General features: G+C 40.8%; 3 protein-coding genes across 9 annotated transcripts; 2 read left to right on the top strand and 1 right to left on the bottom strand.

The window, feature by feature from the left end:
* Nucleotides 1–30,140: 30,140 nt before the first annotated feature.
* ACTR5 (actin related protein 5) lies at nucleotides 30,141–59,008 on the bottom strand. Its single transcript, XM_081949361.1, has 9 exons — nucleotides 58,487–59,008; nucleotides 50,040–50,269; nucleotides 43,814–43,983; nucleotides 41,547–41,764; nucleotides 41,081–41,263; nucleotides 39,082–39,204; nucleotides 32,947–33,086; nucleotides 31,626–31,758; nucleotides 30,141–30,963 (listed from the first exon to the last, which is right to left on the bottom strand). The coding sequence occupies exons 1-9, from the start codon at nucleotides 58,868–58,870 to the stop codon at nucleotides 30,706–30,708; spliced, it is 1,839 nt and encodes a 612-aa protein (XP_081805487.1). The 5' UTR covers nucleotides 58,871–59,008; the 3' UTR covers nucleotides 30,141–30,705.
* An 18-nt stretch (nucleotides 59,009–59,026) lies between these two features.
* On the top strand, nucleotides 59,027–66,962 carry ADIG (adipogenin). Of its 2 annotated transcripts, XM_081949363.1 has the most exons (4): nucleotides 59,027–59,108; nucleotides 59,542–59,636; nucleotides 65,226–65,515; nucleotides 66,614–66,962. In XM_081949363.1, exons 2-4 carry the CDS (start codon nucleotides 59,612–59,614, stop codon nucleotides 66,632–66,634), a joined length of 336 nt encoding a protein of 111 aa, XP_081805489.1. In that variant the 5' UTR covers nucleotides 59,027–59,108; nucleotides 59,542–59,611; the 3' UTR covers nucleotides 66,635–66,962. The 2 variants fall into 2 exon arrangements, with proteins under 2 accessions (XP_081805489.1, XP_081805488.1); XM_081949362.1 differs by lacking the exons at nucleotides 59,027–59,108; nucleotides 59,542–59,636 and adding an exon at nucleotides 60,718–61,019.
* Nucleotides 66,963–69,523: 2,561 nt separating this feature from the next.
* On the top strand, nucleotides 69,524–139,296 carry ARHGAP40 (Rho GTPase activating protein 40). 6 transcript variants are annotated; one of them, XM_081949103.1, is made up of 15 exons: nucleotides 69,524–69,735; nucleotides 110,399–110,601; nucleotides 115,058–115,275; nucleotides 118,998–119,073; nucleotides 121,122–121,279; nucleotides 122,165–122,330; nucleotides 124,294–124,385; nucleotides 124,482–124,559; nucleotides 126,247–126,406; nucleotides 127,692–127,774; nucleotides 129,214–129,420; nucleotides 129,866–130,006; nucleotides 131,539–131,699; nucleotides 135,749–135,804; nucleotides 136,984–139,296. In XM_081949103.1, exons 2-15 carry the CDS (start codon nucleotides 110,421–110,423, stop codon nucleotides 137,088–137,090), a joined length of 1,884 nt encoding a protein of 627 aa, XP_081805229.1. In that variant the 5' UTR covers nucleotides 69,524–69,735; nucleotides 110,399–110,420; the 3' UTR covers nucleotides 137,091–139,296. The 6 variants fall into 6 exon arrangements, with proteins under 6 accessions (XP_081805229.1, XP_081805231.1, XP_081805230.1 ...); XM_081949105.1 differs by lacking the exon at nucleotides 69,524–69,735 and adding an exon at nucleotides 69,837–70,069; XM_081949104.1 differs by lacking the exon at nucleotides 69,524–69,735 and adding an exon at nucleotides 69,837–70,115.
* The last annotated feature ends 4,883 nt before the right edge of the window (nucleotides 139,297–144,179 follow it).

Raw genomic sequence — 144,179 nt, 5'->3', positions numbered from 1 at the left:
TGCTTTCACTAAATGTTTAGATTATTTACAGGAAGGATGTTCAAGTTATCATTCTATCTTAGAACTGTAGCTCTATAATTACTATAATAATTCTGGCAATAGGGTAAATCTTACATTGTTCGTATGCATTACAAGATAACTAAATAACTTTATTTTGAAAATACCTGTTAACTATGGAAACTAATTTTGGTGATCAGATAGGGAAAGTATATTGAAACAAATGCATCTATATAATCTTGCCTTCAGAAGTTGTGGGAGCTTCACCAATGGAGGTTTTCAAGAAGAGACTGGACTGGCATCTGCCAGAAATGAAGTAACATCTCCTGCTTGGGTGGAGGGTTGGACTAGATGACCTACAAGGTTCCTTCCAACTCTGTTATTATGTTATCTGTTATCTTCCGGAAGACTGGGAAAAAGCAGCCAAATTAGCCTTTCTTGTATAAATAATATTTGATAACCAGATATTATTTGCCCTTACATGCATTTGGGTTAGTGGCTAGGAAGAACTATTGGTTGTAGGCAAGATTAAGGCTATATTCACCCTATATATTACACTGTTTTTAACTGAAACATAGCTTGCTAAATTAACCCACTTGCCTGATTTTGTGCAACACAATGAACCATATATTAACTATATTAGCTGCATTTTGCAAAACTCACTGAGGCACAACACAGTCAATCAGTAAAAAGTTGCTGGTTCATTAACACTATTTCATCCTTCTAGTTTGTTGAACAATTTCATTGCCTTTACATGAATTAATGACTCAAAGAAGCAACAAAGTCATTTTGAGACACTGATTAATCAAAACCAAAAGGTCTTTGTTGAAAAGTCTCTGTTTTAATCAGGAGATTCTGTTGCCACTGTTTTAATCAAAGCCTATACATGCTGTGAAAAGCCATATCACTTCTCCCTACAATGCCTCTCAGATTTCATTAACATAATTAGGGGTCATAGCTTTAAGCACAATTGACCAATATATGGATTAAAGCGGTAGGACTGTTGTTCAAGTCCACTAGTTGTTTATTGCTTATTAGATTCCTTATTCTGTAAATATTCATTTCTGGACATATTGTAAATGCTCTGGGACCTCTGGAACGTATATAGGTCTTCGGCATCTTGGTAATTCTTTTTTTCCGTTCTGGCCTGCTGCTAATAATTCTTTTTTTTCCTCAAAAAAGAGTAACTAGGTTTAAATGGGTTAAATTAATAATAGTTTTCTCAATTAGCCTAGGTTTTTAGGTTCAAAATAGAGAACACGAAACACACAAAGTGTATTTGCACAACACTAAAGGCTGAAACATGGTTGGCAAATAGAAGCAGTACAGGCAGGATTTTGAGGAAATTTATACTGTATTCTACTGTTGTACTTACTTCAGACCTAAATGACAAAGAGGCATGCACAATAGAAACACTGGTTGCATTTATTGACATGCTTACCCATGATTAACCCATTATTTACCTAACTAACTTATTTTGGGACATTGCCTAACATCTTAATTTATTTATTTATTTATTTATTTATATTTGGTGCTTCTAGACCGCCCCCTCTCCCAGAAGGGACTCGGGGCGGTGTACAGTCCATAGAGAATATCACAAAATACAATAAAAAATTAAATATGTACAGTTTGGAGGAGGTTAAAATGCAATTAAAAGAACTGTACAAAGCTAAATAAATATAATTTTTTTAAAATCCCTAAAACAGACACAACAGATTAAAAAAACCCTAAGATAACCAGATAATAATACATTTGCCAGGAGGGACAGTTGTAATTATGCCAGGCCTGCTAATCGGAACAGGTGAGTCTTCAATTTTTGCCGGAAGGAGCGGAGGTCAGAAGTGGTTCTAATGTCAGGGGGAGGTCATTCCAGAGGGTTGGGCCCATCACAGAGAAGGCCCTACTCCTTGGTGTCGCCCGTTGGCATTGCCTAGTGGACGGCACCAGGAGAAGTCCCTCCCTGTGTGAGCGAATTGGCCGCAGGGATGTATGTGGGAGGATGTAATGTAATGTAATGTAAACCATACATTAACATCACAAACTAGTTCACCCAATAATTTTTAGATCTAGATATGCTTGGTTGCTATAATTAAGGTTTATTGTATTGTGTGAATATAGTCATTTTTTTAAAAAAATGCTAGAGATAGATATTACATATATTCAAACAGATTAACACTACTTTATAAAATATTAAAAGTATAACAGTGTAGTTTAGGCCTTGTAAGACTTGCTGTACCTGCTAAAATTCCATTTCGCACGTAGTAACTATTAAAGTTAACAATGCTATCTTTTGTTTTGATTCTAGTACATCTGTTTTGAGTGTTATGTTCTTAAAGCTAGATAGGAAACCAGTATTTCTGAGGAGGGAAAAATTATTAACCTAAATTGATATACTTTAAAAACCTCTCTTTGTTGGATGTGAGCGCAAAAAGTCAAGTATAAATCTCAGGAGAAGGAAAAATGTGGCACAGAATTATGACCTAGATTGAAAAAGACATAGCTACAAAGCCAAGTGTTAAGTTTTGGAATATGTATTTGAAAATTCAGATAAACTGCTTGACAAAAAATATTGAAACTACTCAGGAGAAACTATCTTTGAAGTCAATTAAACAATTTTGAAATATGGATTAATTAAATATGATTTCCTGAATTTCCTTGGTCTGATTCAATGAGGATCTCACATGCTTTTTAAAAACCTATTATGTTAAGAATACCAAATTCCACTGCCTTTAGTCCTCTAACTCTAAAGGAAGAATGAGTACCTTGAACATTGCCTTATTTTTGTAATGGATTGGATGCAAGAGAAGAGAATAAAATTAAACCCAGAGAAGATGGAGATACTGTTGGCAAGGAGAAAATTGGACTCTAGGTTTAAGTTGAAGGCTAGTTTGGATACAGTTTGCAGTTTGGGAATGCTTTTTTTATCCCAGCTCTGACTAGATTTCAGGTAAGCCGGTATGACAAGGAGTACATTTGCACAACTGCAGCTCATAGCCAGTTGCAACTTTTTGGGACAAAGTTATCCATGTATTGGTTGTGATCTGTCTTCACTGTCCCAATGCTAATTGGTGCAAATAATGGGAATTACATGATTTAAAAGATCTGCACTTACTGCCAATTGCCTACCAGCCACAATTTAAAGTATTGATGTTGATGTTTGAAATAATAGAGATATGATCTAAGATCTTAAATGTTTATGTAAGCAGAAAAGCAAAATATAAACTTAATTAAATACTATTTTACTTATCAAAGCTGCCAAGTTTTTGTTTCAAAATAAAATGAATAAATATACAGAAGCTTCTCCAGTTTCTTGGTATTATTTCTTCCTCGTTTCTCATCTTCCATATCTTGAGGGTTATCTTCATGCATGCTTTGAAATGAACTCTACTACTTACCATGGGTCTTACTTTTGAGTAAAAGCGCACAATGTCGCATTTTATTATTTTTCTCCTTTGACCTCAGGTGACTTAAGACTTCATGTGACTGTTGTAATAAGGCTATCCGCCTGAAATTTGCAAAGATGAATAAAAAGAAGATACTCATGTTCTGTTTTAAAGCCATTTGAATCAAAAGTTGATTTATTGCTCTAAAAAGAAACTTAGATATACACATCGTATTGTCAGATTAGATTATTTGTGATATATGTTTCATCAAAAACCTATATGTAAATTTATTATTTCATGTTCATAGTGTGTGTGTGTTCATGTGTTTTTTAATATGGCTCCATCTAATAATTAAATTGATTAAATGCCAATATGACAAGACATTCATGTTGTGTTAAAAAAAACTATGTTAAAAAAAGACTAAAACATATGAAGAATGGTTGCAGGAACTGGGTATGTCTAGTTTAGTGAAAAGAAGGACTAGGGGAGACATGATAGCAGTGTTCCAATATCTCTGGGGTTGCCACAGAGAAGAGGGAGTCAAACTATTCTCCAAGGCACCTGAGGGTAGAATAAGAAGCAATGGGTGGAAACTAATCAAGGAGAGAAGCAACTTAGAACTGAGGAGAAATTTCATGACAGCTTGCCTCCAGAAGTTGTGAATGCCCCAACACTGGAAGTCTTTAAGAAGATATTGGATAGCCATTTGTCTGAAATGGTATAAGGTTTCCTGCCTAGGCAGGGGGTTGGACTAGAAGACCTCCAAGGTCCCTTCCAACTCTGCTATTGTATTATTGTATATAGAGATTACTTATTTTCAGCTTTAACTGACAGCTGTATCATGGATCAAGATGCATTGTTTTTACTGCAAATGTCATTTTAATTAACTTTCTTCAGTTTTGTACAACTTAAAATTCTCCCCAGTTGGGAGAGTTATCTAATATATTTGGAAAATAAGATTGTGAATAATTAAGTGGCATAAGGCCATATTGGTTAGAATACCTCAAATTGTACCTCCATAGAGGTGAGGTCACTAGAGACAGGCTGTTATATTAGAAACTAGATTTTAGATTTGATCTAAGCTTTTAGTAAGAATAACTGAGATTGCCTTGGAGAATAACTTACAGAAACTGGATGGCAAAATTTTAGCCCGAATAGCCTGCTGGACTTTTTCATAATAATCAGTGCTATTAAAACTGGCATATGTCTGGAGCAAATATTAAGACTGGGCCTAGGGGCAACAGGTCCCTTGCATTTTTCCTGTTCAGCCATGCCCAGAAAGTAATGAAGAGCTATAGGCCTGTCCAGAGTTCCATCTTATCCCTCATGCTGCTCAACATCTGCAGGAAACTGGTAGAGGAAGCATGTTATCTAGATGAAGATGCTATCAATATGTTGATGGCACCCAGCTGTACTGCTAGCTAGTATCTAATGCCAAGAAAGCAGTGTGTATTCCGGATGAATGAAAAGCAGCTGAACTTGAATCATGACAACACAGAGGAGCTATTGGTCAGTAGAAAATTGGACTTTCAGTTCAGCTTGATCAAAATGGAGTTGAATCCTCCTCAGTTAGTAAGACTACAATTTAGGAAGGATTGTTCAACCTCAGCTAAATTCCAGTTGTTCTGTTAAGAGTTTAGCATTTCTTTAGTACCATATTTGGCTGCTACTAGCTTCATGGCATGTCTGAATGGAAAGGCAGGATATAAATAAAATGTACTATTAAAATAATAGTTTGCTAACTAAATCACAAGGGTTCAATCCTTGCTAAGTTCGAAGTAAACAAACTAGTTATCTTAGCAAACGTATACACCCATGGGTTATAATATTGATTCTGGGATACTGTATTTGTTTTTTCTCACTCTCATAAAATCTTTCAAGCAGCAGGTTCTTGAAAAGGTACTCTTACCAGATCTCTTCTAGAAGGCTTTATAAATTAAATCAAAGCCTATTTTCCTGCAGGAACAAGTTGGTTATCCCTTGAAAAATATCACAATCTTTTTTTATTTTGGAGGAGGGATAATATATGCCACCCATTTTCTTGCTTTGATAAAGGCTATCAATTGATTAGAACAGTGATGGCGAACCTTTTAGACACCAAATGCCCAAACTGTGCAGGCACGCATGCCCAAACTGCAAAGCGCACGTATGCATCTGCACACATGCGCAGCAGAGACCCAAAGACCAGCTGGCCGGCAGGAGGCATCCCAACACCAGCAGCTCTGCAAGAGGTGAGAACTTTTTCTTTTGTGAGCTTCTGTTTTGCTGATTGTAGGGAAACTTGTTTCCCTGCAAATAATGGTGAGAAATGCCATGGAGAAACGTGGTGGAGCTGAGCTGGAGCAATGGCGCCCACAGAGAGGGCTCTATGTGCCACCTGTGGTACGTGTGCCATAGGTTCACCATCATGGGATTAGAAGATGCAGATAGTCCTTGACTTACAACCACAATTGAGCCCAAAATTTCTGTTACAAAGAGAGACAGTTGTTATGTGAATTTGACACCTTTTTACAATCTTTCTTGCCACGTTGTTAAGTGAAACCCTGCAGTTGTTAAGTTAGTGACACAGTTGTTAAGTCAATCTGGCTTCCCCTATTGACTTTGCTTGTCAGAAGATGATCACATAACCCCTGCACAATGCAACCATCATAAATATGAGCCAGTTACCAAGCATCAGAATTTTGATCACAAGAGTTGTATGAAAAATGATCCTAAGTCACTTTTTTCAGTGCCGTCACTAAATGAAAGGTTGAGGACTACATGTGTAGTCTTAGCTTGCTAGTTACAGCAATTTATATGTAAACATCAACAACTGATGTTTTTCATATTCTGTTGAACGCTATCCTTCCCTAATAATTAAAAATTCTGTGAACCTGCTTTGACCTATTTGGGGACTGAAGAATTGATAAGCATTTGTCAATGACACTAGCTTCTTCACTTGATAATCTTGTGCTTACAGAATGGCTTTAAGGAATGAAAGCCATAATATAGGTAGTCCTTGACTTAAGCCCTCAATTGAGCCCATCATTTCTGTTGCTAAGTTAAACATTTCTTAAGTGATTTTTGCCCCATTTCTTTCTATGGTTAAGTGAAGCACTGGAGTTGTTAATTTAGTAACAAGGTTGTTAAGTGAGTGGCTTTCCCATTGATTTTACAGGTCACAAAAAGTGATGAAATGACCCTGTGATACGGCTACAGTCATAAATATTAGTCAGTTGTGAAGCATCCAAATTTTCATTATGTCACCATGGGGATGTTGCAATAGTCATAAATGTGAAAACTTGTCACATTTTTCAGCGCCATAATAACTTTGAACGGTCACTAAATGAACTGTTGTAAGTCAAGGACTGCCTGTAGTAAAGAATGAAAAATAGAACTGAACACAGGTCTCATAAGAATTTATTAGAAAAGGGCAGAAATCTAAACCAATACAATAAAATTAGCAAACAAGCTAAAATGTAACAACTAAAGTAAAGGCTAGAGAAATGAGAATAAATGTATTTACTATCCAATTAAATGTTCAGCAAGCAAATGAAACAATAAGGTATAAAATGTGATTTATATATTAACCCCAGCGACTTTGGTTTGTAAATCATAGATTAAGGTGGTTAATTGTGAAAGTAATCAATTTTGACTTGTTTAGCAAATCATGGCTTACCACCATGTATGCTGTTAGTTATATCACATAACCATCTGGCCAAAATACAATACAATACAATACAATACAATAGTAGAGTTGGAAGGGACCTTGGAGGTCTTCTAGTCCAACCCCCTGCCTAGGCAGGAAACCCTATACCGTTTCAGACAAATGGCTATCCAACATCTTCTTAAAGACTTCCAGTATTGGGGCATTCACAACTTCTGGAGGCAAGCTGTTCCACTGATTAATTGAAATCAGGAAGTTTCTCCTCAGTTCTAAGTTGCTTCTCTCCTTGATTAGTTTCCACCCATTGCTTCTTGTTCTACCCTCAGGTGCCTTGGAGAATAGTTTGACTCCCTCTTCTTGTGGCAACCCCTGAGATATTGGAACACTGCTATCATGTCTCCCCTAGTCCTTCTTTTCATTAAACTAGACATACCCAGTTCCTGCAACTGTTCCTCACATGTTTTAGTCTCCAGTCCCCTAATCATCTTTGTTGCTCTTCTCTGCACTCTTTCTAGAGTCTCCACAACTTTTTTACATCGTGGCGACCAGAACTGAATGCAGTATTCCAAGTGTGGCCTTACCAAGGCATTATAAAGTGGTATTAACACTTCACGTGATCTTGATTCTATCCCTCTGTTGATGCAGCCTAGAACTGTGTTGGCTTTTTTGGCAGCTGCTGCACACGGTGGCTCATATTTAAATGGTTGTCCACTAGGACTCCAAGATCCCTTTCACAGTTACTACTACTGAGCAAGGTCCCACCTATACTGTACCTGTTTTTGTTGCCTAAATGTAGAACCTTACTCTTTTCACCATTGAATTTCATTTTATTAGATAGTGCCCAATGTTCAAGTTTGTCAAGATCCTTCTGTATCTTAAGCCTATCTTCTGGAGTGTTGGCTATTCCTGCCAGCTTGGTGTCATCTGCAAATTTGTCCAGTTAAATGCCCAGTTAATGAGCATATAAACATTTCCATCTACTTCCATTACATGATTGAAACAAATTTTTGGCTTATCATGGCATACAAATGTAGAACAACCATCATTTTAGTTTACAAACTAAAATTTGTAATCCAAGCTTCTTGCATTATGTCATAATGAGGACTTGGCTCAAGGTAATGTGTAAATCCAGCAAGAGTGTGTATTTCAATATCTATGCAACAAAATTTCATTTTAATGTATGCCGATTAGTGAACGCTCAGTGACAATAAAGTTACTCTAAGTCTAAGTCTAATAAATGATGTCTAAACAGAACAGGGCTTAGTTATTTAAATTTGGCAGAAACAAAACTGCACAAACTACTTTCTAATCCTAAACAATTAAGAAATGTATAAACCAAGATCACATTCAAATGCATTTGCCCAGACTTTACAATACACAATTAAATTCCAGAATAGAGCCAGGAAGATTAAGAAGGATTGCAGAAATATTTTAAATATTTTAAAATCTATTGGGCATCAGCCAATCAAATAAATTGCTTTAAAATCCCAATAATTTAAATGCAACAGATTTAAATTCTCTTCTTTTGAAAATCAGTGGATTTAAGTGATTAACTTCGGGCTGGGTATCACTCAGTACATTTTTGCATGCAAATTATTATCCCTGGCTAAATAAATTATTATTTCCTAAATGTTTTATTGTTGTTGCTATTATTCATGTTCTTTGGGGAATGGTTATGTGACTAGATGTGGTTTCCAGAAATCTAGATGACTAATAGATGGCAGGTTTTCTGTATATCCTCCTGCCATCTAGTAGTCTTTTTTTTCCAGCCCAAAATGGGCAGTTTTTGTTATGATGAAATGAAACTGCAGTGTTTATACAATATTGTCTTCATTGGCATTTCTATACTATTCAAGGATAAAGTAAAAAAAAAAAACTGGTTAGCACAACACACTAAACTACAAAAAGCAGCCACATTTTAAACGAACATGTAGTATAAATGCAGCTCCTGTGATTAGTTTATGGTTCAGTATAGTATGTTGTAGAAACCATGAAAACTGAGGGTTTTGAAATTTACAATTGAACTGGGTTGATGATGTTGTCATTTCAACCTAATAGAAGTATTTCGATACTAATGTTGCTACATTCACTAGACTAGGAGCTGTGAGAGTTATAGTTTAAGACAAGAAGGCCTTAGCAGAATTTCTTTATGAAAAAAAATGGATATTTATATTTAAGATATTTGAATTGTGACAAGAGTAACAGCCTTCTTCCTTGCACAGTAATCTCAATCAACTTAAAATCATTCTAGAAGGCAAGATATACTGTGTTTCCCCCAAAATAAGACAGGGTCTTATTTTCTTCTGAACCCCCCCCCCCCCGAAATAAGCCCTTGGCCTTATTTTTGAGGAGGTCTTATTATTTTTGAGGTGCAGGAGGTGGGAAGTGTGGTCACCTCATGGCTGCTGCTGTGTTGCAATATTTTTGGGAAAGGCTTATTTTCGGGGAGGGATTATTTTAGCACTTGCGCTCAAAAGCCCGATTGGGTTTATTACGCGTGGAGGTCTTATTTTCTGGGAAACAGAGTACAAGAGTAGGCACACTATATAATTGGAAAAATGCCATTATTTTTCCCCGTACAAAGAGAAAGATTAATTAATTACATTTTGCTTTTTAAATTTTTTAAATTCATTATAAAATAATACCATGCAATGCATAATGCGTGTAAGGATAGCATACATTTGGCTTCGGTAAGCATTTTTAAAAAAATAATTTCTTTAGAAATTTCCTGTTTAGCTTGGTCGGATATTCTTTTTTATGTAATAGTGTGACAAAAAGGGACAGCTCTGAATTATGTCAAGTCGTGTATTATTTGGGGAATTGACATATATATTTGTTTCTAGGCCACATTAGGATATTGGAGGTTGCTTGTTTTGAAGAACGATGTCATACATCTTAAAAGAGTTTTAGAGGAGGTCAAGGGCTTGAGCTCCATTAAATGTGGAATGTGGCAGGCGGTTTGCTTTCCTCATTATCAGCCACAAGGAAGAAGGAAAGCTCCCCTCAGTTTTCCTGATTAATGTTACACTGGTTATACAAATCTCTAGCCAAATATCCTACATATTGAATTAGTGTTATTTCTTATACAATAAAAGGATCCTATGTGTATTAATTGTACATGTGAAACATCAAATCTTGTCATCACCATAAAAGAGCTGAAAATTAGGAGTTTTTTTTTTTACTTGGGGCAGAGTGATAAAAGAAAATGGTCTCTCAATGCACTCACTACTTTAGGTCAACAATGTACTCTTGAGACACTCTAAATTAGAGATTATAACTCTTCATATTGGATAAAAGGCCGGGGTGTGAAAATGACTGAAGCTGTGCGAAATGATTCTGATCTGTATTTAGCAATGGTTTTTCTCAAAATTCTTTAAAAATCCGAAGTTTGAGGTCTGTTTTTTCTTACAGTGCAGCAATATACATTTTCTGACATTTTCCAGATGCTTTCTTACATCTGTTTTTAAATGCAAAAAAAGGACATTTCTAGACTTAACCTTCAGAAAAGATCACAGTATTGTCGTCACGGCATCGTTATGTGATGCATTGGGACTTTTCCCACCCTCCGCTAAACTAGGCACGGGCATGGCAGGCATGTGACACATCCAGCCTGCAGGCCGGGAGTTTGACAGCTCTGTTTTAGAGAGTTGTTGAAGGTTTATCTGTGTTCTCAGGGTCCCTTGAGTAGTGCTCCCGGTTCCTGTAGGCTGTATTCCCTCCCCCCCTCTGGAAATCCATTCCTATTCCCACACCATTTAAAGGGTGTCCATCCCTTTGGGACAACCATGACCTGGATGACTGAGAACCTCTACAGGCTTTTAGCTATACAATTTGAGGTGATCCTGATGACACAGATAAACCTCCAAGTGCTTCAAAGACCCTCTAAAACAGTGTTTCTCAACCTTGGCAACTTGAAGATGTCCGGACTTCAACTCCCAGAATTCCCCAGCCAGCGAATGCTGGCTGGGGAATTCTGGGAGTTGAAGTCCGGACATCTTCCAGTTGCCATGGTTGAGAAACACTGCTCTAAAAGGATGCAAAATACCAGCTGTCTGCAAGGAATATAAATCCTTCCATTCTGCACTATCCTGTCAGAGCTGAAGAAGCTTCTTGGATAAGAAGTGAAATGTCTTCAAAAGAAAAAAAAAACAAGTCCAGTTGCCTCCTATTAAAAGCACCTTTGTGACTTTATCCCATATCTTTTATCAGCAATGGTGCCTTATTGAAATCTTGGATATAATGACCATGTAATGGTTGGTAGCATAGCAGTGAGTTGCTGATTACCACTAATAATGGAAAGTTGACACTTTGGCAGCCGGGGAGCTTTCTATTCTAAGTGCTAATTATTTTTAGTAGCTTTTCAAACTGTTCTGTTCTAATTTTCCAGCTTTTACATTTCCTTCATTTAATAGCTGGGCAGGATTTGTCAGCTCTTATCTGTAGTTCATTCCATACTTAAGGGTATAATTCCATAATGGCTCCCCATGATTCCCCATAAGGTTTATTCCTGCTTCAAGCCAGTAATCAATATACAGAATTGAAATAGACCTGACAGTTATGTTTGCTAGCAGTTCAGATTCCCCAGTGGCTTCAAATTTTAAAAAAAGAAAAGTTCAGAGCCAAGTGTTGAGACTTGCTTGTTTACAAAGCACAGTCACACAATAGATGCAGACAAAATCTTTCTGTCAATATTTATACTGCATTTCTACATCTTTTCCCTCACTAGCAGAGCTGTCTAGAAGCTGTGAACTTATTGTTGCTCATAAAAACGAATGAATCTCTACATGAATCTCCCATACATCTTTTCAACTTGTTTTATGCATACTAGTTGCATAAATCTATCTTTGGATAAGGTTTTTTTCGTTTTTGTTTGGATTGGTTGCATGCAGTTTATGCTTTTTTTAAGCCACATGCAGACTATATTTATATACAATTTCCTGAAAAATACATAGTATTTCTAATGAGAATCTGACGTAAAGATCTGTACCAATTAGATTTACATAACAAGGAACCACTGTGGTTCATTTAATCATGGTTTATTGATGAGCTGTGAACTCATTTGGCTGGATTCACATGTTATACTAAAATATAAATAAACCACATTAGGATGGGGTGTGAACCTAGCAGCTGCATCTGATTCTACTATAGTAGGCTGATTCTAGACTATTCCACAGCTTATAGCTTAATTCAGTAATACTATCTAGCGTATAAGATATCATCCAACGTCTCCCATGGATTTCTTCAAACATAGAAGTTGGAAATTAAGGAATTTGTAAACAAGGAATGCTTAAATTATATATTAGGATGCAGTGCTTCAAAGCTTTACATACTTTGCTATGATATCACACATTATATAGCTCAGATATCAGATACTAACTGTTTTTATCCTGTTTCAAGAATGTCATGCTAACAATTGTGATTTGAGGATATTTTTTTATAAGGAGCCACTCATGGATGATAGCGTGGTAAGATGTATAAGTAAGAAAATTATAACAGTGGTAGCGAAGTTTCATGATTAATACCCACTACTGCTAAACAAACAACTCATTTAGTTTCCTTTGTGAAACATTTTACTGTCGGTACATAATATACTATTTGAAATTTACATCTAAGTCACCTGGAGTTATAGAAAAAATAACAAAGCTAACTATGAGCTTGAAATAAGCAAATGTTGGTTAAAATATGCAAATCTAGGCTATTATAACAGACTATTACACAGGTGAGTTTCCATGGAAAGTATATATACCTGTATTATTTGAAAATTCCACTGTCACAATATTAAGAGAGGTTTCAAAAATTAGCTTTTGTGTGTGTTGGGGGGGGGGCAGTATCTTGGCTTGGTATAGATTTTGGCTTTTTTTTGTCCTACCCAACAGAACTGCCTTTGTTTTTTCTATATCAAAAAGAATTCCAGGAAAACAAGGTAAAAAGTTTTTGAGATTTGTTTAAAATTATCTAAAATTGTTAAACACAATAGCTTGATTCATACGCGAGATCAAAATTTTGTCTGATTTTATAGGGACAGATGATGTTGCCTATTCTGTAGTCCCAGTGGAGCAGTGTGGAGGCTACTGCTACTCACGGACCTCAAGTCAGCTTAGAGCTTTCTATCGTATCATATTTTATCATATCATAAAAGTGCTGCAAGGTTTATGGCAGGGGTCAGCAACCTGTGGCTCTGGAACAGCATGTGGCTCTTTCATCCCTCTGCTGCGACTCCCTGTTGCCGGTCGGTACCACAATTTATAGGGCTTTCGGTTAGGGCAGGTAGAGGAAAAAGGATGCCACGCTAGGAAGAGTCTCTATGGTGGGGGAACTGGACTTCTGGACGGCTCCAGAATTGAACGGAGGGCTTCCATTTAGGACCTTTGTTGCTCTTTGAGTGTTTAAGGTTGCTGACCCCTGGTTTCTGGATTACCCCGATGACCTTGTGGTATGATGCCACAAGAGGCTTCTTCAGCAAGATCACAAAAGCTGTGCAGAGTCATGTAGTCAGTGTAAACCAAGTGGCACAATTAAGGTTATTTCTCCCATTACCAGACATACTTTGAAGAAGGTATTTGCAATGAGGAAACCTCATAGAACCGTGATGGCGAACCTATGGCACGGGTGCCACACGGAGCCATTTGTTAGGGCACATGAGGCATTACCCTGTCAGCTTCAGTGTGCATGCATGCGCTGGCCAGCTGACTTCGGCTTTCTTGTGAGGCTGTTTTTCACCCTCCAGAGGCTTCCCATTCACCTGTTTGCTAGAGAAAGTCCAAGAGATGACACTAAAATACAATAAAGCATCATGATGATGATTAAACAAACAATTCATGATTAAATGGAGCATAAAACAAACAAGCCTCCTGAAGGCTCTGGAGGGCAAAAAACAGCACTGCGGCCAAACTGGAAGTCCATTCCTGAACTTCTAGTTTGCCCATAGGGCTGGTTTTTTCTTTTCCGGAGGCTTCAGGGAAGCTCCTGAAGCCTCCAGGCGGGGCAGGGGGCTATTTTCTCCCTCAATAGGCTCTTGGAAAGCCTCTGGAGGCTGGGGAGGGCGAAAAAGCACGAAAAACGCACGGGGGGGGGGGACACTGGTTGTGCATGCATGCAGAGGGGGGAAGCGTGTGCATGTGTGGCACGCCCGCGCACGATCCCCCTGCGCTCCCCCCGCTTTTGGCACGCGAGCCAAAAAAGGTTTGCCATCACTGTCATAGAACTATGCAACAGAGCTGACTTTCTGCTTGCTTTGCAACATTTGCCAAAATCAAGCGAGGAGGAGACAGTACCCTATGAAGATGACATCTAAGGGAGGGACAATCAAGAAATGCTCACAGGAGGAAAAATATGAGATATGGAACCTAATACCATCATCCCCAAATTCCTATAGATTTCAAAACATGTAATTCACCGTACAGGTAGTCTTCAAGTTATGACCACAATTGAGCCCAAAATGTATGTTGTTAAGTGAAACATTTGTTAAGTGAGTTTGCCCCATTTTACGACTTTCCTTGCCACAGTTGTTAAGTGAATTAACAGTATTAAGTTAATAACCTGGTTGTTAAGTGAATCTGACTTCCCCATTGACTTTGCTTGTCAGAAGGTTGCAAAAGGGGATCACATGACCCCAGGACACTACAACGGTCATAAATATGAACTAGTTACCAATTTTGATCATGTGACCATTGGGATGCTGCAACAGTTGTAAGTGTGAAAAATGGTCATAAGTCTTTTTTCAGTGCCATTGTAACTTTGAACGGTTACTAAATGAACTGTTGTAAGTTGAAGACTACCTGTAGTTATTCATAGTTATTGGCTGGAGCAGAAACTCCATAGGTAAGGAGGGGCACTAATAATATGTATTGTCAACCAAAAATATTGAATCCTAATTAACTGGTTGGTTGAAACATGTTTCAAAGCAATAAGTATACCTATTAGGAGGTGGCTCTGGAGTTCATGGCCTCCATGACAGCCATGGACCTGACCCAGGTAATTCAGGGCCCCACACACGAGGGAGGTCACACACTGGACCTTATTTTTGTCTCTGGCCAGTGGAGGAGTGATCTGGGAGTAGGGGATTTAGTTATCACGCCCCTGTCATGGTCAGATCACTCACTTCTCCGACTCGACTTTCCAACCGCTACTCCCCATCGCGGGGAGGCGGAACCGGAATGTCCTAGATGGTTCCGCCCCAGGCGCTTGATGGAACCTGATAGGTTCCAGACAGAGCTTGGGCCATTCCCTATAGCCCTGACCCGCACCCAGATGGAGGACCTAGTGGCCGCATGGAATAATGCGGCCGCCGGGGCCTTGGACCGGGTTGCGCCTTTGCGGCCTCTCTTGCGGCATCGAACCACCCAGGCCCCTTGGTTCACCGAGGAGCTGGGGGTGATGAAGCGCCGCAAGAAACGCCTAGAGAGCAGATGGAGATCGTCACGCTCCGAGTCTGACCGAGCACAGGTGAGAGCCTATTTACGGACTTACCTTGTGGCATTAAGAGTGGCCAAACGACAATATTGTGCCACTCTTATTGCGTCCGCAGATAACCGCCCTGCCGCCCTGTTTAGGGTGACCCGCTCCCTCCTTTCACAGAGGCCGCGGGAAGCCCCCTTGCAGGGTAGAGCAGAGGAATTTGGGGAATATCTGCAGGACAAAATCGCTCAGATTCGCAGCGAATGGGTCTTCGTTAGCGGTCTAGAAGAGACGTCGGAGGTGGGTCTTGAGGTGCCATCCTGGGAGGAGTTTGACTCTGTTACTTCCGACGATATGGACAAGTTACGTGGACGACTGCGAGCCACCACATGTTTACGGGACCCGTGTCCCTCCTGGCTTATACTGGCATCCTGGGAGGTCACACGAGGCTGGCTCCAGGAATTAGTGAACGCTTCACTGACAGAGGGGTTCTTGCCGGCCGTCTTGAAAGAGGCGGTGGTGAGGCCCCTACTCAAGAAGCCTTCTCTGGACCCAGCTAAGTTAGCTACTTACCGTCCCGTCTCCAACCTTCCCTTTTTGGCGAAGGTTGTAGAGAGTGTGGTGGCGCAACAGTTCCCACGGCACTTGGAGGAAATTGATTATCTGGACCCGCGCCAGTCCGGCTTCCGGCCCGGTCACAACACGGAGACGGCTTTGGTCGCGTTGGTGGATGATCTCTGGAGGGCCAGAGATGGGGGTTGTTCCTCCATCTTGGTCCTATTAGATCTCTTGGCGGCTTTCGATACCATCGACCATGGTATCCTACTGCGTCGCCTGGAGGGGTTGGGGGTGAGGGGCACCGTTCTGCGGTGGTTCTCCTCCTACCTCTCTGGTCGAGCACAATGTGTGTTGACAGGGGGGCAGAGGTCGAGCCTGAGGCCGCTCACCTGCGGGGTGCCGCAGGGGTCGGTCCTCTCGCCTCTCCTGTTCAACACATACATGAAGCCACTGGGCGAGATCATCCGTGGGTTCAGGGTAGATTACCATCTGTACGCTGATGATACTCAGCTGTACATCTCTACCCCGGACCACCCCAACGATGCCATCGAAGTGATGTCCCGATGTCTGGAAGCCGTACGGATCTGGATGGGAAAGAACAGACTCAAGCTCAACCCATCCAAGACGGAGTGGCTGTGGCTACCGGCACTTCGGTTCAACCAGTTACGTCCATCACTGGCCATTGGGGGCGAACAGCTGGCCCCCGTGGACCGGGCACGCAATTTGGGCAACCTCCTGGATGCCCGGCTGTCAATGGACGACCATGTGACAGCCGTGGCAAGGGGGGCGTTTCACCAGGTTCGCCTGGTGCGCCAATTGCATCCCCTATTGGACCGGAACGCCCTCTGCACAGTCACTCATGCGCTTGTGACGTCCCGACTGGACTACTGTAATGCTCTCTACATGGGGCTCCCCTTGAGATGCACCCGAGGGCTGCAGCTGGTTCAGAATGCGGCCGCGCAGACAATTATGGAAGTCACTAGATACTCCCACGTAACACCTCTGCTGCGCGGGCTGCACTGGCTACCTGTGGCTTTCCGGGTGCGTTTCAAGGTGTTGGTTATCATCTTTAAAGCGCTCCATGGCACAGGACCTAGCTATTTGCGGGATCGTATCCTGCCCCATACATCCCTTCGGCCAATTCGCTCTCACAGAGAGGGACTCCTCCGGGTGCCGTCCACTAGGCAATGCCAGCGGGCGACGCCCAGGAGTAGGGCCTTCTTTGTGATGGGCCCGACCCTCTGGAATGACCTCCCCCCGGACATCAGAACTACCACCGACCTCCGCTCCTTCCGTAAGAAGCTTAAAACCCACCTGTTCAATTTAGCCGGCCTGGCCTAATCCCAATTTTAGTCCCTCAAGTCTGCATTTTTAAATTTCTAGGGGTACACTTTTTAGCTGATTTTAACTTTTACTATTCTGTACAGCTGAATTTAGGTTTAATTCGCTTTTAAGGGTATCTAAGGGTATTTATCTTTTGTATTTGTTTTAATGATATGCCTGTACACCGCCCTGAGTCCCTTCGGGGAGAGGGGGCGGTCTATAAATTTTGAAAATAAATAAAAAATAAAAAATAATAGGAGAGGCATTTGTGCTGACAATGAAAAAAATTCTTCTCTTCTTGGCACTTGCTGTGTGTAGAATTGGCACATTCTTCTCTTACATATTTTTAAAACGTCTGTTCCTTGGCAGGATAATATTTTACTGTTTTATTGTGATTTTAATAGATGCAATGCTGTGCATCTTTAATACTATGTAAATCTGTATACAGATCTGCTTAAAGATAAGACTAATTGAGTTCAGTGGTGCTTAAAACATGTATAGGTTTATAGGATTAGTATTTTGAAATTGATCAATTATTGATTAAAACTTTGCAGGCCTATTCATCATTTATCTCAACATTTACTGTATTTTTCAGAGTATAAGACACACTCCACCCCCCTAAAAGTGGTTGAAAATCTCGGTACGCCTTATACAGTGAATGTTGCAGCAGGGGAGGGTGTAAAGCGGGTTGGTGAATGGGCTACGCCAAATAGGCCACAGCGGCAGCAAACAAGCCGCAATGAATGGGAGGCAGCGAATGGGCAGTAGTCATCTGGGAGGCCAGACGACTACTGGATGGATGCTGGGAGGCAGAGGCAGAATTTTTTTTCTTATAGTCCGAAAAATATGCTAAGTCTTATACTAGATATCTGAATAAATAGGATTTAGCTCCCCTGATATCCTAAAAGAATTAGTTATAAATAAATCTTAATAAATAACTATGCCCTTAGGCTCTTGCATGTCGTGCGATTTTTGGCACCTTTTGCTGTGAAGGCAAGTTATGCTTTGCTGTAGAACACATTAGACATAAATGATAAATTGGTTTCTCTCACTCCAGGATGATCTATAAAATGATCTATACATTTTTTTTTACCATATGTCTAAACTGCCATAAATCTCGGCATCAATAAGGAAAAAAATCAGAATACTATAAATAGATAAATCAGAATCAAAACCCAAAGCATAACCACAAAAGCAAAAATAAATGCCAAATGAAACCCAGTATCAGCGTCGTTACTCAACTGGACCTGAATATCTATTCAAATCAAAGACTCTTTTCAGACTTATTATAACACATCAAACAACTACCGTATTTTTCAGAGTATAAGATGCACCTTTTTTCCTCAAAAATGAGGCTGAAAATCTGGGTGCGTCCTATACACCAAATACAGCATTTTTTGCCTCCCGAAGCCCTGCCCCCTTCACCAAAATGGCCGTGCATCCTTATGGAGGCTTTCAGAGCGCTCCTGGGGGCTGGGGAGGGCAGAAATGAACAAAAACGGGCCGTTTATTCCCCCTCAGCCCCCAGTAGCACTCTATAAGCCTCCATAAGGCTATGCATGCAATTTCACAAAAAACAGGCTGTTTTTTGCTTATTTTTGCCGCCGCCCCCAGGAGCACTCTGCAAGCCCCCCCCCCCCCAGGCTATTCATGCCTTTTAAAAAAACGGGCCCATTTTCGCGAAAAACGGGCTGTTTTTGGGAGGTTTGCAGAGTGCAAAAACTTTTTTTTCCCTTTTGGAAAGCCCTTTAACTGATTGAAGAGAATTGCATTGATCAAGTGCTGTTCCAGCAGAAACACCTACTTATCTACTGTATTTCTCTCTCTTTCTATTTCTCTCTCTATCCCTCTCCCTACCTACCTACACACACTCTCTCCCTACCTACCTACTGTATTTCACTATCTCTCTATCTCTCTCTATTTTTCTCTCTCTCTATCCCTTTATCTACCTACCTACCTAACTACTCTCTCTCCCTAACTACCTACTGTATTTCTCTCTTTCTCTCCCTCTCTATCCCTCTACCTACCTACTTTTTTTAAAAAAAATGCCTCTTCAAAACCTTGGTGCGTCTTATACTCCGAAAAATATGGTATTTGCAGCAAAGCAGGAAGGGGGGGGGTGTGAACTTATAGAGGTAGATTATTTCATTGGGGGGGAGGCTTTTGCAGCCAAGGTCTGCTGTGTCACTCATGTTGCATGAACCTCATAAGAGGAAGACATTTTCACTATGTCCTCTCAATGACTGGACTAGATGGGTAAATTTATTTATTACATCATGTTGCCTGATGTTATCTAGGAACTTTATAGGTAATGACAAACACTTTGAATTGGGCCAAGAACAGAGGTGGATTCCTACCAGTTCAGACTGGTTCGGCCGAGTAAGTAATAATTCAGCTGGTCATGCCCCTGAACCAGTTCTATCGGCAGTGCCGTAGGTGCCACCATCTTGTTCTGCCTGCGCAGAACATGCACAGAAGCATTTTTTATAGTACTACACATTTGCATGAAATGCATGCCCACAGCGCATCCCTGAGCGAACCGATAGTAGCGGCCGGAGGAACCCACTCCTGGCCCAGAAGCCTCCTGGCAAGCAATACAGTGACTATAACAGAGGTGTAATTCTATATTGTCAGGGCTTGATCTTGCTGCTGTGTTTGTGCCACCTGTAACTTTGGTGTTATCTTTAAAGGCAAACTGGTGTAAAACAAATCAAACTAGTGATCAAACCATGAGTTACCAAAGTTATGACCTTGGTCCAACAATGGCCCCGGTTACAGTACAGTCCTAACTACGTCTCCCTCTGTATGTGTCTTCACATTCACACAGTAAATCCCACTGAATTCCTTGAGATGTATTTATGGGTAAATATTCACAGAGCTAAAATGCTCTGTGTAGAAGTGCATATTTAAATGTGATTCTGAGGGGTCCTTGGTGTTCCCTGAGCTTCCTTGTTTTCTTGCAAAGCTAGGCAACGAGCCAGGTTCCACCATAGGCATGACACCTGGCTTGGTCACCTTGGTCCAGTCACTGTGTCTCAGCCCAACTGCAGAGGTTTCTTGTGGGGAAACTAGGAGGAGGAAGTAATATTAGTAGTGGTGGGATTCAGCCAGTCTGGGCCTGTTCGCCCGAACCAGTAGCGCTGCACACCCAGTCACGTCCCTTGCCCCTCCCAGCCATGTCCCTTAGATATGTGTACTGCTTTAAGCTATTTATAAAAATATTAAAGGTGAGATAAAAATATTTTAAAAATCATTCCTTGCAACAGATTCCATCTTACTTATTACTTTTCTGGCAACTTTTGTATAATATATGCATTAGGCCTATTATACACTGCCCATAGTCTTGAAGTCAGATAGCTGTAATAAATACAATTAATAAATCTTTAACATTTTCTCGATCCGCTTTTCTATCTTTAGTAAATATTCTATCAAAATACACAAATTCATCTACTTGCTCTTTTTGCCATTTATATACAATTTACAATTGTTGATTTTCTTTCTCAAGCACATTTACTTTGATACATTAATTTTCATATCAAAATTCCTTAATTTTCAGATCCCCCTACAATCCAACTGCTACTGCAAATTATTCTAATTCTCAGACAACAACATGGCATCATCTGCATACAAAAATGCACATACAGGCAGCCTTTGCTTAATTGACCTTAACTGAAACTGTAATTTTTTGCTAAACAAAGCGGTTGTTAATGAGAAACATCATGTGAATGTAGCTGTTTAATTTTTTTTCCTTAAGTATGTTTTTTTACAAAATAAAAACAATACAAATGGATGATGATGATGAAGCTGCTGATGGAAAGATTACAAAATAGTTTATCTGAACTGCAAGGTCCAAATAGGATGATTAAGTCCATTTAATTAGAGTTTGATTTGAGATTTATTATTTTTTAAAAATGAGAAATTTCAGTCCAATGGGAAAATTTACTTGCAAAAAGTGAATACAAATTGCACTTCTAATTTCTATTGTATCATGCCCTTTAACTCTGCTGCTTTTGATTTTCACCATACCTCTTGGCAAACATTAATGTTTTTTATCTGGGAGGAGCTGAATTCAATCATTTTCTTGTTATTTCCTCATTTCTTTCTGGAAGACTTAATTGATCATTATAACTAGTTACTGTTAGAATACTGGGAATGATGTTTGAGAACTATTAAAAACCTTGCCAAGGTACAGTGCAAGATAAAAGTGATCAAAACTAATTATTCCTGGCTTATTTTTACATTATAAAATCAAGATACAATCTGGTTCCATTAGACTCTGAGATTTTTGTTGCAGGATTCCAGGGGAGATTAGGAGGGCAGTACAATTCTATGGAAGATAGCTACCACATGCCAAAAATTGTTGGGGGGTAGTTTTTCCACCCTTTTGGAACTGTCAAAGTTCTTGTAATATACTCATTCCATATTCAACTGTTGCCACTATGTTTACAATTGTAGAATTATAACTGCATTTTATAAGAATAAAAATGATTCTCTAATTATAAAAACTCTCTCTAATGCATATGTACTGTCCGGTCTGTGATTTATTCTCTAAATTCTTCCTCTTTAGGCCACCTCCAGAATGCATGTAGCAACAAAAAAAAATCATTACTTTTAAGATAACTACTTTAATGGCTAAATTTGGAGTACAAAAAACATGTGAAGTCAGCTGCATTTTTCAAATTGACATTTCTCACCTTTCTTCAATATGCCTACGCAAATATTAAGGAAGGTTAGGATATTTTTAAATCAGGTTTCTAGGTGGCACCAGTGTGACAAGACTGAACTTATGCAAGCAAAATCTACAGAAACACCTAATACAGAAAAGAACGTTGGTCTTACCTGAACGTGTCTTTTAAGTAGAGTAGAGGGAGGGGTCACATGAGGGTTTTGTCACAGCCTGATTGGTACATTAGACTGAGGGAAATTTTTCAACCTTCCTCCTTTCCCATTGGGTCCCAGTTTCCTCGATGTCGAAGTTCCGCATCTGTAGTCAAATACAAGGCGGCCCAGGAACCTCCCAGCTCTCCCCTAAGCCCGGCCCTACAACTAACTAGGGTGGGTAGTGACCCCTCCCTCTACTCTACTTAAAAGACACGTTCAGGTAAGACCAACATTCTTTTTTCCAGTAGAGTAGAGGGAGGGGTCATATGAGGGACATACCCAACTAAGTCCCAGGGAGGGAACCCCTAGGGCCCAGGTGGAGGGACGGCCGCCACCCGCTGTAGGACCCGCCGTCCGAAGGATACCTCCGCTGACGTGTACTCGTCCAGACGGTAGTGACGTATGAAGGGGGTCGGGGACGCCCAGGTGGCAGCCCGACAGATGTCCTCGAACAGGGCCCTAATGGCCCATGCCGCAGTGGTAGCGGCGCTTTGAGTCGAATGAGCCGTTATGCCTGTCGGGGGAGCCTGGCCTGACGCTTCGTAGGCCACTACTATGGCCTGCCGCAGCCACTGACCAATCGTTGCGGAAGATACCCTGGGCCCCAGGGACCCTGACTGAAAGGAAACAAATAGGGCCTCTGACCTGTGCGCCTCTGACATCCGCCTGAGGTAGATACACAAGGCCTGGCGGACGTCCAAACGGTGCCATAGGTGTTCCCTTTCATGTGAAGGGGCCGGGCAGAAATTGGGCAGGATAATCTCCTGCGCCCTATGGAAAGGGGTGTTCACCTTTGGAAGGAAGGTGGGATCAAGGCGAAGAACCACCCTATCCTGATGGAACAGACAGAGGTCGTCCCTGGATGAGAGGGCCCCCAATTCCGAAATCCGTCTAGCTGACGTGACAGCCACGAGGAATGCCACCTTCAGGGAAAGAAACCTCAGATGGACCGTACGGAGGGGCTCAAAGGGAGCCCTCATCAATGCCCTAAGGACCAGAGGGAGATCCCATGTAGGGAATCTATGGATAGGGGGTGGCCTGAGGTTCGCCGCCCCTCTGAGGAAGCATTTAATTAGGGAGGAATGAGAAAGGGAGTGGGACCCCTCTCCCCCAAGACGGTGGACAAAGCGGCCACCTGACTGCAAAGAGTATTGTGAGACAAGCCGTCCTCCATACCCTTCTGTAGGAAGTCCAGGACGTTGGCTACCGAGGCCCTAGTGGGAGAGAGTCCCAGCGGGATGCACCACCTAACAAACACAGACCAAGTGGAATTATAGATCCGGGTTGTCTATTGTCTCTATGACCCTGGACCCTCAAGATCCGCCATTCAAGTGCCAGGCAGTCAAGTGGAGCCACTAGGGCTCCGGATGATCAGGACCCCTTGACACAGAATGACCTCCTCTCGAGGAATCCTCCATGGTTGGGAAACTGAAAACTGAACCAGGTCCGCAAACCACGGTCTCCTGGGCCAATAGGGGGCTAGCAGGATAACGTGGTCCCTCTCTGATACTATCTTCCTGACTGTCCCCGGGATGAGGGGAATGGGAGGGAAAGCATACAGAAGGCCCGGGGGCAACTTGCTCCGGAGGGCGTCCGTGCCCTCTGCCGTGTGTGTCTGGAACCAGGAAAAGAATCTCGGCAGCTGCGTGTTGGCAGGCATGGCAAACAAGTCTACTTGTGGGGTACCGAACCTCTGGCATATCTTCTGGAACAGTACGGGCAGTAGCTGCCATTCGCCGTTGTCGAGAGTCGCTCGGCTCAACCAGTCCGCTTAGTGGTTGGACTCCCCCGAGATGTGTTCCGAGACCAGGGAGGCAAGATGTTTCTCTGCCCAGGAGCCAATCTTCACAGCCTCCAGCCGGAGAGCACGAGAGTGAGTGCCCCCCTGACGGGTGATGTATGCCTTCGTGGCAACATTGTCCGTCAGCAGCAGCACATGTCGCCCTTGCATCAGGTCCTTGAACTGTCGGAGGGCCAGATGCGCCGCCTTCAGCTCCAGCCAGTTGATGTTGTGCCTGAGATCTGAGGCAGACCAACGGCTCTGTGCCATCCTGGAGCCCATGATGGCCCCCCAACCGAAGAGGCTGGTGTCTGTCCTTACAGTCACCCTGTCCAGCTCCCAGAAGGAGCAGCCTTGTTGCAGTGCCGGTGATAGCCACCACTGGATGGACCTCCGGACCTCTGCTGGAAGACGAATGGTCTGGGGGGAGTTGCTCATCTTCCTCTTCTGGAAGGGGATCAGGGACCACTGAAGAGCTCGCAGGTGGAGACGGGCCCACGGGACTATTCCGATGCACGAGACCATCTTGCCAAGTAGCTGAGACAAGGTCAGGATGGAAACTGATCAATTTCTTCGGACCGTGGACGCCAGACGCCGGAGGCTGGCCAACCGATCCGGGGAGAGCTAGACTACTCCTGACACTGAATCTATAACTGTCCCTAGGTGGAGGATTCACGTGGATGCGGAAAGGTGACTTTTGGCAAATTTCACGGAGAATCCCAGGGACTGGAGACATTGGATGGTGAGCTGAAGGTTGGCTAACGCTAGGGAACAGGAGCTCGCCTGGACTAGGAGGTCGTCGAGGTAGCATTGGAGTCTCACCGGCACCGTGCGCAGGTGAGCTGCCAATGCTGCCAGGAACTTTGTGAACGGGCGGGCCCAGTACTGGAAGTGGAGGTCCCCGAATGAGAACCTCAGGTACTTGCGATGGGATGGAAGGATGGGAATGTGGAGATAGGCCTCGGTCAGGTCTATTGATGCCGGATGATCCCCCCGACGGATGCCCTGGAGGATGGACTTTAGAGAAGACATTTTGAAGCGTCTGTAAACCAGATACTGATTTAGGCACTTGAGGTCCAGAATCGCCCTCCAGCCCCCCGAGCTCTTCGGGACCACGAACAAGTTGGAGTAGTGGCCCCACCCGCACTCTGCGGGTGGCACGGACTCTATCGCCTGGATCTCGAGAAGATGTGTTATGGTGAGATCCATCAGGCGCCGGCTTTCTGGGTCCCGGGAGAGAGGGAACGTTCTGAAGAGCTTCGGGGGAGGGGAGAGGAACTCTAGCCGAAGGCCGTGTTGAACTGTGGCCCTGACCCAGGCATTGGAGGTGATCTCGTCCCACTGATCCGCATAACTTGCTAGACGGCCGCCTATGGGAAGGGACAGGTTCGAGTCACTTTCCCCTGTGGAAGGGGCGCCCCCCCCTCAAAAGGGCCGTCTGGCCTGGCCTTGGAACCTGTTGAGGTCCTAATAGAAGGGACGTGAGTACTGCCTATCCGATCTAAAGGAATTGTATCTCTGCTGGTGGTCCTGATCGGGAACCCTAAAGGATGACCTGCGGTAAGAGGCCGAGCGGGCCTCCGCTTTCTTTGCATTGGAATGGAGGACCTTCTTCTCATCCTTGTTCTCAATTAATATTGGATCTAGGACCTCCCCAAAGAGATTTGGCCCTGAATAGGGGGCCGCCGCCAGGCCCCACTTAGCCTTATTGTCCATCTGCCAGTTGCGGAGCCACAGTAGGCGACGGAAAGTGACAGAGGTGTCCAGGGCGCTGGAGGCAAATCTAAACACATCCAAGGTTGAGTCTGCCGAGAACTGGGAGGTTGCTATGATTTTAGTTATGTCTTGATGCAGACGCTCATCCTGGATCGGAATGTGATCCTGAAGCTGGCGAAGCCACATCACTGTAGTACGGTTAAAATAGGAAGCGGCAGCCGCTGACTTGACTGCCCAGGTGGAGGCATTAAAATTTTTATGCAATGTTAGCTCCGCCCGCTTGTCCTCTGGGTTCATCTTATCAGCCGCATCTCCCGAGACTACCGGGGAGGAGGAGACCAAGGCTGCTGTTGGGATATCAATGCTGGGCAGCTGGAGCGCCTGGGCAAAGATCTGTTCTACATTGTAGAAACGGCGATCGTTACTGCCTGGGTTAGAAAAATTGGAGGGACGTGACTACTGGTTTTTAACAACCTCCAAGAACTAGGGAAGGGCTGGAATTTTTGCCTCGTTCGTAGCTGTATTAGAGAACATTGCCATATTGGGATCCCTGGAGGGGCGAACTGTGGGGTCCCCAGTCCCAATCTTAGTGGTCTTCCTTGCTTTGTGCAAGAGTGGTTTAAACATTGCTGGTGGGAGCAAGGCCGAGGATGAAGGGGGATCCGGAGGGGCGGAATCCTCGTCCTCAGAGAACCCGTCATTGTAGTTGTCTTCCCCTCGGGTGCAGCTTTCGCTCACAACTTACGGGGACGAGGCCCTGGAGAGGTGTTGTCTGAGTAGCCCCGGGGTCCTGGAATGGGGGACCCTATCCCTTTGTGTGATGCCACGAGAGATGGTAGCTGAGATAAGCCTCTTAATGCTTTCAGGCAGACGCTCTAAGTCTTCAAGATCCTCCTGAAAGGGACCAGGATCCTGAGGAGCTAATCTGGTTGTACGATGAAAGGATCTAGAAGAACCCTCTAATGGATCCGCCTCCTCCCCCCTAACTGGATTTGGAGAGGCTGGGGGGGAAGGAGACACTGCTAGTCTGGGGCCCCTAGGTGACCTAACTGGGGAGACTGAAGGAGAGGAGGGACTGAACCCCATAGGAGAAGAACCTGACTGAACTGAAGGAGGCCTGACTGGGGACCTGGATCTAGATCTGGGCCTGGAAGCCTGTGCCTGCTTCTCTGCCCTGGCCACAGCCTTGTCCAAGGCCCTCTGCCTCCTCAACTCATCTCTAGTGGCTGCCCTGGAAGAGCGCTGGGCAGCCTGGGGCCTGGATGTAGCAGCCCTGGTTCTGAGCCTGTCCATCTGGGCCTCTCCACCCTCCATAAGGGTCTCCTCTGGAGCCTGAGAAGGGCCTGCTTCAGGTTGAGCTGCCATTGCCCCACTCACTTGTCTTCAAACACTTGCTTCTGGGTAGAATGCTGAGGCTCCATGTTCTGGCCTCCGAACTGCTGAAGCCCTTCTTTGTTCACGAGTCTCTGCAGTGGGAACTTCCCACGTGGCTGCTCGTGGCCTGCGCACGTGGCGCATTCCAAAATGGCCGCCGGAACCCAATCTAGCCTCAAAAATCCTTTGGAATGCTGCTGCGGCTTGATTAAAATGCCACGGCTTAAATTTAAAGCGCCGCGACTCCTTCAGACCTGGTGGGGCTTCTACAAGCCCCTGCAGGCACCAAATGCTGCCGCGGTCCCTTTAACTGCCAGGGACAGCGCGGCTTGACTCAGCGGCAAAAACTGAGTCAGGCAGCAAAACGGAGCTCTTCGCGCACTTCCCAGGTGCCGGCAAGGCTGGCTTACACGTGGCCCTGCGAGCCCCAAAGCTGCCGTTTAGAGGCCGACACCCCCGCACACCCGGGGACTGGTTTGGACTCTTGGCCCACAGAGGGGGAATAGGATTGCCCCACAGGGCCCTCTCCAACCGCCCGGACAGGGAGACTGTCTCCTGGGCTGCAGCCTATGAATTTAGAATATCCAATTACAATCCAATTAAGTTAATAAAAACTGTAATAAATATTTTAAACAATCCTTTCCTACCTAAGAGCCAAAAATACACAGTGCTTGGACCAAAAGACTGAGAGGAAACTGGGAGCCAATGGGAAAGGAGGAAGGTTGAAGAATTTCCCTCAGTCTAATGGACCAATCAGGCTGTGACAAAACCCTCATGTGACCCCTCCCTCTACTCTACTGGAAAATGTAAGAATTTACATTCCTCATCATTACGAATCTTCCACAACTATGTGGACATGCTGAACCCTAATAGACCCAGAATTATGGAATGCCTAATTTGGAAAGGAGTGAAAATACAAATTGTGTATTGTCAGAGACAGGTACAACAGAAATACAGCTGCCACAGGGCATTTTATTAATCAAAGCATTGCCAACTCAGGAACTTAGTCTAATGGTTAGAACATCAGGCTAGAAACCAGGAGACTGTAAGTTCTAGTCCTGCTTTAGGCATGAAAATCTGTTGTGTAACTTTGAACTAATCACATTCTCTCAATCCAATTTACCTCAAGGGCGGTGGTTGTTGTGGAGAAAATAGGAAGAAAAGGTGTATTAGGTATGTTTATAAAATTAATAAAGGCAGGTTAAAAATAAATCAACAAATACATAAAACTAAAAAAGCCATTCTCCCTCTTCCGAGCACTGAATTCATTTTTAGATACCAGTATTCAAAATTAACATTGAAAGTTTAAAGTATATTATATATTCCAATAGGAAATAGATCCTTGAAAACAAATCTGGCATCTGCCTTCAAGCCCAGCTTCAAAAGTTTCAGGTGTACCGTACAATTGTCCCAAGATAATCTAATACAGAATGGAGCAAAATATTTTAACATTCAACATATTCAAGAGTTATGGGAGAGGAACAGGTTTTAATAGAGAAGACTGAGACTGATCTGGAAGTTGTTTTAAAAATGTCAAGCTACAAGAATAATGCTACACTGGGCCTACAAAAGAAACAAGCTGATGTCTTTATAATTAAATGGGATATACAAACAACTAACAAGAGAGTGTTGTGCCTGTGGGGGCCGGGCGGGGTTGGGAGAGAATCCAGGGGTATCCAGTGGGTGGGGCAGTGGGTGGGAGGCTAGTCCTGCAGGATGGTGTGGGCCGGGCCAAAGTGACTTGGGCTGGCCCCTTACAGTTTCCAGGATGGCCGCGCAAGCCGAATCTGACTACATCACGGGCAGGATCTGACCTGCGGGCCTTGAGTTTGACACCCCTGCATCACACCAAACTGTCTCTCATATTGTTATCACGTACCGTAATCCTTTACTGTAACCTTTAATGGACTTTTGCTGCTTAGGTTTGAAATGATGAGATTTTTAAGGATTAGCATAAGGAAACGTTGTTGATCCATTGAGTAAGTAGATAGACAGTAAATAGAGATGGGGGGGGGGGCACTCCAAAAGACAACCAGGGAATTAGAATTGCCCCCAAAAGAAGAGAGAAAAATCAAATCTTTTGAGTCTCCCTGACTGTATTATCAAAGATCTAAACTGAAACTGTTATTTAGAGAAAAAACTAGTAAATACAGCAAATAAAGTAATGTTATGATCAGAACAAATCCTAAACTAAATCATATAAGAATATGACTATTAAGGAACTGAAATAGCTTCAATATTTTATATAAGCAAAACCTTATAACTGTTTTTAATAGATAGCTTTCTTCTTTTACCTAGAGAGAACTATAAGAATTGAATGCCAGAAATCATAATTTGGGTTGTATCCCTATTGCTTTCCTTCTCTAATGATGCTAAATTTACACTTTTTCATCAACATTTAACTATGAATCTTATTTGAAAAAGTGATGCTTAGGTTTCCAGTAGATTAGAAGAAATCCAACATGGCAAATTAAAAAAAAAGAAACAATGTCTGCTTAATGTAAAAAAGAGAGTAAATAATCAATCTATAAATAATTAGTCTATATTCAGATCCATTATTTGCTCAACCTTTCTTTAATTAAAGTCATACCCTTGGCTGGATATGCTGGGATTTGTAAACCCAGCACAACTTGATTCATTGTTTGAATGCTGCCATACAGCATTACAGTCACAACTGATATTGAGATTAGGGTTTGCTGACAACACTACATGGCTACCAAGAGTGGAGCTTTATTTGATGCATGTTTAAATTCTTTTTTTTTTAGATAAGAATGATTATTATGAATCATTATAATGCCAATTCACTAAAAAATCTCCTACATGTTAGAAAAGATAGACATTTGCACCATTCCACATCCATGAAAACTGTAATTCTGATAAGGTTGTGTTCTTCCTAAATATCACTTTTCTTTGGATAATGCTCCCTCTTCTGGACTAGCATTACCAGTGCTGCTGTTTTCGCTACACATATACTGTACATGTGTATTCTTTTGTTCTTCCTGAAACTCAGTAGTGTTACTTTTCCTCTGGAAATTATTATGCTGACATATTATCAATGAAATGAAATAAACTGAAGACAAGAAAGTGATGTTACCAACAACCTTGGCAATAATTTATTAATATAAAACACATTATGTTTGATTCAATTAGGCTAATAAGCATTTTCTCTGAAATATTCATTTTGTTTCTTATACACCAAGAACTGATGTCTGGAGTCCTTTTTTCCCCCATGGCAACCACAAACATAGGACACTCAACATTTTCTGCCATAGGAATATATCTATATATATATCTATATATATCTATATATATCTATATATATCTATCTATATCTATATCTATATCTATCTATCTATCTATCTATCTATCTATCTATCTATCTATCTATCATCTATCTATCTATCATCTATCTATCTATCTATCTATCTATCTATCTATCTATCTATCTATCATCTATCTATCATCTATAGATATATTCCTATGGCAGAAAATGTTGATATATATATATATGCCTTCTTTTTTAGATATACAGTAGAAGTACCTTGACTGAGATGCCCAATACATGTCTTTGAAATGCACATCCAATTCTGTAGACTGTCTTGTAGTTCTGGAAAGCAACAAACAACCTTTGTCCAAAAATAATATATATATCACGTTTGCTCAGAGATGCTGTTTGTGGCATTCCCTGGCACTTTACTTGATACGGACGTTTCAGCAGTCCGTGGAGCCTGCTTTGGGAGACGGATAGGCACATAGATATTGGAAGCGCAGTGTTCCTTAAGGTATTCTCCGCCTTTCTCTTCGTAATCTTTCCTAGTTATCCAGCCTTCTTCACGGTTCATGTACTCCAGTGCCCAGTCCCGAGCTCCATGCCATGCATCAAGAACAGGATTAGAAGCAAGGTGCACCTGCATGGCAACAAAAATATCACACCATAGAGACAATTTATAAGTAAAACTATTTGGTAGAAATAATTTCAAGAATTGTCTTTTCTTGAATGAAATGTCTGCTTCTTACTTGGAAAGGACAGATAGGTTCTCATGAGAATGGCTCTTTATGAATTCTTCAGTCTTCACTTTTCTAGGGAGGTGTCTATGGGACTCCCCTTAAGGAATATTTTTATGGAATTTTTTTTCCTTCTGAAATATGTGGTTATGTTCCTGCAAATATAACAGGTTTCTATGGCATGGATTTTTAACATTCCATCATTTATATGATTGCATTTTTATTATTTGTGTATTTGTCAGTTGCTGTATGCACACTGATAAATAGGAAAGTGGGATATATTTAAAAGCAAATGTTTCAAACCTTCTGAAAATAAAATTATCTTGTTGGATAAAATCAAAGGTCCATCTGTTTCCTCAGGTAGCCGACTGAATTCTTTTAGGAAGCATACTCCCAGTAACTGTATTAATAGCAGGCTAGAGTCACATCTTGGTGAGATCGTTGGCACATACATAAATAATATAACACAAAAGCTGAGCATAACCTGATGGTGGAACGCTGAATATTTCAATATATATAAAACTTTTTGAATTTTCCCCTTCAATTGGCAAAGACAATACCCTACCTGAAAGGGTGATTGGAATGGCCTCATTTCAAGCAATTCTTTCTGGATTCTATCTTTCATTCCAGGATACATCACATTTCCACCAGTGAGGAAGACATTCTGGACAAGCTTTTCCTGTTGATCTTTAGAATATCTTAAAAAAGAAACAAAATCCAACCGTGTTATTAAAACATTTAAGGTTTTATTTTTGACTGACTATTGACCCGGGAATCTGCCAGCAATAGCTTAGTTCCCTTTCCCCTGAAGTATTTTACCTATGATACACATCTCTAAAAGCTAAACCACCCTCCCTAACCTAGATTTTTCAGATTTTTATGTGAAGCTCATGTATTATTGCTGAAAATTCAGGAAGTTAAATGGCGCCCGGATTGGCTTAAACCTCAAAGATTTCCAGAGTATAAAGCTGTGAAGTGCAATGCTTAGAATTCGAAGATAAAAAAGGCACTAAAGAGCATGAAAGGGTGGAACATGGCACTCATCTGCACCTCCTTAAAGTAATCAGATCTTAGGATCCTTGTGGCTATTCTCTGTGGCACTCTTGTGGCATACACACCTCTGTGGCATACTTCATCCCATGTTTGCTACAAATATTGATTCTCAACTTTTAGCCCTACAGGTATTTTTTTAAAAATCAAAGTTTGATTTTTTTTTCTCCTAATTTATAAAATCTTCCCAGATGATAAAAGCTTCTGTAAATTAACAGTATGAGAAGAATAAAATTCACAGATATTTTCAAAATCACTATATAAGAAACTCACTATTATCAGTCTTTGATCAGATAATTGTTGAACTCTGATGAAAAATTAAGATTTTTTTTTTACTAAACTGGAAAATAATAATAATTTCTTTGTCAGCTGCAATGGCAACTAACAACTATAAATGGTTATAGCGAACTTCAGGTTTTAACTCTTTTTCATTCTTCCCCTGCTTTCCTTACTTAAAAGAATGGTGTGCCTGAGATTGTGGTATCGGTCATTTTTTGTGTGTAGCATTAATCCAGTTCTAGCACAACTTTTAAATACAGTTACTATGACAGCAACACACTGACCAGCATTTTCTAAAGTTACACAAGAGCAGGATGTCACCGAATGTGTCAAGTATATAGTTCTATACTACTCTTATATATTTTCTTGAAAATATACCCCATGTAATAGGGGTAGAGTTTACAACACATATATTAACCCACAATGCTTTGCTTAATGTGTAACTTGGCTTTCTCAGAACCTGCAAATGCAAATCCTCTTCTCTTATTTAAAAAAAATAGTAAGGCGGCTAATCTGAAAACAAATAAGTAAAAAAAAACAACAACACTTTTTTTTACCTGTCCAGGACAAGCTGCATGGTTTCTGCTATCCCAGCTTGTTCTTCTCCTATTAGGGATGGCTGAAAGACAATTTCAGGAACTCGGATTCTCTCTGTGCCAAGAAAGAGCTGATGATACTCTGCCAGATTAAACACGGGCTGTAAAAACATGAAGATTCAGGAGAGCAATGCTTTAGAACAGGCGTGTCAAACTCAATTTCATTGAGGGCCGCATCAGGGTTGTGTTTGACCTAGGAAGGCTGGGGGTGGCCATGGTGGGGGTGGCCAGATTGACATCACTTATGTCAGGGAACCTGTGGTGCCAAGTGCTGAGGCAGGACTTCCCTGAGACCCTCCCTCCCCCTCATTATAATCTCCTTCCTTTCCTTTCCCTCCCTTCCCTCTTCATTTTTTCTTCCACCTTCTCCTCTTTATTTTTCCTTCCTTGCTCATCTTTCCTTCCTTTTATTTGCCAGTGAAAAACGGAGACTGGGGGTGGGGGCTGTTTCCAAGCCAGATCTAAGCAACCCATGGGCTGAATCCGGCCTGTGGGCCTTGAGTTTGAATTTAGAATATACTGTCTCTTCTCAAAGCACTTTATCAGAGTTAAAATTTGGATTGGTCAAGCTCCAGTGTATTTTATCTCCTTCCCTCACACATGTCAGATTTTCTTTTTGCAGTGCAGCCTTTTTGCAGTCATAGCCATTCCACCTGATGGCAAAAAGGGAGATTTGAAAAACACAATCCACTGAACCGGACTGAGATGTTGGTTTCTCTTTGAGAACTGTTCCTTTCTGTGGCTTTCTACCTAGTCATTTGGGATGTTGTGAAGAGCCAGGCCTGCATTAAGTTCTTTCTGTATTTCACCCACATGCTATAGTCCTCTTTTTTCTCATTGTTTCTATATTTGCCGGAAAGAATGATATTTTAAAATGTCTGTTGTGGTACTGTAGAAATAAATAGTTGAAACTAGGGCTTCTACACGAGATAATAATTTCTCCAAATTCATTAGCATCTTTAACTGCTTATAATTAGACACCACTAAGAATTTTAAAAATTAACTCCATGGATTTTTATTTCATTTTGGCTCCTATCAAAAGATCAAATTTCCCTTATAGGACAAGATGATTCACCTGTTGTGATAATGATGATGTTATAGTTCATCTCTTTGCTCTACTTTGCAAGGCATTGATAGGATAAATTATGTTGCAGGCTTGTTTCTGAGTTGTACAGTACAGTAATTTAATAAAATGACTGAAATAATTTACTTGTTGAAAAGAAAATTGGGAAGCTTTACCATGTGAACATTTCTACTATTTTAATTGTAAGCCTGTATAAGGTATTTACATAACTAGAAAATTAGATATAACAATAACATAAATATTTCTTGTCTGGCAACAAAAAATTACTCAGCAGCATGGATTACACTCATTACAGTAATTGAATCAAGACTACAGGTACTAGAACTGGTCTTATAGCTTAAAAATTGCATATTTATTTTATTATTTTATTTTATTGAACTTATTAGTCGCCCCCTCTCCCCACAGGGCATATAGGAATATCACTCTCTTATTTGGCAAATTAGGACATATTTTTTTTAAATTATCTTTCAAATAGCAATACAAATAAATATAACACAGCAAGTGTGATCCAAAAGCAATCAGATATGCTACAACTGGATTGCACTGACAAGATCTAGTTTGTAACACAAAAGCTATGGCTAAATCTTAATACGATTTAGACGAATTGCAAGTCCTTCAAAGCTGTTCTGGCTATATATTAAGTGAGTCCAGTATATTTGAAGAACAGTAAGTTGGGAAAAGGCAATTTCAATCTATATTGGTAGAATTAGTATTGCATGATTTTAATTTCTCCCTTACCAGTTTAAGCGGAACTTTTCATAGCTGAAATCCTATATGTTTTGCCATCTGGAAGCTAACAGCTGAGTGACAAGCAGAAATTCACTGTATGTTTTATACAGCATTTAAAACATAATTGCAACCTTTGAAATCCTCAGCCATAAGGCTGACATGCAGGAAAAATACTATGCCTAATAATGCTAATGCCACTGCAATATCTAAGGTAAAGTTATACCTAATGAATTTCTGACTGCTACACACATTTGTGCCCCTTCAACTGAAACTGAAAAACCCATTTGCCTCATGACGTCCATGGCTAAAAATGGTAAAACACAAACAGCAATACTGTGACCTAAAAGTATTGCAGTTAGAAGAAGCAAAATGAAGGTGATCCTACTCAAACAGAAACAATCACAAGAAGACTGCTGAAAGGCAAAGGCCTATGAGGGGAATAGATCCAACCTATCCCAGAAACAAGAAATTAAATGATTCACTTGTTATGGTTGCCCTCTATTTTCCAGGTATCTTTGTCTGTCAGATCCCTTTTCACTCCAGAAATAAAGATTTAAAAAGGCAGAGGAAACTGAAACTGTATTATCTCTCCCCCCCCCCCGCAAAATTATTATTTTTTAACAGAACGAGAAAAATAATGCATCATAACAATATTAAACAGCATTATTTATATTAGTGCTGAAATAACAAAGAATATTAATTTCTCACTGAACTGCTTTCTTTTCCTCACAGCATCTGTTTCTACTTCCTGACTTTTTGACACTTTTCCTCTTGGCAGGAACACACATAAGTAATTAGGATGTTTCCCAGTACTTCCTTCATATCAGACACCACGTGTAACCTCTGGACTTCACAGTTGTTTTGGGTTAAATTATTACAGGAAATTCCCTTTGTCTTCCATGTTCACAAGTCAGGACCCCAAAATACTCATCAACGATGTCATAACATAACAAACATGGTTAAGCCTAGTTAAAGAAGGCATTGCTGCCTTGACACTTCCAGCTCCGATTTCAATTGCATACAAGTGGATTGCAATAAAAGAAAACAGCAGATGAATTGCTTTCCAAAAAAAAAGATTTAAATATGATTGAGACAACATTTCTGCTTATGTCTTCTCCCACCCCATCCCATCCCTGGCACAGCAAAGATTGGAGAGAGATTTCAAGGGAGTAAAGTTGTTTTGTCTTCTACATATTGAGAGCAATGCAATTGCATGAGTAACGGGAAAGTTTCGGGTAAAGGATGTATTTATCTATAGCAATCACACACACACACACACACACACACCAAACAAAAAATTGCAGAGGAAGAGATTCTAGTAAAATACTGTAAACTCTTTGCTCTTCTAAACATCAAGAGCACCTAGGGCCAGCAGCCCAAGGTTTGGAGCCATGGGTGTGCTATGCAAACAGCTCACAATACCCTTTCCTGCTGCCAGTGCAATCACACTCTGGTGGTGAAGGGTCAGCAACAAGGAGTTTGCATACAGAAATCACTTGCTTTTCCCCTCTCCCCTCTTATGGAGCAGAGAGATTGGAGAAAAAAAAGATTTCAAGAGAGTGCTGAAAATTGCCTAAGTGCCTGCAGCTCCCAGCCCAGATCTACCAATGCGATTGTTTTGCTTTCAATGTGTAAAAGAAACAAGCCACTTACTTTGTTGCAATTCCTATATGTCCAAGCAACATGGAGTGGGAAGGGGGGGGGGGAATCCAAATGTCAGGCATAGGGCAATGCAGACTGACTGTAATGGTTATAATGTGACTGAGGGACATTGTGAAGGTCATAAATGGGCTATATAGTTATTTTTTTCAGCATCCTCATAACTTTGAATGGTTGCCAAATAAACGGTGGGTAAGAGAAGTACCTATACTGCATTTGGAGCTCAACGAACTGAATATTAGCATAGCAAGATGGAGGCCATTGCTTTGACAAAGTCAGCAGAAGGATTGCACTGGACTTGTGACCAAAAAGCCTGTGAAGTCCTAAAGTCAGCAGTTCTTGTGAAAGGTAAAATACAAATCAGATTTAATTCTCCTTTAGCAAAGAAACCCAACTTTGGACTAGTCTCAACCCAATCCAATTCACAGAACTGTTATTATGGGGAAAGCAGAAGGAGCAAGTATTATGCATGTTGCCTTAACCTGTACAAAATATAAGGTGGAATATAAACCAAATACATGCAAAAAAACCGCACCTTCTCTGCTTAGGAGCAGCTGTGGGAAGGGTGAGAACTTTCAGCCTGAGTCGTTTTCTTTCTTCTTTCTTTCTTTCTTTCTTTCTTTCTTTCTTTCTTTCTTTCTTTCTTTCCTTCCTTCCTTCCTTTCCTTTCCTTTCTCCCTCTCTCTTTCTAATATGTTTACATATTTTTGTCTTGTCTTTATTACTTTGTAAGTAATTCAGGACAATGAACATACATACTACTACTTCCTCCTCTTATTTTCCCCATAACAACAACTCTGTGACGTGGGGTGAGCTGAGAGAGGTTGACTGACCCAAGGTCAGTCAGCTGGCTTTCATGCCTATGGCAAGATTAGAACTCACCATCTCCCATTTTCTGGATCAGCATCCTCACCACTATACCAAGCTGTTTTTGAAACAGGCAGGCTGTTTGAGGTTTAGCAATTTCTTCTTATTTCCTATGAAATTTCCATATGCAAGGATGTACAGAAAGAAATCCACAAAGAAGCCACTTTATTGTCCAACAATAAAGCTCAAGAAAAGGATTTCTACTGCCTTGACTGCAATTCTCTCTCCCCCCCCCCCCCCACTTTAATACCAGGAAATAAGGTAATTGTTTTCTGGAGGACAGGCTGTAGAATGCATGAATAAAAAGGTTCATTCATTCTTCAGCTGTGACTAAACTGCTGGATGTGGAAAAACATTCTTCCAATGGAATTGGGTTTTTAAAAACTTCTACTGCCAGACAAACTGAAGTTTTTCAGAACTCTAACTGCCACATAGATATCAAAAAAAGAAAACCACAAATAAGTCCAGACAAACTTTCAAAGGTTAGAAGATGCCCTTAAAATCATAGTGAATTGGATGTAAAATGAACAAGGCTGGAAGTCTGGAGGTGGTTTCAAAAAAATCACTGGTAGCTTTATGTGGGAGCTTATAATATAAATTTTGAGCGTACCAATTTCAAAGAGCAGGAAACTATGGCAGTGATTTTCAGAAGCAGCAATCAGAAATGGCTGTAGTATCTCTAATTCAGTAGTTGCATGCAGCCTATTAACAGTCATAGCCTATTTACCCATGAACTACAGTTATTCTATTGACGTCATTATTAGATTTTTATTCTGCCTTTTTATATGTAATTCAAGCTGGCAAGCATACCTATTCTCCTGCCTCCTTTTTTCCCTAAAGTCACCCATCTGGCTTTCATGCCTAAGAAAGGCCTAGAATTCCCATTAGGGTGTTCTGCTTCCCAGGACAGCACCTTAACCGCAACACCAAGCTTTTAACAAAATAGGCACACTGTTTGTGATCTAGCAATGCTCTTTTTATTTCCCAGAATGGTTGACCTAGAACTTCTTTTAGATGGATCATATAGAGCTATGATGGCGAACCTATGGCACGCGTGCCTGAAGTGGCACGTGGAGCCATGTTGCCTGGCACGCATGACATTACCCGTTCCTCTTCTGGATTTCTGGTGACGATCAGCTGGCCCTTGTGCATGCGGAAGTGCCAGAAACCAGAAGAGCTGATCATTTTCCAGCGTGAACATGCACGCCAGCCAGCTGACTGGCATGTGCGCAACAGTAAGTGGAAAATTTGCCGGCTGGAACACATGCAAGTGCCAGAAACCAGAAGTACATTTTCTGGTGTGCACATGCCCCCTGGACAGCTCCTCTTCCTGGTCGTGGGCTAGACGAGCCCATGCAAAGTGCTCCCTTTTCGGCACTTGGTGCCAAAAAGGTTTGCCATCACTGATATAGAGGTTCATTTGAAGAAAATTTCAGAGTTTAATAGAATTTATTTTCAGCACACAGAACTGTAATTTCAGCTTTGTATCGATAGGATTTAGAAAGCCAGGAAGCATTTCTTACCAAACACAATCTCAGTTTGTCAATTATCCAGTTTTAGATTATGACAGTTCCAACTTTAGTATGAAGAAAAAAAACCCCATCCAACATTACCTTTCCTCCCTTCCCCCTCCCTCTTTCCCTCTCTCTTCAACTTATTTACTATCCGTTTTTTCCAACCTAACTGACTGGGTTTCAGAAAGCAAATAAGCAAACATTTATCTGAAACATCGAGATTATGTCCACTTAAAAACAAACCTGGACTGTAGTAACTGGTTTTTCAACTTCAGGTTGCTCTTCAGCAAATAACGGCTCAAAATCATTTACACTTTCTACATCTTCCATGGATTGTTCGCTGACCAATGGATCAAAGTCAGGAATCTTGGAAGAAAAAATATTAGAACTTATTTCAAGAAACGCAAAACACATAAGGAAGAATGAATATGTTATGTTGTAAAAGGTGTTGTAACCAATTAACCAAACTAATGCTTTTTTTTTTCTGAAAGAGGCAAATATTCTTAAAATTCCAAATTAAATAAATCTTATTTCTTTCAGAGTAAAGTTCACACTAAAGCCTTTGAAAGCAAGTTTTTAAATTTCCAGTCATTTTAAATGGAGAAGTTTGATGTTCCAGCAATATTCCTCTGTTCCAAACTGTGGTCATTTCATTTCAAGCAGTCTCTAATAGGGTTAACCAAATTTTCAAGATGCGTCAGGGTTGTCATATTTTTAAACTCACTAGTAAACTCATCAAATGTTTCATCCTCATTCCTGTTAACCCAACCTTGTTAAATAAACAAATTAAGTTTCGAATGTGAGAAAAATGGTAATTTCAGCTGCAACCGTTTTTATTTTATTTTTATATCATATTTAAAAATCGACCATTTCCCTCATAGAGCGACTGTGGAGGTTATCATCCAAAGGAAAACACAAAATAACTGCTAAATTGAAAGAACACATATGAGCTCACATACATAGTAACTAAAGGTATCATCAAATAAAAATTAATTACTAGATTAGGTTTTAAATCTACGGTTGATTATTTTTAAAAGGTATTATGTAACACTGGGGTCAGGAATTACATTCCAATAATGTATTTTTTTTCCAATTGCACTCCAAATGTACTATTATTAAATGTGGCAAATATGAAAAAAATAATTTTCACAACTTAAAATAAAAATGTACATGTAGATATTAAACATTCCTTTGCATGTAAGCAAAATGCACGCATTAAATATATTGCTTGAAAGATGTAATTATCTTCAAATCATAACTCTTTCCCCCCAAAGATGTGCAAAAAGCATTTAAGAAAAATGTTCAAGGAAACAAATCTATATAGCAACAATAATAAAGGAATTCAGCTACCATGAAAAACAGAGGCTCAGAGTGAAGCCTGCAAAGATGTTAACAACCCATGAATATCCATATACATTTATGTTCAGGGACACATCCTGCTTTTTTCTACTCTTTTTGCCATAACTTGACATAATAGTTCTACAATTGCATGATTCTAAATCTAGCAAGAATCCTTGTACACACAGATCATTTTATAAGGTTCAGTGATGGCAATTCTGCTAAGTATACTTATTGAACTAAATATCTCAGAATTAGTAGAGCGTGTATGTACCTACTTTGTTCCCATTTCCTCAATCATTACTACAAGATATGTTCCATATGCACCTGTTTCAGTGTCCTGAGCTTTTTTTGATAGTGAAACATGAGTGGTTGAGGAACAATAGTAAAAAGAAAAACTTGTCACACTTCCAACTTAAACAGGCGTTATCTTCTTACCCTTTGGCCTTAAGTAGGCATTATTTAATCTGTGAATATAAATCAGTTTTTCTGAAGAATGCAAAAACAAAGTTGTGTAAATAGATAGGGCTACTAAGAACTGGGATTAGAAAACATGAAAAATTTAACTTGTGTTGCTTATATTTTTCCACCTTGCATTCAGTACTATGTAAATCTGTTCAATCTTCATGGGTTTCTTTTTGGTTGGTTATTTTAGGAAAGAACATTTCTCCCCCTTACAATTTCCCCATAGTTCCCCCCTCCCCCCACAAAACTCTATAAGCCTACTGGAATACATTTGTTTTTCAGAAAAATGTTATTGAGTATCATCATCTTGTCATGCTGCAAATGACTTAAGAACAGAATTAAAAATGAGAAGACAAAGTAAGAGACAGAAATGTGTACACTTGTGTGAAGTTGCAATACAACCAAGAGTTGAAACTGTTTCCCAAATATTGTATGATACCTCTGGCTTGCTATCCACAACATCCACTTCAACGCTAACTTCTGCCTGGAGGATTTTCTGCTTAGTTTGCTCAATGGCCAGACTTAGCTTGTGGATATAAGACTGGAGTTCCTCAGCAGAGTCCATGTTAAGTTCCATCAAAGCTTTGTGAAACTGATCCACCTGACCATCTTCTAGAAGTTCCTGCAAAAGGAAGCATTAAAAAGAATATAGTTTTATTAACCTGATACCAATCACTAGCCTCTGCTGTTTGGAAAAGAGAACCAAATTTATTCCTAAATAAACCACTTGTTATTTTCTGGCAACTGTTTAACATCTTTCATTCCTTCACTGAAATAATATGAAAATGACCCTCTGTGAACAAATATTTCACTGAGAATACAATTGTAAGAATAATCCTCCCCCAGCTTCTCATTTTTCACTTCCTCCAAACTAAAACTACAACTCCAGCAATGCATGGAGTTACCTGAACATAAAGAAGCCTCTCCAGTCTTTCTTGATCCAGCTGAAGCTTTTCTTCTCGACGGCGAGCATTAAGTTCCTGAAGCCGTCGAAGTTGTTGCTGCCGTCGCTCTTGCTTCTCCTCAGATGTGACAGTACTCCCGAGGAGCTTATTTGAAAAAGGCAGCTGCATCTTATGCACATTGTTCTCATAGTATTCAGGTGATCGCCACTTTTGCATTTCTGTTCAAATCACAGTAATTATTTTTGCTCAGAAAAACCATAGTAATAATTTTTGCTCAATACACTCCTATTCAAATGCCCTGAGAAATTAAGAAAAAGCAATGTAGGATATTTGGGGGGGGGGGGTGTCACAGGAGAGAGAGAAAACTAACTTCCACCTGATATTTAATAAATAAATTGCCTGCTGTGGGGAAACCTAAATGGTTTTTGTGGTATTGCACCAATCTATATGAACAAAGAAACAAGAAGAAACTGTATTTATCTAATGCCAGAAAACAGAAACTGCAGGGGAAAATAGTATTTTCTGAGAAAATTCCAGTGCAAACCAAGACGCCAGAAAAGGCAAACGCATACATTAATGAAACTTAACAATCAGTATGATCAAAATTGGGGAAGCAACTCTTCTCATTTTCTTTATAAAATGGCCTTTGTAAAGCCAACTGTTGAGTCAGATTGTGTGATACATCCAACTTCAACAGTTTAGGATCTAACTACCTGGTTCTTCTTAGATCTCAAATAAAGATCTAAGAGGTCACAATTAGGTTCTTCTGTTGATTTCAAAGGAATCAAATATGGATCTAGCCCACTGTGCTTTATTTTTATTCCTGATGTAGTTGCACATTTCTGGGCAGTTCACAAATCTAAACCAGAGATTAGCAACATCATAAATAAACAGCATGACCCTGATAAAAAGTAATTCAAATTCTTAAAAAAGCATGCTGCCGAAAAGATGGCAGAAAAGTGCAGCAGTTGATCTCTAGAGACTTGTCAGAACTGCCATGTTTTAACAGCTTTCTAATAAAGCCAAAAGTAGAGTTCAAATGGATTTTAGGGTGGGTGAAGTACTGTATTTTCTGAACTATAAGATGCACCGGTGTATAAGACGCACCAAGATTTGGAAGAGGTAAGTAAGAAAAAAAAGGTTTTGCCTTCCCTCAGCCCCCAGCAGCACTCTGCAGGGTTCAGCAGGGCTGGAGCAAGGCAAATATGTCCCTGTTTTTTACAAAGAAAAGGGCAAAAAAATGGACTGTTTTTTGAAACAACTGAGGCTTTTTTGCCTTCCCTCAGCCCCCAGCAGCACTCTGCAGGCTTGAGCAGGGTCTTTTCCCGTGTAAAATTGAGACTGTCTTGGCAACGTTTCGGCGAGGTCTCACTCGCCATCCTCAGGCTGGTGTTTTTGGCTTAAAGCGTGGCTGGAGCTGGTATATATATGGCTCTTGGCAGTTTATATTTTTTCATATTGTATATTTTACAATATAAGAAAATACATCCAATCATTCATGATATACAGTAAGTTAAGGAAAAATATAAAAAATGAAGCAATCTACCCCTATATCTAATCCTTATATTACTATACTAATCATTTGGCTTTGTGCTCATTCTTAAAATATAAAATTGCAACATCATAGAGCAACATGCATTATATTGATGTCTATTTTTACAATGCAAACACAGCTCTCTCTATTCATTTTTCATCTCTCTATTCACTCGAAACACATTTGTTGATTTAACCAACAAATTTAGCTGCTACACCCTGTTTGCTGAACTTCCTGGATTGAAGAGCCATGCAAGAGTTTGTTCCACTAATTCCAGATATATAAAATCAAAGCATGTTAAATTATTTTTATTCTTTAGATAAGGCTGTGGTTATTTCATCCTATTCACTGAAAATACATTGGCTGCATTTATATTAACACATCATTGATTTAACTGTGTTTTTTGGAATAAGCCACTGTGGCTGATTTACACAGCATGCTAGCCTGGTCCTTTAATGGAATGCAAATCCAAACAAAACCAACTGTGCTCTGCCATTCAGTTCAGGAGACTCCTACAACATATTTCTACCTTCTTTTGATTAACAGGATATCAGCTTTTTGTGAAAAACTAATGCTACTAAACTATTGTTTGCAATTCTACATACTTTCCTATCTCTTTAGTAATACAAAATTCACTCTATTTCTTTAAAGACTGCCAAATGATGTATTTTACAAAATCAGATGACACAAAGGAAATAAAGCTAGATAATAACTGTTAACAGCAATGCCTTACCTTCTTGATAATCTTCCGCGATATAGCTGTGCTCATGGAGTATTTCTTCCACCCGGCTAAGTGTGATTGCAGCAAAATGCCCTGGATATTTCAGTTGCAGGAGACGCTGGAGATAAAGAGCTGCCTGGCATCCTCCAAGATTTATGCGCTTACAGTTTCGTGCATCTAATCTAACATTTTATAAAAATGGAGGAAAAATTAGGCTGTATGGAACAGTTTCATTCTCTCTATCTGAACCCAGGTTCTATAGACTTTTCAAGTAGCCATTTATGTCATGTCCACAATTGATATTATCATCAATATTGGTTAGTTTTCACTCATGTAGTGGAAACTCTTAATCTTCATTACTTGTGGCTACAGAAATAATTAAAATATCCCAATTCACCAAAAAAATAAAAAACAAATGCTTAAAATAAAAATTATTCAAGAGAGAGAAGCCAATTGAATAGAAGAAAGACATATTTAATCCACTCCCAAAGGCTACATAAGAGATTTAAGACAACTAAGAAGAAGGATTGATTTGGTTTTCACTCTCTGGCAGAGCATTAAATTGGGTGAGTCAGAAAAATGATAAGCAGCCAGTGTAAGTAATACTGAACAGAAGAATGAAAATTAATTTCTTCTATAGTTATTTTTAACTGCCATATTTTGTACCATCTGACATTTTTAGCACAATAGATTATTAAAATCAAGGTTGAACATCATAAACATAGAAACTAAAAAACTAAATAAGCATAGTATTCTTTAAATAAAGACATTGCTAACCTCCAAAATTACATGTAAATAGTGGTTGTACTCAGAAACTGTTCAATAAACTTCAGTGGCTGCATTTATTCAATAAAAGTTCAATAATAATTATTCAATTAGTATTCAATAAAAGTTCAATAAACTTCAATGGCTACATTATACAACACACCAAGGCAAAACCATAGAAACCATTATAATGTTTAACAGAATACTGGTGAAACTTGAAAAATTAGAATATCGTGCAAAAGTTCATTTATTTCAGTAATGCAACTTAAAAGGTGAAACTAATATATGGAATAGACTCATTACATGCAAAGCAAGATAGTTCAAGCCGTGATTTGTCATAATTGTGATGATTATGTCTTACAGCTCATGAAAACCCCAAATCCACAATCTCAGAAAATTTGAATATTGTGAAAAGGTGCAATATTCTAGGCTCAAAGTGTCCCACTCTAATCAGCTAATTAAGCCATAACACCTGCAAAGGGTTCCTGAGCCTTTCAATGGTCTCTCAGTCTGGTTCAGTAGGAATCACAATCATAGGGAAGACTGCTGACCTGACAGTTGTGCAGAAAACCATCATTACAATACAATACAATACAATACAATAGCAAGAGTTGGAAGGGACCTTGGAGATCTTCTAGTCCAACCCCCTGCCTAGGCAGTAAACCTTACACCGTTTCAGACAACTGGCTATCCAACATCTTCTTAAAGGCTTCCAGTGTTGGGGCATTCACAACTTCTGGAGGCAAGCTGTTCCACTGATTAATTGTTCTGTCAGGAAGTTTCTCCTCAGTTCTAAGTTGCTTCTCTCCTTGATTAGTTTCCACCCATTGCTTCTTGTTCTACCCTCAGGTGCCTTCGAAAATAGTTTGACTCCCTCTTCTTTGTGGCAACCCCTGAGATATTGGAACACTGCTAACATGTCTCCCCTAATCCTTCTTTCTATTAAACTAGACATACCCAGTTCCTGCAACCGTTCTTCATGTTTTAGCCTCCAGTCCCCTAATCATCTTTATTGCTCTTCTCTGCACTCTTTCTAGAGTCTCCACATCTTTTCTACATCCTGGTGACCAAAACTGAATGCAGTATTCCAAGTGTGGCCTTACCAAGGCATTATACAATAATACAATAGCAAGAGTTGGAAGGGACCATCTTCTAGTCCAACCCCCTGCCTAGGCAGTAAACCCTACACCGTTTCAGACAACTGGCTATCCAACATCTTCTTAAAGACTTCCAGTGTTGGGGCATTCACAACTCCTGGAGGCAAGCAGTTCCACTGATTAATTGTTCTAACTGTCAGGAAATTTCCCCTCAGTTCTAAGTTGCTTCTCTCCTTGATTAGTTTCCACCCATTGCTTCTTGTTCTACCCTCAGGTGCCTTGGAGAATAGTTTGACTCCCTCTTCTTTGTGGCAACCTCTGAGATATTGGAACACTGCTATCATGTCTCCCCTAGTCCTTCTTTCTCTTAAGCTAAACATACCCAGTTCCTGCAACCGTTCTTCATATGTTTTAGTCTCCAGTCCCCTAATCATATAAAGTGGTATTAATACTTCACGTGATCTTGATTCTATCCCTCTGTTGATGCAGCCTAGAACTGTGTTGGCTTTTTTGGCAGCTGCTGCACACTGCTGGCTCATATTTAAATGGTTGTCCACTAGGACTCCAAGATCCCTTTCACAGTTACTACTGTTGAGCAAGGTACCACCTATATTGTACCTGTGCATTTCCTTTTTGTTGCCTAAATGTAGAACCTTACTCTTTTCACCATTGAATTTCATTTTATTAGATAGTGCCCAATGTTCAAGTTTGTCAAGATCCTTCTGTATCTTAAGCCTATCTTCTGGAGTATTGGCTATTCCTGCCAGCTTGGTGTCATTGCAAATTTGATGAGTTCCCCATTTATTCCCTCATCCAAATCATTGATGAAGATGTTGAAGAGTACTGGGCCTAAAACAGAGCCTTGGGGTACTCCACTGCATACTTCCCTCCATGTAGATGCAGTTCCATTGAGGACTACATGTTGAGTGCGGTTGGTCAGCCAGTTACGAATCCATCTGGTGGTGATGCTGTCCAACTCACATTCTTCTACTTTATCTAGTAGTAGGTTATGGTCTACCTTACCAAATGCCTTACTGAAGTCCAAGTAAACTATATCGACGGCATTCCTCTGGTCCACTAATTTTGTCACTTTGTCAAAGAATGCAATAAGATTAGTCTGGCATGATTTGTTTTTGACAAACCCATGTTGGCTTTTGGCTATTACTTTGTTTGCTTCTAGATGTTCGCTAATTCATTGCTTGATTATCTTTTCCAGAATCTTTCCTGGTATTGAGGTCAGGCTGATAGGTCTATAGTTTCCTGGATCTGTGTTTTCTCCTTTTTTGAAGATGGGAACCACATCAGCTCTTTTCCAGTCCTCTGGTAGTTCCCCGGTGCTCCAGGATCTCTGAAAGATAGAGTTCAGTGGTTCTGAGATCTCGTCTGCCAGTTCCTTCAGAACCCTGGGATGTAATCCATCCGGTCCTGGTGATTTGAACTCATCTAGGGTAGACAAGTGCTCACTTACCATTTCTTCCCTATTTCAACTTGTGTTCCTAATCTGATTTTTGTGGTGCTGTTTTTGATAGGTTGGACTGTTTTATCCCTTTGTGTAAAGACAGATGCAAAACATGAGTTAAATAGTTCTGCTTTCTCCCTGTTGCTTGTCACCTTCTTGCCACTTTCTCCCAGCAATGGACCAATTGTTTCCTTAACTCTTTTCTTGCTTTTAACATGTTGGAAGAAGCTTTTTTGTTATTTTTTACTTTTGTGGCAAGCCTTTCTTCATTGTGAGCCTTAGCTTTCCTCACTTCATCTTTACATGCTTGGGCTATTTGCTGATATTCTGCCTTAGTTATGTCCCCCCCTTTCCACTTTTTGTACTTATCTTTTTTGTCTTTTAATTTGTCAGAGAGTTCTTTATGCAGCCATGCTGGTTTCTTTTGGGAGCTGTTATTTTTCTTTTTCATTGGTATTGTGCTAGACTGGGCTATTAAAATCTCATTTTTCAAAATTTCCCAAGCTTCTTGAGTTGTTTTCCCTTGAGGATTCTCATCCATGGAATTTTTCCCAAGCTCTCTCTAAGTTTATTGAAATTAGTTCTCTTAAAGTCCAAGTCTCTAGTTTCACTTTGTTCTACTACTTGTGTTTGCATAATGTTGAATTCCAATATTGCATGGTCACTTGCCCCCAGGGTTCCTGTGGCTTCAACACCTTCTATCATTTCATCTCTGTTAGTGAGAATTAAGTCCAATATGGCTGATCCCCTTGTTCCCTTCTCTACTTTTTGGGAAACAAAGTTGTCTGCTAGGTTTGTTAGGAACCTGTTGGATCTTCCACTTGGTGCAGAGTTTGTTTCCCGGTTGATGTCAGGGTAGTTAAAATCCCCTACTACTATTGTGGTGTGCTTCCTACATACCTTAGTTAGCTGACTAGCAAAAAGTTCATCTACTTCCTCTGCTTGGTTGAGTGGCCTGTAGTATAGACCTATGGCAATGTCATTTCCCCCCCCAACCTTTAATATTGACCCAAATGCATTCAATCATTGACACCCTCTATAAGGAGGGAAAGCCTCAAAAGGTAATTGCAAAAGAAGTTGGATGTTCCCAAAGTGCTGTATCAAAGCACATTAATAGAAAGTTATGTGGAAGGGAAAAGGGTGGAAGAAAAGGGTGCACAAGCAGCAGGGATGACCGCAGCCTGGAGAGGATTGTCAGGAAATGGCCATTCAAAAGTGTTAGGGACTTTCACAAGGAGTGGACTGAGGCTGGAGTCAGTGCAACAAGAGCCACCACACATAGACGGATCCTGGACATGGGCTTCAAATGTCGTATTCCTCTTGTCAAGCTGCTCCTGAACAACAAACGTCAGAAGAATCTTACCTGGGCTAAAGAAAATAGATCTGGTCTGTTGCTCAGTGGTCCAAAGTTCTCTTTTCTGATGAGAGCAACTTTTGCATCTCATTTGGAAACCAAGGACCCAGAGTATGGAGGAAGAATGGAGAGGCACACACTGCAAGATGCTTGAAGTCCAGTGTGAAGTTTCCATAGTCTGTGTTGATTTGGGGGGCCATGTCATCTGCTGGTGTTGGTCCACTGTGCTTCGTTAAGTCCAGGGTCAATGCAGCCGTCTACCAGGAGATTTTGGAGCACTTCATGCTTCCTTCCACAGACCAGCTGTATGGGGATGCTGACTTTTTTTCCAGCAGGATTTGGCACCTGCCCACACTGCCAAAAGCACCAAAACCTGGTTCAATGACCGTGGGATTACTGTGCTTGATTGGGCAGCAAACTCGCCTGACCTGAACCCCATAGAGAATCTATGGGGGATTGACAAGAGAAAGATGAGAGACATGAGACCGAATAATGCAGAAGAGCTGAAGGCCGCTATTGAAGCATCCTGGTCTTCCAGAACACCTCACCAGTGCCACAGGCTGATAGCTTCCATGCCACGCCGCATTGAGGCAGTAATTGCTGCAAAAGAGGCCCAAACCAAGTACTGAGTACATATGCAAGCTTATACTTTTCAGAGGTCCGATATTGTTCTATGTACAATCCTTGTTTTATGTAATATTCAAATTTTCTGAGAGTGTGGATTTGGGGTTTTCATGAGCTGTAAGCCATAATCATCACAATTATGACAAATCATGGCTTGAACTATTTTGATTTGCATATAATGAGTGTATCTTATATATTAGTTTCACCTTTTAAGTTGCATTAATGAAATAAATGAACATTTGCACGATATTCTAATTTTTCGAGTTTCATCTGTATATTACAAATAAAGTCACTAATTACAAGAGAGCTCCAAATAGCTAAATTGGCTCTTTAGTTATATACTTCCACTGAGATGAGAACATTCTTTAACATGCAGATTTCATTCTTATCTATTGCATATTTAAGATTGCTCATTTCTCATTAAACCTAAATTGCTCACACAGGCCTATCTAGGGTTTTTCCATTACTTCCTTGAAATGAGATGAAAAAGAAAAAGAACAACATGTTTTCAACTTATCAACACATCCTTCTAATTTATGTTAGTAGGATGTAGATTGGGGAATAACAACAATTGTCACCCATCAATATACTCCTGGGGTCAAAGGCACCACATTCCTGCCCCCCCCCATCCCCCCAGCATACAAAATAAAACATGCTAGCCTTTCACACATCCTATACAACTGATCTCACACCCAAGTGTGTGCACCCAAATTCCAATGAGGAATATAATAATGAAAAGCATCTTAACTAATTCTATCAAAAATCAGTGAAAGAATTCAGGAGAAATGGCTCATGTCCATTCTTCAGTGAAAGTTCTTTATCAAAGCACCTACTATCCCAAACCCAGGCCAGAACTTTAAATTGTACACACACCAAAAAATGGTAATTATTCAGTAATTTATAAAAAATTACATTCTATTGGTAAATGGTATAACTCACCTGCCATCTAAGACTGGTAAAATATGAGTACAGTGGTATCCAGAAGAAACTATGAGCCCACTGCAAGGCCATCCTTGCCTTTTGTTATGATAGAAACTGTACAAACTGTCCACACCATAAGAAATCTTTGGAACCTGGTAACATTCAAATAGGAGCTCTGACATCATTTGCCTTGAATAGAGAGGGTTGCAGACAGCCTCTGTTATCACAATTGGATGGTCAACACAGCCCTATAACAAAATTAAGACAAGAAGTGACAATCTGTTAATCCTCAACAAGACACTTTTATTATTCATTTATTATTTATTTATTATTCATGCTTCTAGACCGCCCCCTCTCCCAAAAGGGACTCGGGGCGGTGTACAGTCCAAGCAAAATATATCAAAATACAGTAAAAATTGAATATGTACAGTTGGAATGGAGGAGGTTAAAAATGGAAAGGATTTTGAACCCCTAAAACACACACAATAAGTTAAAAACAATACCCCTAAAATAACCAGTTAATACATTTGCCAGGAGGGACAGTTGTAATTATGCCAGGCCTGCTAATCGGAACAGGTGAGTCTTCAATTTTTGCCGGAAGGAGCGGAGGTCAGTAGTGGTTCTAATGTCAGGGGGGAGGTCATTCCAGAGGGTTGGGCCCATCACAGAGAAGGCCCTACTCCTTGGTGTCGCCCGTTGGCATTGCCTAGTGGACGGCACCATGAGAAGTCCCTCTCTGTGTGAGCGAATTGGCCGCAGGGATGTATGTGGGAGGATGCGATCCCGCAAGTAACTAGGTCCCGTGCCATGGAGCGCTTTAAAGATGGTAATCAGCACCTTGAAACGCACCCGAAAAACCACAGGTAGCCAGTGCAGCTCGCGCAGGAGAGGTGTTACGTGGGAGTACCTCGTACTCCCCATCACAGCCCGCGCGGCTGCGTTCTGAACTAACTGCAGTCTCCGGGCGCGTCCCAAGGGCAGCCCCATGTAGAGAGCGTTGCAGTAATCCAGGCGGGACGTCACCAACGCGTGAGTGACCGTGCGTAGGGCATCCCGGTCCAGTAGGGGGCGCAATTGGCGCACCAGGCGAACCTGGTGGAACGCCCCCCTCGCCACGGCTGCCACATGGTCATCCATTGACAGCCGGGCATCAAGGAGGACACCCAAATTGCGCGCCCGTTCCACAGGGGGCAATTGTTCGCCCCCTATGGCCAGCGATGGAATCAGCTGGCTGAACCGAGGTGCCGGTAGCCACAGCCACTCAGTCTTGGAGGGGTTGAGTTTAAGTCTGTTGTCCCCCATCCAGACCCCGACGGCTTCCAAACACCGGGACATCACTTCGACAGCCTCGTTGGGGTGGTTTGGGGTTGAAATATACAGCTGGGTATCATCAGCGTAGAAGTGACACTCAACCCCAAAACCACGGATGATCTCACCCAGCGGCTTCACATATGTGTTGAACAGGAGAGGCGAGAGGACCGACCCCTGTGGCACTCCACAAGTGAGTGGCCTCGGGGTCGACCTCTGTCCCCCTGTCAACACACATTGCTTCCGGTCGGAGAGGTAGGAGCCGAACCACCGCAGAACGGTACCTCCGACTCCTATCCCCTCCAACCGGCGCAATAGGATACCATGGTCGATGGTATCAAAAGCCGCCAAGAGGTCTAATAGGACCAGGATAGAGGAACAACCTCTATCTCTGGCCCTCCAGAGATCATCGACCAACGCGACCAAGGCTGTCTCTGTGCTGTGCCCGGGTCGGAAGCCGGACTGGCGTGAGTCTAGATACTCGGATTCGTCAAGATGTTGTGGAAACTGCTGCGCCACCACATTCTCGACAACCTTCGCTAAAAACGGAAGGTTGGAGACTGGACGATAGTTAGCTAGCTCCATTGGGTCGAGTGCAGGCCTCTTAAGTAAGGGTCTCACCACCGCCTCCTTCACTTTTAAGATCAACATAGTGTATTTTTGGAGTATAAGACGCACCAAGGTTTTAAAAAGGCAAATTAAAAAAAAAGTTTTTACACTCTGCAAACCTCCCACAAAAATGGGCCAGTTTTTTTTTTTAATGGCATGAATAGCCCTTAAGAGACTTGTAGAGTGTTCGGTGGGGGGGATGAGCAAAAAATGGCCCTGTTTTCCGTGAAAATGGGCCTGCTTTTTGTCAAAAAAAAAAGGGCACTAGTGCTTATATAGCTTATATAGTGCTCCTGGGGGCTGGGGGGGGGAGGCAAATTTGAGCAAAAAATGGCCCATTTTTTGCTCATTTCTGCCCTCCCCAGCCCCCAGGAGCTCTCTGAAAGCCTTCTACTGGCTCTGCACAGCCATTTTGGTGAAAGGGGTGGGGTTTCAGGAGGCAAAAAAAATTGCTGTATTGTATAAGACGCACCCAGATTTTGAGCCTCTTTTTTGAGGGAAAAAGGTGCGTCTTATGCTGGGAAAAATACGGTAGCTATACTCATAAGTAGGGACAGTGAAGGGAGATGAAATGATGACTTCTACATTGTAACTTCATCAAATGATATGACAGACATATGTACATCAGATTGCATGATACATATATCACCATGTTGATGTTTACTACAAATTTACCACTGATGTTTATTACAAATTCCTACAAATAGAGCTTGTAAAAATTAAATTTTACATGTAAGGACATAACATCCAACACATAGTATCTTTGATCAGTATTACCTATTACTTATGTGTTCTTCCACAGATATGCAAACTAAAATGTGTATATGTGCAATAATGAATACAGAAGGATTTTTCTAGGTGTAATCTGCATACCACAGATTCTGTTCACCGTTCACTAAAAAAGCTTAAGTACCTGTTAAATGTGCAACACTTACAAAACAAGAATAACGCTGTTCTGATATTTGGATAATGTATTCTTTCTTGGAAATAGCAATGTTTCATAATTGAACTTTTTCCCACAAAGGATCTGGACTGGCTAATTTACTCTGCAGATTAACCATGTAGAAAGCAATTTTGCAAACTGGGCATTTGTATGTTTCCATTAATTTAATCACCAGGGGAAATGCATGCATAATATAATTCTAATCTCATTCCAACTCTTTGAGAGCACATTCTTTGCCCAAGGCTCAGGTACTACTTTTGTTTTTTACAAAATAATATGGATTTGAGAGTTCAAGTGCTAGGATAACAATATGCACTTGAGCTCTCTGTAAAAATATTTAATATATACCAAAAGGGAAAAGGCATTTTTATGATTTGCAAGTGTCTAACACCAGAGACTGACAATCCAGCATTTTCCACATCTTTGTGTTATCATTCCTTCTCCCTTCTCTTAGGCTCAAAATACTTCCAAAATATTTTTGTTTTGTTTTATATAACTTAATAGTGATGCCAGGGTTATCCATTCTAGTCTGGCAAACCATTCTGAACATTTCACACCATCGAATGGTTACCTGATTTTTGCAGACCAGCCCTGTAAGACAAGGGCTGAATGAAAACAAATGACTCCAGTTATATATGTTGCCAAAAGATTGCCATACTGGTGTACAGAAGCTCTGACACATTCTTTAGCATCTCTTCTTTCACTTCAATGTGTGTGGGGGTGGGGTGGGGGTGGGGGTGAGAAAAGACTGTATTGCTGCCGTTCATGGGACAGAAATAATCACTGCACTTTAAGCAATGCCCTGATTCCATTTTTGACTGCTGGTGGAATCCCTCCAAATGAAGTTCAACAATAAATGCAGGTTGTTTATGAAACTCTTAGCATCAGTACTATGTATCACTGGAACAAAAAAAATGTAAAGATGGTGAAGAGCTGATTTATGTGACCAAAAATAAAGTGGACAATCTGTGGCAGCAACCATGTTGTTATAAATGAGAAAAGTTGATGAACTATACAATACAATACAATACAATACAATACAATACAATACAATAGTAGAGTTGGAAGGGACCTTGGACGTCTTCTAGTCCAACCCCCTGCCTAGGCAGGAAACCCTACACCGTTTCAGACAAATAGCGATCCAACATCTTCTTAAAGACTTCCAGTGTTGGGGCATTCACAACTTCTGGAGGCAAGCTGTTCCACTGATTAATTGTTCTCACTGTCAGGAAATTTCTCCTCAGTTCTAAGTTGCTTCTCTCCTTGATTAGTTTCCACCCATGGCTTCTTGTTCTACCCTCAGGTGCCTTGGAGAATAGTTTGACTCCCTCTTCTTTGTGGCAACCCCTGAGATATTGGAACAATGCTATCATGTCTCCCCTAGTCCTTCTTTCTCTTAAGCTAAACATACCCAGTTCCTGCAACCGTTCTTCAAATGTTTTAGTCTCCAGTCCCCTAATCATCTTTGTTGTTCTTCTCTGCACTCATTCTAGAGTCTCCACATCTCCACCTAATTAAGGGCAGCTGATGAATCACTCAAAGACAAATTGTTTTCAAGTTTGGCATTTTCCAGAAACATGTGTGTCACATTCTTGATGTTTTTCAATACCAGAAAGTTCATGCAAGAGGGTTTTTTACATGCTGACAGCATAGATGAAACCTTCAACAGCTGTCAGCTATTGTCATGTTATGAAAATAAAGGTAAGGAGTTTCTCCACAGCACTGTAACACCTGTGCTGTTAAAACAACATGAGCCTATTATTATAAAGTGTGCTTTTCTGGGAAATGATCATAAAGTTTTATATTTGAGGAAAAAAATACAAAATCCAGGTTGCAGCAGGAAAAATCAGGTATAGGTGTTTGGAATATAGATGGTATTATTCACATGATGAAGCTGCCACCACTATCAACTTGGAGTGCTACATTGCAACACTTAATACTTTGAAACAACAATTCAGAAGCACAAGAATGTATGACAATGCCATGTCTCATAGCCCAAAAGTCACTCAAGAGCCATGTATGTGATGATTAAAGTGCTGGCATAGAATCTAGGAGACTTTGAGCCAATCACACTTTCTCATCCCAATTTATCCCACAGGATTGTTATTGTGGGAAAATAGAAGGCAGGAATGTTAGGATATGTTCGCTGCTTGAATTAACCAACTGTGGAAAAGATAGGAATAATAACAACTGTAAAGTTGATCTCTCTGTTTAATACCATTTGCCAGTCCAGATTTGGTGCCATGCTACTTCTACCTTTTTGGAAAACGGAAAGAATGATATCTCTCAGGTGTCTGACTCAAATGAAGAGATAGAAAAGGACTGTCAGGATCAGCGTGGAGTTCTTCAATGACAGTTTTAAGAAATTTGTCCATTGTTCCTCAAAGTGTGTAGCAAATAGTGGTGATTATGTGGGGAAGTATGTGGAGGTTACAAAAGAGTTCATTTATTATTTATGTATTTGTATCTCACCTTTATTATTTTTACAAATATCTAAAAACAATGAACACATCCAGCATTTTCCTCCTCCTATTTAACCAGGACAAGAAGTGATTGGCCCAAAGTTACTCAGATGATCTTGATAGCTAATGCAGAACTTGAACTCATGGTCTCCCGCTTTCGAGTATGGTGCATTAACTACTAAACCAAACTAGTTCATTTCGCAAATTATTTTTTATTTTTATTTATTATGTATTATTATTGTATTTATTATTTTATTTCTTAAAATGTCATATTTAAACTGAAATTTTGGAGATGGGGCATTATTTTTCATTTAAATGTAATATGTGGTCCATATATGCAAAAGATGCTCCATACATGTTTTAACAAGATAGTTATGCTCTTACGCCTCCTTTTTAATATATAATTCAAGGTGGTGAACATACCTAATACATAATGCACTAGTCCTTCATATCTTGAACGCACATCTGTAGGGCAGATCCCACATCTGTATTTCTAATATTCTACTATCTACACATCCCATATCCTTCCCCCAGAAAAGGTAATATAAGGCTTTTCTTCAGGAATATGGAAAAAGCTTTTCTTCAGGAATATGGAAGAACACTGGATTTGTTTGTTTGTTATCAATCTAAACCAAGTCACTAATTTATGTATTCCAGCCTTACTGGATTTATAGTCACTGCAGTATGAATTCTAATGAACATCAGTTGAACCACCAGGCTTGAAATTTTGGGCTTAGACAACTTAGAACTATGCAGCCTTCTGTCTGACCTGAGCATAGAACACAAAATTATCCGCTACAACAGCGGTTCTCAACCTGTGGGGTCAAATGACTGTTTCACAGGGGTCGCTGAGACCAGCGCAACTCTAAAGTTTAGACTCCACCTCGCGTTCCTTGAAATCCCCGTGGATGAGCTCCGGAATGGCCGCGTAGAGCGTTGCCTCCGCTCCACGCCGTAAAAAACATAGGTGCACGTGCACACCCCATACAATTAGCCTCTGAGACTTCGTAATGGAGGGAAAGTGTTCCTGCGAGGGAGGAAGGGGCTTAGGTCCTGTTCCAGGCTGTAATTGAGCACGGCTATGTTTTCCACGCCGCTGCCAGGTACTTTTAACTATATCTAAATCCACAACCAGACCTGTCATCAAGAGCCAAGCTCAGGAGCCCGAATTGGCCCCATTCACACAATGAAAACCTGCTTGCTAAAAGTGCCATAAACCATGCACAAAAGAAAAGAGCAAAAAAAAAATGCAATGCGAGATAACAATTTTAAAAATGATACAAGTGGAATTATTATTAGAAATAAAATGTAACAGAGAAAATGATATGTATGAAAATATAAAGTTAGGTTTCCTGAAATGCCACCCCGAGAACCCATCAGAGAAAGTAAATAAGCAAGGGCAACAACGGAAAGGAGGAAAGATGAGGAGGGAAAGGAAGAAAAGGTAAAGCAGAGGGAGTAAAGGAGGGGAATCAAGAGTAGGAGAGAGGGTAAGAGGGAGGAGGAGAGAAGAGGAGGGGAGGAAAGAGAGGGGAAGGAGAAGGGAGGAAGGAGGAAGAGGGAAAAGAAGAAAGGGTAAAAGCAGAGGAAGTAAGGGAGGGGAAGTAAGAGTAGGTGAGGGTAAGGAGGAGGAGAAGAGAGGAGGAGGGGAGGAAAGAGAGGAGAAGAAGAAGGGAGGAAGGAGGAGGGAAAGGAAGAAAGGGTAAAGCAGAGGAAGCAAAGGAGTGGAAGTAAGAGTAGGAGAGAGGGTAAGAAGGAGGAGGAGGGGAGGAAAGAGAAGTGAAGAAGAAGGGAGGAAGGAGAGGAGGAAAGAAGAAGGCAGAGACGGGAGGTAAAGAAGATAGAAGGAGCAAGATTGTTGCAAAATAAAACGGGGTGGCAAGAAAGTGACCCAACCTGCATTCTATATATTTGTAAGAAAATAATGATTAATGATAATGATATAATTAATGGTAATTATAAGTGTGTATATTTGTGAATGAACTTGAAAGAGAAAATAAAAAACTTTTTTTTAAAAAATAACAAATAAAAATAAACAATGCATGCCTTTTGCCCAACAAATTAAGGTTAAGCTTACCACCACCACCAAGGTTAAGAGCACTCCTGCAAACAACCCCAAACCAGGTTGAAGATCCATCCAGGCAGGGTAAGCAAGTTTGTGAATGCAGCTGCACACAACTTAGTTAAGGAGGCTGTGGGAATAAAGCCACTGTGTGTCTCTGTGTATGTGTATGTGTGTGTATGATTGTATAGCAGTCGAGGTTGTCCAGCCTCCAGGATGTGATTCTTTTCAGACCCCAAATTTAGGAGCAGACAAGATGTTGGCTGCCTCTATAAAAAAGATGTGGAGACTAGTCTAGAAAAAGTGCAAAGAGCAACCAAGAGGATCAGGGGACTTGAAGCTCAAACATATGAAGAACAGTTGCAGGAACTGGGTATGTCTAGTTGAATGGAAAGAAGGACTTAAGAGTGATATGACAGCAGTCTTCCAATATCAATATCTACATTACAATTCATAACAGCAGTAAAAGTACAGTTATAGAATAGCAATGAAAAAAATATATGGTTGGGGGTTACCACAACATGAGGAACTGTATTAAAGGGTTAGGAAGGTTGAGAACCACTGCGCTACAATGTCCTACCTGTCAACGACTACTTCAGCTTCAACTGCAACAATACACAGCTCACAATAGATACACATTTAAGGTAAACCGCTCCAATTGCAGAAAATACGACTTCAGTAACAAAGAGTTGTCAATGCCTGGAATGCACTACCTGACACTGTGGTTTCTTCCCCAAACCCCCAAAACTTTAACCTTAGACTATCTACTGTCGACCTCACCCCATTCCTAAGAGGTCTGTAATGCGCGTGCATAACCGCACCAGCGTGCCTACCGTCCCTGTCCTATTGTCCCCTCTTATTCGTATCAGTTAGGGAGTCAATGCTTACTCTCCCCATGCAGAAAAAAAATGTTGAGCCCCAGCGAGGCCTTCGGTACAAATGTTACTACTGAATCCATTTCCTTTATGTCCGGCCAAATCTAGGCTAGCGCTTGCCGTTGGCCTTATAAGTCCGGTTGAAAGCTTCTCAACGGTTGAAGATCCAACGGTACGAACAGGCGCGCAACTTCTGCCTTCCTTACCTGCGAGGAGACGCCCAGGCGCTGGAAACCGTGGTCGAAGAGCTGCTCCTGCAGCTCCATCTGAACGGGCACGTTGCGGTCGAAAGGCGAGCGGAGAAGCCATCGGAGGGGTTCGGGGCTGCCCAGATCGTTGCCCACCTGGGTTTCCGGGCCAGCGCCGCCGCGAGCTCCCCGGCTTCGAGCAACTAAGGAGCGGAACTGAAGCAAGGGCTCGCTAGGCACCGCGGCTTGCGGGCAGGCCCAGCCCAAACGCAGCTGGAACGAACCGTTATCCAGCACCAAAGGAACCGGAGCCGGCAACCGCACCGCCGGGTGAGCTTCCAGCATCGGGTCCGGGTCCCAGCGGACGTCGCGGAACGGGAACACCCCTCCGGCTGCCTCCATGGCGGGAGAAAAAACTTGCCGCCCGTCAGGTCCCTCCCCGTCTTTTCTCCGACTCGAAACAAAGGCTTCTAAAGGAATGTTCCGTCCCCAAAACAAATCACCATGGAGACCAGTGTTAAACCCGCGCGCATTGCTGGCTCCGCGTGTTCCTTAGAAGACAGTTTCTCTACCCCAAGCTTTAAGATGTTTTGACTTCAATTCCCAGAATTCCCCCAAATAGCATGTTAAAGTTTCCGAGGTTAAGAAAAATTGCTTTAGACTAGACTAGAATAAAATTCTTTATTGGCCAAGTGTGATTGGGCACACAAGGAATTTGTCTTTGGTGCATATGCTCTCAATGTACATAAAAAGACAAGATATATACATCCCAAAACTTCTCTTTGTTGAAATAACAGAATTTTGAACTTCATATATAAACGTATAGCACTCGAGAACCTGAACTAGAAAACTGTTGAATAAAATATAATATCCTCCCCCAATTTAATGTTGGAAATAAGATGTTTTTGATTAGCGAGTAAACTTGTGTTTATGGGATTTGTAGTTCCGCATGTTCGAAGGCTAACTGATTAGGCAAGACTGAAGAACAATATTAAGAGGTTTTATAGATCTAATGAGATTCAAAGTTCATTTGTACTTTAAATAAATATATGTTAATGTAACTCTTCTTACAGTAGGGCTGAGAGGGAACTTACTAAATTCCCTTACTAAGAAGGAGTGAAGCTGCATTTCTGGAGATGAATAATGGTTAATGATGGCCATCTTGAAAGTGAGAATGGTTTAATTTATAGTTATCTTCAGAAAACAGCTTTTTGCCAGCCATTTTAGGCAACTATCACCTAATCTCTAAATTTCATTTATAGGGATTGTTTTGGAGATTTAGCTACCCAGGATCTTAGAGAAACCATTTTCTGGATTTTCTACAGCTGAGCATCATATCTGGGAGTAGGATTAAAATGGCATTGCTTGCTTTGATGGATGACTTTTGGTGAGACCTGAAAGGGGATGTGCTAGTCTTGGTCCTCTTAAATCACTCAGTACTTGGTACAGCACAGTACCCATGATCATCTTTCTAGACTGCCTGCAAACATTGGCACTTGGAGAAACGGTTTTGCAGTGACCATGCTCTTTCTTATGTAGTTCCAGTCATCACAGGTGGGAGGGAAGAGTGATCATGCCTGGAGTTACTCCAGGATAGGGTTCCTCAGGGCTTATTCCTCTTACGCATGCTGCCACATTACACATGTGGGTGGAATGATTTCTAAGTGGAGAGTCATAGGCCTATTTTAGAACATGCACTACAGTTTCATGTATTTCCCACTTCAAACTGGGAATAAACAGCTGCCAATTTCCAGGTTGTCCAACTTTGATATAGTGACTTGGTTCACACTATGCAAAGTTATATGGGTGTTGTTTGAAATTCTATAGAATTCTTGTGGGAGTTCAGTCTGTTGATAGCAGTTGAATTCTTAGAACAAGCTGGCCTAATATGGATTGGCTGATTTGTGGCACAGTGCTATTTTCATCCAAAGAATCATCTTTATTTATGAATTTTGTGAAACTCAGGCAGTTGGGAAAATTCAGTAAACCATGGTTCAGTTAACCTTGGATTAGCATTTAAAAAATAAATAAATCCAGCTATTGGAAACTCCTGCAAGAGATTATGCTGTTACATACCTCAGCTGCTTAAGCAGGTTTTTTAAAATCAACTTTATATTTAAATGGAATAGTTCTGTAAAAATGATTTTATAGCAGAAATATTGCTTATCTTTATTTTTCTGTTTCAAAGTACAAGATATAAGGTGTACTGCAGTTTCTCGAATTATCATTTAATCTGTAACATTCCTCTCTTAATAGGCTTAAAGGGTTTTTTAATATCAGCTGTGTTGGAACGATAGCATAGCTGCTTTGTGATTCAAGTAATGATGTAGTAAAAGAGGTAGTTACATAAAGGTATTTAGTGTCACACAGTAAAAACTTAGAAAGTCATGCACACAGTGAGTTCGGCTGGATTTTGAACCAAAAATGAAGTATCCTCTAGTTCCTTTAATTAGTGATTTAACATTTCCTTTTTTCTTCTTCTGGTTTTGTTTGCCTTTTGGGATATTATTGATCTTACTCATTTTTTGGTTTCAACATCTACTTAATGAAGGTAAGCCATGTTGCACTACAATTTTTACAATTTTCATTTAATGTGACTTGTAGGAATTATATGGGTTGTAGCACAAGGTATCTAGGAAGTGCCAAGATAGGGATGGAGATTATAAATTGCTTTTTATATCCCATGATATCCAAAATATTAGCACGGCTGAAAAATTAGCACTACATTATATGTCTGTTCAAATAGCTTCACTTAAAAATGGAGATGTAGATAAATTTCAAAATATTTACTTTTCTTCTTTATTATGTGCGAGATCATTTAAGCAGAACTTATCAAGACTGACTCAGGCCTCTCCACCACTTGTGGGCTGCATTGAAATAAGGTCAATGCCATTCCCTGTATCCTCATGATACTGTTGGAAGAAATACCCATCTGGTTCAGTTCCAAGCCAGGAGAAAGGCACTGGAGACAAAATGGAGGCTGATTGGAAAGAGGATCCATTTAATGATGAAGCAGAAGCACATGGGTAGTTCTGGGCAGTTGACCATATGGAGTTGAGAATGGGATTTTTCTATACCTTCTCTTGGGCTTTGCACTTGAACTTCATGTTCCTGTGCAAGAATGTGTATTCTATTGGCTGTTGTGAGACTCCCATGGGGTCATGTACAAATCCTAGGAGTTTGAGCTAAATTGAAGTTTGAAGTTTGAACTTCTGGGGATGGTGCAACTGAGATGATGCATTGTAGGGGCTTTGGGCAATTCCTATTGTGGCTGAGGGCTAATCCTATCTGTTGGATCTTGGGTGAGGGTATTTGCTTATGAATAGAGCTAGCTATCTCTTTACCTCTTAAATGCGGATATCTGTTGAGAGCTATTCAGAAAGGTGGGAGCTGCTTTCCAAGAGCCCGTTTCTCCATTTCTCATCCAGGGAAATATAATATTCTGCCTTCTTAATATTTCTCAAAATATTTCATTCTTCTAGGAGAGGGTTGAGTGCTAACTTTCTACAATACTATAGTATAGGGCAGCGATGGCGAACCTTTTTTGGCTCGCGTGCCACAATTGGGGGTAGCGCGGGGGGGGTCGTGTGCGGGCGTGCCGCACCCATAATGCAACGCGCCCCCAGTGCGCATGCGCGCACAACGCGCCCATTTTTGCATGATTTTTTCGCCTTCCCCAGGCTCCAGAGGCTTTATAGGAGCCTGGGGAGGGCGAAAAGAGCCCCCCCCGCCCCCCCCCGGAGGCTTCAGGGAACGTCCGGAGGCTTCCCTGAAGCCTTCGGAACACTTAAAACCTCCCCCCCCCGGAGGCTTCAAGGAACGTCCGGAGGCTTCCCTGAAGCCTTCGGAACACTTAAAACCTCCCTGCCCCCCCCCGGAGGCTTCAGGGAACGTCCAGAGGCTTCCCTGAAGCCTTCGGAACACTTAAAACCTCCCCGCCCCCCCCGGAGGCTTCAGGGAACGTCCGGAGGCTTCCCTGAAGCCTTCGGAACACTTAAAACCAACCTCCGAGCAACCCGGACTTCCGGGTTGCTCGGATGGTCGTTTTAAGCGCTCTGAAGGCTTCAGGGAAGCCTCGGGACGGTCCCTGAACAGGCACGAGACGTGCGTCTCCATCGTCCGGGCCCGGATCGCCTCCACCGCGCGGCGCCTCAGGCTCGGCGTCCTTGCGCCCGGCCTTCAAATCGCTGCCACCGCCGCCGCCACCGCCACTAAGACGGGCTCGGCCGAAGTGAAGTCCATCAGGCTTCAGCCGCGCCACCTTCGCCTCCTCCTCCTCCTCCTCTAGCCGCGCCATCGCAAGGATTAAGGCAAAAGGGGGCGGGGCGGGGAAAGCGAAGGGGGCTTTGCATGATTTTTTCGCCTTCCCCAGGCTCCAGAGGCTTTATAGGAGCCTGGGGAGGGCAAAAAGAGCCCCCCCTGCCCCCCCCGGAGGCTTCACGGAACGCTCGAACGCGGCGCCGTGGCCCCGCAGGCAGCGAACGAGTCGGAGCCTGCCGACTGGAGGAAGAGGGTGAGAGGCTGGTCCTGTGAACGGCGGCAGCAGCGGCGACAATAGTCGTAACTTGCCGGCGAGCCGCCCCGGCTGGAAGACAAAGGAGGGGAAAGGCGGCAGGCAGCCGAGTTGCGACTATTGTCGCCGCTGCTGCCGCCGTTCACAGGCCCCGCCTCTCACCCTCTTCCTCCAGTCGGCAGGCTCCGACTCGTTCGCTGCCTGCCGGGCCCCGGCGCCGCGTTCGAGCGTTCCGTGAAGCCTCCAGGCTTCACATATAAAGCCTCTGGAGCCTGGGGAAGGCGAAAAATAGCTTTTAAAAAGGTGAACTTAGCTGGCCAGCGTGCGCACGCGCGCTGGCCAGCTGACAGGGCAGCGCCTCGCGTGCCCTGACAAATGGCTCCGCGTGCCACTTGTGGCACGTGTGCCATAGGTTCGCCATCACGGGTATAGGGGATTCCACAAGTCTTTGGAGGCTGAGATGAATAACTCTTGGTTCATGCTCCAGAGGAAATACTGTGAAAATGTGAAGGCAATATTTGCAGTGTTTCCTCTGAGGCTCCAGGGTAAAGTGGTTTTTGTGTGCAAGATTTCATTTTATTTTTTTCACCATCACCACCCCAACTTTTTATTTAAACTTTTGTGTTCTCAATATATAGCAGTTAATATTTTAAAGCTGGTTCCTTGTTATGAAAAGAATTCTCTACAAGAAAAGCAATGGGAAAGAAGGGGCAGCTAGTTGCTGTTATTATTTCATTTCAGTTGGACAGCTGGAGGAAGTTCTGATTGTTTAAGGAATATAAGGATAGCCAGGTGTTATGCAGCTGGTTATGATTGTGTATACATGTTTGTGTCCAAGATTGGTCATGTCAAGGGAATAGGGGGTACTTAGGCATGATGTACTAGCTTTTAACTAGGTTTAATTTCTTTGTTGTTTTTTAACTTTAGATTTTTCACACAAGGAGAAAGATCTTGGATGACTGCAGTTTGTTAAACTGATTGAATAGAAGGGTGTTGTGCTTTTAGGCTGTGTCCAAAGGCAACCGAAGTTCCTCCCATATTGTAGATTGACAGATTCACCATTTGGTAGACCCTGTTCATGCAGATTTCTTGAAGTAAAAAGCAAAGCCTCTTGGGCTCCCATGACTAATTGCTCTAGAACAAAAGCTACGAAAATTGTACTTTTCTACCCAAATGGTCAGTGGAAGCATATTGCTAACTTAGTTACAAGCCAGTTTAGTTAAACTGTTAACTAAAACACTAAGCCGGAAACCAGGAGAGTGAGTTCTAGTCCAAGTCATAGGCATGAAATCCAGCTCAGTGACTTTCTGTCAGTCATACTCAGTCCAGCTCACTTCACAGGATAGTTGTGGGAAAATAGGAGTAATAGATATGTTCACTACCTTGAGTTATTTATTTATGAAAATAAAAACCTGTGTAAGTAAAATGTCAATTTTATGTCCCAGAAATATACTGGTTTATTTGATGATATGAAATAATCAGTCCACTATATTATCGCTTGGAGATGCATATGCTGCTATCAGAAAAAAACTCGTATTTGCAAAGTGTGAAGTTTGGAATGTGCTATTCCACAACTCCAGAACTATGACTGGTCTGTGTAATCAAATGCAATTTTTTTACAATATAAAGACATATGGCTGCTAATTTTCCACATAGGGGAACTAGTATCGTGGATTCAAATGGTGTCATACAAAAGATACACATGGGTTGTTCTTATGCACAAATCTATCTATGAAGCATTTTGAATGACTTTATGAACAGGTAAGTCAGCAGCATTTCCTCTTGAATAATGGCGAATGCCTTGATTGCCCTTCTCAGCATGTGTAAATAACTCTCTTCAAAACATCAAAATCATAATTAGCAATCCTTATCCAATATTCAGTAATATGAAGCTGCCTTCTTCACGAAATGTTTGCTCCGATTTTTCACTGTTATTAAACTCAAATGTTAATCATGCTGAAAACAATTACAGAAAATTGCCTTTCATTATTGGAGCAAGAAAGATTTCATGCATTAGAAAACAGATCAGGAATCTAATTTAGATTAATTTAGTTTAATCTTTGATAAAATAACAATTGTTCCCTTTGGATATCCATGTTATGCATTTTAAAAATCTATAAAATGTACTGTAGGTATAAAATCTTGTTTAGCTGTAACACCTTCTGTATCTAACCAAAAGGTCTTTCTAGCTTGTTCCCCCCCCCCCCCTTGCATTGATATAAAATCCTGATATTTATATTTTAGCTGAAGTTCCAATTACTAAAGAAATAAAGATGCCACCCTGGGATGACCCTGATGGGAACACTGACCTCAAATCCCAACATGAATCCAGTGGAAATAACCGAAGCAAGTACCGAAAAGCCTTAAAATTTGATCTGAAGATGACTCCAGTGGTGGAAAAATTGAGCTCCAGGCCTGCTCACTCGAGTTCAAAAGAAACAGAGAAAAGCCTGCCTGCCTCTATTTCACACCAACTAAACCAATGTGGCAGACAGTTTTGTTCTGAGAAGAATTTGATCTACAATACACCTCTGGTAAGTAAAATGACCTACCTGTAGTATATGAGTAATAATGATCCTATATTTACTAGGTTCGTAGAAGAAAGGAATCTGGCTCATATGTGCCATTAAAGTTGAGCTACATGAAAAGTCCCTGACCAAAGTAAGGAAAAGCAGTCCTCAGTTCTTTTTACCTAGGTTGGAAAAATTAGAGCCCCGGGTGTTTGTTTTTCTCTCCTGACTTGCATTCTATACATTAAATTTCCTTTCACCCACCCATTATAGCTTGGCTCAGATTTATTGGCTCACATTCAGCAAATAGTTCTGGTCAATATTTAGTTCTTAGAACTTGGAGGCCAATATTGTCTAAAGAGATTATAATCTCACTATATAACCCAGAGCATGCATGGTTGCCATTTTTTTAAAAAAGTGCATGTCCATGGCTCTAATATTACATTTTTTTTCAGTTTTTTAGCTGTTTTGGCTTCTGCTGGATTTAAGAAAAACTATTTTTCAAGGTTTGTCATTTCTGTAGTTATTGCAAGAATCAGTAATTACATCTGTGCCATAATTCATTTCAAAGGGGATAAAAGTTTAGTGCTGGGTTTACACATTCCCCACAGTCAGACATGACCAACATCTGAGAAACTGGGACCCATTTCAGCCTCTCAATTTTTTGGAGAGATCCTTTTGAGTCCTTTGAAGGTGGGGAGGAGTTAAGACAAGGAGGCTATTGCTACTATTGCCACTATTGCTACCATTCTGAAATCCCCTTTAACCAAGATATTGTTGGTGTGATCACACACCCTTGAGAGCTACAGATGGCATACTGGGGAACTCTGTGCATATTGCCTGTTCCTTAGCTTAGTCATGGTGCGTTAACTAAGTCAATTGCCTAGATTCTCATAACATGCTATAACAGAACTACACAAACATTATAGCTTAGCATAGTATGTGAATAGAAATGTTTACATAGATGTTTGTAAAGTTCTGATATACCATGATTTATCTGTGTAATAACAGTCTTCACTGAACTGGCTTAATTGCTAGTAATATCAACGGGAGACAAATTTGTAAATGTTTCTTAACTGGATTTTTTATTTAACTTCTGAACTCTCTCTCTCTCTCTTGTAGACTTCTTCACTAGTTGCTTGAGATTTCCAATGTTCTGTGGATGCAGCTGCTCTCTTCATCTCTGGTTGCTGGTATTTACAGTTCCTTATATGGTTGAAGGAAAAGCCTGATGAAATCATGGTTTCCTTGAAAAAAACAAATTGGTATCTGTCATCTCTTGCAAGGAAGAGAGGGGCTAATGACATCTATGGGGATAATTAAAATACAGCTGTTCCACCAAAGAAAGACGGATGTTATAGCAATTCTTTAGTTTGTCCTGTTGCTAATTTCAGGTGTGCTAATTTTTTGCTTTATCATTTAGATTTTCTGTACAAAAATCAAAACATTAAAGTGTTTCCTTGTTCTTGAACTAGGGCATTATTCTTAAATGCCTTTTGAATATAAAAACTAAAGAATTCCTGCATATGTGTCAGCTTAACAATTCTGCTCTCTTAGATAATACAAAAAAAATGCTATCCTGGGACAACATTTAAAACAAACAATTACTATTACAATGTAAATGCAAAAATGTTTTTAAAAGGTAAAGGTGAAAGTTAATCATAATTACTTATAGGGGTAATGCCTCTTAGTCTAAAAACAGATGATATGCTGGTCATTGCTAAGCTATAACTCCCAGCATCGAATACCATTGAACAAATTTGCTGAGATTGCTGGGTTACAGTTACTCCTTTTGAAAGACATTTCTTGCGTTCTAAGTGATTATAAGTTGATTTTTCCCTTTTGCTTTTTGTTATAACCAAGAATATTCAACTGATATAAAGGATCTCATCATTTTATCCAAATGCCTTGATATCCTTGCTAGGACTATTTTAGGGCAACAGTATTTCAATAAACTATTAACAGAGTTCAGGAAATAAGCCATGTATCAGAATCTTATATATGTCTAATACTCCTAGCTGGTTAACCTTGGTCCTAAGCATGAAAGTGAACCATTGCATCTGTGCATCTGTTCCTCCTCATTGATATGAAGGGGTGTGTGTGGGGAGATCTTATTTCCCTTTGGGAAAACTTCTCACAAAGTAGTCTTGTCTCTGGAGGAATGTTTCTGTCAAGTCTCAGTGTATAATTTGAGGTGTAATGTGGCTCAGTTACTGTAACTGTACACATAGTTCTCAACTTACAACAATTCATTTAGTGACTTCCTAGTTACACTACCACTGAAAAATGTGACTTATGACCATTTTTCACAGTTACGACCTTTACAGCATCCCTATGATCATGTGAAGAAAATTCAGATACGTGCAACTGGTTCATATTTATGACCATTGCTGTGTCCCTAGGTTATGTGATTCCCTTTTGTGACCTTCTGACAAGCAAAATCAATGGGGAAACCAGATTCACTTAACAGCTCGGTTACTAACGTATCAGCTGCAATGAACATCTATGGTGAGAAAGGTTGTAAAATGGGACAAAACTCTTTTAATAAATGTTTCACTTAACCGAAATTTTGGCCTCAATTGTGGTCATAAGTCAAGGACTACCTGTACTTAAAATTATTTTCCCCTCTCACTACTTAATACAGACCTAATACTATGACTAAGTATGACAATAAAAGTGGGAATTTGTCTACAAACAGGAAAGAAACATGAGTTGGATGTGGACTCTGGAAGAACAGATTGAATTTATTGAAAGTTCTTTAGAAAAATCCACAAAAAGTTTAGCTCATCTCTTGAATGTGCACTTTAGTGGTTCTTACCTACTACTGATTTACCACTTATGTCTCCCTGCCCTCAGTTAATACACAAAATACATATAGTTTTGTAATATTAGCTCTACAGGCTTCATTAAATTGTTTGGGATCCGTCCATAGCAAACAAGAATATCAACCACTTATTGAAGTAAATACATTTTAAAACACTTTAATTGTAACTGTCTATGGAGATTTTCAATCATCTAAGCCAGTGATGGCGAACCTATGGCACGCATGCCACAAGTGGCACGCGGAGCCATTTGTCAGGGCACGTGAGGCGCTGCCCTGTCAGCTGGCCAGCGCGCATGCGCGCGCTGGCCAGCTGAGTTCATCTTTTTAAAAGCTATTTTTCGCCTTCCTTAGGCTCCAGAGGCTTTATAGGAGCCTGGGGAGGGCGAAAAGAGCCTCTCCCGCCCGCCCCCAGAGGCCCTCCGGAGACTTCAGGGACCGTCCGGAGGCTTCCCTGAAGACTTCGAAGCGCTTAAAACCACCCTCTGAGCAAACTGGGGGATCGCGTGTTGCATTATGGGTGCGGCACGTCCGCACACGACCCCCCCCGCACATGACCCCCCCGTGCCCGTGGGGGCACTTGTGGCACGAGCCAAAAAAGGTTCGCCATCGCTGATCTAAGCCATGGCTGTCCCAAATGATTTTTTAAAGCCAACTGGACTTTTTTTTTTTTTTATCCTTTGAAAACATTTTGCTTTTCATCCAACAAGCTACTTTAGTTCTAACTAACTGATGGGAAATTGAAAGATTTATATTCTTTCAGTTCAGTCATAAAACCTTCCATTTGTCACCAGTTAGTTAGAACTGGAGAAGCTTCTTGGATGAGAAGCAAAAACATTTCAAAACCCAAGAGCGTCCAGTTGCCTTAAAAAAAAGAAGCAGCATCTTTGGGTCACTTTAATGGTACTTTCACAAGTTATTGCTGAACTCCTGGAAGGGAGGCCAATGCTGTACTCCGGTGTAATCTTATCCCGCATCCTTTGCAACTATTTTCGTTTAAAAAACGAAGTTTCTTCCATAGAAATTGCTATATGTCGGTCTTGGTTCATGTGGTTCTCAAACCATGTCCTAAATTGCAGATGTACAAAACCCCACGGTATCGTGGGCACAAGAAAGATGATTCCTCTTTTCGTTTTGCACGGCTCCTTTCCTTTCTCTCTGCCCAGGACTTAAACTCCCCCCGCCCGCTACTCTGCGGGCTCCGCCCCCGGCTCCATTCATAGGCGACCTCGCAAAGCAAAACGCCTCGCACCAGCTGGAGCAGCAGGCGGAGGAGTGGCCGGTTGCTTCGGCTGCTTTTCGCCGCAGTGCCCGCGTTCGTCCGGCTGGAGCGGAATCGGCGGGCCGGCGGGGGTCTTTGTTCTTCAGAAGTGCTTCATCGCGGGCGAGGGGAGGAGAGCGAGTGAGAGGGAGCCTTTTGAAGGTGGGTGGAAAAGCCGCTTCCCCGATCCTCGTCCCATGCCAAGAACAGAGAAGCCGTGCGCTTTGAAGGCTTTTGTCTGCGCCCTTGGTTGCCAGGATAAAAGGGTGGCGGGGAATGGAGGAGAGACGGACATGCCCGAGTTTTAGCAGCTTTTCTCGGTGCATCTTTTTCCCGTTGGCCGCAATGAAAGAGAACTTTTCCTCCTGTTGGCGTTGCAAGCGTCGTTTTTGCGAGGAGCAAAAGGTGGAGAAGCCCGGATTTAAAGGGCTCCTTCTGGAGGAGCAACTTTTCTAAACCGGGCGCCAGGGTCCCAAAGAGCAGGATTCCTCCTCGAGTAAGAAGCCACCCGAGTTCCTGAGCGGGAAGGAAGAAGCGGCGCGGTTGGTTACTCTAAGTGTTAGTTATGGAGTGCAATAGAATTAGAAGTGGAATAGAATTAGAAGTGGAATTGAAGTAGTAGTAGTAGTCCCCTGGATGAGCGGGAGGGAGGGAGAGGACTCCTACACGGGAGAAGCGGAATGAGTTGCTGCTGGTATTCCCCTTGCGGTATTTCAAAAAATTCCCATCCTATGGGGGTTTGTCGGCTGCTCGCTACAACTCACTTCTGGCGAAGAATTGCCCTCGCAATCTAGCAGCAGGAGCCTTGCTTGGTTTCCTCGGGAGTAAAACGCGCCAGTGTTGGAAAAGTTCATGCTCCGAGCAAGTACAACTTTCCAGCGCGCAAGTAAAGTTTCTTTGTTTTTTCCAACCTTTTACCTTTTAGGCGAGTGGACTTTCTGGGGGTCCCCCACTTTTCAAACGTTTCTCTTCTCATGCAAGTGGATGGAAGAACCGAAAGCTTCATGGATGAGAAGCGAAACGTTTTCAAAGGGGGAAAAATACCCCAAGAAAGTCAACTCGCCTTTTGGAAATCACCTCTGGGACCACTTCTTCTTCTTCTTGGGTTAATGTGCCTGGCGTTTGAGGACTTAAAAAGGATGCGGGTTTCTCTCTTGCATTCTTTATATTTCGCTATGTCCTTTGTTCGGTGTATTGGTATCTCCATTGTCTGAAAACTGCCGGGACGCTTTTAATGTTTTGTTATAGCCGCCCATTCCAAAACGCGATATTCCACATATTTTAAAGGAATAGTCATGACACGCAAAGCGAGAGGTTAGTCCACTTTAAGTTCGAAGGTGGGAGGTTTTGCTGTTTTTGAAATGCGTTGCTGTAATCCGGTGGGGCGCATTGTATTTCCCTCCCTGCCTGGGCAAACCATTAAGCAGCGCTTTGTCGGTGTCAGCTGACAGGCTGCATTGTAAATGGTGATCGACGGCAAATGGATGAACCGTTAGGCCGGCAGTTGCTTTTCCCGTTGGGCTTGCTCAAAAACACATGGTGGTTTTTGCTTGGCTTGGAATAGCTAGGCGTACTCGGAAGGATGGCTGCTTCTATGCCAGAGGAAATCGGTTTGGAAGAGACTCGGGTTAAAAAGAATTAGTAATATATCGTTTGCAAATTCCTTCTAAAATCTTCTGGAAACTGGAGCAGAATCGCTGTGGATGACCTTCCTCCTCGGGATAGGGTAGGACTGGTGGAGAAACAGTTGTAATGCTTTTGAAAAGAGGATTCAGTCTGGTTCCTCCAGATAGATAATTCTCAGATTTCCCAATCTGATATTAGGAAACTGAACCCAAAATAGCTGGTGCAGGGAGTTGATGAAGAAGAGATCAGCATACTTCAGAAATTATCACTCTTTTCCCCTTAGGCTGACTATATTTTTATTTATTACTTTTACAAATAACTCAAAGGCAGTGAACATACCTTAACACACCTTCCTCTTCCTATTTTCCCTGTAATGACAACCCTGTGAAATGGGTTGGGCTGAAAGAGAGTGACTGGCCCAAAATAATTCAGCTGGCTTTCATGGCTAGGGTGAGACTAGAACTCATGACCTCTGTCTGTCTGTCTATCTGTCTGATCTATTGCAATATGTCTGCAGATATCAGTGCACATGGGGCAGTCTTAGATAATTTCGAGTCCCCAAAATAAAATAACAATTAGAACTTAATTTTTCAAATAGATGAGATCTCAGAAGATTGCAGTAGCAGAAACACCATGCAGTGGGGGATGGGGGCAGAACTCTCCAGAAGATTTCCATTGAGAATGCCAAACTTTTCATGAATTCTAAGCATTGTCGTGAGATTTGCATTTAATTTATGATTTTCTTTTATATTATGTATTATTTTACAATGGTAAGCCGCTCAGAATGTTTTTGGAGCTGGACTGTCTTGAAATTGAATAAATGTACTCTTCAGACACTATTTATCATGTTCCACTGGTTGGAATCTACGATATTTTATGATGATTGAGCTTTGTTTATTAGCACTATACTGTACTTTTGCCTCTTCCTTCTTTTCCTACCAAGTTTTAGTCTGGCCTGTGCCTGCTGTCTTTAACATTCATTCAAAACAAAGCAAAAGTCCAAGTGGTTTTCCTGTCATCTTTTCATCCCGGAAATTTAAAGCAATGTGCCAATTGTAACAAAATACATTTTAGAATATTTTTTAAAAATACTGTACTCAGCTTCACAAAATTTTGTGAAATGATGGCAATGGTTCTGGGTTCCATGGCTATTCTTTCTGGATTTCTAGATCTAGCTAAATAATACATATTATAAATTTGTGCAATAATAATAAACTACTAACTCCAGATGGTGTGGTGATGAGGGTAAATGTTTTATTTTAATGTTTTGAGCCACCAACTTGCCTTGATGCAAGATGGGCAACAGACAAATGAAATAAAAACAAAGATTTCTACAACAGTTGTCCTGAATTACATTTTGATTTCTTGTTATGGGTCAATAGTTCTATTCATTCCTTGGGGGATTAGTAGTACTGTACATGTAATCCTTGTTTCACTATTTCCTCATTTAGCAACTATTTGAAGCTAAGACAGTGATAAAAAAAATAACTTGGAGGTCAATCCTCAGGAGAGCTGAAGTAAGATCATAGCACAGTTGTGGTTTCACTTAGCAACCATTTTTCTTAACAAATGAGTTGCGGGTGCTGATTGTGACCACTAAATGGGGACTGCCTACATTGTGTTCCAGCCCTTATCCATAATAACTGAGTTGGTAGGTGTGTTATGGTTTTTGGTACATAGAATTTACTGATGGCTGAATCAGCTTTTATCATACAAGATTTATCATACAAGATTTGAAGGTGGGGAACTTGGCTGGATATCAAATGGATGAAGAACTTGCTGCGATTTTTGTGGTATTACTTGTACCTTATTGCACTTGGGAAATCTATTATTTCATAAAAGTACAGACTCTAGCTTGAGAGAATATGATGATTTAATCCAAACCATCTGGTGTTCTAATGTATTGTTGCTAGAAGTTTGGGAGAGACGGAGTGTAATGGAACATTTTGTAAGATAACTAAACTCTGAAGGCATCCCTTCATCAAAGATACTTCTACAAATTATGCATTTATCTAACATTAATTGAAATGTGTTATCAGTTTGGTTGTTACTCTATCGTACTATTTCTAGTATTAAACTGTTGATGTGTGAAGCTTTCTAGGTGCATATGTCTTTAGTGAAGGAAACTGAGGATAGAAAAGATACTAATTTCATTAGTGTTTTGATTTTAAAAAACCAAGAAAACAACTAGTTGAATGACTAAGTCCTACAAACAAGTTGGAATGAAATTATACGACCTGATCTTCACTTGAACTGAACTGTAGGTATTTGCATAAAATGCAAGTAGTGGGAAAATATACATATACTATGTGCATGATGTTTTCTGAGAATTAGAATAAAAATTGGACAAACATTAAAGTTAAAGAAACCTAGCTTAACAAATGCAATGTTCTATGGACACAGCAGTTTATTTAGAACTAGTTTCATAGCAAGGGTTCAGATTATGAATGAAGGCAAATATACATGTCTCAAGATAATGTTGCAGAATCCAATCTGGGTCGGTCACTGGGACCAGAGGTTTTGTCTTCCAAGCTTTCAGACGTGTGCTGGAGCCCGATGTTGTCATTTGGTAGTTCTAAAAGCACAGAATGTACTTTGTCCTTCAATTCCGCCAAGGAGCCTAGCTCTTTCACCTTGCAAATTGCATCATGGATCATTAACATTGTGATGGTTGTAACTTATTTAAAAGATTTATATAGCCACTCATTTTACGAACCATACAGTCATCTTGCAGCAACAGCTTGAAAACAATAAAAGCTAACATCCGTAATTTTGAGTTGCATTAATGTGCTGCCTCCTTTTTCTTTAAATAAGCAAACAATGCTTTGAATTACTTAGAGAAGTCAATTGATTAAAGCTTCATCAGGAGGAAGAGAGATAATAACATTTAGAACAGCTATTTCAGAAAAAAAAGTGATTTGGAGGTACAATACATTCTTACAAAATTTCTGAGTTATGGAGTAAAAAATGTAGTGTACTGTTTTTCCTTTCTGTTATATTACTGAAACCAAATATTTTGTTGGACTGAATTGGTTGGAGATTTAGGGCTGATGAGAGGAAATACTTTTTTACTTAGCATATAATTAAACTGTGGGGTTTATTTTACTATAAGATATTATGAATTTAAAGGGGATTAATCAGTGGCTGCAAAAGATGTTAGCAATGTAATAGCAATAGCCCTTAGACTTGTGTACCGCTTCATAAGGCTTTTAAAGCCCTCTCTAAGTAGTTTACAGAGTCAGCACATTGCTCCGAACAATCTGGGTCCTCTTTTTACTGACCTTAGAAGGATGGAAGACTGAGCTAAACTTGAGCCAGTCAGGTTTGAACTGCTGGCAGTCAGCAGAATCAGCTTGCAATACTCATTCTAACCATTGTGCTACCATGGCTCTAACTAGACTTCAAGCTATGGGAAGTCCTTGAATTGCAACCATAATGAAACTCATAAATCAGATCACTCATGTCGCTGACTTAATTTTACAAGTGGTGTTAAGCAAACCAATGGTTTGCTATAGGTTGGTTTTGCCAAAATTCAGAAGTAAATGCTAATTTTTGGCAAAACTGTTGCAAAATATGATAATGTAACTGTAGGATGCTGCAAATGGCTATGAATGCGGCCTGGTTGCTGAGCACCTGAATTGCAGTCACATGGTGGGAATCGGACCTTCAAATCTAGGTTGTAAATACTCCCAGGGAGGTCCATTGTAACTCTGAACAGTCGCTAAGCGACTAGTCGTAAGTCAAGCACTGTTGTAGAAAAAGATGTAAGGGAGGAGAGAAAAGGAATTGGAAGTACCTATGTGCTAACTCCTACATGTATTTGCATTTTCCAGCCAACCTCATTAAAATTTCAGTTGCTATCATGAAATACAGATTGAGTACATTAAAGAGCGCAAGGAACATGGTCTCTGGTAGCTTCTAATAAAGTTCTGCTAAACAATAGCAAATATACTTGAGTTTCATTAGCATATAATACAGGGGTGAAATTCAGCAGGTTCTGACAGGTTCTGGAGAACCAATAGTGGAAATTTTAAGTAGTTCAGAGAACCGGCAAATGCCACCTCTGGCTGGCTCCAGAATGGGGTGGGAATGGAGATTTTGCAATATCCTTCCCTGCTACGCCCACCAAGCCACACCCACAGAGCCGGTAGTAAAAAAAAAAAAATTTCACAAACTGATATAATGTCATTTGGACTTTCAACCTTAACCTGAAAAATGCATTGAAAACTGTTTTGACTCCCTTTTAAAGTATACTTTGATCATATCATTTGTGGCTTTAAAAAGTCCTTCTGGTTTTCTTTCAGTGTCCCAACCGTGGAATGATCTACTTCTAAGATCACTAAGCAGCTACCCCCTCTGTTGGTTGGTTTCTGCTATTATCATTTTGTTTCATAAATATGGAAAACGGAGGAAGTGCATCTATCCAATTCTGCAGTCTACTGTTAGCCTGAGCTGGGTGGCTGTTATTTTCCCTATCTGTTCTTGTCATGAGACAAAATGCTTCTTGTGCACTCTCCCCATCCTTATATTAGGTTACAGTGCATTTAAAGAAGGCTAATTTATTTATTTGTATCTCACCTTGTTATATTCAAGGTGATGAGCAGGTCTAAACGCCTTCCTCCTCTTGTCTCACCCACAACATGGGATGGGTTGGGTTGAGAGAGAATGACTGGCCCAAAGTCAGCCAGCTGGCTTTCATGGCCAAAACAGATTTTGAACTCAGTGTCTTCTGAGTTTGCTTTCAAAAATTTGCTTTCAGATTCTCCAGCTTAATTTTTCAAGCATAATTTACAACTAGATAATTATGCTTCATTGCCTGCTCTCTCCTTTCTCCCAGTCACTTGGAAGATAACAGCAGTGGCTTGTTGTCATTGAGTGTCGGAAAGCATATAGATTTCAATAAATTATTATTAACTTTAACAGGAACTTTTTCTGTACCGAAAATGTTTGCAATCAATAATGTTAGCTTAACATCTGAACATACCTCAAAATCTAAAAACTGTAACTACTTCTATTTAGAATTAAAGGCTAAAGTTATTGCCAATCTATCTTTCTCAAACTGGTGGCAGCAATTTTGGGCTGATAGAATTTGGTTTTCCAGTTCCTTACTGGATAGGCAAGTCCTAAAGTGGTCTCTAATCACTCTTCTCTGGATCATGCCCTGCTCTGTTTTGGTGGTCCTCCGGCGCCTCTTGAACCAACAATCCTGATGTAGATCGTAACTTCCTAGTCCATCTCAAAATCATCAACCAACATTGTTCTTTACTAAAACAAGAAATCTTCAAGAGTCAGTGCTGTCTAGTTCCATCTCAAGTGGCCAGCCATTACAAATTCTACAAGTTTTTGTTTCCAAAATTTCTTCTCAATTTTTAGCAGTCTATCTTCCTTTCCCACTTCGGCAAGCCCATGTCTTACTCCGTGAGAAAATTTGCCTATGGGAAGCTAAGCTAAGACACCCCCCCGCCCCAATATGGCACTAGAAGAAAAAGCTTATGCTGTATTTGATTGTCTTGTTTGTGCTTCTGTAACTGTTTCAGAAGGAGGTATGACTACCTGTAGACTGCCCAATTGAAAAGCTTTCCCAAAACAAAGACAGTTGCTAATATGTATTCCAATAGGCAGGGTATTCTGTGCTACACTACAGCATTTTTGGGTGTAAAAATAGAGTTGGGTATGATACATATCCTCCAAGTTAGCCTGCTGTTTGTTGGCAGTAGTAGAGGATGCTGTGTTATTGCTGATGCTGATTGAAGCATTCCATTTAGCCTTTGTATGTGGAAGTATGAGAGAAGCGACAACATCTTGTCCTTCACCTCTAGAAGCAAAGTATCTTAAACCCCATGTAGTCCTTATTTGTAGTGTGTGTCCTTCTGATTCCTTTTGTACTTCCCCCACAGACATTAGTTTTCTGGTTACATTTGTAAGACTACCTTCATGGAATGTTTCTCATATTTATATACCATTAATTTGCTAATCTAAGCAAATATTTTCCTGCAAGTAACTTTGTGATGTCTTAACTCTCTGGGGAAGATTCTAATGCTGGGTAAGGAAAAGAAGAGGACAACAACCAGCAGCTTGTATGATTGTTGTAGAACAGTGTATGAGCTCAATTACATCGCAGATGAGTGTACTGCTAGAAGACCTGAAAGACCAAGTTATGGGTAAATGCAGATTGTCATGGAGAAAACTTTATCTGGTTGTTATGAGTTGACAATTATTTGACGGCATGTAATCAGTTGCAATGAGAGCTAGGTGGGTGTAGTACAGGGGTGTCAAACTCAAGACCCGCAGGCCGGATCCAACCCATAGGGTGCTTAGATCTGGCCACAGGGCCGCCCTGGAAACAGCGAAAGGCTGGCCTGCAGTGCCTCTGCCAGCAAAAATGGAGCTTGGGAGGGCCTTCCCAGACTCCGTTTTCAGCCACAATCGCATCAGGCAGCCCTCTGCCAGTGAAAGTGGAGCTCAGGGGGTCACGTGTGGGGCTGCAAGAGACCATGAGGATGAAACAGAGCTCGGGAGCCCATTTTCGTTGGCGGAGTGCACCTGGGGTGCTCCCAACATGAGTGAAGTTGCCACACCCACACCGGTCCCCCAAGGTCAAACACAACCCTGATGTGGCCCTCAATGAAATCAAGTTTGACCCCTGGTGTAGTAGTTAAGGTCTTGGACTAAAAATCAGGAAACTGAGTTCTTGTTCTATCTTAGATACAAAATCAGCTGATGACTTTGGGCCAGCACCCTCTCTCAGCCTTAAGAAAAGGACAGTGGTAAACCATTTCCAAAAATGTTGCTAACAAAACTTGAGGAACTTGTTCAGGAAGTTATCAGGATTTTTTTTAATTCTTATGTGTCTGCATTCTCTAGCAATAAGGAGATTCATAGTCTGGATTTGCTGTGATGCATCAAACCAAATATTTCTGTTGTTAGCTAATTAGCTTTATTTCCAATTGTGGTTTTCTCACAAACCTTTTATCTGTCACATGACAACCACCGAAGAATAATTATCCTAGGCAATCATGTAATCAGATAATCAAGTAATGAATTAGCAAACATCTAGAAGCAAACAAAGTAATAGCCAAAAGCCAACATGGGTTTGTCAAAAACAGATCATGCCAGACCAATCTTATTGCATTCTTTAATAATGTGACAAAATTAGTGGACCAGAGGAATGCCGTCGATATAGTTTACTTGGACTTCAGTAAGGCATTTGATAAGGTAGCCCAGCGATGGCGAACCTTTTTTGGCTCACATGCCATAAGTGGGGGGGAGCGCAGGAGGGTCGTGTGCGGGCATGCCACACCCATAATGCAATGCGCGACCCCCTCCAGTGCATATGTGCGCACTACAGGCACTCCCCCCATTTTTACATGCTTTTTTCGCCCTCCCCAGGCTCCAGAGGCTTTATAGGAGCCTGGGGAGGGCGAAAACAGCCTTCCCCGCCCCCTTGGAAGCCCTCCGGAGGCTTCAGGGACCTTCAGGAGGCTTCCTTGAAGCCTTCGGAGCAGTCAAAACGACCCTCCGAGCAAACCGGTAGTGACTTCCTGTTTGCTCAGAGGGTCGTTTTGAGCGCTCTGAAGGCTTCAGGGACAGTTCGGAGGCTTCCCTGATGCCGGAGGTCACTTCCGGTTTGCTCGGAGGGTCGTTTTGAGTGCTCCAAAGGCTTCAGGGACCTTCTGGAGCCTGGGGAGGGTGAAAAATGGCTTTAAAAAAGGGTGAACTCAGCTGGCCTTCATGGAGGGAAGTATGCAGTGGAGGACCCCAAGGCTCTGTTTTAGGCCCAGTACTCTTCAACATCTTCAGCAATGTTTTGGATGAGGGAATAAATGGGGAACTCATCAAATTTGCAGATGACACAAAGATGGCAGGAATAGCCAACACTCCAGAAGATAGGCTTAAGATACAGAAGGATCTTGACAAACTTGAACATTGGGCACTATCTAATAAAATAAAATTCAGTGGTGAAAAAAGTAAGTTTCTATATTTAGGCAAGAAAAACAAAATGCACAGGTACAGTATAGGTGGTACCTTGCTCAACAGTAGTAACTGTGAAAGGGATCTTGGAGTCCTAGTGGACAACCATTTAAATATGAGCCAGCAGGGTGCAGCAGCTGCCAAAAAAGCTAACACAGTTCTAGGCTACATAAACAGAGGGATACAATCAAGATCACATGAAGTGTTAATACCACTTTATAATGCCTTGGTAAGGACACACTTGGAATACTGCATTCAGTTTTGGTCGCCACGATGTGGAGACTCTAGAATGAGTGCAGAGAAGAACAACAAAGATGATTAGGGGACTGGAGACTAAAACATATGAAGAACGGTTGCAGGAACTGGATATGTCTAGTTTAATAGAAAGAAGGACTAGGGGAGACATGATAGCAGTGTTTCAATATCTCAGGGGTTGCCATAAAGAAGAGGGAGTCAAGCTATTCTCCAAGGCACCTGAGGGTAGAACAAGAAGCAATAGGTGGAAACTAATTGAGAGAAGCAACTTAAAACTGAAGAGAAACTTCCTGACAGTTAGAACAATTAGTCAGTGGAACAGCTTGCCTCCAGAATTTGTGAATGTCCCAACACTGGAAGTCTTTAAGAAGATGTTGGATAGCCTTTTGTCTGAAACGGTATAGGGTTTCCTGCCTAGGCAGGGGGTGGGACTAGAAGACCTCCAAGGTCCCTTCCAACTCTGCTATTGTATTGTATTGTATTGTGTATAATTTCATATGAATGTTGTGTCACTTTATTAGGACGTATGAGAAATCACTTGATTGTTCCCCTTCTCAGTGATCATTTTACCTTTTCTCAGAAAACAGAAAGAGGTTCCTTCTACTTCTGAAAAATCCACTGTGAAAGAAGAAGAAAATGCAATTCAGTGGAAAATAGAACTTAACAAAGGCCACTTCCAAAAAATGCAATAGAAAGGAAATGGAAACTGGCAGCCATCATTTAACTTTTAATTTGAGAGAAATACAGGAAGATGTGTTCAGCATCCACAGTTGGGACTGGCAACTTGGTTATTAAGCAGAGTCATAAATGCAAAGATAATTCAAAGTTACTTTTTCATTGCTGTCATTACTGCAAATAGCTGTGAAACCAGACAGTTGTTAAATGAGGACTATCTAGCAATAAAGTTAAATTATTTTGATAACCATTTCTTTCTTCCACAAAAGTCAACTTTAGTTTTGTTGAGAGCTGCTAATGACTTCTAACTGAAATTTAGAGGATTGTTGTTATATACTACTTTTCTATTGGTTTTAACAATTTTTCAGTCAGGAACAGGTGGGTGGGATAGCAACAGTGCAAGCCACTAAGTGATGGTATTAAGTTAATGGACTTTGCCTACAATACATTTATTTCATGGCTATAATGTACCGAGAAATTGTTATATATTTTTTCTTCTTTCAGATGTGCCATTATTTCCTATATACATTATGTATGTAGTACATTACGTGTGAAGTAGATTGGCAGTAACCTATGAAGAAATTATATACAGGTAGTCCTCGACGTACAACCCCAATTGAGCCCCAAATTTTCTGTTGCTAAGTGAGACAGTTGCTAGGTGAATTGTGTCCCATTTCTTACGATCTTAAGTTAATAACATAGTTGTTAAGTGAATCTGGAATCCCAATTGACCAAGCTTGTTGGAAGGTCACAAAAGGTGATCATATGATCCTAGGATACTGCAACCATCATAGTTATTAGTTGTGAAATTTTTAACCATGTGACCCCGGGGATGCTGCAACAGTTCTAGGTTGAAAACCTGTCATAATTCACTTTTTTTCAGTGCAGTTGTAACTTTGCACTGTCCCCAAACATTGTTTTAAGTTGAGGGCTACATATAATGAGAAAGGAACTCTGTGGTTTTTTTAAAAAACATCTCTAGAATCTCCTTCAAATCTAGGAGAAAACCTAAGCAGCTTTTAATAGGGGAATATCAGAGTTCTCTTCCTGCAATTTTCATCGCCTAGTGCCGTGATGGCGAACCTCTGGCACGTGTGCCACAGGTGGCATGGGGAGCCATATTGGTGGGCATGTGAGCTCAGCTCTGGCATGCATGCACACCAGCCAGCTGATATTCGGGCCTTCTTGGGTCTCCAGACGTCAGTAAACAGGCTGTTTTCAGCCTCCAGTGGGCCTCCGGGTGTGTGTGTGCCCTCCCCAGGCTCCTAGAAAGGGCCTGGAGCCTTGGGAGGGTGAAAAACGGGTCCACTGTGCCATTGCTTGCCAAAAACAGGAGGAACGCGGGGGTTTCGCGTGCACATGCGCGGGGGGAGGATGCATAGAATTATAGGTGTCGGCATGCACGTGCACAACCCTCCCTGTGCTTCCCCCCTTTTGGCATGTGATGGCTGTCGTAGTGTATATTATGAGAGAAGTTCCAAATATTTCCTGAAAAATGAAGAGGCTATTTTTACTTGAAGAGACAATTACAGCTACTATGGTCTAAATGATGGGCTGATCTCCACAACTGAGATACACTAACAGCATTTATTTCCAAAAGAAGCTGTATTGGTCAGTTACCATTAGATCCAAAATAATGTATATTTTGGCTAAAGAGTGAATGAAAATAAATGTTAAGATATGCACACATTCTAAAACCACCTTGTTCTTTAACTGTTGCAGTTCAAGAATTTACTGGCAGTGAGAGAGGACAATAAGAAGAGGGAAAGAGTGAGAAATAAGTCATTTTATTTATTTATTTAAGAAATGTACATGGTTGCCCAAATTGCTCACAGTAACTTGTGGCAAATTATAAGAATTAGCCAATCTTTTGATCACTTTATGGTCTGAAAAATGGGGAAGGGGGATAGTTTATTTTGTTTATCCTTAGGTATTGACTGAATTCTTATATTGCAGGAAACCATGATTGACTTGATGTACTGATCAAATTTAGACATAAGTCATGCCTTATAAATTACTGTAAATTATTAAAGTACAGGAAATCAACCAACCAATATTGGGGCATTAGTGTAAAGTGAGAATTCTGTCCCTGTGATGATTCTCATATGTATATACATTACCTGTTCAAAGCTGCATCACAGGAAATGATTACTTACTTGTGTCAACTATTTTATAATAATCATGGAGTTAACTAAAGGCTTTCCCTGTCAAATTAGACAGGAATCTTAATTTTATTTTTGTTGAAAGAGTTTTGCGTTGCATATGTTTGCGTGCGAACCACTCCTTAATACCACTAATGTTCACATGTGCCTTGACTAGACAAAAACTTTAATTATTATTATTTTGGGTGCATCTATTGAGGATTATGATTCTAAATAACAGCACAAGTGTTTTTTTTATATTCTCTTACTAGTTTTAAATTAGATGTATTCAGTGTACTTTCACTGATTCTGTTGTTGCCTATGATTGTACTGTATGCTGCTTAAGGCCTTTTGAATGAAAGAATGAAATCTTCATAAAATGGTTATTTTGCTTAGATAAATATGAAAACTTTGAAGTGAAGAATGGATGTTCTTCAGGTCTTACTTGCTCAATAGCAGGTGGCCTTAAGGTATCAGATCTGGAAGGATATCCTTTGGGAAAGAGGTGGATAAACAAAATGAAGAGATTGACTTGTTTTCGTAGCCCAGTTGAGTCTCAAAGAAACCCAGCATTTGGAAATAACACTCTTAATGCATACATAGTAGAAGGAAATCCTGTCCTTTTGTGTTGGAAATGAGGAGAGAGATTGTCTTATTTACATCCTTAGCAGCTGATCTGAAAAGCAGCTGCTTAGACTTCATTAAAATGTGTTTTCCTGCATCTTGACTTGAGTAAATGGCATACAAGGTAGATTTAACATAATTGATTGGGGGCCATATGGAAACAATTTCCTTGATCTTGACTTCACATCACATTTGTCTAAGCAAAAGGTTTTCACACTTATCACCTTACCATTTGCTCTTCTATTCTTCCTCACTTGGGGTTGAAAATAATAATCTGATTGAATGCAGTACTCATCTGCATTCAGTTTAGCCTTGAATACATAATCCATACATCATTTGAACTCAAAATAATTAGGAAGGTATTTATGGATGCAAAGACATTTTCTTGACCACTGAAATGTGTTCATATTTGGTATGAGGCAAAGAATAATCTTAAAAAAAACTTGCATGCAGTCCTTAGGAAGCTCACATGCATAACTTGTTCTATTTTATTTATAAATATAATTTATTTATTTATAATTAATTCAAGGTCTCTCACCTTCCCCCCTTTAAGCATGCTACTAAAGCAGTTATTTTAAAAACCAGAGTCTTCATCTGATGATCTGGACTACAGTATCAAAAATACATAAACTTTTGTATGAGGACAAGAATAGAAGGGATGGGAAAATGTGACTTGATAATAGAATAGAGAAGGGAAAGGCATTGGGAGTAGTTGAATGGTAGCATTTATTATCTGTTTTATAAATGGCAACTACAGCATTATAAATTTCTAAGCCTAGTTTTTGATCACAAAGTACCCCTAACTTCTTCCTTCATTGAATTGTAAGGACCCTATTGCTTGAACTGTGTGTGTGGGTATTATGGTATAGTCAAAAGAAGACAAAAAGAGAAAAAAGAAAGCTTTCAATGGACAAGGAAACAAATTTCGTTTAGCTAAGAGAGTGTAGATTTGGGCAGTTATTCTTAGAGAACTGTTAAATTAACAATAGTCAGTCAACTCTTCAAACGGGAAAAATATTCTTAAGTGAAGACAATTGCTGGCCTTTATCCAAAAATTATGTATAATTTAAAAGAAGCTCCTAAACAAACCAGAATTTTAGAATTGACCTTCATAATGACAGATTCTCATCTGAACAATAGTTTTGCTGGATTTAGTAGTGCTTTATATAGTGCTAGTAAAATAAATTATTTATATTTATATGATACAAATCACAAATGTCTCACCAAATGAATGATCCAAAAATGGACTGTAGTAATGAATTGGAAGTGCCCCCCAAATAGGGTAAGTGTAAAGTGAAAGTGAAATTCAACAAAATTAACTCAAATTGTAGAGAAAGCTAGGAAATAAAAAAGCTGTGCAAACAACTTTGCTGGTAGTGGGCAGATGGTAAAGGGATTTTGAATGAAAATTTCTGATGCTGGGCTTAAAATAAGATACACAGATATGGAAATGGGTAATCCTAAGGTGACCAACCGTCCTCCTTTAGGGAGGACAGTCCTTTTGTAAGTTCTGTCCTCCCTCGAAAAGTGTCCTCCTACATGTCCTCCTTTTTGATATTTGAAGGCTAATCTGCTGCGCGTTATGTGACGTATTTTATTAAACAGTTTTTAATGGTGTTTTTTTTACTTCATCACAAGTACATTGAACAGATATTGAATCTTGTGTTGAATTTTTATCTAAAGAAATGCTAGACATTAAAATAGACGACAATTGTCTCTTTGAAGAAATTAGAAGAGTGAATGTATATTTAAATTCTGAAAAATTAATACAATGGGAAAATCAACATGTTGAAATTGATGGGTGGATATTTTCAGCCATTTCAAAAATGAACATATTCCATGTGAACATTTATTTATACTTGTTCAATTTACGTTGTGCTGCTCTGGAACTAATGCAGCAGTTGAAAGAGGTTTTTTTCAATTGCCAATGATTTTTCGACAAGTGAGAAATCGAGATTGAATGTTGATACTCTAGCTGCAGCACTTGCCATAAAATTCAATATGAAGGATATTTCTTGTTCAGATATTTCCAATATATTGTTAGAAGATGATACATTGACAAAAAATATTAATTCAATAGAAAAGTACTCATTTAAATAATAATTAACAGGCATGTAAGCATAATTACAATATAAAATGTTGCAAATGTTTTTATTATGCATATATCATATTTTAGTGTATTATTGTTGCAATGAATAAAATATTTCTTTTTTACGATATATTTTTTCCAATTTATTTGTCCTCCTTTTCATTGTAAAAAAGTTGGTCACCTTAGCATTTTGGACAATAGAACGTGTTTTGTCCTCCTTTTCACTGTAAAAAAGTTGGTCACCTTAGTAATCCTTTAATTCTAAATTAGGAAAACTTTAGAACTGGCAAATACCACCTCTGGCTGGCCTCAGTGTGGGTGGGAATAGAGATTTTGCAATATCCTTTCCCCCAGGAGGGGAGAGAATGGGGATTTTGCAGTATCCTTCCCCTGCCCCGCCCACCAAGCCACACCCACAGAACTGATAGTAAAAAAAATTGAATTTCACCACTGCATCATATACATTTTTATTACTAGTGGAGCTGCAGAACATTTTGGAAACCTTAGGGCAAAAGAAACTATTAAAGTGTTCGTTTAAGTTCTACCAATTTATGAATTTTTTCAAAGTTATTGATGCCCTTCCTCTTTTGTGCAGAAGCTGCAACTACTAAGCAACAACATATCACCATAATTACCTTATGCAATGCTTCATCAACTATACTGGTTCCTACTGTGTTTCCGGACCCAATAAGTGTTTCCTTACATTTTAGACTGTGTACAGATCTCAGGCTAAGCTGTAATTTGTTTAGCTTTCATTTGCTCAGTGTCACAAATGGTTATTTTTATACAAAACCAATGAAATTGTAATAGAAGATCTTAATTCCCCAAACTACTCAAAATTTCCGCTACCGGTTCTCCAGAACATGTCAGAACCTCCTGAATTTCACCCCCGATATGATGGCAGAATGCGGCAGATGGACAGTATAACAGAATTACAAAGTTGGAAGGGAACTTGGAGGTCCTCTAATCCAACCCCCTGCACAAGCAGGAGACCCTATACCAGTGATGGCAAACATTTTAGACACCAAGTGCCCAAACTGCGTGCACGTGCGCATGCCTGCTGGCTGGTGGGAGGCAGGGCATCCCAACACCAGCTGGGTGGCAGGAGGTAAGATATTTTTCTTTTGTGAGCTTCTGTTTCGTTGTTTGCAGGGAAACAGAAGCTCACGAAAGAAACGCCACGGAGATCTGACCTGGGGCAACAGCGTGCGTGCCAGCAGAGGGCTCTGTGTGCCACCTCTGCCACGGGTGCCATAGATTTGCCATCACAGCCCTATACTGACATACACACAATATAATAATGTTAAACCAGATTTTTTCCCCTTCACATCTATGCATTCATGTGTAAATTATCTTTATAAAGCCATGTAGTAGTCAGGGATTTAAATTTTCAGAACATTTAAATGATTTAGTCAGTCTTAATTCTGTTTTTTCTGTTCCAAGTTGCCGGTTAAGGAATAGAGAGATGATTTCCCCCCTCCCCCCACCAGAACTTCCTAGATTGGTGCTTGTTTTGTGCTAGATCAGCTACTACTTTAACTGATGTTTTTCAGCTATGCAAGCTGTAGTTTGATGCTTGTTTCCCCTCCCCTCCCCCACGGGTATGGTTTAGAATACCCTTGACCTGTAGTCAGACTGGTATTATTAATTTCCTATCTTACTCCTGCAGAATGTGTGGTCTAAGCATACAACGTTCCGATTAGGAAAAGCAAAACAAAGGGAACTGCTATCAAGCTATATCAAGAAACGAGTGTCTTTAGTCTAAGCAGAGTGTTGGGTTAATGTCAAGGACTATAGATGTGTCTGGAGCTTGGGGGGAAGGCTGGATATAGTAGGAGAAGCTTTGACATACCTTAGCAAAGTGAAATGCCTACTTCCAACCCCTTGTTCCAATTTTTAGAGATCTTCCGTCATTAACTCTGGATAGGGTAACATTCCCCTAGGGCAGGCACAGTGAAATCTGGATTCCTGGACTCCCATTATTGTGGGATGAGTTGCAATTGTAATCAGGAAGGGCTTTGCACAAATCCATCAGTTACATCAGTTGTACCCATTCAGAGATCAGAAGGCACTGGTCATGGTTACGCATACCTTTTATCACTTCCTGGTTGGTCTATTGCAATGTGCTCTCCATGGGGTTGCCTTGGAAGAGTGTTCGGAAGCTTCATCTGGTCCAGTATATGATTGTATGATTTTCTGGACACACTATAGTATGCCAATGTAACAGCATTGTTACTTGAGCTGCGCTGACCCTGAATAGGCTTCTGGGTACAATTCCAGGGGTTGGTTGTCACCATGAAAGCCCTACTTGTTGAAGAGTGATTTTACCTGTGAGACTACCTGATTCTTGTGATTTCTGCCTATCCCATCAGATCTGGCAGAATGAGCATGTCGTAGGTCCCCCTCTGAGAAACAATGTCTTCATGCCTTCTCTATTCTGGCATAGAACATTCCTCTCCCCCCCCTTCAGATTGCCCCTCCCTATTGGCCTTCTGGAAGGCCTTGAAAATATGTTAGCCGGTGTGGGTGTGTTTATTAGAGAAATTCCTCTACTTGCTTTTTGTTTAATTTGTTTTTAACATTTTGTTTGCTATCCAGAGTTACCTTGGTTAAGATAAGTGGCTATATACTTTTGTTTAATCAATAAATAAATGATCAGCCAAAGTAAATCAATGTTTGAGATTAGTGTTTTATAAACAGTAATACAATATGCCTACAAGTAAGAGGTCTGAGGCATTCCTGACTCAGGCAGAGAGATTTGCTGCATTAGATAGACTGTTCCAGTTATTTACTTCATAAATTTCTAAGTGTATTGATTGTGTCGATATTTTATCTAAGTATAAATAATGTGTGCACTACATGTGTCCAGTGTGCTTTCTTTGTTTAGAAGGAAAACAGCAATATATAAAAGTGCATCTTATGCACTAAAACGCCCTGCTGCTTGAGAGGTTAGTACCCAAAAATGTAGATTAACATGTCAAATATGTTTTATGCTATTCTAAGAAAGCACTTTTCATCATATAATTGCTTTCCCACAAACCGGATCGTTGTTATTTTGTTCTACAGATACGTTTTGTGTGTTTTATTTGTGCTAAATAAGTGAAAGATATATGTAAAAAGCTTCTTTTTTAAACAAGTAAAAGAGAAAATTTCACACTTTATTCATGTTATTCTGTATCACTATTTTTAAAGTGTGTTTTTAAACTGGAAAATTGTATGCATGAAAGTTCTTTTTTTAAAGAGAACTAATTAATATTCACCTCCTATTAGCTCATATGCTGTTAAAGGCTTGCATCCTTCCCACACCAGAGAAACTGGCTCTTATCCAAAGAATAAAAACCTGTAGGGTGGCATTCAATTCCCAGAGAAATCAATGCTATCATTATTGTAATCCACAGAGAACTGTAGTTGAAGTTTGCTCTTAAGAGTATTTATGTATGTAATGGCTGTTTTTTCCCATTGCTTGGGCTTAATAATGGGCTAAAATATTGTTGCTTGCCCTTAATTTAGTTCCACCAGGGAAGACACAAAAGTTTCAGGCCACAAAATAATATTTGATGACAACTTTCCGAAGGGAGTTTATTCGTGTTCATTTCCATACACAATCTTTGTTAGAAACAAAGTTGACTTTCCGACACTAGCCCATGATTTTAGGTCACTGAACCTTGCAATTATTAGAGATCACTACTCATTCCTTCTGATTATTGAACTCCAGAACACTTACTGTAGCCTGCTTTTACCAGATCTTGGTGGGGGTTGGGGTTACCTGATCTGGATGAAGAAGGAACATGAATAGTTAAATCCCCTTGACCTGAAATGTGGAAGATTTATGTTGTGCCCTTTGGTTTAGTGAATGCTCCCTTGATCTTTATTAGATTTATTTGAGTGACTTACAGATTTATTTATTATTTATTTTGATGAGCCAGCTACCTGTGCTGTAAAGTTCAAACCATATTTGAAGTGATTCACCAAACGTGCCTAGTTTTAATCTGCCTAACTTAATTATTTAGAATATCGCATCTCTTCTGAGGGCTTCCATATGGACTGTGCCAGCATGGCACTTTTCTATCCTGACATTACCCAAATCTCAGGGGAGTGCTTTGGAGGATTTTGTTAGATTTTTGATTCCTTGTGCCTGATTTTCAGGCAACTGGGAGAATGTGAGTTCTAGTCTTGACTTGGACACAAAGCCTGTTGGGTGATCTTGGGCCAGTCACACACTCTCAGCCGCAGAAAGAAGACAAAGGCAATCCCCTTCTGAAAATCTTGCCAAGAAAACTACAGTAATTACAGTGGTTCAAGCAGTCACCTGGAGTCAAGACCAACTCAAAGGCACATAGGTACACAAACAAACAAGTCTAAGAAAGCAGCTCCATTCAAGTGGGAGTCTAAAACAAAACAGACTTCTCTATCATTAACATATTTTTTATCTCTTAGCCCTCCTCCTTCATCCAGATCTCACCTTTTGTTATTAAAATAGATAGTTCTGTTTTGTCTCCTAGAACAGCGGCCTCCAACCTTTTGGGCACCAGGGATTGATTCCATGTTGAGAGTTTTTTCACGGACTGGAGGGGACGTGGTTTCATGTGCTGCCTTCATCCCATGGATGGGGCTTCGCTTCATTGTGCCAGTTTCTGGCATGTTGTGGACTGGTTGGGGAGCCCTGCTCTGAATGGCCAAGACACTGGAAAACAAGAAATTTTGCTTTGTGCCTTTTATTTTAAAGAGGAGTTACCTTTTGAAAGAAATCAGAACATTTTTACAGTCTTGCTAGTCACATATTGTTTTCAACATTGCTGCTGTTTCTTGGAAGAAACCTTACAGTCTGAAGTTTGGACATACTACAAGAACTTGAAGCATCTCCAGGCTCTGCAGAAATTCATACAGACTCAAATCAACGGGCACATTATTCCTATTTAAACTGTTACATCATTTACATCCTTAGCTAGCCAATTAAGCAGTCTGATGCTCTTTCACAAAGTCATGAATATATCATTCCCCATGACCTGCCTCCTGTCTCTATCTTGCATCTGGAAAATATTGTCCTCCCCATCATCTCACTTTCTTCATTGGTCTCTTTCTGTTGGTAATAGTCTGGGATTCTGTTCATTTCTTTGTTTAAAAAAATCTCTGCTAGAGACAGAATGTACAAAAAACCCTAAACAATTGCTATTATTAAAAAGTTGGAATACATATCCTAGAAAGCAGTGGAAAATGATCATGTGCCCATATTCTCCACCAGTTATACCTGCAACGCTTACACAGTCTTTGGATGCCAATATCAGATATGGTCCAGTTAAAAAGAATATTATTCCCTCATTGCAAACAGATAGTAATCACTGGAACAAGTCATACTGGGATGAGTGTGACTCACTTTACCTGAAAGGTGCTCACTAGAGTAGATTCCATGTGCTGACCCATGTTTCTTGTCAGCCTACAAGCAACCAATATGCAAGGCTTAGACTGGAGGTTACGTCACCTGCTGGCTATCTTTTTCAGTATGTGAACAATGATGTGTGAGGATCACAGGTTGCTTTGATTTGGTTGATTCTGTGGGAAAATTTTCACTTCAACATTGCTGATTCATTGTTCAACTCCACATTGATTCTGTTCTCTTTACAGAATCATGGAGTTGGTATGGAACACAGTGCAGTATTCCCTCATGACTTGTACTTACAGTCATTTAACCTATAGACATAGGTATAACAAGATGGTTTTATGTCAGGCTGTTGGATAAGTAAATCAAAATCTTAAATGCTGTCACGCTATTTGACATGAGAAGAAAAACAATGCTAGAATAAAAATAAATCATCTTCAATACCGCTACATAAAGAAGGTCAACTATTTAGGATTTTACTTTACAAAAAATAGTTGCTTACCACATTGGATTAAGAATTATTTACCAAATTGAAAAAGTATAACAGCAGATATTTCTAAATAGAAAAAAAAATCTGAATTTGTTTTGGTTTGTAAGAATCACGTTAGTTAAACTTACATTCTGTCAAGACTCTATTTTCTTCCCTGTATGATTTCCGACATGGATCACAAAATTGATCATACTTTCTTGTTCTTAATCATACTGAAGGGTTAGAGTTCCAGATGGTTTGTACAAATAGCTTTACGTTGAAGTGGAGCCATTAATGTGCTGCCTTCTCTGTGGTGACTCAACTATTTCTGAGTCCATCTGATAGTAGTATTAGCTGTCTCATAATTTACTCTTCTATTGAAGGGCATATAATGTATGACTTTCTTGAATGGACCTTGTAGATACTTCAAAGTGTATTTTAAAATGTGATTTACTTTATGCTGATTGATCTCTGGAGGCTTTTAAGAAGACACTGGACAATCACTTGTCGGGAATGATATAGAATCTCCTGCTTGAGCAGAGGGTTGGACTAGAAGACTTCCAATGTCCCTTCCACCTCGGTTATTCTGTTATCTGCTGAATTTCAGTTGCATTCTGGTTCAAGTATACATTTTAGTTAAGGAGATGCCAATGGGATGCATCATAATGCCTTCTCAGCAGCTCTAACTCAAATGTGAATTTTCTGAGGTTACGCAGCTGCTATCTGCAACTAAGAAAGAACTGCATAAAGAGGTGTCAACAGGCACCTTATGGTGTCAGATCCAAAGTAGTGTGCATCCCTGCTTGAAAGGATCTGGTTGGCTGAGGGAAGTTGATCATCTTGGTTGTGTGCTAATTTGGGGCGATGGGTAGGGGAGGGGAGAATCAAGAAGAACAAGTTTGACACTCAGTTTATGGGGGAGGAGAAGAGATGGGTAAGGAGCAGAATAGAGATTGAGCCATTCAAAGCAAGAGAGATGGTGTTTTGAAAAATCCCTTTCCTAAATTCTAGTAGAAATTCCCATGTGTATAGCATTTTGTTTAATTTGCAGTGATTTTCCTATGTATCTTAGTGTTAAAGGTGGTTTGTATCCCATATTTAATGTTAGATCCTGCATTGAAGACTATGGCCATATGCCAAAAGTGCCATGTCCTTGTGCAAGATATTTTCAGGTCATTTTCAATATCCCAAGAATATTAGATGGATAGATGCCAATTTATGAGAACAATGTTGCCACTCATTTGCACGCATCTCCTGGTAAAGTCTGAATTTGGTGTAATTCCAGACAGCCTCAGGATTTGGATTGGTTTAAAGTAATTAAAACTGTTTTTAACCAAATGATAATTAAACTCTTGATGGGTTTCTATGTATGCTTGCCAGTTTCAGCAGTCATAGGTTGCATGTGCTAATGGGCTATTACAAATCAAAATTGTGAATTACCCATAGTACATTGCTTTTCACTGATGTCAATGCACCTACCTATTCCACAGAACAATTACTGCATATCTATAGATAGATATTGATGTTTATGTTTATGTTGATATAGATACAGATATAGACAGACAGACAGACCTGCATATGGATTAGAGAACAAATGAAAGTATACAATATCATCAAGAGAGTAAAAGAATGGAAATGGAAATTGACTGGTCCATTTCAGGTGGACTAAGGATTAAGGCAGTCATAGAATGGATCCCACTTGATAAAAAGTGTCTACAAAAGAATTCTAAAAGAAGGTGGATGGATGATGTTGCTGATGGTATTGCGGGCCCAATTGGCAAAAAACAATCTTATTGATTGGAAATACGCAGAAGAGGCCTTCATTCTGCAGTGGATAGACAAGGGCTAAAATATGTTTTGTGTACACACACACACACACACACACACACACACACACACACAGGGAGAGAGGGAGAGGGAGAGAGAGACTGGACTTCATTTGAAACATTTATGGAAATGAAAAGGGACAAGGTGCTTTTTCAAAAGGCAACTGGACTTTGATTGTTGTCTGTTTCGCTTCTCATCCAAGAAGCTTCTTCAGTTCTTCAGATGGATGATTGAGAATCTCCATAGAAAAGGGACAAGATTACCTACCTTTTGATTCATCACTGAGTTATGAGAAGGTCTGTATCTTCTTGGCAGAAAACATACTAGTAGAGGATGATAATCCTGAACCTATTAAATGCCAGATGTTCTCTGTAGAACTGGCTCTACTGATAAGACTATATTTCAATTGACATTATATATTATACTTTTCAGTCTGGCTCTCAGTGCTCTAATCCATAATTATCAAATGATAACTATGTGAACTGATTATTATTCAGTTAATTCTTATAAATAACAGCCTATTTAATTCAGCGTTCGCCCTCTTTAATGTGCTCTAGATGTATTTAGACATAGGACACGGTGGCTCACTGGCTAAGATGCTGAGCTTGTCGATCAGAAAGGTCTGCAGTTCGGCAGTTCGAATCCCTAGTGCCGCGTAACAGAGTGAGCTCCCATTACTTGTCCCAGCTTCTGCCAACCAGCAGTCCAAAAGCACATAAAAATGCAAGTAGAAAAATAGGGACTAGCTTTAGTGGGAAGGTAACAGCGTTCCATGTGTCTTCGGCGTTGAGTCATGCTGGCCCATGACCACGGAGACGTCTTCAGACAGCTCTGGCTCTTTGGCTTTGAAACGGAGATGAGCACTGCCCCCTACAGTTGGGAAGAACTAGCACATATGTGCGAGGGGAACCTTTATCTTTAGATGTATACACTTCAAACTAGCATTCTTAGCAGTGGATAGGGAAACCCATATATTTTAAGAATATCCAAGTTAGGAAAAATAGATATTTCATATTCAATGCTCTTCTTAATAGTACTAAAAAATAACTTAAACTTTACTATCTTGTGTCTTTTTGGTCTTCCTTTAGTTCATATTGCTCTAAATTGGAAGCTGCCTGTTATGTTGAGAATGCATCACCTCTAATACATAAGAAACCTAATCATCATATCTGGGTACCAGAATATTGATTTGGGCAGCTTCTCCAATGTTCTTATAAGAATTTGTTGAGGATTTACATTGAAACTTGTGTTATATTCAATTCTCTATGCATTGTTTCTCAGGATTAACTTCAATGTTTTCTCTGGAAATACTTTGGCATCACTAGAACCATTACCCTTTCTACCACCAAAAATCGGGATTGATATTTCTCTGTAGTAGGTCTAAGACACTGCAGTCCTGATGACTGATTGGAGAAACTTTGCAAGTATTCTTTAAAACAGCAGCAAGCCTTTTGGTCTGATTTACAGGCAGTCCTTGACTTACAACAGTTCATTTAGTGACCATTGAAAGTTACAACAGCATTGAAAACTGTGACATGACCATTTTTTACAGTTACGACCTTGGCAGCATCCCCATGATCATGTGATCAAAATTCAGATGCTTGGCAGTTGGTTTATATTTATGACCGTTGCTTTGTTCCAAGGTCATGTGATAACCTTTTGTGACTTTCTGAGAAGCGAAGTCAATGGGGAAGCCAGATTCACTTCACAACTGCAGAACTTTTCGACTGCAGTGATTAACAACTGTGGCAAGAAATTTTGTAAAATGGGGCAAAACTCACTTAACAAATTCTCACTTAACAATAGAAATTTTGGGCTCAGTTATGGTCATATGTTAAGGACTACTTGTACTAGCTTCTGTTTCGAGGAAGTTTCTTTCTACATAGGAATGCTATTTCTAAGAGAAACCAGAAATGATGTGATTTGTTGTAGTGTTAGGCTGCTGCCCATTCAGCTGTAACTTTGCTGTAGATGCCAACCATATCCTTATTTTATCTCTGCAACCTGGTTTTTGAAGATCGGTCATGGTAGTGTGAGCCCTAGAAATATAGCTTGGCTTGTTAAAAAATAAAATTATTCCTAGTCTTCCTTTCCACGTAAAGACCAAAACTGAACTGTTTGCCAACTTTTGCCAGGGCATTTTATGATCATTATTCCAACTACAGTCTGGGTTGGGCAGGTATTTCTGGTTTTATGTCTAATCAGCTGATGGGAGATAAGTGTGGAGCAGGCAGACACTCTGGATCCAAACTGCCTGGCCTGACACCAGAACAAGTCCCATCTTTCCACCTTCAGTTTCACATACAAGACAGGCATCCTTTGCATTTCAAGCACAAGACAGTTGACGACAATTCTTGAATGAGTGCCTGGCTGCATACTTGAAGTCATGGGTATATTGGCTAGATTTTATCTCTCTGTTCTCACTGGGTGTATATCAGGGTAAGAGCAAAGGAGGAGGATCTACTACCCAATTAGCAGCATTCCTGAGGAATGAGTGGGAGGTGCATTGTGTTCAGGGCTGTCTCTTGCTGAACAATCCAAACTTCTCAGCGTAGGTTCTTCTGTTCCTGGATATTTGAGGACACAGATGAATTCATAATTCTTGGCGGCAGCAAATTCTCTGGGCTATCAATGAAGAAAATGGATAAATTTGGAAAGCATGGCAGATATGGATTTGCTAGAACTCGATTTCCTAGACCCCAAATCATCTTGCAGCCAGTCTTATCTTCTGGACACACAGATGTTTGCAAGTATAGTTTGCCTTAACTTGTGTTACTTCCTCTTGAATTTACACCACCACGTAGATGTGGCATAAGGTAGAAGAGCAGTAGTATAAAAAGCTGAAATTCAGGTAAAATGACAAAACAGCAAATTAAAAATGGCAGGAAGCTTACTAGCCATTTGCTAACATTTACTAGTAATGTTGGAAGCTTATTAGTCAACATTAATTGACTTCAGATGGCTATGGGATAGGGGACAAGGAACTATGTGTGAATGTAGAAGATAGAATAAGTAATTTTTAACATGCAAAATATCTTATCAAAGCTTTGAAGCTTATAATTCCAAGAAATCTTCGTTTAATACCAGAACTGAATACAGAAATTATATGTGTCAGTATTGTACTCCATGTATAAGTGGCATGTGATCAATTTGTTAGTTAGCTGCAATATGTCTATTGAATAGTTCCAATTATTTGTGTTTTAGTATAATGTCTTAGTATAAAGGTGTTAGTGGTTTTTTGGTGCTGACCTTACAGTATTATAGTATTGGATCAACTACTTATATGCCATACACAGATGGATTCTTTTTCTTTAGTTTCCCCCTGATGGAGTTGCGCATTGTGTAGGGAACATTAATTGCCATATAGTTTCTTTTCTAGGTTTGTACCTTTTCTTATAACCGTACTTGTTCTATAATTAATACTGCAAAGTCTCTCTTTTTCTTTTGTAAAGATCTTACATTCTTTTTGTGCAAATGAAAAAATGGTATTCATTGTGAAAGAAATGCAGATAAATCAGCCTGTTTTAAGTTGTCCTTGCAGTCTTTTTACTTAAGTCTAGCAATTGTCTTTAGGTTATGAAACCTCTGTTATATATTTGTAGGCATGATTAATAGAGCCTGTGACTACTTGACAGTCTCAAAATGTAATGGAAAATATACCGACACTTCAATTACTCATTCAAGTGATCACTTGTTCAATTAGTGTTATAGCAACCACAACAGGTAAATTGGGTTGTGATTGAGATGTCATCAGTTTGAGCTCTGTAATTTTGGTGCCATTCTTTCCAAAAACAGTGGAGATGGTCATTGATCCAGGTTCTTTTGCAACATTTACTTCATTTCTTATTCTTCAGGCTAAGTGCCTGCTGTGCTGTGATTTCTCTAAGCTCAGAAACTGACTTGGTGACATTCCACAAGATCACCAAACTTTGTGCAGAAACTAATGGTGCATTTTCAGCCATTGTCAGTCTTTTGCAGTTTTAAGAATGTTTAAAGACAAAACTTAAACATTGCCCCTTCTCTCTGTGTATTTGGCCCTGCAGTTAATCCATCTCTAAATCTTATTTCAACTATGGTTGACATATCACTGAATTACAGATTGCTTTTGTGTGCCAAACTCTCATTTCTCAGTGGGTTTTTGGGAAGGGGGAAGAAAGATTACACATATTTTTAGGTATGTTTTAAATTTCCATTTCTTAAGCTTGCAACTTACGATAATTGTTCAGTACATTTTTCTTGGCTTTAGTACATTTTTCTTGGCTTTAGTACATTTTTCTTGGCTTTTGTTCTGGTGGTATTGGTCCATATTTTATTCCTCTACTGTTTGCAACCCCTTTTATTACTTATTGAATTAGAATGATGTGTAATATATCCAAAGACACTAGAGAATAAAAGCCTATTTGCCTGGTGCTGCAAAGAGGACAAATGTTGTATGCTTCACCGGAGGGAGCAAGCATTCCACAGCTGGAGTGTAGTGAACATTGACTCAGAAGACATCTCCTGGAGAACTACTGGACAACCTTAGTGTGAGAAGATAGCCAAAACAGGAACTCTTAAGATGTTAAATCATGTTTTTCTGAATAAACTGCAGTTGACTTGATTTACACAACAGTCTAAGCCAGTGTTGGTGAACCTTTTCGGCACCAAGTGCTGAAATGGGAGTGCATGTGCGCACCAGGGAGCACCAGAAACTGGAAGAGCAGTTCCCCAGTGTGCATGCACCCACCGGAAAGCTGAGTTTCTGGTATGTGCACACGTGCTGGTCATCTGCTCTTTTGGTTTCTGGTGCACGTGTGTGCACAAAGACCATGCACGCTGGAACCCAGAAGAGCAACCGGTGACCGCTGGCATGCCCGGAGACATGGCTCTGTGTGCCACACGCATGCCATAGGTTCACCATCACGGGCCTAAGGTCAAACCAAACTGCTTTATGTAATGTGCAGATCTAGCCTGTATGTGAAGGGGAGTAACACTTACAGAGGAATTTTGAGAGAGGGGAATTTAAAAGAGCCATCAAGACTCAACTTTAAAACTGATGTGTCGATATATTTCAGCCCCATGACCAGGACTCTTAAAACTTGATCTTCTGAATAGAATTTTAACGATAAAGTAGGACAGAATTCTAAAACTTTATCAAGATGCAGATGAACAATGTTTAGAAATGCCAACCTTGTGCTTTCCTTGTTCCTGTTCATAAATTTGATAGGCTAATGCTTCATAGTTGACTGATGTGTAACAATTAGAAGTTCAGAAATTGAATGAGACTTGCACAAAGCATTACCTTTGTGCACACAGGGGAAAACGCAGCTGGGAGTGTTGAGAGCTGCCTGGTGGCATTATTGTTTCAGTTCCCGGTTTATTGCCTAATTGATTTGGATCATTATTGTATAATTTATATTCAGGTCACCACTGAATTGACATCAGTGAATTAAGAGCTCCGCTTTGTTCATCTCTATCTATTGGAAATTAAACCTAGAGAATATCCTGTTTGGCTATCTGCCTGAAATAGGTTATCATTCATAGGTGGAGAACTATGCACAGTTGGTCAGAACGATGGCAATTGTAGAATGCACCTAATCCTCGACCTATGACCACAATGAAGCCCAAAATTTATGTCGCTAAGTGAGACATTTGAAAAGTGAGTTTTGCCCCATTGTACGACTTTTCTTGCCACCGTTGTTAAGTGAATCATTGCAATGGTTAAGTTAGTAACATGGTTGTTAAAAATGAACCTGGTTTCCCCATTGACTTTGATTGTCAGAAGGTTTAAAAGGGGCATCATATGACCCCAGGACACTGCAACCGTCATAAATATGAGTCAGTTGCCAAGAGTCTGAATTTTGATCACATGACCACGGGGATGCTGCAATGGTGGTAAGTGTGAAAAATGGTCATAAGTCATATTTTTCAGTGCCGTTGTAACTTCAAACAATCACTAATTGAACTGTTGTAAGTTGAGGACTACCTGTATGCACATTGGCATGGTTGCTTTTCTAATAGATGCCACGGAAGAATAATCAATAAATTAGGATTCTCCCTCTTTGTTTTTATTCCTTATCTCAGCATAAATTAAGGTCCTTTCCGAACTTGAATCTAACTAGAGTTAGTCTTTGACTTACAACCACAATTGAGCCCAAATATTCTGTTGCTATGCAGAATGGAGTCAATTGGCTCCATTTTATGATTTTTCTTGCCACAGTTGTTAAGTGAAGCACTAAATCATTAAGTGCATCTGACTTCCTCTTTTGACTTTGCTTGTTGGAAGCTGGTTAGGAAGGTTAAAGATGATGATCAAATGATCCTGGGATAGTGCAACTGTCATAAATACATGCCAGTTGCCAAGCATCTGAATTTTGGTTACATGACCAAGGGGATGCTGTAAACGGTTGTAAAGGTGAAAACTGGTCATAAGTCCTTTTCTAAGTGCTGTTGTAAATTGGAAAATGAATGGTTGTAAGTCGAGGGCTACCTCTATGGCATGAAATCCCCTGGCAATGTCTTTATTCTGCTGTGTCCCCTTGGTGTTGCCTTGTCAGGCCTGGAAGCCATCTTTCACATTGGGCCTTCAGGCCTGCCACATTTTCTGCTATGTGAAGGGGGGGGGATTATATGGAGTATGGGAGATATACAGTCTAAATAACATTCCTTTCTCAAGAGAGTCAACGACATTTTGCCCTGTACCTGGAGTGGTGTGACTGGGAGGCATCTCATATGTTTAGCTTAAGAGAAAGAAGGACTAGGGGAGACATGATAGCAGTGTTCCAATATCTCAGAGAAGAGGGAGTCAAACTATTCTCCAAAGCACCTGTGGGTAGAACAAGAAGCAATGGGTGGAAAGTAATCAAGGAGAGAAGCAACTTAGAACTGAGGAGAAATTTCCTGACAGTTAGAACAATTAATCAGTGGAACAGCTTGCCTCCAGAAGTTGTGAATGCCCCAACACCGGAAGTCTTTAAGAAGATGTTGGATAGCTATTTGTCTGAAACGGTATAGGGTTTCCTGCCTAGGCAGGGGGTTGGACTAGAAGACCTCCAAGGTCCCTTCCAACTCTACTATTGTATTGTATTGTATTGTATCTCCAGTTGGGACGGTGCCTGATTGGACCATATGATGGATGTGTGGGTGCTGGGCAGGGACTTGAACTTTCACTTGGATGGGGAAAACCTGGAAGCTTTCAAATTTGGGTTTTCCCAGATGTGCTAATATGACATCTCTTAATAAAATGGAACTTTGAGGAAACTCAAGCCTCAGACTCTTCTTTTGTTGGGGATGTTACTTGGAACCCTGACAGCCTTCATCTTCAAAGATATCCCCTTTTCTTAACTAAACTGGAGCTGAAGTGTTTTTCTCTTAAGCCAGCGATGGCGAACCTTTTTTTAGTCGTGTGCCATAAGTGTACGTGCCACACCCATAATGCAATGCACGACCCCCAGTGCGCATGCGCGCACTACAGGTGCAACCCCCCATTTTTACATGCTTTTTTTGCCCCTCCCCAGGCTTTATAGGAACCTGGGGAGGGTGAAAACAGCCTCCCCCACCCTTCCCCCACCCTTCCCCCGGAGGCGTCTGGGGGGTGAGGGAGGCTGTTTTTGCCCTCCCCAGGCTCCTTTAAAGCGTCTGGAGCCTGGGGAGGGCGAATAATGGCTTTAAAAAAGGGTGAACTCAGCTGGCCAGCGCGTGCATGCGCGCTGGCCAGCTGACAGGGCAGCGCCTAGCGTGCCCTGACAAATGGCTCCGCGTGCCACCTGTGGCACGTGTGCCATAGGTTCGCCATCACTGTCTTAAGCTGACATAAACTACAAGCAATTTTGAAACATTTCCAATCCCTTTTGTCAATAACTCAGTCAGGGGACCCTGGTGGGGGAGTGGGGAGATGAATCAGGCACTATAGGAGTATTTTAGGCTGTTGTAGGTGTGCCTTATCCCCTCAGCACACTTTCATCATCATTCTTCTTACCCTCCCACCAAAAAATGAGCATTTTGAAGAAGGTTAAATATTCACTCTTCAGAGACTGCAGGCCTAGCCGTCTTTCAAAAGTTGCTATTTTCTGAAAACTGCTCAGTAGTTTATTATCATGGGATTGGATTGGACTGGATTGCATGTCCAAATTTTACACCTCAAATTCACTGGGCAACTCCTCAGCAAAGGTGCGGAGGTGCTGCGCCCTTTCCTTTCCCATGAATAGTAAAACAGGAGAATGTGGTTTGAGCCACCTGTCAAATCTGCACCCTTCCCGAACACTGTCCTTGCATCACAGCTTATGATTGGTGGGTGGGTGGTTTTCCACTGGCTGGCAAATGGGAAAGCAGCAGAGCCAGGGTTTAACTAATCTCTTAGCTAAACACACCTTGCTAATCTGGAAGCAGAGGCCACCATTCTGCGATAAAGCAAAATATTGTAAAATAGAGATTTTCCTCTGATAGTATTCTTCTGACTCAGGGAGTGGAGTGAAGAGCATTTTATCATCCCAGTGGACGGGATCAACGGCTCTGCATGAAGTCAAGTTGCAATGACAGGCCTGTTACTCCAGACTGGGTCAGTGCTGGATTCTAATTCTACCAAGTCACATGTCAAAAGTGTAATTCATAAAGTATTTGTATGGTATTGCGAATAGCAGAATGAGAAGTTTTTAAAACAAGGACGTGAGATTTCATAATTCTGAAAGCATGGTAGTGCAAACATGCTGGTGAATGAAAAGGTCTGCATTTGTTGGAACTGCGTTTGGGGTCAGGGGAAGAGCAGGGAAGTCTGTAAAATATCACAGAGAGGTCTTTAGCACTGCAGGCACCATAGAACAGATGTTAATGCTTTGCACTGATAAATGTCATTATTTCAAGTAGAGATTCAGCCTTTTTGAATCATCTACTTTTGAATAAAGTAGAAATTGCATGGAGGTTTAGCCACGCAAAAAAAATCTTTCTCAGCAGCTCTAGAGATTTTTACTAGCTTATGGATGTCAACCTATATTTTTAAATAATAAAAATGGGACTACCATAAAAGCCAAGCACCATTGGATGTCATTTAAAGAGATTCGTGCTATTTAATGGTTATCCCATTTTCTTGTCATCCAGATCAGAGGTGGTATTCAGCAGGTTCTGATCAGTTCTGGAGAAACGGTAGCGGAAACTTTGAGTAGGAGAACCAGTAAATACCACCTCTGATTGGCTCTGTCCCCATCTATTCTCTGCCTCCCGACTCCCAGCTGATCGGGATGAAATGGGGATGTTGCATTAACTTTCTCCTATCATGTCCACCAAGCCATGCCACGCCCCACCAAGCCACGCCCACAGAACTGGTAGTAAAAAAATTGAATCCCACTACTGATCCAGATGTGGTTTGTTTTAAAAGCTGATTGAACACAAAAATGCTGTCAGAATTAATTAAATCATGCCAAGCATTTAATCCCAGCCTCTGAATCAGGAGAGCTCTTCCCAATGGCACATTGCTGGCTATCCTCTATTTTGCTTTATTCTCAACTTCACACAATCTGCAAATCTGGTGGTAGGTTGTTTAAATATCCCATCCATTCATCAGGACCCAAGAAGGGAAATGTAGGAATATAAAGCTGCGTCATTACCTTGCTGAAAGTTTGACTCAGAATTCTCTTCCTCCAGTTCATACTTATGCAAGACTTATAGTATTGCTTAGTTTAACCATTGGTACTTTATAGCCTGCCTCCATGTCCCACTTTTCACCCTATTCCTTTTCTCTCTCTCTATGATGGACAGGAATGCCTTTAAAAACCACCTATATGTAAACTAATCTCTGGGAGCCATTTTTGCTGAAAAATAAGATTATAAACATCAGACTAATCTTCTGAAACTGTTCTGTAATTGTCATTCTCCTGTGCGCTGCTTGGAGAGTCCAAGCATGGGTTAAATTCAGTCTATTTGCCCAAGGACTGAGTTGATTCTTTTATCCATGCCTCCTCTCCTCATTGAAGGCCAGTTCAAAAACTCAGTCCAGCCCAGTTCAGACGTGTTTTTGTGGAGTTCCTCAGTTTTTGGGCAAATAAACTGAACTCTCCAGAATTAGTTAGAATTTTTGTTATTTTTGTCTGTTAAATAGGGCAGCGTTTAGCAAGATCACAATTTGACAGCTGAGGGAGTCCGGAGGAATCGCTGGTAGAACAGCGCGGTGCGTGGGCGTTTGTCCGGCGGCGGCTGGTGAACACGGGGGGACAGCAGGACGCTTCCTCACCCCCCAGCTGTGTTTAACTTGAAAGACCGATCGGAGACCTCGGCGGAGGACCAGAGAGCCGTTTGACAGCTCCCACGTACACCAGAAAGGCGTGGTGGTCATTTTAAATGTGTTTTTGGCGCGCTTTTTTCTGGCGGCCGTTTCTAGCTTCGCGCCTTCTCCCTCAGCGGGTAGATGCTGCAGGAATGGATTGGCCTTAGTTGGGATGCTGGCAAGGTCCTTCCACTCCAACGATGATCTCATCAGCGGCCTGGGAGAGGTTTGACCCCTATTGAACACATCTGAGAGGCACACAGTCATTATCCAGCACTCGCACCTATTACTGGCCTGCAGGTCCCGGTCTACTGATTCCTGAATCAAGGCAGCTCTCGTACGTATTACTGGCCTACAGCTCCTGGTCTGCTGATTCCTGAGTAAAGGCTAGCAGATGGCTGAGAAGTCCAAAAGAGCACCTGAGGACACCATGGACACGGTGAAACGCAGTAGGCTAGTTCCACCGGTGGTGGAGCAGGTGAAGGGTTCCAAGGGGAAGGAAATACCAAACCCCAGAGGTGGCAATTCCTGGTCTAAGGCCGAGGCCCGCAGACACAAGGCCCTTGAAAAAACCTTCAAGAGGGCCAGGAAATTGTCCATCTCCTCTGGGCAGCCATCCAGGGACCCCAGCCCTTCAACCCAGCCCCAAGAGGTTTTTCCTCAGGGATCCCCAGGGCAGTGTAATTCCCCACAGGGCCCGAGGTAGTATTTCCAGGCCTCTTCTCCTGCAGCCTCCCTGGGTTACCCAGAGTCCTCCTCTATCCAGGAGGAAATTTGTCCTTTTGGCTGTGATCAGCCTGAAGAGGAGCCTTTCCCCTCTGGACATCCCACCATGGGAGAATTGGAGTCACCAGGCAACCCAGTGGATGCCAATCTCCCAGCCCATATTAAGAGGGCAATCGAGCAGGCTATTGAAAGGGGCATAGAGGCTGGCATCCGTAAGAAGCTCCAGGCCTCAAAAAACTCTCAAGCCAAACCTAGCAAGGGGTCTGTCCCAAAGGGTCAGTCTGTTGATCCTCCATCTTCAGGCACCTCTATAGTCACCGAGGCCTCAGTCCTGGAGGATGATAATGTTGATGAGCAGGAATTTTCTGAGGATGAGACTCCTCCTCCTGAAAAACCTGCGTTTACGGGCCTTTTTCGCCTGTCCATTTTCAAGTCCACACTGCACAAGGCAAAGGCCTCGACTCAATTGGGCGTAACCAACCAGGGGTCCGCTTCCACTTCGGACTCTCAGGACCCGAAGGAGGGTCTCTTTGATGAGACTCCCCCCTGCAGGACCTAGTTCCAGCTCCCACCATGTTCCTTAATGTAATCCAACGGCAGTGGGCACAGCCAGGCTCCCTGACTAACTCTAGCGGAGTTGATAAGACTCTCTATTTGGTAGAGAGTAAATTGGATGATTTATTACAGCTGCCACTAGTGGACACCCCCATCATTTCTCTCACATCCAATTCGGTTCTGCCAGCCGACCTCCTTGAGGGGCTCAAAGCTGAAGATAAAAAGGCAGAGAAGGCATGTCATAAAACTCACCACGCGGCCTCTTGGTCTATTAGGGCCTCATCCTCGGCCTCCTTCTTCACCAGAGCCTTGCTTCTGTGGCTCAGACAGCTGAGAGCACACACCCCATCATCGGGATCTAGGTGGAGGCATGACCTTAACAAAATAATTGCAGCTGTGGAGTATTCGGCTGATGCTTCCCTCAATGCTGCCAAATTTGCCTCCCTTGCCCTGGCTTCTAACGTCACCTCCCGCCGCCTGCTGTGGCTTCAGCATTGGCAGGCAGACATGAAGGCAAAATGGAAATTGGCATCCGCCCCCTTTAAAGGGGGCCAACTATTTGGGGAGCCCTTGGAGAAGTTTCTAACTGAAACCAAAGATAAGAGGAAGGTGCTTCCCACCACCTCTAAGAAGCCTGAAAAGAAGGGAAATTCCTTTTTTCGTAGGCAGCCCTTTCGGGGGTCGGGTTTTTCAAACCCGGGCACTTCCTATCAAAGACCGTACCCCCAGGGTAATGACAGGGGTCAGGACAGATCCACCTTCAGGGACAGGGGGCGCCAACAACAACAACAGCCCTTCTGTCGCTCCTTTCGTGGCGATTCCAACAACCGCTCCTACTGCAGGTCCAAGTGACCGCCAACAGGAGGCTCCCATAGGCGGGCGTCTCCAATTCTACGCCTCCCGTTGGAAACAGATCTCCACGGACGTCTGGGTCCTCAACACCATGAAGCAGGGCCTTACCCTGGAGTTCCTATCCTTCCCTCCCAGGATGTTTGTCAGGTGTCCCGTCCCATCCTCTCCCCTCAAAAAGGAATGCATGCAGGCCGAGATCCATCATCTCGTGCAGATAAATGCGATAGAGTCAGTCCCTGTAGAGCAGGAAAGAAAGGGATTCTATTCTATTCCTGGTCCCCAAAAGCTCCGGGGGGGTGGAGGGCCATTCTGGACCTCAAAGCTCTAAACCGACATCTCGCCTACAAGTGTTTCAAGATGCAATCCCTGCAGACCATCCTGGGTTGCATCAGACGAGGGGACAGGCTGACCTTGATAGACCTGAAGGAGGCGTACCTGCACATCCCCATACGCAGGTCTTACAGAAGGTTCCTAAGGTTTTTCTACGATGGCAGGCATTACCAATACAGGGCCCTTCCGTTTGGCCTGTTGTCGGCGCTGAGGACCTTCACGAAGATCTTGGTGGTGGCGGCACATCTACGCTCTCATCCAATACGACTTCTCTGCTACCTGGACGACATTTTGATTCAATCAACGTCGTCCGAACAGGCCATCAGAGATGTCCAGCTCACAATCTCCACGCTACAACAGCACGGGTTTTCAGTAAACCGAGAAAAGAGCCAACTGCAGCCGTCCACCAGCATTCTGCATCTCGGTGCCCTCATCGACTCAGAATGTTGCAGAGTCTTCCTCTCGCCGGATCGCCTGCGCCACCTCACAACCCGTGCCCGGAAGGCAAGAGTCAGACAGTGGAGTTCCATCGTCTCCCTGTCCCAGCTGCTGGGTCTCATGATCTCCTGCATCAACATAGTGCCCTGGGCTCGCCTACACGCTTGCGAACTCCAGTGGCTTCTTCTCCCTATCCAAAGGGCAAAGGACAGCAACTCCCCCAGGCGGATCAAACTTCCCCTGAAGGTAAAGTGGTCTCTTCGTTGGTGGGAGTCCCCAGCGATGACGAAGGGTTGCCTCTTCAGGGAACCAGAACGACTGGTGATCACCACTGACGCGAGTCTCCAGGGATGGGGTGCGCACTTTCAAGAGCAAGTGACGCAAGGGAGGTGGTCGCAAAGAGAGACGACACAGAGCATCAACCTATTGGAGCTGCGTGTGGCCCGGCTGGCGCTACGCCACTTCCAGAAGGACATTGTGGGCCGGCACGTGTTGCTCCTCACAGACAATATAGCAACAAAGGCCCACATCAACCACCAAGGGGGCACCAAATCCAGAACCCTCATGGCGGAAGCAGAATCTCTAGGGAGTTGGGTGGAGCGTCATCTGGCCTCAATCAAGTCAGACCACATCTCCGGAGTGGACAATGTGCGAGTGGACTGGCTGAGCCGGACGACCAACGACAACACGGAGTGGAGTCTCCACCCGGGCCCATTCCATCAAATCACCCTCCGGTTCGGTCTTCCGGTGATCGATCTCTTCGCCAGCCCAGCGAACGCTCAGCTCCCAAGATTCTTTTCAAGGTACAGCACACCACAAGCAGAGGGAATCGATGCCCTTCACTGCCATTGGCCGAGAGGACTCTTGTACGCCTTCCCTCCGCTCCCCCTCATACCTCAGGTGTCCAGAAGATCCAGGATGAAGGAGCAGAAGTACTTCTCATAGCTCCGCATTGGCCCAGGAGATCCTGGTATGCGGACCTAGTCAGTCTCTCTGTCCGCAGACCCTGGAAGATACAGCTGGACCTTCTATCCCTAAGCCAGGGGGCCATAGTTCACCCGGATTCCGGCTGGCTCCAGTTAGCCGTCTGGTCCTTGGGGGGGGGGGACCTCTTGAGAAAGGACAAATTCTCTGACAAAGTCATCTCTACCATCCAGGCATCGCGACACCCCTCTACTACGCGCATCTATGACGCAACTTGGGTTGCCTTTGACTCCTGGTGCTGCTCTCAAGGCATGATTGCAGCTTCTGCTACCATTCCACAAATCCTTGACTTTCTGCAACAAGGTCTGGACAACGGCTTGGCACTCAACACTCTTCGTCGCCAAGTAGCTGCCTTGTCCACCATCTTGACTAGTCACTCCACAGTCTCCTTGTCGCAGCATCCTCAGGTGAAAAGCTTCCTAAAGGGAGCTTCCAACTTGCAGCCACCTGTTATTCACAGATTCCCCACGTGGGATCTTCCACTCGTCCTCAGAGCACTGACCAAGACCCCGTTTGAGCCTATCAAGTCCATCAGTCTCTGTCATCTGACCTTGAAGGTTGTCTTCCTCATCGCCTTCACATCGACTAGGAGGGTGTCGGAGCTGGCAGCACTCTCGGTCCATGAGGACTTGTGCATTATTCATATGGACCGTGTTGCCCTCAGATTTGATCTGACCTTTCTGCCAAAAGTGAACTCACTGTTTCACAGGTCTCAGGAGGTGGTGCTCCGTAACTTCTGCCCTCACCCTCAGCATCCTGGAGAGCACACCTGGCACAAGCTAGGTGTGAGGCGTACTCTCCGCAGGTACATCAAGCGGACTGCGACCTTTCGTCGTTCAGAAGCACTCTTCATTTCTTTTCAGCCAGGCTCGATGGGACGGAAGGTCTCTCCTTCCACTATTTCTCAATGGTTGAAGGCTTGCATTAAGCTGGCCTACATGCAACAGGGCAAAGCGGTACCTCCTAGGGTGACAGCTCTAGGAATGGCAGCAGAATGGTAATTATAATGTTGATTTGGGAAGTTCTCCCTTCCCAGAATCTTATTCTGTGAATCAAAATTGGCTGTTTTTTCCAGCTGCTTAATTTACTTAGCCACACTGCATTCTTGCACTGCTGGGGTGACCTAATATCAGTTGATCTGGCCCTCATAGGTTTTAAGTGATTACTTACTATAATCCATTATTCAAATGACAATGCTTGAGGCAAAGACTTGGAAGCAAATGAAAGAGGGACTCGGTTTCCAATTATGTTATTCCTTCACACACACACACACACACATATGTATGTTTTATTTTATTTTATTTTAAATCCCTTTCATCTGCCATCTCCCTGCCAAGTAATTATAAGACCTTGAGAGGCTAACTGGAGGCTAGCCAATAATCTGCCCATATATAATGCTGGGGTGGAAAAGAAGTGCATTGAAAGAAATTCACGGGAAAGTTAATATAAATATTATATATATATAAACTTTCCCGTGAATTTCTTTCAATGCACTTCTTTTCCACCCCAGCATTGTGATTTGTTACACAGGTGTGCTTTGTTCAGGCACCTCTGTATCCTGGATTGTAGGTCTGAGAAAATCACTGCATAAGAGGCCTGAGAATCATCAGTTCAGTGAAGAAGCTTATTCAGAGGGCTTTTCCTGAATTCTGCTGTTCGCTCCAGAAGTAATTAGTTAAGATTTTTCTAACTTCATGTCCTCCAAATGTGTTAGGATTACAGTTTACATAGTGTTTTTTGATGATTTTAGGATTGCAAAAAGTTTTCTTTTAAGTTTGTAAAGTTCTTTGTCTTTACAGACCCACTCTGAATCCTTGATGTTCTTCTGAGTGTTCTGAAGGATTTTCTCTTCTAGGTCTAGAGGAGAAGAGAGCAATGTTGTCCTTGGTAGTTACGTCAAAGCTTGGGCTTATTTTAAGCTCCTGATAGAGACAGAAGATAGGTTGATTAAAGTGTTGTACAGATATCTGCTGGAATATAGACTTGAGGAAGAACATGTCAAGGAAACTATGGTTGCCTGGGCAAATTTTTTGGGTTACAATGTGGAATTGGCTAAATGGGAAAGACGCTTAATCGGAAATTAACAATGGCCATGGCTTATAAGGAAAATCTGTACCAGATGTTCTACAGATGGCATCTTCCCCCAACACGGCGCTCCAAAAAGTTTAAAAATTTGGCCCCAAATGTTCGAAGTGCAAAAAAACACCAGACACCTTTTTCCATATGTGGTGGAGATGCAATGAGGCAAAAAGATATTGGGAAATGATACAATCATGGTTGGAACAAATGGTGGGAGATCAAATTCTGTCCAAACCAGAAATTTTCCTCCTAGACATAATACCGGAGGGATATAAGAAAGATGTGCTCCATCGAATTATCCATATATTAACTGCGGCGTGAATAACCTATGCACAGCATTGGAAAAAGAAAAGTATCCCATCAGAGTTAGACATAATTAGGAAAATTTTGGCCTGTGCCGAAGCAGATAGGCTCACCCTAGAATTAAAAAATAAAGGGGAGTTGGAATATTATGAAGTTTGGAATAGATATTATTATTGGTATAAGACAAGGTGACAAGACTGGAACAAATTGTTAATAATGTGATTGGATAGAAGGATAGATAATGTATTAAATAGCTAATGGATGAGATTATATGTATACACTGTGATTGTATGGCCATAATGGCTTCGCTGTGCTGCACTATTTTGAATGTAAAAACCACACACACACACACACACACACACACACACTGTCTTGACATATATATATATATATATATATATATATATATATATATATATATATATATACACACACACACACACACACACACACACACACACACATATATGTTTTCGTAGATTTTCACGGGTGTAGGTATACTGGTTTTGTTGTATTCGGGTCTTTTCCCTGGCTTAAATTTAGAGCTTCTCCACCTCTTGGGCATTTTTAATTGTTAATTTTCATTTTTAAATTTTAACTGTCATTGGGATTTTAATTGTTTCAAAGTACTGTAATTTATTTATTTATTTTCTACCTCCTCCATATTATATTGTTGTGATTGTTGCTATTGTATGTCGCCCCGAGTCCCTGGGGGGAGAGGGGGCGACTAAGAAGTCAAATTAAATAAATAAATAAATAAATACACGGGAAAAGACCCATATATATATATATAAAGCTTGGGCTTATTTTCAGGCTTTAGTCTACATTGATTCATTTATCATTCGTTTTAGCATTGTCTATCCACTGCAGGATGGAGGCCTCTTCCACATGTTTCCAATCAATACGGGTGTGTTGGCATGTGGAAGGAATAGATCATAATCTGTCATGCTGGTCCAGTGCGGGTTGGCAGATGTGATCAGTGTTAGTCTGGAGTATTCATCATGGCCTCTTTGCCTTGGGAGACCCTTCTGGGCATATACGTGTCCGACAACATAGCCCACGATTTCATTTACCCACCCAAGCCCCTTTACCTCATCAAGGCCCTGATCATAGAAGGAGTTGCAGTCAAATGAGAAAAATAAGGATGTTGCAGAACCTTATCTTTCCTGGAAGTAGTTGACAGTTGACTTGCTGATGCAGTAAGCGCTGATATTATACGCAATATTTATTTGTATAATAATTGGGTGTTTTCTCTCCCCTTCTCTCTTAGCACTAGAAATTGCCCTTGCAAAATGAATCACTTTTCCCGGAAGAGCTCCTCAGAAATTCCACAGTTGGAAAACAGGCAGCCCCAGACAGACTCATCAAATAACTTAGCAATGGATACCTTTTGGCTAGAAGTAGAGAGCATCAAAGAAAGCACTGAATCTGAGTCTGATGAGGGCAGCCTTACAGAAGCCAAGCATTTAGAAGGTAAGAAGTGGCTGTAGCTTACTAGAGATCGACTTGAACATATGTTTTATAAACAGTAGCTTACTGGGCACAGCAGTTGTGGCAAATGGTAAGCTCTTTCAAGTAATCTTTGTTTTGTTCTTGAGATAAAAGCTATTGTGAAATGTGAGACAATTGCAGCCAAGGCAAATCAATTATCTAGGGAGATAGTGGTATTCCTTTTTTATTTGTCTTGAAGTAGAAGCCGAAGAGAATTTTCTCGATGATGTTTCAACTTGGATACTTTTCTTAAGCAAGGGGTTGAACTCAGCAGTCTAAATGATGGCTTCTGACTTGATGATTATAAATGCTAATATGTTTTGCATGATTAAAAAAAAACTTTAGGGGAAGAAGTTTAAACATGTTTATTATTGTGGAACAGGGAGCAGCAAAACTGTTCCAGTTCTTTGACCTCACCATAGTTCTGTCATCACTAAAGTTTTGACTGGATGAAACCTCTCCATGCTTGTTATTGCTCTGGGTTGAAAGTTTCTATTATGAAAACCTGTCTCCCAAGGGGAGAATCAAGGTTTGGAGATTCGAACAAAGTTGGGAGCAAGTTCAAACTTTCTTCTCCTCTTGCCAGGATCAGAGTTTTTGGCATACATTTCTGTTTATTTTCTAATTACATGTAAAGGTTTGATTGTCTTCATGCTTACTTGGTCGTGAAACAGGAACCAACTCCCCCAAGTACAATTGTTTCTAAATTCATAGTTTGACTTTCTGCAGCACTGTTGAAAAATAAAAAACTTTCAGAAGGAAAGAAACTTCCCACAAGTTTATTACAAGTAACAACTGTTCAACTATCTCTTCACCTTCTCTTAGTTAACAAATACATAACTCTTCACCCCATAATTCAACTCTTAATTTTAGGTAAATCTAATAAATAACAAGTTTTCCAATCTAGGTGTCAGCAAAAAGTCTGAGCAGAGTTCTGAAATAAACAAATTTGTTAACTAATATAAAACAAAATATAAAACTCATCATTCCATCTTGACTCTTAACTAGAAGCAAATTCAGTATACAATGTCTTTTCCAGTCCAGATATCAGCAAGTCTCTAGAAAGTGCCTGCAAGTTAACAACTTAACCCATTTTAAACCTGATCAAATATATTTCTTCTTTTTATATAAAACAATCTTTTTATCCATTAATAACAAGCTTCTTTTGTAAGTTTAGCAAGAAAAAAAAAAGATTACTCTGTTTTTTCTTCAGATCGTATAAATCTTTACTCTTGTAGTGAGCATTGTCTTTTAATTTTGAGAAATTCGTTCACTGTTTCCAGTCATAAATTCTTGTTCACATTGCTTTTCATAATAATTTCAATTTTTTTTTTCTGCCACAATAATTTCTGGGGCAAGGTGCTCATGAAAACATGCAGAGTATAGCTGACAAAGTTGATTTAAAGTCCAGTGCCATTCCTCAGCGATAACTCTGAATACCAGTAAAAGTTGCTTATCTGGTTATGTCTCCAATATCAAAAAGTATTTTTCCACAAAAATGCATGTATTCTTTAAAATTAATGTCAACATGTGAATATTCTGAGCCCTTAATTTATTTAATAATTTATTTAGTCAAAACTTTGTCTTCCTTTTTGTTGTTTATTTTGAACCAGCTGATAACCCAGTGTTGCCTGTGTATTTTTTTATAGGGGGAAAATGTCCCGACCAAACGTAATTTCTAATGTTGGATTTTCCCCCTTACCAGAGGGAGCCCCCTTGTGGAGTACTGTGAAGCAATTACCATGGCAATTCCACTGCACTGCACAGTAGAAGCCATTTTGCAGCAGTACAGTAGAAGCCATTTTAAGGCACAACAGGCTGTATCTTAATAGAACACACACCCCGAGGGATTTTAGGGGTGTCTTACCCCCCCCCCCCCAGTGTTTATTTCCAGAGTGTAAGTCATCTGTGTACCAAGTTTAGTTGAAATTGCTCAAGGCATTCCAGAGTTATGCTGGAACATACACACACACAGCCTTTTTTATATAGATAGATTTGTAAATTTTTAAAGATATAGCTTCATTTTCTTACACTAAAGACTGAATACAATCATAGAGCAAGAATGGTAAATTCCCCCGTTTCCTGATTTTTCTCAAAGACAGCTGCATTGCAATTTTCTTGTGAGGAGCAAACATAAATGAGTGCAATGTGGGCAATCTTATTTCCTTTCTCCAGAGAGGGTTGGAAATATCGTTATATTTTCCTGGTTTCTAAGTCCTAGTTTCCTAATGAGAAGAGATGAAAGAGATGAATGCACTCTGTCAAGTAATGGGCCTATTCTTGGAAATGAAGAACACCTTCTGAACAGCTACAAGAAAATACGAAAAGTGTGTCACAGTTTGTGATTCATTAAGATTGAAGATAACTTTCACCTAAGCCTGATATAGGAGCCTGGTGCCATAGTGGTTAGGATGCAGTACTGCAGGCTAATTCTGCAGGCTTATTCTTTTGACTGCCAGTAGTTCGATTCTTACTGGCTCAAGGTTGATTTTGCCTTCCATCCTTCAGAGGTGGGTAAAATGAGGACAAAGATTGTTGGGGGCAATATGCTGAGTCTGTGAACTACTTAGAGAGAGGGCTGTAAAAGCACTTTGAAACGGTATATAAGTCTAATGTTATACAAACACACTTTTGATTTTTTTTGGGGGGGGGGAATGCCATGTCCCCATGATGTCTTCTTTATTTTGCTCTTAGTTTATAAGTCTTTCTTTTTTATGATAGCATCCAAGGGAGGAAATGTGTAACATCTATTAAGCTTCATCACTCATTATCTTGGAAAGAAGTCAGAATTGGCAGTACTTGGAACAGAGGCAAGAGAGATAGGACAGAGGTCAACTGCAAATGTCACATGTGGTTTTCTTCCAACTCTAAAAAGGGGTGGAGAACATTTCAGCTCAGCAGGGGAAGTCTCCTAAGAAGAGTTGGGCTTTAAATAGATGTCAGATTTTGCTTCCCTAAATATGCTGAATATCCGGTTAGAGGTAATGAAAAATAAAATCAAAAAGTGCAGAAAAAAACCCCTTGTATTACTCATGTGGGGGGGGTCAAAATGAAACCAATGAATAAAAAACAGGTTTTCACAGCTCTTTGTGTGTTATCTATAAAGGAAGATGAAAGACAGAAAAAAATAATGTTGTAAACGAGGCACTTCCGAAATCAAGTGTATTGTGGAGTTCCTGGTGCTCTCTTGAGTTTCGTTGTTTGTTTGCAGACATTTCATAACCTGAAATGACAACATCATCTGCACATGAGTGCATCATCCCAATGTGTGTTGTTTGGAACAAATATTGCATTAATTCATTAGCCTTAATGTATAGTAGCTCACTAAGAGTTTTTTTTAGGATTAAAAGTGTTACAAATACATAAAGAAAGGATTTGAAAGAAGAATACTGAACTGAGCTTTGGAGAAACAAGATCTTGCAAAGATGGTCAAATGTGTAAAGAATATGATCAAAATGTTTGTAAAAAGTAACTTTATCCAGGTTTTTTTTTAAAAAAAAAATCAGTTTTCCAATAAGAGATAGATTACCTCTCAAGTCAATCTGCTTTCAGAATACAAAGCTAAAGAAACAGAGGAAAAGGGCTGAGTGTAGAATATAAGAAATGTGTACATGCTACTCCTGTCTTCGTTTGTTTTGCATGGATGTCCATTTTGAGATCCTCGTAAACCAGAAGGTGTTTAATATCTGACGAGGATTTGACTCAAGGAAATAAGATGGGTATTTAAATAGGGCTGGGAGTTTCACAAGCAAGCCCATTGGGCCCTTTCAGCCCTATCATTCAGGGAAAATAATAGGAGCTTCTTAAGCAGGGGTATCCAAACTTGGGAACTTTAAGACTTGTGGACTTCAACTCCCAGAATTCCCCAGCCAGCATGGCTGGCTGGGGAATTCTGGGAGTTGAAGTCCACAAGTCTTAAAGTTCCCAAGTTTGGACACCCCTGTTCTTAAGGTATCCTTGGTTAAAGGCACGTTTGTTTAGTTTTTACAATTGTATTTTGTCTGAATTATTCTGTGACTGAAGTCTCATGGAACGTTTAGACTAGGCCCGTGATGGTGAACCTATGGCATGCGTGCCACCTGTGGAGCCCTCTCTCCGTGCACGTGAGCCGTTGCCCAGCTCAGCTCCACTGCGCATGCGTGTGCGCCTCTGCATTGCATTGTGGGTAGGGGCACACAGTTTCAGCACATGAGGTCAAAAAGGTTAGCCATCACTGGACTAGGCGCTAGGTTGTTTGTAGTTGAGGGTGCCGTGACAATCTAGCCATTCAGGTTGCATGAGGCATTAACCAATAATAATAACATTTTATGCAATGACAGCAATTGTGTTTTATAGACCCCGATTTAGGCTTTTATAATGTTGTGTGAATCCATCCTTTGAATAGAAAGCGCTATGCTGTTTGTTGACCTTGCTTTTTTCATTCTTCTTTGCCTCTCAGAGGGGGAAGCCGAAGCTGAATGGCTGCAGGATGCCGGACTCTCTGACCTAATGAAGGACCATGAAGAGAATAGCAACATTGTCCTGCTGTCCACTTTGACCAAGACTCAGGCCGCAGCTGTGCAGCGAAGGTTAGATACTTACACCCGCTCCCGACGGAAGAAAAATAAGCAGCCCATCCGTGATGTCAGAGACATTTTTGGAGTAGTTGAGTCTGGGGTACGTACGTTCCTTTATATTGTTATTTTGCACCGTTCCCTTCCCTATTTCTAGTTCCAACAATTTAGAATTATTGAATAATTCTAAAATTCAAAAAGAAAGCCAGCACTGTATCCTTTTTTAAAATGTATCAAACTTTGCAACCTTATCACTTAGATATTTTTTAGAGAATGGGTGATTTAAGTGTAACATGGAATAATTGTTTTCATAAAAATATGGGCTAATCGTGAGTGGTCAAAACCAGAGGTGGGATGCTCCCGATTTTACTTCCGGTTTGCTTCGTGCGCGCGCAGCTCAATGTGCATTGTTCTTTGTGCATATGCAGAAAAATTTACAGTGAACTGCGCATTCGTGCGCACTACTAAACAATATGCCGGCAGCAGCAACCGGGGAACCAGTTCAGGGACGTGTCCAGCCTGGGCCACTGCCGGTTTTGCAACCCAGGCCAAAATACCACTTCCAGTTTGGCCGAACTGGGAGCAACCCACTTCTGGTCCAAACCATCAAAATGCTTCTTCTTGATTAAACACGGAGGATATTTTCCTTCTTAGCAATTTCAGTAATTTTCTCATCATTGTACCCCAGGCAAACGGTCCAGAGAAACCATGCAAGCCTCTAGTCTATGCTTGATCGAACCCAAAATTTCCGTTGTTAAGCAAGACAGTTGTTAAATGAATTGTCCCCATTTTACGACCTTTTGCCATGGTTGCTAAGTGAATCCTTGCAGTTGTTAAGTGAATCATGTGGTCGTTAAGCGAATCTAGCTTCCCCATTGACTTTGCTTGTCAGAAGCTCCCTAAGAAAGTTGCAAATGACAATCCTAGGATCCCGTACACTTCAACCAATGCTGGGTTTGAACTGGTGGTGGTTTGACGGCCTGGGTCTCTGGAACCACCCAGGCCTGCCACACCCCAAACCGGTTCTCCGGGTGGCGCCATAGGTGCCGGCATCTTGTTTTTTTGCTTCTGCACATGCGCAGGGCAATTTTTATTGCACTGGGCATGCATGCGCATCAAGCATGCGTGCGGCGTGGCCACAAGCGAACCGGCAGTAGTGATTGCCAGAACTCACCCCTGACTTCAACCATTGTAAATACATGCCGTTGCCAAACATCCAAGGTTTGGTCATGTGACTACGGGGATGCTGCAGTGCTCATAAGTCTGAAAATTGGTCATAGGCCCCTTTTTTTTCAGTGCCTTTGTAACTTTGTGAACAGTCATTAAACGAATGGTTGTAGTTCGAGGAGTACTTGTACTGAGTAATTGTTATTGTAAAGAAATTGTAGCACTCAAGGGTTGGACCTCTAGAATTTTTTGAAGCTCCAGTACATATAGTCACATCAACATCACAGCGGAGAAAGCTCAGCCGTCTCCTTTGCAATGCAGTCTTATAACTTTCTCATCTCCCCACAAAGTTTTAAATTATAAAAAAAAAATGAGGAACTGAAGTAGATAAAAGCAGCTAGGCGGGAACACACAGCCCTCTAGTTAATTGTTGCAGTAACATTTTTGCAGAGAAATCCCATCTTGCTTAGAATAGAGTGAATGCGTAGAGTAGATGTGGCTGGGATTCTTAAGAGGAAATTTTATATGTTTGTTGTGTTTACAAGGCAAAAATTATTGAAAATAAAATTATTGGGTGAACTAAATGATTTCATTTAAAAAAAGACACAAGCAGCACATATTGAAATCCTTCAAAGACAACTGGATTTTCAAATGGAAAGGGCATCGTTAAACTTTGGGGCTTGTATGTTAACATAAAACTTTCAGTACTTGTACTGAGTAATTGTTATGGTGTCATGGTTAGGAAGGTGGTAGGATTTCACCAATATCCGTTAACCTTGTTGCGCACTAAACCAAAGCCATGATGGTATCCCAAATCTGTTGGTCTCATTTAAAGGGGGGAAAAAATCTGACTCAGAGTGACCCTCTTAGAGCCTAATATTCAGGTAGTCCTCCACTTACAACAGTTCATGTAGTGACTGTTAAAAGTTGCAACGGCTCTGAAAAAACTGACTTATGACCGTTTTCCACACTTATGATTGTTGTAGCATCCCCATGGACATGGGATCATAATTCAGATGCTTGGCTACTGATTCACATTTAGGACGGCTGCGGTATCCTGGGGTCATGTGATCAGCTTTTGCAACCTTCTGACAAGCAAAATCAATGGGGAAGCCAGATTCACTTCACCACCAGGATACTAACTTAACGAATACAACAATTCAGTTAACAACTGTGGCAAGAAATGTCATAAAATAAGCCAAACTCACTTAACAAATGCCTCACTTAGCAACCTACATTTTGGGCTCAATTGTGGCCGTAACTCGAGGACTGCCTGTATTTGCTTTCTGACCTTTGACTATATTAACCTGACAACAAGAGTTTAATATGAACTGGATTTTAGCTGTGAATCTTAATTCTTATTACCGGCACCGCAATAATTGAAAACCCTGAAATATAAATATAAATATATATATATATATATATATATATATATATATATATATATATATATATATATATATATATATATATATATATATATATATATATATATATATATATATATATAATCTTAATAAGAATTAAGATTCACAGCTAAAATCCAGTTCATATTAAACTCTTGTTGTCAGGTTAATATAGTCAAAGGTCAGAAAGCAAATACAGGCAGTCCTCGAGTATATATATATATATACATACATACATACATACATACATACATACATACATACATACATACATACATACATACATACTGTTGGAGCAATTAATCAGTGGTACAACTTGCCTCCAGAAGTTGTGAATGCTCCAACATTGGAAGTTTTTAAGAAGATGTTGGATAACCATTTGTCTGAAGTGGTGTAGGGTTTCCTGCCTAAGCAGGGGGTTGGACTAGAAGACCTCCAAGGTCCTTTCCAACTCTGTTATTCTGTTATGTACTAGAATGATATTTTTAATAATTGAAGTAAGGGGCATCACTCCATGGTATCTAGATAAAAAGAGTTTTCAAGTGTGCATTTTTCCCTATCATGCTCTTTGAAATGATGAAAGATTTACTCAAATTTTACTTGATCACATTACATCCATGCCATATGATTATTTTGCCAGAAATAGAGGTGGCTGGCCATTGCTCCATTCTAGAATATCTTTTTCATCTCTCTGGTGTAGCCTATAGCCCCAATATGTTCTGGTAGTTATCCTTTCAAGAATAATCAGGTTTAATCCAGGTAAGCTTTTTGAAATCCGCTAAGGTTGGCTACACACTGCCATCTGCTGGGCTTCAGAATCATATCAAGATCCATTTTGTTCATAATATTTAATGAACTTCCTTAGAAATGATTAATTATTGGTTGACAATCAATTTTTGATTTTGACGGGCCATCTCTATTATGTTGTACTAACAAAGTTGCATTTTAATTTCGAATTTAGCTTAATGTAATATGTGAATCAGTCTTTGCAAACTGGGGGTTTTACACATATTTGAGGTTTTTTTTTAAAAAAAAACTAAAAATACAATTATTGTTAAGTATCGCATTTTGAAAACATGTTCATGTTTTTATGTTCAATGTTGGGATAGCCTGCAATCGAAACAATAAACCTACTACTTATTTAGGTTACACATAAAATAGCTTACTGATGTGCTAGAATGCATGCCTTAAACAAGCCATGGTTTAAGTGTGATATGTGAATTAACTGGCTTTTCTTGCATTCTCTGCCTAGGAGACTGAACCAGTGATGGAGGCTGAAATGGATCGATCTCACCGCAGGTCTGCTTCATCTAACAACCTTCAGAAATGTAAGGAACATTATTGCAATGCTACGAATAGAAACTAGGAACATACTCTTTAGAACAGGGGGTGTCAAACTCAAGGCGAAGGATTGCCTCTGCCAGCAAAAACGGAGCCTGATAATTTTATCAGCTTTCATCTTAATATAGTTAATTTGGGAGAATTTCAGATACAGGAGCCATGGTGGTTACAATGCAGTATTGCAGGCAAATTCTGCTGACTGCCAGCAGTTTGGTGGTTCAGTTCTCACTGGCGTAAGGCTGGTTCAGCCTTCCATCCTTCTGAGGTGGGTAAAATGAGGACCCAGATTGTTGAGAGCAATATGTTGACTCTGTAAAACCCATATAGAGAGGGCTGAAAAGCCCTGTGAATCGGTATATAAGTCTTACGTGCTATTGCTATTGCTATATTTTAGTCCCCATGACACTTTTTAAGTTGATTTAAATGTCCCTGTTGTGAAGAATAATGGGTTTTTAAATGTTTACCCAAACAAAAACCACTGTTATCTATACTTTTTGGATAATTTATCTAGGTTTGGGGAGTACCTTCTTTAGCCATCTCCAGGGCAAAAATACCTCCCTAAATTCTTCCCCACAAGAGTGGTCTTTAACAAATCACCACATGTTCTGTACCTTGCTGTGAAAACAGAAATTCTAGGTTTTAGCATGTGATTATACACTGAATATAGTTTTGTAGCTCTCTAACCAGTAGCAATAACAGTAGCACTTAGACTTATATACTGGTTCACAGTGCTTTTACAGCCCTCTCTAAGTGGTTTACAGAGTCAGCATATTGCCCCCAACAATCTGGGTCGTCATTTTACCCACCTCGGAAGGATGGAAGGCTGAGTCAACTTTGAGGCTGGTGAGAGAATTGAACTGCCAAACTGTAGTCAGCAATCAACAGAAGCAACTTGCAGTACTGCATTCTAACCACTGCACCACCATGGCTCATTAGTATGCTGTGATACTGTGTTTGCAAGAAATTGTTGGACTTCTAGAATTTTTTGAAGCTGCCAGTACATATAGTCACATCAACATCACAGTGGAGAAAGCTTAGCCGTCTCCTTTGCAATGCAGTCTTATAACTTTCTCACCTCCCCACAAAGTAATAGTACTTTTTAAATTATAAAAAATATATATGAGGAACTGAAGTAGATAAAAGCAGCTAGGCGGGAACACACAGCCCTCTAGTTAATTGTTGCAGTAACATTTTTGCAGAGAAATCTCATCTTGCTTAGAATAGAGTGAATGCGTAGAGTAGATGTGGCTGGAATTCTTAAGAGGAAATTTTATATGTTTGTTGTGTTTACAAGGCAAAAATTATTGAAAATAAAATTATTGGGTGAACAAAATGATTTCATTTAAAAAATACTGATCGACACAAGCAGCACATATTGAAATCCTTCAAAGACAACTGGATTTTCAAATGGAAAGGGCATCATTAAACTTTTGGGCTTGTATGTTAACATAAAACTTTTATTTAATCCATTTATTCTGGATATAAAACCTAGTGCCAGGCTTGGAAGCCATCTTTTGCATTGGGCCTTCAGGCATGCCACATTTAATGCTGTGGGAAAATGGGAGGGGGGATTATATGGAGTATGGGAGACATATAGTCATCATAACATTCCTTTCTCAGAGAGTCAAGGGCATTTTGCCTTGCACCTGGAGTGGTGTGACTGGAAGGAATCTCCAGTTGGGACGGTGCCTGATTGGACCATATGATGGACATGTGGGTGCTGGGCAGGGACTTTCATTTGGGTGGGGAAAACCTGGAAGCGTTCAGATTCGGGTTTTTCCCAGATGAGCCAATATGACATCTGAACTTTGAGGAAACTCAAGCCTGGGAATTTTCTTTCGTTGGGGGTGTTACTTGGCACCTTGACACCTAGATTATTTACATTTGCTTGCTACTTGGTTTTAGGACCCTGGAACCATTTATTTTGAAAATCAATCTGTATTTCTATAGACTGATTTTAGTCAGTAGATAGAAGCATACATTTCTATTTTGTTTATTACGTTCTTTTCTTCATTCAAAACTCATTTATTTTTAGATCCAGTGGGGATTCCAGACTTTCAGTCTCCACTGAGAGATTCTGTGAGAGAAGAATTATTCAGCACTGAAGTTGCCTACTCAGAGCAGGCTGCAATCCTGCTCAAAGGATCATTCCCAAGGGAAACCAGGAGAATAAAGGAAGAGAGTTGCTTGTCTGTAAGGCTTCCAATGTTTTTAAGCCAGGGTTGACCATACAGTGGGCTGGGTTTACTCCCATTTGTCAGAAATGCCAGAAATGATTAGGGAAATGGAGGCTAAAACATGTGAAGAACGGTTACAGGAACTGGGCATGGCTAGTCTAGTGAAGAGAAGGACCAGGGGAGACATGATAGCAGTGTTCCAATATTTGAGGGGCTGCCATAGAGAGGAGGGAGAGTCAAGCTATTTTCCAAAGCACCTGAAGGCAAGACAAGAAACAATGGATGGAATTGATCAAGAAGAGATTCAACCTAGAAATAAGGAGGAACTTTCTGACAGTGAGAACAATCAACCAATGGAACAGAAGTTGCCTTCGGAAGTTGTGGGAGCTTCATCACTTGAGACTTTCAAGAAGAGATTGGGCTACCATCTGTCAGAAATGGTATAGGGTCTCCTGCTTGGGTGGGGGGTGGGACTAGATGACCTACAATGTCCCTTCCATCTCTGTTAATCTGTTAAACTCTGAAATTTGATGGCTGAATGGCAACATGTCATCTTTAGGATTTCAGGACTTTCATTTTTTTAGGATTAGGAGACTATTAATGAATGGTAGTAGCTTAACTTTCTGAGGGTGTCTGCCCCCATTCTCACTCACAAAACATCTTCAGAACATCAGCAGAAATATCTGGAAAATACTGTATCTGCTCCCTATTTTTGGGAAGAATTTTATTACACGAATGCTCCTGCAACCTTCTGGAAAAAGCTGAGTTGCAATCAAATTTTACCCATCCTTTTTCTAAGTTTTTAATCTATTCATTACTTTGAAGAAAGAATTTTCTCAGAATTACTAAGTGGAGCCTGATATGTCAGACTAATTTCTTATTTTTTGATTCTTTAATTTAGAAGTTTAAGATCCCCAAGGGGAGGCTAGGAGTAACCAGAACAGAAGATCTGTCTCTTCAGGACATGAAGAAAATTCCTACTCTAGCACTTATTGAACTAACTGCACTCTGTGATATTGTTGGCTTAGAGCTGAAGAGGAACAAAGCAGTTAAACGAAAGTCATCAGGTAATTTTTCATCCATTCCCCTCTTTTTTTCTATGGTACCTATAATGTGTGTTTCTTGAAATTGATGGGGCAGGAGGAAAAGTACAATTGCTGAATGACAAATGAGAAAGCTTATTTGATAGTTGCTTGCCACTGGGGGTTTGGGGAAGGGGTCCCCAACCCCCAGGCCATGGACTGGTCTGTGGCCCACCAGGAACCCAGTCCATTCAGGTGAGCAAAGCCCCATCCATACATATGTGGGATGCAGATAGAATCCACTCCTCCCTCCGACTGTGGAAAAACCACTCTACACGGAATTGGTCCCTGGAACCAAAAGGTTGAAGGTTCTGGTTTGGAAGATTCAGAGTCTCTGCAAATTTGGTACATGTAATTTCTGTTTGAATTGTCACTACGATATCTTTGGAGACTAAATCACATAATAGGGGTTTTTTTTTGGCGGGGGGGGGGGGGAGGGACAGAGCCTTATTAAAAAAAAATGGGAACATAGTTTTTTAGGATGATTTGCTCTCTGAGATGGGCAATTGTGGTTCGGGTAACTAGATGAGGAGAGAAAAGGTAATCTTACCTTCTCTGTGTTCTGCAAGCCCAAATGCAGTCTATCTGTTCCTCAGTACATTCAGAATACCTGTTCAGCTTTTCTGTCCAACTCCTCAACCTTTGTACTATGAGATTCCTGGCACCTGAGGTGGAGGTTTTTGTACAAGAAATGTGCTTTCAACAAGTCTCCACACTGCATCCTCCGCATGCTTCAGTATTCACTAGCCAGTTCAGTAATAAGGGAAGGTACCCTGTTCTCCAATAACCTTCCAGCAGCTATGACCCTGCTGCTTATACCATTGCTGTGGTATTGCTGGCATAGTTTGGCCATTATTGCTACCACATCAGGGAGCCAGCTGAATTGGAGTCTAGTGTCTATCAGCCTTCATGGGGTATTGCAGCACTTGTTTAGATCTTAAATCTTTTCTCTTTCTCCTTCTTGAATATATCATTGTGAAAAGTTCACAATATTTTCATAATATTGCTTGCCCATACAAACTTGTCTCGAATCAGAAATGTAGCCCATCTATCTTCTTTTAATAACCCCATAATCCCTTGTGGGGTGTTGTCTGGGCAACTGAATGGAGCTGAGTGTTTACTTGCCAGATGCCCTTCCTGTCGCCAATGCGGAGTTATATTCAGCAGATATATTCTCATCGTGCCCAGAGAGAGAAATATCTGCTTCTACCTAGGATCGAACTCACATTCTGATTGTGAGACGAGAGCTCCAGCTCTAGGCCACCACACTACAAGTATAGCCCATGCATGGTGGCTGTTTTTTGGTTTATTCCCACCAGCCTTCTTCGCAGCTGATGTTAAACTCAAGGCTATTTTCTCTCCTGTTTCATGGTGGTTCAAGTAAAGTCCATCAAGGAAACAGGTAAATGGCAGGCAGAGCTAAAGAACCACAAGAGAAAGCTGAATTGGTGGACATCCTAATCTTGCTTTTTTAAGTACAGTTGTTTTTCCCTATGGTCTTCTAAGCTGTCTGTCAACTCGCAAAGCAATCATGGTCTGCTCTTGAGTTGCCATGGGCAGGGGGGACGGACTGATGGAGCAGTTCAGCGGCCACTCAGAAGCACATTCCATGCATACCATTCTCCCTTTTGGATCTCAGATTACCAGAGTATTTTTTCAGCCCCCGAAAGTGCCTTGTTGGACAATGTGATTAATGACACACTCTGGGAAGAGTGGGGAAACAAGGTCACAGTTGAACCGTAAATCACGTGCGGCAGAGTTGACTTTACTCGGGAACAGTGCTGACATGTTGCTCCTAATAAATAACTGGGTTTCTTTTGAAATTTGTCTTGAGGCTCATGAGTTAATTAGGGCATACTTCGGAACCCTGACACTGTCTTTATTTCTTCAAGTTTTTGTTTTGTTTGAGAGATGAAATAGTTTTAAATATAAGTTGCTTTTATTGCAGACCACAAACTTTTTGGAGTTCCACTTGGCACTTTGCTGGAAAATGATCAAAAACGTCTTTCAAACACCCGGGTTCCACTGATACTACAAGCAGTAAGTTTTATATCTCTTGTTGTTATCAGTTCTGTGTTTTGAATTTGGCTGCAATATTGTTGCTTTCTCATGATGATTTTACCTTTTGCTTCACAGTTGCTTTCATGTTTGGAAAAGAAAGGGCTGGATACAGAAGGAATCCTAAGAGTTTCAGGGTCACAGTCTCGCATTAAGGTACATTGCTGTGGTTTTTAATTCAGTTTCTTCTGGAATTCTTTGGAAATTTATTGGACAATCCTCAGCATTTGGACCACGTTTTTTTTTTGGGTGGGGGGGAAAGATCCATTTGATCTGCAGTATCATCCCCTGTGATATATAGAAGTATATCATAGGTGATATCTAAATAAAAGTAAATAGAATGCAGACTACAGTCTATCTGTGGGTTACTACTGTGTTTCCCCCAAAATAAGTCGGGGTCTTATTTTCTTTTGACCCCCCGAAATAAGCGCTTGGCCTTATTTTCGGGAGGTCTTATTATTTTTGAGGTGCAGGAGCGGCAAGCATGGTCATCTGATGGCCGCTGCTGTGTTGCAATATTTTTGGGGAGGGCTTATTTTTTTGGGAAGGACTTATTTTAACACATGCGCTTAAAAAACAGATTGGGCTTATTATCTGGGGAGGTCATATTTTTGGAGAAACAGGGTGGACAGTTTTCAATAGACTATCGGACAATTCCTGGTGGCTGGATTGTTCTTTGGAATACCTCTGCTAAGTGTTTAGGAAGGCTTTTTTATAAAATTGATGAATCGGTAGCCTTAGTATTTTAAGGCCTATGGAAGACGGGAAAAATATGATGCACAAGAATCTTGGTAGAGTTGCTTATGCCTTCAACTGTTCAACTGACTAAGGAATTCTATCCAAATATGCAAGTGGGAGTCCCCCAGAATAAAAACCTCAATGAGAAAAATAGAAGCTCTTACGTTCATGAAAACATTGTATATTCTGATCACTTAACAAGCATTAGTTAAGTTTTAGCTCTCTGTGAGTCTTCAGGTATAGTCTTAGATATCTGGCACATCATGCAGAATTTTTAGAAGAATATAGCTGCTTCTGCTTCCCATCACAGTTGGAATCTTCTATAAGATGCAAAGGTTTCAGGAAGATGTTAAGAGGTTTCTCAGGTGTTACGTTGTCTTAGAAAGTAAAATTATTATTCAGTGTTATTATCTGTTTACAACAAAGTGAAGTCTGAACTTCACAGTACCTCATTCACTTGTTATTTATGCCTAACTGTATTTGGCTTGATAATAGCTTATCAAAGCTGGTCATTTGACTTATAAACCATAGTTAACTTTCACATATAAGCAAAACCACTTCAAATGTTAGATAAAACAAGCCACAACGTAATGCAATATTGTAGTCAATCGGTGAATATGCTTACAGTTGTTATTTCATGTTGGATAAAAAAGGAGTTCTGGGAGCTTGTACCTTAGCCATCTAACCAGAAAGTGGCAGCAGCAAGCAGGAAGAATGCCACTTTTGCTAAATTCAGAGGCATTAAAAACCCCCAATCTGTTCAATTATTGCTGCAGTAAATCATTGTGATGTATTCAATGTGGACTGGAATACTAATCAGCTTTCCATGTCTTAGCAAGAGCTATTCAGTTTGTAAGGTGCAGTACTGTATTTTGTTGCTGGGAAAATGCAATGTTATTGTTTTTCCTCACATCCAAAAGTTGATCCATCCATCGTTTGTTTCTGCAGCTGCATTTTAAGACAGACATATTCTGTTAATTAATGCAGATCACATTTCTTTCCCCTTCCTCCAGGGGCTTGTTTTAACCAAATACTCCAAAGCCTTTTTAACATCAAGGCATATCTTTTCTTTTTCCCTTTTGTCATTTTCTTCTCCTTGCATTAGTGTTTGGAACAAAAACTAGAAAATGAGTTTTACTCTGGCTTCTTCCGGTGGGATGAGGTGCATCAAAATGACGTCTCCGGCCTGCTGAAGAGATTTATTCGAGAGTTACCCACACCTCTTCTGACAGCAGAATACTTGCCTGCCTTTGCAGCTGTGCAGAGTAAGTGCTAGGCCAAATAGAAGATTTCGTAGCTTTCAGCGCTCATGTTTTTCTTGCTTTGCATGGGGTGTGTGTTTGGCATTACGCTGTAATGGATGTGTTGCTGGACATGTTCTGTAGCTGTCTGTGTCTATTTTCTTGCTCGGTCATAAGGATAAGTTCTATATAAGCTAGAAGTAGGTGTGTCATCAGCTACCTCCTAAATTTCTTGCTCCATTTGGATTTTATTGTATACTTATAATAATCTTATTTGAAATAAAAATGGAAAAGGATGATGATATGTGTCAAAACAAAACAGTGACATTGAGCATCATAATTTCCAAGAATTGGAACCTCAGAGTTCCTTATGAGCTTGCAGAAGGAAATTTAAAAAAATTATGTGTGCCTATAGCCCATAGCTGAATTCAGAAGTGGTTCATCTAACCTTCAGAAAGAAAGCTAGGATGATAAAGGTGATCCTGGATGGAGTGATAAAGAAAATGGCGGAGCCATAAGCCCATCAGTTTGACTCTTATATATAAATGGGTAAGGTAAAGGTAAAAGCTTCCCCTCGCACATATGTGCTAGTAGTTCCCGACTCTAGGGGGCGGTGCTCATCTCCGTTTCAAAGCCAAAGAGCCAGCGCTGTCCGAAGATGTCTCCATGGTCATGTGGCCGGCATGACTAAAGGCCAAAGGCGCACGGAACGCTGTTACCTTCCCATCTACTTTCATTTTTGCACGCTTTTGAACCGCTAGGTTGGCAGAAGCTGGGACAAGTAACGGGAGCTCACTCCGTTACACGGGGCTAGGGATTCAAGCCGCTTAACTGCCAATCTTTATGATCAACAAGCTCAGCTTTTTAGCCACTGAGCCACCCTCTTATAAATGAGTATTTTGTGCCTATCCACACCCACCGCGGTAAAGCCATTTTGTGAATAGAAACCTTCCCCTGTTCTCTGAGAGCCACAAAACCCCAGGTGTGTCTTTCTTGCCCCACTTGCTCTAAGCGTTATGCTTGTTCTTACACTTAATTTCCTACAGCTGTCTGGAAGAAGATGCAGCTCACTTGACATTTTTTTTCAGATGATGCAATTGAAATAGTCATAGAAAATGCTGTTCACACTTTTGAATAACTGCAGCGGTTCCTATGATTGTAACAGTTTTCCATCACTTAGGTTTCTTATACGGGTCATGTTGAATGCTTTGCATACGAGATGCGTAAAGTGGAGCAATGGACCGTTCAGAATCAGGGTCTTAGAGGTTTAATTCTCAAAAGAAATGCAATTGTTCTCTCCACACTGCAGATATCCCGGATTTGAAACGGAGGCTGCAGGCTCTCAATCTGCTCATACTGATTTTACCAGAACCTAACCGAAACACCCTGAAGGTAAGCAGGCAAATGCTACCCAGGGAGCTATGACTTGAACCATTTCCAGTGGCAATAAATCACTGAATAAAAGCTATAGCTTGGTAAATACAGCACATTGGTTTTTTTGGCATAAATTTCCCAATTTTCTCCAGCTGTGTAGAATCTTAAGTTTGCAATGTTAGGCCTGTGCAAAACACTTGGAAATTACTTAAATAGGCTGATCAGGAATTACCTGGTCTTTAGACATGTCTGGCTTTTTTCAGCCTTGGTAGTTTGCATATGTGTGGACTTCAATTCCCAGAATTCCCCAGCCGGCCAGTTTATTGTTGAGATTCCTATAATAGCATTGAATGGAAGGGGTCCTTTTTAAAAGAAATGGGCAATGAATAGTACTTCAGATATTGTGGGAATGCCACTCTCATCATCCATACCTTTGCATACTGGCTGGCATGTTGAGACTTGATGGATTCAGCAATTGCAAGAGCCCATTGTTCATAATTGCTTTAAAAATTCCACAAATTTGCATACAGGTGGTTGTTGCTTTTTGTACAATTGTACTTGTTTCATCACTTCTTATTCTTTATGACGGAGCAGGCATCATTTTGCCATAATGGTGAAAGCTTGTTACTATCTGCTAGACTCCATGGCCCATCAAATGTAGATTTTAAAAAAGTATACAGGAGTTTGTGGCATTGCAGAGAAAAATAACCCTAGCCTTTAAGAACATTTATTTCTAAAAATGGGCTTATTAACAACAAAATAAAATTTCTGGATAGCTTCCAAACAGTGCTTTGGTAGTGTGTTTATCTGTCAGGAAATAGCATATACTTTGAAATTCTGAGTTAGCAGAAATTCCTAACACTTCTACATAACTGCTAAAGGTAGCAGTTATGTAGAAGTGTTAGGAATTTCTGCTAACTCATATAAGTTAAAGACTGCAATGCCCAAACATCAAAGTATTTTTGATGTGCAAAGTAATTCATCATATCCTTTTAGAAGGATCATAACACTGAACAACTAAGTCGGCTTAATTTGCAGATTTGGGCAGCAGATAGGTGTCAGTAAGGTAAAGGTAAAGGTTCCCCTTGCACATATGTGCTAGTCATTCCCGACTCTAGGGGGCGGTGCTCATCTCCGTTTCAAAGCTGAAGAGCCAGCGCTGTCTGAAGACGTCTCCGTGGTCATGTGGCCGGCATGACTAAATGCCAAAGGCGCACGGAATACAGTTACCTTCCCACCAAAGTTGGTTCCTATTTTTCTGCTTGCATTTTTATATGCTTTCGAACTGCTAGGTTGACAGAAGCTGGGACAAGTAACAGGAGCTCACTCCGTTATGCAGCACTAAGGATTTGAACTGTCGAACTGCCGACCTTTCTGATTGACAAGCTCAGGATCTTAGTCCTTAATATTCAGTCAAATGGTATGATATTAAATGGTTCTCTTCTCTCCTCTCTCAGGCGCTGCTGGAATTCCTTAGTCTGGTAGTTACCAAAGAAAGAAAAAACAAGATGAGCCTTTGGAATGTTTCCACAGTGATTGCTCCAAACCTCTTCATGCACAAGAGTTTGCCAAGCAAGATCCCAGAAGGAAAAGAGAAGCAGCTGGCAGAAGGAGCAGCAGATATTGTTCGAATGATGATCCATTATCAAGCTTTGCTCTGGACTGTAAGTTAGGGGAAATTTTATTTCCCAAATCAATTTTAAATTATCATTAGCAAAACCTAATGTAATATTTTTCTGCAAAGAGAAAAGTATTGATTAAAAGGATCCTTTTAGCATCCTTTCACTTTATATTTCAGGCTGACAGTATTTACCAATTCCATCATTGAGATTCAAAATCATTCTTCATGGATAAATAACTCTGATCAAAGAACTATTATTTTCAAGCAACCAGAAAATTTCCAATGTCAAATGGCTGATACAATATTTGGACTTGTAAGGGTGATGGTGGGTGTAATTAAATGTATTAAATAAACAACAACCCACACATTGGTTGTTTGTTTCTCCCATCTTCAGGAGATAATTCAGAATGATTTCGTGGAGATTTCTGATGTGAATGAACTGTATCACTGAAAGTTTTCACACCTGTCATTGTTCATCTTTGCTTTAGGTTCCATCTTTCTTGGTAACTCAAATAAGAAAACTGAATGAGAACAGCAGCTGGAAGTATCAGTTCTATGACAGGAGGATCAAGAATCTGTTAAGAAAGATTCATGCAGACAAGGAAAAGACAGAAAAGAACAACGTTGAGGTGAGTGAGCTTCTCTGTTCAGCCATTTTGTATCACTAAGACGGGGTGTCAAACTAGATGTCATTGAGGGCCGTATCAGGGTTGTGTTTGACCTTGGGGATGGCCAGGGTGGGCATGGCCAGTTCAACATCACTCATGTTGCGAGCGCCTGTTGGTGGCCGAAGCGCTCTCCCAGTGAAAATGGAACGCGGCCCTCTCAAGCTCCATTTTCACTGGCAGAGGGTTGCAGGAAGCTGTCGCAGCCGAAAATGAAGCCTGGGAGGGCTGTGCATGGCCCTCCCGAGCTCCCGTTTTTGTTCGCAGAGGCTCCGTGGTCCGGTCCTTCACTGTTTTCAGGATGGCCCCATGGGCCAGATCTAAACATCTCGCAGACTGGATCTGGCCTGCAGACCTTGAATTTGACACCCTGCATTAGGACATCCTAAATGGGACTAAAGCTATCTATCCACCTTAATAATTTTGGTAAATGAAAATGACAAGGAGAATCTACTCATATTGATATGTGTAGGGATTAGCATTCAGTTGTAAGCAGGGATAATTTGGAGGACAGCGTGGGAACTGGAAGTGGTAGAAATGAAGTGCATCTGTTCTAACTCCATGCATGTAGTCCTCAGTTTATGACCATTGCTTAATAACAGTTTGAATTAATTGTGGCCTCTGAAAAAGTCAGTTAATGACCTAAATTTGAATTTGCAACCAACCCCACGTAATTGCAAATCAGTTGCTAGGCAACCGGTTCACATTTATGACTAGTTGCACTGTCCTGCGGTTAAGTGATGACAATTTGTGATGTTTGTTGCTGATTTCCCGCAAGAAAAAACGCCATTGGTTATTATGGGTTTGCACTTAACAATTGTGTGACTTGATTTAAAAACCCCGGTAAAATGGTCATAAACTCAGGTCTGATCACATGGTGACTCAAGGTATGACTGCAATGATTGACAATGGAAATTCTAATCCTAGATATGGTTGCAAATCAAGTATCTAGAGACTGATTTAATAGTCCATTCAAGGCATATACACAAATGAAATGATGGCCTGCAGAAGTGCTTCTCCTAGATGTTACCAGCATGCATAACTTGTCATCTGAAGTGACTTTTTAGTGGCTTTGGGCTGTACATTCAGTTTTGATGTGCAAAAGAACATCCAAATCCTGCAAAGTTGTTTCTCTCACATGATTCTTGCATGATTAAAAAGAAATAGGGCTGTTTTTTGTTGTTTTTTTGGTGACAAACGCCTTCAAGAAAAGTAAGGTCTCTCTCTCATGTAAACACAAGGGGGCGATCATGTTTTATCAGTTGTAGGCACTCATATGCTCCTCTTACAAGTGAAAGAAGTGGTTTTAATTATTCCTTTATGGCCGTCGTACCCTTTGCTTCTTACTGCCTGGAGGTCTACACAGAGCAGATATTAGGAGGCTAGAGTAACGTCACACCTTGATTTACCTCCACATTTGTTACAGACATTTTAGATTTATTTTTAATTTGATTTTTTTCTTCATATCTCTCTTTATTGCTGCCCCTTTCTTTCAGCCTTGCAAAATAGTCAAAATCCAGGCTTCCTTGTTCTTAAAAGACTCGCTGGAAGTTCATTTAACGCACGGAACAAAAGTAGCTGATGTTCTGAGACAGTTCCAGAAGAACCTTGGGCAGAATGGCTGGAATATTGTCAGCACAGTCAACATCATCAAATGGTAATAACTTCCCTTTTTCTCCCTTTTACCCTAAGCCTAGCAGAGCTATGGCTTGGTTTTACCTGTATGTTAAGCAGGTGGAATTTGAAAATGTGAGTTGAACACATTTTAAAGGAAACATATCTTATGTCTGTGTTTTCAGTTAGCTAGAGCAGTCAGCTCAATCACAGTAGGCAAAGAATTTCAGTGAATGCTCGATTAATTGATTTTTCATTACCTCAAGCCTAATGGAAAGTTTTAAGACTTTCCAAATACATTTCTGGGGAATGTCTATCAAGCTACTAAGTGTATCTGTACATTACAATACTTAAAAATAATTAATTACAAGGTAAAGACTTCTTTATGAATAATGAAGTCGTGTACTTTACTACCATGAAAATTAGAACACTCCTACATAGCGACTGGCAACAGAAATTCCTCTTCGCCTTATAATTTATTTTTTATAATATAAAAAAAAATCCTAAAGTTAAAAGAATCCGAATTAATGCAAGTGTGGTTCTGCAGAGTAATATCTGGTGTAATGAAACCATCTCTTGACTATGAGACACAGCAGAGATGTAAGAAGATACTGATATTCGGTGTCCATGGCAACCAGACTGATTCCACCTTGAATGAAGAGATTCCAACAAATACCCTAGACTGTCACTTTGAAAGACACTTTTCTATTTTTAAAATTGCCCTCCCATGCAAATATAGTCAAACTGAAGGGATTTGGGTCTGTTCCAGAAGAAGGAGGTAGGAGACGTGAAATATTTGCTTAGTCCTGGGAAAGTAGAAAGTGTGAAAAAGTGACTTTATTTTGTTTCCCTTAAAAACAGGTAATGAAAGTTTGGGATAGGATTTAAATATTCTCTTATATGCCCTACAACACTAAAGTAGCATTCTTGAAATCGCTGCTATGTCTGTTTCTTGACTTGGGCCTACTTCAAATGGTTGATATCGGCCATTTCCATCCAAAACTAAGAGTGAGCAAAATAAATATAAGCCACACCTTTGCTAAAGATATATTTACATTTAATATGGCATGCTTAATGTGCTGATAATAAAATGCTACACATTTTAGTTGGGAAGCTTTGTCAGAGCAAGATGAATGGAGAAAATTTGGTCTGTTGTTGAATGCTCTGAAATTTGAAGATTTATCCACAAATCCATAACCACGTACTTTTCTTGGGAACAAATACTAAAGTGGTATGCTATTGCTATCTTATGGTTGTGGAAGAGAGGGGCAGGTTGGATTTCCCTGGTCCTTTATTCATGTAGCCCTACCCTGTTTCCCTTTTTGAGAGGGGCCTAGGTCAGCATGGTACTTAGATTGAAAGAAATTTCACATTATCAGATTGTTACTCTGAAGAGGTATTTTTTGGTAGGATGAGAAAGGCTTAATTTTACTTCCAACTCTGATTTCCTTCTTCTCTCTCCCCCATTCAGTGCAATGTAATTTTAAAACAAAAAACCAGGCGTCCGATGGAAATAAGTATTTTGTCATGTGAAAGCTGCTCTTAGAGCAACAATATCCAGTCTCTAGCTACATGATGGCAAACCTGTGGCATGTGGAGCCATTTCTGAGGGCATGCAAGGTGTTGCCCTGTCAGCTCCAATGCGTATGCGCGTGCTGGCCAGCTGATTTTTTGGCCATATTTTGCCCTCTGGAGGGTTCAGGGAAACCTCCTGAAGCTTCTGGAGAGCAAAAAACCGCCCAACGTGCAAACTGGAATTCTGTTCCCAAACTTCCGGATTGCACGTTGGGCGGTTTTTCACCTTCCCCAGGCTCCTAGAAAGCCTGGAGCCAGGGGAGGGCAAAAAATGGATCTACCGGGCCCACCAGAAGTCTGGCCTCTTGGGGGGCGGGGGAGGCTGTTTTCACCCTCCCAGGTGTTATGTATCATAGTTTTCCCTCTGGTCCATTTCGCTAGGGGGCACTGTGCTCGGCGCTGATTGGTTAACTGTTTGACAGCCGGCATATATAAAGGGCTGTCAAATAAGGCTCAGCTATTGCCAGTTAGCTGAGACGCGCAAAATGTGAAGTGCCGTGTTTGGCAACCTGTTAGCAATAAACTGTTAGCATTTGTTAAGTCCTGGTTCGCCTCCCTTTGTCCACCCGTGTTCTCCCAGCTAGAACACCAGGCTCCAAGAAAGTTGTGCGCACATGTGTGGGGCAGCGGGGTATGTGTGTGTCATACGCGCATATGCAGGAAGCACGGCACGGAGGGCATTAAATTATGAGGGTGAGCGTGCAAGCACGCGCGATAGTGCAGACGTGCGTGCTTTTGGCACCCGAGGCGAAAAAGGTTGTAATTTGTTTAGTTGTAATTTGTAATCTTGATATTGGCTGGGATTCTTATAAAACCTTTTGGGCCAAACCCCAACCTGAATAATGCTGTCAATTCTATTCTGGTGCTGCGTTATAGAGACCCGAGTCTTCAAATTATGGTAATCGAAAGCTAGCTAAAAATATAATTATTAGTTACAGCTTAGCAATCATGACTCAAATATATGGCTGACTTAGAAAATCTTCTTCTGATAAAATTTGTATTTGTTTGCAAGAGGTTCCCTGTGCATAGGAAGTAGTTGCCTTGTCTTCTTCAGTAAATAAAATATATGCCTGTAGAGTGGAAAAAGGAAGGATGTGACACAATAGATTTAAGGCATTAGCACTTAATGCTCTATTAATGGCAAACCTTTTCCACCAGGAGCAGTGCAGTTTGCCTTTAACATGTTCAAGTATCTCTTGAACTCGCTGTTGAGCTAAGTTGAAATGTTGTCAATAGGTATTGATTTTTTTCAGCCTTTTTTATTTTCTTGAGAAGGTTGCCTTTTGCTAGGAGTTAAGAGAAGGAAGGAATGTCTTCACTAGACTATTGTTCTCTTGAGAGGTTTTCTCTGGCGTGTGCCCTACGGATGTGTTGTACACGACTTTCATAATCTCCACCTACCATGGTCAAATTATAGAATTAAATTAATTAAATTGATACTATGTCTTGAGCTGTAGAATCTTAAGGTAAAGGTTCCTCTCGCACATATGGGCTAGTCGTTCACCACTCTAGGGGGTGGTGAATGATGGGCGGTGCTCATCTCCATTTCAAAGCTGAAGAGCCAGTGCTGTCGGAAGATATCTCCATGGTCATTTGGCCAGCAGAACTAAGGTGCACAGAATGCTGTTTACCTTCCCACCAAGGTGGTCCCTATTTTTCTACTTGCTATTTACATGCTTTTGAATTGCCAGTTGGCAGAAGCTGGGACAACTAATGGGAGCTCACTCCATTACATGGCACTAGGGATTCGAACTGCCGAACTGCCATCCTTTCTGATCAACAAGCTCAGCGTCTTAGCCACTGAGCCACCGTGTTCCTGTAGAATCTTATGCAGAGATAAAATATAAAATGTAGACTCTATAATACTGCTTTTTCTTGCTGCTATTCCATCCCTGTGGTAATAGTATAGCCTTTTCGGGGTCAGCTACATGCTATTCACATGTGACTGATTATGTGCTATTAAGTAGGTGACCTGGTGACCACATAACCTTTCTCCACGATGTTCTATCCCCAACTTGGCCCTTCACGTCTTCCAATAGTATATCCATTGCTGCTGTAATTGAGTCATCTGTCTTGCTGCTATCCGTCCTCTTCTCTTTTCTTCCGCTTTCCCTCTTCTCCAGAGAGTTTATTGGACATATTAATCCAATATGTCCAATGTTTGATAATTTGGGTCTCATCACTTGTGCCTCAAGAGAGAACTCTTGAGTTCATTTGTTCAGTGATCCATTTCTTCATTTTAGAGGTGGGCAATGGGAGATACTCTTTCTACATTCACATGTACCTTGGATTAATTTTTATCACATATAGGTTTATTATCAGTCTCTCTAACTAATTTTATTATAAAATTATTGTTGCTTTAAGAGAAAGTTTTAATCGAGCTTTAAAAAAAGATATATGTTAAATAGTTTCTAAACTTTGTTTAACCTTTTGAAAATCAGATTTATCCAACCTTAGATCTAGATTAATAAAAATAATTTGTTTGCTGACCATTGAAAATCATTCTTTGTTTTGCAGTAATGGTTCAGTGGATTCGATGAACTTCCTACTATATGAAGTTGGCGGCAACATAAGTACGTGTGCTTTGCACTAATTCTTGTTCAAGGGGAATATGGGCTACTAGTTTCAAGGGGGTAACTTTTGGCAATGGAGAATAAACACTAAAATAGGCCTGGCAGCAAGTAAGAATTGACAGCTTTACCATTGCCAAGTAACAAAGCAGCATGGAAGTTGCTGAGAATTGTTCAGGTTGGGCATTTGGAGGAAATCCTTTAATTAAATGTGAGCCTGGTCCCTATAACCCAGGGGTGTCCAAACTTGGGAACTTTAAGACTTGTGGACTTCAACTCCCAGAATTCCCCAGCCAGCCATGCTGGCTGGGGAATTCTGGGAGTTGAAGTCCACAAGTCTTAAAGTTCCCAAGTTTGGACACCCCTGCTATAACCTGACAAAAGCATAATCCTGATTTAGCATTATGTGTGAAATATGAAAGATTCACATAAGATAGTGTTGTTGGTAAAAGTTGTTTCACATCTGATTTTGAAAGCGTGAAAAGAGAATTGCTGCAAGGGCAGAATCAAAATGCTTCCCAGAGACATTCTTGGTAAAATGCATGTTTCCAGCTACTACCAGTCCATTTATAGCGTAACGCTCAGCAAACTCTTTGGTTCTGTCATGAGCCTAATTCAACTCTATATTTTTGTCCTTTCTCTGGAAGCCTTTTCTTCATAGGGTCTTTCATCTTTCTAATCTTTACTTGTAGCCAGGGGTGAAATATACTTACCTTCACTACCGGTTCGCAAATGTGAGTGCATGTGTTTGCTCCGCTGATACACTCCAGCACACATTCGCAGAACGTCAAAAATGACTGTGATGATGTGCGGGTGGGCGGAGCCTGTTACCGAGTGCGCCTGCAAAGGTAAGTAGAACAGCGAAGGTGGTGGAAAATACACTGTGCCACGCGATTTAGATGAGCTAGAAAGCAGGAAATCCTACTTTCTAGCTAATATAAATTGCACGTCACAGCTGATCCTCGGAAATACTGGTTCGGGTGAACCAGTAGCTTTTTTTTTTAACCTCTGGTTTGGGCCAACCGGTAGCATTTCACTCCTGTTTGTAGTCCAGGAATAATGTTTCATGAAAATTGTTTATGAAATCGTTTGAAACCAATGACTAAAGCATAAAATAAACTCTAGTGAAGGGTTTATGGCTCATTTTTTAGAACTAAACAAACTGTTTTCCCCTTCTAACAGATGAACATTGCCTGGATCCAGATACATATCTTTTAGACCTGTACCATGTGAACCCTCATGCAGAATGGATTATAAGGCAAACCCCACCTTTTCCAAGGACACCTTAGGGAGACTGCTTAGTAAAAAAAAAAAGCAAAAACACAACGGAACCAAGAATTTGTATTAAGTTGTTTAAACAAAGCTGGAACCCAGCATGCCATATGTTCATGAAGATAACAGTTGAAATGGAGCAGTAGCTCTACATTTGGGAAATTAGCAATTCCTTTTCAATGTTCATTTGAGATGACAGCCAATAGAAGGTGACAAATGTTGAATGATAAGATGGCTTATATCAAAGGAAAGCTGGTAAGAATAAAGAAGGATGGAAAGAAAGCGTTTGGAAAAACTCGTGCAGATAATCGGATTTTAAGGTTTGTTCACACAGGAGCGTATCTCAATATGTAATAGCTGGTTATCAATGTTGACTTTTATAAAGTGAACCTGAATATTTGAATTAAGGCTTCTTGTATAACCGTGTAATTTTTTAAAAAAATATTCCTGTTGGTTTATTTCTGGAGAGTTTTAATTGATAACCAGCTGCTTAGAATATAGAAGGAAAATTGATTATTATAGTGGGAGTTCTACCTTAAGAATACTTCTGTCCAAGGACAGGATGATCATACTATGCACAAGTAATAACTGTAAGTAATGAATTTTTCTATAATGACTTTCAACATTGCAGTTACACATAGATGTTGTGTTTGTATAAGTTCAGTTTTACAATGACGTGTTATTTTTTCAAAAAGTATGTTCTAAGAACATCTTCCTACTAGGTTACAATGAACCATCTCAGTATTATTGTTTATATAAATTTTTCTCATATTCAAATTGGAATTCATATTGCTGTCTGTTTATAATATATTTTCTTCTGCAAAAACCCCTAATTAGAAATTTCTTAAACTTCTTTTTCCAAGACAGTCTATCTGAGCCATATAATAATTTAATATTGATGTCGTTCTGTTTCTTTGATATACTTTTTTAAAAAATTCGCTTATGGAGGTGTTGCATTTATCCAGGTTGTCCTCAAGAAAGTCATGCTACTTCACTTGGATGTAAATGTCCATATGATACCAACTTTTTCAAAACCACATTCCAAAGCAAACCCATGTATTAGTAACAAAATTCTTGTGTGGAAAGTGTGTGGAAATGATACTGTTAAAAGTGGCAATTTTATGTAACTTCTCCCCCTTCTCAATGTTTAAACACCTGGTACCTTTAGATGGGTTGGACTCAGCTTCCCATAGACTGACTTGGGAATTGTATATACATGGAAGGAATAAAGTAGTTATGATTACTTCCATTTATCACTGCAGTTTCCTCCTTCTAAATCAGAGGTGTCAAACTCAAGGCCCGCAGGCCGAATCTGGCCCATGGGGTGCTTAAATCTGGCCCACAGGGCCAGCCTGGAAATATCAAAGGACTGGCACGTGTTTCCTCTACCAGCCAAAATGGGTCTCACGAGGCCCCTGTGTGTCCTGTTTTTGGTGGCCCCAGCCTCCAGCAGTACTCTGCCGGCCACAAATAGGCCGCACAGAGGTCCCGTGTGGCCTGTTTTCAGCCTCCCCAGCCTCCAGCAGCACTCTGCTGGCCAAAAAAACCTGCCGGCCCATGCAAAAGAGCTACAATGCTGAACTGGCCCTCAAAGAAATCCAGTTTGACACCCCTGTTCTAGATAGTGATAGTTCCTGCCTTTTCCCAAGAACATTCTGATAGCATACATTGGACAGATCAGATAAGCTTAAGCACATTAAAGCCTAAACAGACTAATTGTCAACTAAGTCCCTTGAATATAGGGACAAATTATTTTGGATACATCAGATGAAATAGATTCATGCCAATACAACAAATGATGCAGCTTGTAGAGCATGCAGGTAGTCAAATGGGGAAAAAAAGTTTTGATCCATCATGAGAAACACTGCGTGAGATACCAAAAGCGAATAGTAGTGGATAAAACGTGTTTACTTTGATATTCATAAAAATCTCAGTGCTATAACGATGAGGACATACTTTTTAAAACAAATATTGCTAAAATAGATTCCTGATATAATAATGATGCTATGAGTATTATAGAGGACACATCTGTAATATGTAAGGGAAAACACCATCCTTAATTCTGTCCTTAACTTGATTTTTTTAAAGAACATTTTGGTATGTTTTGTGACAGTTGTTAAAGCAGTGAAGCATAAACTCTGCATGTTTTAAAAATGGTTTTTATTAATATTTTAATGCTGTTTAAAACAGTTATACAATAAATAACTAAACACATTTCCAAAATGTTTCATCCTGTTTCTTGCTGCATTTTATTTGTTTCTTTATTTACTTCATCGTAAAGAAATAAGGTGTAAATTTATTTATCAAATTTATTTGCTACCTATTTCCTGGTTCTGGGTGAGTTTACAATGATTTTGTCTATGCAACATGCTCAGCTGAAACACAGGAATAAAAAAGTACATGACAGCTTAGCATAATGAGTGACTACAACCATGTCTACTATGATATAGATTTCTTTTAAGCATGAAGTTACCTTGACATGTTAGTTTTCCAGAATTTTGCTTGAAGTTTTGGATATAAAGAACTGCTTATTTATTTTATTTTTTAAATGTATATGCCACCCATCTCTCTGATAGGTGATTCTGGGCGGCTTACAGAACTTAAAAAGATAAATAGAAAAACAATTGAAATAAAGCACACAACCAGACAGAATATTTAACTCTATTGGATTCTAGATTCTACTCAGCTTTTTGCTTTACTGCTATTCTATCTATATGATTTGAGCACTTTAAACAATTGTTAACCTCACCTTTTCATTTCTTATTATCTCTCTTTAAGATCTAGCAAGTTTACCTATGGGAACCAAGCCTCATCTGAGTACATCTGTATTAAGATACTCTTTCATACTTTATTTGTAATTCTTAGAGTAGACAAAAGTGGGTTTAATCTGTTTCTTTTGACCAGGTGGCTTATCCTCTAATTGCAAGACACTTTGTAGAAGAGATAGGCAGGGATTCATTATAAATATATCATGCTGTGTCTGAAAAGGAACAAATACATTAAATCTCCCTTCAATTTAAGTTAGAAATTCTCTGTATTTTTCTACAGGAAAATTGGAAATATATTTCTTCTTTTAAAGAAAAAATGAAAACAGTGGTGATTTCTTTCTGAGTTAGGTCCAAAACTCAGAAACAAGAATTCGTCATAGTAATTGTCCAAAACACATCATCATAAAGCATTAAGATCTTTAAGAAATGTCTTCACAAGTTAGTTGCTAATTAGCGTGACGATTGAAGGAAAACACCTTACAAAATTCTGTGATTTTGTCCCAACCTTATTTTAATAAGGAGAAAATAGTGGTAAGCAGGGCTGGAAGGAGACCTGGACTATAAGTAAAATTAGAATATTGAGATTAAGATATTAAGATTCCAGAAAGAGTATGGAATATGGAGAAGAGCAACAAAGATGATTAGGGGACTAGAGACTAAACTGTACAATGAATGGTCCGGAAACTAGATTATCATGTCACAACTAGTCTAATGAAGAGAAGGACTAGTTGTGACATGATAACAGTCTTTCCATTTTTGAGGGGCTGTCACAGGCAGAATGGGTTTAACTATTCTGCAAAGCAGCTGAGGGCAAGAAGTAACATGGAAACTTAAGAAAGAGAGAGCCAACCTAGAATAAAAGGAGAAATTTCCTATCAGTGAGAAAAATTAATCAGTGGAACATCTTGCCTCTAAAAACAGGGCTGTCAAACTCCCGGCCCACGGGCAGGATGCATCACGCACCTGCCACGCCCACATCCGGTTTAGCGATGGGGTGGGGGAAATCCTGATATGTCACATGATGCCACCATGGCGACGTGAGTTTTGACACCCCTGCTTTAGAAGATGTGGATGCTCCATGGAGGTGACAGCCATTTGTCCAGAATGGGATGGGGTCTCTAGCTTGAGCAGGGGGTTGGTTCAGAAGACCTCTAAGGTCCAATACTTCCAATTCTCTGATTCATTATTCTGTATTTCTATCTACACTATTTATGGTGTCTATGAAGAATTTGTATTATCAGGAAAAAGCTATCCATGCTTATTTCTTTTAAGTTGTTTCAAATTGTTGCACATTTAAGAAACTGAGAACATTACATCTATGCAAGAAAATGACCAAACTCAGAGAGTACCATGGATCCAACTTTACATCTATGATCTAGTTTGAGAGCAATTCTATTTTTTTTAGCCTGAAAATTTGGATTATAATTATTTAATCACCTCTGTTGGTTGCTGTTGTTTCAGAATAATTCCCTTTGATTTGAAATAGTTTTGGAATTGCATGTAGTGCTTAGAGGGAGTATTTATAGTATGTGTGTGTATGTTCATGGCATATTCCATTTTTTAAAGTGAAGTTGGTTGCTGGGAGGAAAGGAAATAGGCAACAAGGGCCAAAATAAATGAGAAAGATGAAGGGAGAATAGTGGAAAATGTGCTCCTTTCAGGTGCAGGCCTATGCAAATACTATAATTAACTTTAAGTGTGTATTTCCTGCTGCCTTCATTACAGCCTTTTATGTACAGATGAAAATTGAGGTGGCAGTTCTCATCTATGCTGATGACACTGGTAAGCTACCCTTTGGACACAAGAGTAAAATTGGGTATTATTTATAACAAACCAACAGAGCTGGTTGATGAGTTAGATTCCAGTTTACAAGAGACAATTAAGAATATTACATTGTTTTCTGTCTTCTTTTTTTAAACCAAAAAGCAGAGAGAAAAGCATGGGGCTTCCTTAATAGCCCTTGTGACTCTACTTCATGTCCTTAGAGCACATTTGTTGTGTGTTGCATTTATTATGATCCACTTGTTATTATCCATAATTATTTTGCTTGGGGGAGGTCTCTTACTCAACAGCGAAATTTGCAACTTGATGATGAACTCTCAGCTGCCTGTATTTAAGGTAAAATTACTGCAATTAAGGAAGTGATCAATCCCTGAATCTGTCTGACTGACTTTGGACAGAACAAAAGGACAAAATTAGAACAGCTTTAGTACCATCAAGGCAGGGAAGAGGGCTGCAAATTTTAGGAGCAACAAAAGTAGCCTGCATCTGAAGCTTCTCTATAGCAATTAGAATGACAAAACTGTACCTAACCCAAGTTGGGTTTATTCTTTCTACAATCAGACAACATTGGACCTATTCTCAGAAATGTAAAGAGTAGAATTAAAGAATAATCTATAAAAACAAATATAGCCGAAAATGTATGGAACATATCTGTAATATATTCCCCAGTGTTGGTGTGTTCAACAGCCTTGCTAGATGCAGTTAAGAGTTGAAATTATGCGTGGGGGGGGGTGTCATTGTTGATGCATACTGACATGAATGGGTTTTTTTCAAAATGATTGTGGAGGCAAAGGAATCTCTTGATTAAATGGAAGATTTTATTGCAAAGAAATACATGTTAAAAGGACATGTATAGTTGCTGATTCATAAAAACAGATTTAATTTTGAATGATAATCACAAATAGTTTCAAAGTCCCACTGCATCAAAAGATGACTTGGAAAGATATACCAGCATATCAAGATAATGCAATAATCTAATTTTTCCCATTTTCATATGCAAGTTGTTAACAAGTTTTTGAATGTGCATTAACTTTCATGGATAAAATGTGAAGATATGAGTCATCCTACTTCATGCAGCTATTAAACAAGTTAAATGTAAGAAGAGAAGTCTGGCTATTTCAGTAAGCCCTTGAGGGTTGATACACTATCATCCTATGTTCCTCCTTTGCTGTAATTATTGCCATGATTTCCCTAGATGTAATGGAAGTGAAAATTATTATTTTGTTTTGACACCATTTGTTTTAATTTTTCAATTGTATTGTATTTCAACTGTATTCAACTGTACTTCACTTAGAGCAGTGCTTCTCAATTATTTTCTGTCATGCCCCCCCTAGGAAGAAGAAAATATTTCGCGCCCCCCCACCCCCGCGCGACTGTAAATAGTATCATTTGTCTATAACAATTATTGTTCCAAATCCAATTACAACTGCAATGATATGATATAATCCTTTCCTTGTCCTATCAACAGGATCAAACAAAAATACAGTCCAAATGTTTCCTATAAATAGGACATGTTATGAACTTTAATAGTGAAAAAAAATCTTTCAAAGTTCGAACCCTTTTAGATAAAGGATAACACCCACCAGATACAAGGAACTTTGAGATTTTCAAAAGACTTTTTAAAATGCTATTTCTGTTCCTTGGGATACCGTGTTTCCCCGAAAATACCCCAGGGGCTTATATTTTTTTGACCCACGAAATATGGCCTTGGGCAGCAATGCAGCAGCCATGAGGTGACCAAGCTTATGAGCAACCGCCCGGCAACCCCCCTTTCCAGCCGGGTACAGCACCGCTGACCGACCTAGCAGTACCTGGAAGGCACCAAGCAACGCGAGCACCTGTTCGCCGCCCTCCACCTCCCGCGGCTCGGTGCCTTCAGAATGCCCCTAGGTGAGTGAATGGGGCTCTGCATGGCTGGAGAGGGAAGTTGACAGAAAGAATGAAGAGACTTTTAAATGAATTTATACTCATAGACCACGTTCAACAGTTTGCTTTTCCTCTCCCCGCTCGTGCGAAGGGCATCTGCGCTGCTGGCGCCGTCCGCTGCTTGGGTTTTTTTTTCAAAGCACGGAGGATTGATGCCGCTCTGGAAGTACGCTCTATGGTTGTACAATCTGCAGCCCACAACCATAGAGCGTACTTCCAGAGCGGCATCCATCCTCCGTGCTTTGAAAAAAAACCCCAAGCGGTGGACGGCGCCAGCAGCGCAGATGCCCTTCGCGCGAGCGGGGAGAGGAAAAGCAAACTGTTGAATGTGGTGGCGGGACCCCGCCTGTTGCTCCTGGCTCCTCGTTTGCACCCAGATGGAAAGGGAGCCTTCGCGCCCCCCTTTATGGAGCCTTGCGCCCCCCCTGGGGGGCACGCCCCACTATTTGAGAAACACTGACTTAGAGTCATATGTGATTGGAGCACTCTCAATGCTTAAGGAAATAAATGAAATTGTGATATGGAGGGCCTTAGTTGCATATTCACACAATCATTTATATCTACAAACATTTCAGTTCTGTAAATCCATTCAGATTGGGTTCAACAAAGTATTGGGGGCTGATAAGGCTG

The sequence above is a fragment of the Natrix helvetica genome (genome assembly GCF_964273705.1).
Source record: "Natrix helvetica genome assembly, chromosome: 3".
NCBI lineage: Eukaryota > Metazoa > Chordata > Lepidosauria > Squamata > Natricidae > Natrix > Natrix helvetica.
Note: the sequence above shows the minus strand (reverse complement) of the source record. Positions and strands in the feature narration are given on the sequence as shown.

Coding starts and splice junctions, on each gene's coding strand:
- ACTR5 (XM_081949361.1), bottom strand. CDS start 58,870: ATGGAGGCAGCCGGAGGGGTGTTCCCGTTCCGCGACGTCCGCTGGGAC. Junction 41,264..41,546: donor AGAGGCTTCTTTATGTTCAG/GTAACTCCATGC, acceptor TTCCTTTTGCAG/GAACTTCTAGAAGATGGTCA. Junction 31,759..32,946: donor ATGCAGCTTGTCCTGGACAG/GTAAAAAAAAGT, acceptor TTCTTTTTTAAG/ATATTCTAAAGATCAACAGG.
- ADIG (XM_081949362.1), top strand. CDS start 60,893: ATGAAGTATCCTCTAGTTCCTTTAATTAGTGATTTAACATTTCCTTTT. Junction 61,020..65,225: donor TCAACATCTACTTAATGAAG/GTAAGCCATGTT, acceptor TTTATATTTTAG/CTGAAGTTCCAATTACTAAA. Junction 65,516..66,613: donor TGATCTACAATACACCTCTG/GTAAGTAAAATG, acceptor TCTCTCTTGTAG/ACTTCTTCACTAGTTGCTTG.
- ARHGAP40 (XM_081949101.1), top strand. CDS start 95,259: ATGAAGAAAATGGATAAATTTGGAAAGCATGGCAGATATGGATTTGCT. Junction 115,276..118,997: donor TTGGAGTAGTTGAGTCTGGG/GTACGTACGTTC, acceptor TTCTCTGCCTAG/GAGACTGAACCAGTGATGGA. Junction 124,560..126,246: donor GGTCACAGTCTCGCATTAAG/GTACATTGCTGT, acceptor TCCTTGCATTAG/TGTTTGGAACAAAAACTAGA.